Source organism: Coptis chinensis, chromosome 9, assembly GCF_015680905.1.
Source record: "Coptis chinensis isolate HL-2020 chromosome 9, ASM1568090v1, whole genome shotgun sequence".
NCBI lineage: Eukaryota > Viridiplantae > Streptophyta > Magnoliopsida > Ranunculales > Ranunculaceae > Coptis > Coptis chinensis.
The window spans coordinates 84,119,776-84,229,355 of record NC_141464.1 but is presented as its reverse complement, the minus strand read 5'-3'; the positions used below and the strand labels follow the sequence as shown (position 1 = coordinate 84,229,355).

At 35.7% G+C, this 109,580-nt stretch overlaps 16 protein-coding genes, 1 long non-coding RNA gene and 1 pseudogene across 26 annotated transcripts; 13 read left to right on the top strand and 5 right to left on the bottom strand.

The window, feature by feature from the left end:
* Positions 1-597: 597 nt before the first annotated feature.
* LOC147478966 (GTP-binding family protein) lies at positions 598-5,010 on the top strand. Its single transcript, XM_086586312.1, is given in 9 exon segments — positions 598-891; positions 893-1,087; positions 1,565-1,654; positions 1,747-1,895; positions 2,372-2,530; positions 2,625-2,695; positions 3,853-3,956; positions 4,047-4,186; positions 4,601-5,010. Coding segments are annotated over 9 exon segments (1,287 nt in total). The 3' UTR covers positions 4,686-5,010.
* Positions 5,011-5,738: 728 nt separating this feature from the next.
* UFO (F-box family protein) lies at positions 5,739-7,489 on the bottom strand. The gene has a single exon (XM_086581920.1). The coding sequence runs from the start codon at positions 7,176-7,178 to the stop codon at positions 5,865-5,867; it is 1,314 nt and encodes a 437-aa protein (XP_086438046.1). The 5' UTR covers positions 7,179-7,489; the 3' UTR covers positions 5,739-5,864.
* A 2,888-nt stretch (positions 7,490-10,377) lies between these two features.
* EMB2217 (Pentatricopeptide repeat (PPR) superfamily protein) lies at positions 10,378-13,716 on the top strand. The gene has a single exon (XM_086582368.1). The coding sequence runs from the start codon at positions 10,752-10,754 to the stop codon at positions 12,897-12,899; it is 2,148 nt and encodes a 715-aa protein (XP_086438494.1). The 5' UTR covers positions 10,378-10,751; the 3' UTR covers positions 12,900-13,716.
* A 248-nt stretch (positions 13,717-13,964) lies between these two features.
* On the bottom strand, positions 13,965-16,177 carry LOC147478963 (Haloacid dehalogenase-like hydrolase (HAD) superfamily protein). Of its 3 annotated transcripts, none has more exons than XM_086582370.1 (4): positions 15,921-16,177; positions 15,091-15,359; positions 14,811-15,017; positions 13,965-14,590 (listed from the first exon to the last, which is right to left on the bottom strand). In XM_086582370.1, exons 2-4 carry the CDS (start codon positions 15,346-15,348, stop codon positions 14,228-14,230), a joined length of 828 nt encoding a protein of 275 aa, XP_086438496.1. In that variant the 5' UTR covers positions 15,349-15,359; positions 15,921-16,177; the 3' UTR covers positions 13,965-14,227. The 3 variants fall into 3 exon arrangements, with proteins under 3 accessions (XP_086438496.1, XP_086438497.1, XP_086438498.1); XM_086582371.1 differs by having other exon boundaries at positions 15,091-15,373; positions 15,921-16,045; XM_086582372.1 differs by having other exon boundaries at positions 15,091-15,367; positions 15,921-16,038.
* Positions 16,178-17,254: 1,077 nt separating this feature from the next.
* Positions 17,255-26,037, top strand: CYCB3;1 (cyclin b3;1). The gene is made up of 25 exons (XM_086586311.1): positions 17,255-17,336; positions 17,415-17,461; positions 17,531-17,563; positions 17,991-18,051; positions 18,141-18,177; positions 18,263-18,356; positions 18,840-18,897; positions 19,926-19,935; positions 20,098-20,133; positions 20,224-20,318; positions 20,559-20,616; positions 20,699-20,780; positions 20,902-20,934; positions 21,232-21,286; positions 21,402-21,441; positions 21,533-21,605; positions 21,736-21,771; positions 22,247-22,304; positions 22,833-23,000; positions 24,597-24,686; positions 24,805-24,966; positions 25,071-25,130; positions 25,215-25,313; positions 25,428-25,606; positions 25,701-26,037. The coding sequence occupies exons 1-25, from the start codon at positions 17,316-17,318 to the stop codon at positions 25,837-25,839; spliced, it is 1,824 nt and encodes a 607-aa protein (XP_086442437.1). The 5' UTR covers positions 17,255-17,315; the 3' UTR covers positions 25,840-26,037.
* A 4,689-nt stretch (positions 26,038-30,726) lies between these two features.
* QRT3 (Pectin lyase-like superfamily protein) lies at positions 30,727-33,553 on the top strand. Its single transcript, XM_086584528.1, has 3 exons — positions 30,727-31,067; positions 31,819-32,055; positions 32,209-33,553. Exons 1-3 carry the CDS (start codon positions 30,855-30,857, stop codon positions 33,232-33,234), a joined length of 1,476 nt encoding a protein of 491 aa, XP_086440654.1. The 5' UTR covers positions 30,727-30,854; the 3' UTR covers positions 33,235-33,553.
* Positions 33,554-34,780: 1,227 nt separating this feature from the next.
* On the bottom strand, positions 34,781-36,889 carry LOC147478960 (plant/protein (DUF2358)). Its single transcript, XM_086583223.1, has 2 exons — positions 36,344-36,889; positions 34,781-35,513 (listed from the first exon to the last, which is right to left on the bottom strand). Exons 1-2 carry the CDS (start codon positions 36,628-36,630, stop codon positions 35,027-35,029), a joined length of 774 nt encoding a protein of 257 aa, XP_086439349.1. The 5' UTR covers positions 36,631-36,889; the 3' UTR covers positions 34,781-35,026.
* Positions 36,890-37,800: 911 nt separating this feature from the next.
* On the top strand, positions 37,801-41,052 carry LOC147478959 (prohibitin-1, mitochondrial-like). The gene is made up of 5 exons (XM_086582524.1): positions 37,801-38,070; positions 38,834-38,950; positions 40,069-40,239; positions 40,325-40,537; positions 40,631-41,052. The coding sequence occupies exons 1-5, from the start codon at positions 37,903-37,905 to the stop codon at positions 40,823-40,825; spliced, it is 864 nt and encodes a 287-aa protein (XP_086438650.1). The 5' UTR covers positions 37,801-37,902; the 3' UTR covers positions 40,826-41,052.
* Positions 41,053-41,416: 364 nt separating this feature from the next.
* Positions 41,417-47,177, top strand: LOC147478958 (protein HESO1-like). 4 transcript variants are annotated; one of them, XR_015209269.1, is made up of 12 exons: positions 41,424-41,493; positions 41,754-41,805; positions 41,897-41,955; positions 42,747-42,935; positions 43,148-43,324; positions 43,591-43,775; positions 44,392-44,487; positions 45,123-45,168; positions 45,651-45,757; positions 45,961-46,062; positions 46,171-46,849; positions 47,079-47,177. XR_015209269.1 is itself a non-coding variant. In XM_086584680.1 (11 exons), the coding sequence occupies exons 3-11, from the start codon at positions 41,907-41,909 to the stop codon at positions 46,726-46,728; spliced, it is 1,479 nt and encodes a 492-aa protein (XP_086440806.1). In that variant the 5' UTR covers positions 41,423-41,493; positions 41,754-41,805; positions 41,897-41,906; the 3' UTR covers positions 46,729-47,059. The 4 variants fall into 4 exon arrangements, 3 of the variants coding, with proteins under 3 accessions (XP_086440807.1, XP_086440806.1, XP_086440805.1); XM_086584680.1 differs by lacking the exon at positions 47,079-47,177 and having other exon boundaries at positions 41,423-41,493; positions 41,897-41,925; positions 46,171-47,059; XM_086584679.1 differs by lacking the exon at positions 47,079-47,177 and having other exon boundaries at positions 41,425-41,493; positions 46,171-47,059.
* LOC147478957 (DNA topoisomerase 6 subunit B-like) lies at positions 47,138-50,870 on the top strand. Of its 2 annotated transcripts, none has more exons than XM_086584685.1 (9): positions 47,138-47,253; positions 47,330-47,408; positions 47,520-47,586; positions 47,729-47,820; positions 47,953-48,067; positions 48,143-48,228; positions 48,327-48,357; positions 49,138-49,210; positions 50,604-50,870. In XM_086584685.1, the coding sequence occupies exons 1-9, from the start codon at positions 47,229-47,231 to the stop codon at positions 50,681-50,683; spliced, it is 648 nt and encodes a 215-aa protein (XP_086440811.1). In that variant the 5' UTR covers positions 47,138-47,228; the 3' UTR covers positions 50,684-50,870. The 2 variants fall into 2 exon arrangements, with proteins under 2 accessions (XP_086440811.1, XP_086440812.1); XM_086584686.1 differs by having other exon boundaries at positions 47,148-47,253; positions 47,523-47,586.
* A 4,858-nt stretch (positions 50,871-55,728) lies between these two features.
* Positions 55,729-61,013, top strand: LOC147478955 (uncharacterized; annotated as a pseudogene). The gene is made up of 5 exons (XR_015209272.1): positions 55,729-56,500; positions 57,080-57,326; positions 57,485-57,641; positions 58,081-58,260; positions 60,159-61,013. The product of XR_015209272.1 is annotated as an uncharacterized LOC147478955 (transcript).
* On the bottom strand, positions 58,466-60,669 carry LOC147478956 (Carbohydrate-binding X8 domain superfamily protein). Its single transcript, XM_086584682.1, has 3 exons — positions 60,539-60,669; positions 58,840-59,919; positions 58,466-58,749 (listed from the first exon to the last, which is right to left on the bottom strand). Exons 1-3 carry the CDS (start codon positions 60,645-60,647, stop codon positions 58,718-58,720), a joined length of 1,221 nt encoding a protein of 406 aa, XP_086440808.1. The 5' UTR covers positions 60,648-60,669; the 3' UTR covers positions 58,466-58,717.
* Positions 61,014-67,853: 6,840 nt separating the features above from the next.
* Positions 67,854-73,541, top strand: LOC147478954 (DNA topoisomerase 6 subunit B-like). 3 transcript variants are annotated; one of them, XR_015209271.1, is made up of 11 exons: positions 67,854-68,081; positions 68,222-68,255; positions 68,347-68,425; positions 68,562-68,625; positions 68,759-68,850; positions 68,993-69,107; positions 69,183-69,280; positions 69,379-69,409; positions 70,151-70,223; positions 71,499-71,820; positions 73,159-73,541. XR_015209271.1 is itself a non-coding variant. In XM_086584684.1 (10 exons), exons 2-10 carry the CDS (start codon positions 68,246-68,248, stop codon positions 73,227-73,229), a joined length of 633 nt encoding a protein of 210 aa, XP_086440810.1. In that variant the 5' UTR covers positions 67,862-68,081; positions 68,219-68,245; the 3' UTR covers positions 73,230-73,541. The 3 variants fall into 3 exon arrangements, 1 of the variants encoding a protein (XP_086440810.1); XR_015209270.1 differs by having other exon boundaries at positions 67,857-68,081; positions 68,219-68,255; XM_086584684.1 differs by lacking the exon at positions 71,499-71,820 and having other exon boundaries at positions 67,862-68,081; positions 68,219-68,255.
* On the top strand, positions 68,087-84,936 carry LOC147478953 (DNA topoisomerase 6 subunit B-like). Its single transcript, XM_086584687.1, has 10 exons — positions 68,087-68,121; positions 79,756-79,792; positions 79,883-79,961; positions 80,098-80,161; positions 80,294-80,385; positions 80,519-80,633; positions 80,709-80,794; positions 80,893-80,923; positions 81,631-81,703; positions 84,637-84,936. The coding sequence occupies exons 2-10, from the start codon at positions 79,783-79,785 to the stop codon at positions 84,705-84,707; spliced, it is 621 nt and encodes a 206-aa protein (XP_086440813.1). The 5' UTR covers positions 68,087-68,121; positions 79,756-79,782; the 3' UTR covers positions 84,708-84,936.
* Positions 84,937-85,741: 805 nt separating this feature from the next.
* Positions 85,742-87,377, top strand: LOC147478952 (glutamyl-tRNA (Gln) amidotransferase subunit C). Its single transcript, XM_086584683.1, has 3 exons — positions 85,742-85,899; positions 85,968-86,020; positions 86,373-87,377. The coding sequence occupies exons 1-3, from the start codon at positions 85,808-85,810 to the stop codon at positions 87,164-87,166; spliced, it is 939 nt and encodes a 312-aa protein (XP_086440809.1). The 5' UTR covers positions 85,742-85,807; the 3' UTR covers positions 87,167-87,377.
* A 755-nt stretch (positions 87,378-88,132) lies between these two features.
* Positions 88,133-90,092, top strand: LOC147478951 (excitatory amino acid transporter). Its single transcript, XM_086583351.1, has 3 exons — positions 88,133-88,294; positions 88,375-88,512; positions 89,856-90,092. The coding sequence occupies exons 1-3, from the start codon at positions 88,204-88,206 to the stop codon at positions 89,870-89,872; spliced, it is 246 nt and encodes an 81-aa protein (XP_086439477.1). The 5' UTR covers positions 88,133-88,203; the 3' UTR covers positions 89,873-90,092.
* A 521-nt stretch (positions 90,093-90,613) lies between these two features.
* On the bottom strand, positions 90,614-94,881 carry GSO1 (Leucine-rich repeat transmembrane protein kinase). The gene is made up of 2 exons (XM_086583349.1): positions 91,305-94,881; positions 90,614-91,181 (listed from the first exon to the last, which is right to left on the bottom strand). The coding sequence occupies exons 1-2, from the start codon at positions 94,741-94,743 to the stop codon at positions 90,808-90,810; spliced, it is 3,813 nt and encodes a 1,270-aa protein (XP_086439475.1). The 5' UTR covers positions 94,744-94,881; the 3' UTR covers positions 90,614-90,807.
* A 4,698-nt stretch (positions 94,882-99,579) lies between these two features.
* Positions 99,580-107,893, top strand: LOC147478949 (uncharacterized). The gene is made up of 2 exons (XR_015208071.1): positions 99,580-102,881; positions 102,961-107,893. It is a non-coding gene; the product is annotated as an uncharacterized LOC147478949 (long non-coding RNA).
* Positions 107,894-109,580: the final 1,687 nt, after the last annotated feature.

Genomic DNA, 109,580 nt, shown 5'->3' with positions numbered 1-109,580 from the left:
CCTTCTCGTTTGTCTTCACCCAAACCTCTCCCTCTTTCTTTTCTTTCTCAACCAAACCCTATCTCTCTTCTCTCCACCCACAAACAAAGGGATGAGGTTATCTAGTAGGACTAGTCAAGTGAGTGAACCATCCGAGAAAGTAGAAGGAATTATCGCGACAAAAAAGTTGGTTTTGGTTGGTTTATATCCCTCTCTCTTTCCCTCACCTATCCCCTCAACCAAACCCTAATTCTCTCTCTTTCCCCATCCACAAACCCAACCAAACCCTATAGTTATCTCTCTCTCTCCATCCACAAACCCATCTTTTTCCCTCTCTCTTTTCCTCCTCAATCAAACCCTAACTCTCTCTTTCTCCCCACAAACCCACAAACCCATCTCTCCTCTCTCTCCCCACCCACAAACCCATCTCTCTCTCCCTCGGCTAACGGCCCCATTGCTTAGTAGTTATCTAGTAATTTGGGCCTGTAGTCGGGCTTTGACGGGCCCAAAGTAAAACCCTTAAAAAGCCCTTAATAACACCACTAAACCCTTTCCGTTCTTCTCCTTCTCTCCCATATTCATTTACTGATGCAGAGCTAAACCCTCAAAATCTCTGAAATGAAAGCAGCACTCAAAACACTCAGACGCTTTTACACACCCACCACCCTTTCTTCTTCTTCACTCTCTCAAACACTTCCTCGTTTCTACTCTGCCCAACCCCAACAAGAAGACAACAACACCATAAACCCCACCACTGAAGACGCCCCATCCTTTGCAGCATTTGATAGCAATGAATACAAGTTGCCCGTCATGATTTCCACCCCAAAACCCACTTGGGACCAATCTTATCGCGCAAAAGCAGACCTTTTAATATCTGGTGAAAGTGCTGTAAGGAAGACGTTGGGAAGGATGAGAAGAAGAAGAAGACAATGATGAAGAGAAAAGGCGGGCTAAGATGCTAGCTAGAGCTTTACTTGAAGCGGCGTTAGAGAAATCTGATGAGGTTGAAGAAAAGGATATGATTGTTAAAGAAGATGACCAGAAGTCTGTACATGTTGGTATTATTGGTGCACCCAATGCTGGAAAATCTTCTTTGACTAATTTCATGGTTTGTTTCTTTCTTCTCCCTACTCATTTTTTATTGTGAATTCGTTTTGCAAAGAAGTATTCTTTTTTCGTTTTGTAAAACACGAAAACACCCAAATGACACCATTTGTTTGTTTTGAGAGCAATGCCTATTCAGATGTATACTTACTCCTACATTAAGCATTTAAAACCTTGCATTCTACATATGAGACCCTTGGGCCGTTCCATTCATTGCAAATTTTTGTCACCTATTGGGACTATTTCGTTTTCCCAAATGTGTTCACTCCTTATACTGTACTTAGTAGTCTTGACTTGAATATGAAAATGTTGATTCTGAAACTGTTATAAAATTTTACCCTGTGGGGTATGAGGTATCTAACCATGCTGTTGTCTTGTAAAGATTTACCATTTAAGTCATATCTGCAGATGATAATCCTTTTCAATTTATGAATAGAGGAGCAATTGAAATTGTACTTATTTATATTCCTAACTGTTTCAGGTAGGAACCAAAGTTGCTGCTGTTTCACGGAAGACTAATACAACTACTCATGAAGTCTTAGGTGTGATGACCAAGGGAAACACTCAAGTTGTAAGTTTTTTTAGTTTTTTTCATGTCTTTCCTTGAGTTCATAACTTATGGTATTTTTAGTTCTTCAGCTTTGCTAATTACATGTACATTAGTGTTTCTTTGACACTCCAGGACTCATGTTAAGGATAAATGGATTTCCTGGGAAAACTGATGCGTGGATGCGTGCCGAAAATGCATGGGGTTCAGTCAATCTATATGACGTGCTTATAGTTATTTTTGATGTGCACAGGCATCTTACCAAGTAAGAGATTTGAGTAGACCTTTTTATTTTATTATGACCCCCCTCCCCGCCGCTCTATCAATGAGAGATAGATTGTAGCTTCTGTTTAGGTCACTATCAATCTTGACCAAGTTTTTATCAAGGGATTGCATTTCTTGTTTAGGTCAGATTTGTTGATGTTGTCACTCTTAATAGCAATTGAATTTAGATTCTTTCTTTGTTTCATATCGTCTTCTTTGTATCTCTTAACTCTTAATAGTGCCCTTCTGTCAATTGTAGCTTCTGTCTGATCTAACTATCTAAGGTGGTTCTTTTTTGTTTTTCCTCTTATTTTCTTAAATGCTACCATTGATTTGAACGTCCTGACTCCTCACTATGTTGTAACATGTTTGAGACTGGGAGGGAGTGTTCAATTACCCTTAGTTCCCATACCTCACGGGTGTCTTTTTCTGTATCATAATAAATCTTGTGACCATTTAATCCTTACATATATGCAGGCCAGACAAGAGGGTGTCAAGGTTAATTGCGCATTTGGGGGCGGAAGAGCACCCAAAACAAAAACGGGTGTTATGCATGAATAAGGTTGATCTGGTTGAGGATAAGAAAGACTTATTGAAGGTTGCTAAGGAGTTTGGGGACCTTCCTGGATATAAGAGGTTTTTCTTTTTTCCTTTTTCTCTTTTGGGATTAAATTTTAGTACTGTTTTGGATTTTTATATTCACGTTTTGTTAATCCTTATTTTTTGGTAGATACTTCATGATCTCCAGTCTCAAAGGTTCAGGAGTAAAAGATCTTTCGGAATTTCTAATGGAGCAGGCACGTACCCATCTTAAGTGGCTCAAAGCATCAATTTATAGTTTTGATGAATATCACATTCTTAGTTGGCAGTGTAGAGTTTATTTCAATAAAATGATTTCTAACATACTAATTTTTGGATTATTAGGCAATTTTTCATGCACATGGATTATATGTAATTACTAATTAGTAAAGGTATGAAGTATGAACTACATATATATACTTATAGTCAAATAAGTCGATGCCACAAAAACTTTATATATGCAGGATATATAGCTATCCGTAGGGGCGGATCCAGGATTCCCCACCTGGGGGAGAGGGGGGTAACATTAGGGGACAAAACTGAAAAAGACAAAATTCCGAAATAACAAACCAAAAAACCCACCCTCATTTCAAAAACACTCTTAAGGACAATAGTTGACTTTTGTCCGAAAAAACAATAGTACCCTGGTATGCACAGACATCGGTGCATATCACCTTGGTATGCACCGACACCTATGCATACCAAGCATGACAAAGAAAATGGCATGCACAAGTGTCAGTGCATACCACCTCTTGGTATGCAAAATATGCACAAGAGTCAGTGCATACCACCTCTTGGTATGCACCGACTTCTGTGCATACCAAACATAGAAGGATAAAATTGGAAAGAGTAAAAAATATAAAAGTCAAGTTTGTCCTTATTAATAATTAAAACGTGAAATATGGTTTTTCTAGTAGTTATAAGCCAAAAAATGTCCTTATCAATGGTTTCAAAACCCAGTTGTCTTATGATTAAAATTGGAAATTGGGCCTTTTGGCTTATTTCTTGGTAACATTAATACTACTGTTTTTGGGGAAGTTGGAGTGGGTTGTAGCCTGGCCACCCATTCAGCCCCTCGCCCTCTTTCTTTGCATCTAGTATTGTTATTTTCCGTGCGCGTTTCATCATTGTTATATCTCCTTTATCTCATAATTACAAGCCAAGTTTACTCCTGGGAACAGAATTATTATGCTTCTTTGACATGTCTGTTAAGTTTGCTTAGTTGCTTCTCCATTAGTCTTCTTAGTTGCTTCTAGTTTAGTGGATTACATTATTCATCATTATTATTTTACGGTAAGAGATTTAATGGCATGTACTTGTTTTATGTATCATGAAATAAACCTAAATCTGGCACTACATTGGATCTTATTCTTAGGCAGTGAAAAGGCCCTGGGATGAAGAAGCTACTATCATGAGTGAAGATAATATGAAAAATATATCATTGGAAGTTGTCCGAGAAAAGATGCTACATCATATTCATCAGGTCTTGTTTTATTCTTTTATTCTTAACTTGAATAGTTGACTTTCGTATGGTTTAAGAACTTATGGTGGATAACCTATTATATTGCTTCAGGAAATTCCATATGTTCTTGAGCACCGTTTGTTCAAATGGAAGGAATTGAGAGATGGGTCCATTAGGATTGAGCAGCATTTTATTACCCAAAAACAAAGCCAGCGAAAAATTCTTGTGGGGAAAAATGGCTCTAAAATAGGGTAATATACCTAATCTGCGTCTGTTGTAATCTTTTAATGTAGCTTTTGTTCTGTACCTGTTATCTGATTGTAGTATTTGTACACATGGAACGGTTATCCTTTTTGGTTTAATTTCATTGGCAATACATGGTTATGTTCTATGTTTAGTTCATGGGAGTGGTTTTAGGTTTTACTACATGGATATACTAACTCAAACGTTGGAAGGCTGTTGCACTTGCTCTTTGATCTTAAGCTCCTACAGTCTCCTAAATCAACTGTTACTTCAGTGGGTAGGGTCATCCAATTGAGTTAGTTGTGGCGCTGGAAATCTCTACTAATATGGTTCTTCAGTAGTTTAGCTCTTTAGTTCTTGCGCCTGTTATCTATGCTTTTAATTGCTCATTTATACAGAGTCTATTTCTGTTGTGTATACAGGAGGATAGGAATGGAAGCCAATGAAGAGCTAAGAGCAATTTTCAAGAGGGATGTGCATCTCATCCTCCTAGTGAGAGTTGCTTGAAAATGTAATTTATAGTTGTGCTTGGTGAGTGTGTCGCTTCATCAGTTAATCTGGTTGTTGTATGTAAATAGTCCTGTGAGAGGTATTTCTGCTGTAACTTGGTAGGACTATCGATCTTTCATAGGTCATTCAAAGCAAAATATTTTTTGGTTTTTGAAGTTGAGTTACCATTATAATTTGATAGAATGAGGTGCTGTGTTGCCATGATGATGTCCGATCTATCTTATCCAAGAGCTCTCACAGCATCATGCGATTATCCCATTACTTGACATTTTATAAGTTTTATTCCTTCATGAATGTATAAATACTGTTTCCTTTTTGTTTTTCTTCTTATAGTTCCCTTTGAACCTGAAACAGTTTTTACAGTTTAATATAATTCTGTTTCTGTTCTTGTAGTTTAGTGTGCTCATTAGATAGGAATTGGATTGTCGTCAATTGAGTACAGTTTGTGAGTAACCAGTATTTGCCAAAAATCCTTTAAATGCATACATTGTACTATTGTAGAGACTTTTCTGTTATTGATTTTTTTTTTTTTAAAAAAAAAAAAAAAAAAAACAATGAATTATTTGGTAGAGGTATGACTGTATGAGGAGACTACCTGGTTCTCTCGTGTACTGTGTAATATGGTACTTGCCTACCTGGGATTCACTTTCTTTTGGGTTCATTCTGAAGATGATATTGAACAACTTTGACGATGCTGAGTGTAATTGAAAATTAATGTATTCCATTATGGAAACTGAGAAATATACGCATTTTATTAGTCAAGTGTATAATTAGTATTCTTACTTGAAAAAAAAGTAAGATGCATGCACATTTTGTTAATTAAGATCATACTCAGTGATTTTCCTCGGGAGCTTATACTGTAAATAATCAGTAATGAATTTGAGATTTGTAAGAAGATGCTCAAGACATTAATTGCTTCATATGAAATACAGGTGCATATAGAAATAATAAAGTTACTGAAATGAAACAAACATGTTCCATAGTTCCAATTCCAGCAGCATGGAGTTGAAGACGACATGCCGTACCCTTCAGGTAACCCTACAGACTGACAGACACTACGATACACACTACTGACTACTAGTCTACTACTGCAGTACTGCTACTTGTACCTTTTGAAGGATTGGGACTAAAGTACTACTTTTATTCCATTACCATATATCATCAGTACTACTACTGCTAGTTAGGGGGGAGAATGGCAAGTTGATTCATTACTGGTGTAGTAAGACGAGGTTCATACGCGAAGCCATGCAGTTCACCACCACCGCTGCCATATGGAGGGACATATGGACATTGGGGCACCCATTCCCAGACTTTCTGACGAAAATCGAAAAGCAGTACCTTATCCGATCCTAGTATTGTAATGGTTATGAAGTCCCCATGCCCTACACAGTCGAACCCGTTATTGTTCTCCACTGCCTCGAATTCTTCATAAAGTTGCTGTGGCATTTTATCGACTTCATCCCATGTTTCATCTTGCAATCCCCACAATCTCATGCCCCTTTGAACTTTGAGCTTGGCCTTCTCTACTGCTGCTACTAAAAGTAGCCTTCCTCTACATTCAACTAGACTAGGTGACCGCAGATGTCTATGCATTGGTGTCTGTATTTTGTTCCATTGATTGGTTGCAATGTCATAAGACCAAATGCCAAATGGACTATAATTCATGCAGTAAAATCTTCCTTCCACAAAGACCATCCGCGTTGACTCAGAATTATAAAGGTTTGGGAGTGCACTTGTGATGTCCCAGGGGAAATAGTAATTAGCAACACTGTCAATGAGAAAACTTTCAGTTGTGAGGTTCTTGACGGAGAATTGAGAAGGCATGTCTTCTCCAGCTACCATGACATAGAAAGATGAGTCTGTAGCAACTAGTCCAATGGAAGGGCACATCCTTGACGTCTGTGTAGGAGGAAGGTATGTAAACATCATGGCAATTGGGTTGGCAACAATGAATTGCTTGGGACCAGCTTTATCAGAAACCCAGATTACTATCCCACTGGACGAAGAACGGGGAGAGAATCCAGGTGGAAGAAATGGGAAAGTCAGTTGGTACCATTTTTTCTCGTAAGGATCAAACAAATATCCTTCAGAATAATCATTGTCATCATTGCCAAGACCACTATCGTTGGTCTTGTATATTTGGCTTTTATAGCTTCTACCTCTGAAGAATAGAAACCAATGGAGGCGACGTGATACGTCATGGGACAACTCACCAAATCTGCTGGAGAACAGAAGGTTATACCATCTCTTACAGACCAATCGGGATCGAAAGAAAGACGGTGTAGGAAGAAAGGCAATCACTCTATCGAGTAGCACTTGAGGAAGTCTGCTCCATATCCTACTTTCCATTCCAGGAGTACCATTAGCAGTGGGGGTAGTAATACCAATATTTCTACTACTACTACTGCTACTACCAGTGATGAATGAATTGGAATTGGGAAAGTTGGCAGAGAAGATAATCTGCTGTTCCATATCCATGTAGTTAGCCATCAAGTGGAAAGGTGTGGGGGTATGTTGAAGTTCACAATGAAGTAAGGTGTGTTAGAACTCAGAAGGTTCTTTGAAGTTTCTAACAAAAGCAATAACAACTGTTCAAAGGCCTGAGTCGTTGGTTTCCTCATATTGGTAGTTTGGTTAATTGGTATTTATAGAGGTCTCTCCTTTGCTTTTAGTTTCTTTTTGCCTTTAATTTGTGTTCTTTCTTCTTGAGGTAGAGAATGAAATTGAAGTGCAAGTACGTGTGTTGTGATGAATCAATCTTTCTATTCAGCTGTGAAGTATTATCTCATCAAAGTGTAGGAAGGACATGTGTAATTAGAGAAGTTCCAGTTCTGACTTGAAAGACAAGTTCTTAAAAGTACTAGTACGTGTACTTGAACCGATAGATCAAACACACAATACAAGAACTAGTTACAAGTTTACAACTCTAGATTGAAGCAACACAGTCACATAGCTAGGCACACTTCTTATATAACTTAGACTTGCAATAGCTATTCAAAGCACATATTATGCATATAAATGTATACAATTAGATCGAAATGAATTAGTAGCATGATAATGAACCATTCTAGTTCAGCCTTGTTTCATATATGAAAACGTTTTAAAGGGAACCAAAGTGCTTATTTTGTGATGTTAAGTTGTGATAGGTAGATCTCGATATATCATTTTTTATTGTCCATTGAATTGGTACCAGTATTTTGAGAGCTAGTTCGTCTATCCCGAGGATATCTTTATAGAAACGAGATCCGAGAGTGTTGGATGTGTGATCCAACGGTTAATTAAAAACAAATTCATATTCTTTCTCTTTTTTTTTGTTTTTAATTTTCGAATCGTTGGATCACACATCCAATAGTCTCGAACCCTCATCCCTATGAGGATATTCTCGTGGTAAACCAGACCTTGTTTGATTGGTGGCTTAATCATTGCATCCCTCAATCCGGTAAATGAGTTGAGTTCACTTTTATACGTCCAATCCTCAGGTTTTTGAGTGCATATTGGCGTGAAACATGGAAAAGTAATAATTTGACACAAGGCCTTTGAAGTCTCTGAACTTAACTCAAATAGTGTACTCTAGATTCTGTGCAAAGTAATAGTAATAAGTATTCTCTCTATCTTTCACTTACATCCACTCAACTACTGCCATATGTTGAGTTTGATTACTTGGGAAAGCCAAGGCAGCAGGGCATGAATTGGGTGTGTCAACTTATCAAAAATGGCAAAAGATGGTAAGAAGGAGTTCCAGATTTATACCCCCATAATTAGAAAAAGTTGCTCAAGCAAATCGCCCAAGAAGACATGAAGTGAACAGGACCTACAAAAGTTCAATCTGTTGATTTTGATTGTTTATTGACTTCTCTGAGTAGTATTGAGCAAAATACCACGTGGTATGCACATGGCTTCATGAAAGAAATTATTTGGATTTCCAAGTACCAACAGGCCAACAGATGGTATCTCATCTTTATTTCTAGAGGATTTTCCCCTTCCTCCAGTACTTGTTATATACTTGGCAGTTGGCACTAGCACGCACTTTAACTAACAAAAAATACATTTTTAACTTTCCCTGTACAATAGCAAATTGGTAGAGCTTCTCATCCATCCATTCATGCTGGTTTGATCGATATGTAATAATGTAACAATTCCTTCAGATGAGCATTGATCTAATGAATCTATATCTTGAGATGGCAACTTGAGACAATAGACAAGGGGATAACCGTAACCCCCTTAAGAGTAAAGCCTTTCAAGTTTCAACAATTCAAACGAGATGTTATATCATATAGTTTTCACTAGAAAACTAAGAAAGTAAAGACCAACCATACATGCCAACCCCTTTGGCTTTTGTGATGTGGTTGTCACCCACACTCCCATGGCTTTTGTGATGTGGTTGTCACCCACACTCCCAGAGTCAACTACTTAACTACTGAATGCTAGTCCCAGAGTCAACTACTTAACTACTGAATGCTAGTCATTACTCCGAAAACTTGGCTATGGTTATTGTGATCATGTATGTCTTGGATAGTCCTCATTCAAAAAATGAATTAACCAAATTTGCGAATAATTAGATAATGGAGTCCAGAGGCGGATTACAGAGGAGAATGGACGAGGGGAGAAAAATACATTTGGGACTTGGTTCATCACTCTGCCCTTAGAAAGAGAATTACATAGTTAAAGAAATACATTTGGGACGTGCTTCATCAAGCTGCCCATAGAAAGAGAATTACATACTTAAACAACTTCGGCTATCATTGGTCATTGGTTTGTGTGCTGGCAGATTATACCACGTTGAAGTTTAGCCAACAACTAATGTTCACAAACACAGCCTAATTAAGAGAGGATAGATCATTATAAATGAAACTTATATTATATTAGAATGTCTTAGCCTACGCCTAAATAGTTCAAGAGTGAGTAAACTATGAAATAAAAACGTCTGTAATGATTAAGTGGAATTTGGAGTCGATGGTCATATATAACTCACAAGTAATAAACTAATCATTTCTAGATTTAAGCACCATCCAATTTCTAGATTTAAGCACCATCCAATTAATAAGGTGGTGGACTGGTGGTTGAAGAAAGCATAAACTAATGAACTTAATATATTTTCCTAGGTCGCATATATGCCTGAAAGATTTTTAGAATAAAAAGTGTGAGAGATAAAGGTGATTGGGATGAAACCCTTTGCGACCAGTGTGAGGCAAGGACCACTGAACACGCAAAATAAGTGTAAAAATATGGGTAAATTTCTGATTCGAGCATGATAATGTCAATGTGTTTCTAATTCAGTCACAAATTGCAACTCAGCGCATTTTATCAGCACCTAGTGGGATAATTACAATAAATTGCTAATAATGACTGGATTAAAACAAATTGACATTATCGTGGCCAAATCAGAAATTTACCCTAAAAATATTGTAGCTCTCCCACCTCCCTATTGACCTAAGATTCTATACCAAGTCCAACTTGAACTTATTTAGCTTCACCTGGCCCAATGAGTACGAGGCCGGTAAGAAGCCCGAACATAAAACCCAATCAAAAACCCCGTTACTCAACATAAGCCCAAGCCCATTAATATATACCGGCACTTGGTTTTTCCGGAATTGAGATTTTGAACACTTGTTGCAAGTTTTGAGGACCAGTCTCCCCTTCCAACAAAAAGGAGGCAAGTCCTTAAACCCTCACTAATTCTTTCAATTTTCAAATTTCAATTCACACTTCACACTTCACACTTCATACAATGCTTAGAACCATTCATTTCCGTCCTAAAAACCTCAAACAAGCAAGCAATAGAGTAAAAATCTCTTCATTTTACTACAAAACCCTCACCCTAAAACCCCTTCTCTTAATAACACTCCACATCATTGTTTTTGCATAAAGAACATATTTTTAAACAATTTGGTTACACCAAGTATAGGAAAAAGTGGTTTAACAAGAAATTTCTCTTCTGGGGATAATGGTGATAAGGTTTCAGCTGAATTTACTGAGGAAATAGTGTATTTGGATGAATCAGGGGGTGTGATATTTAAGGGGAAGGGTGTTAGGTCTGTTGAACCGGGTGTAGATGATCATATTATGGTTGGGGGAGTGAAAAAGCCGTTTTCGAATGCTTCTGCTGTTTCGAAAGTAGTTGAGATTGTTAAGAGATGGAAATGGGGACCTGAAATGGAGACTCAATTGGATAAGCTTCATTTTGTGCCTAATATGTCTCATGTGAATCAAGCATTCAAGGAAATTGGAGAAAATGATGGTTCTTTGAGTTTGTTTCGATGGGCTAAAAGACAATCGTGGTATGTACCGAATGATGATATTTATGTGTTATTGTTTGATAGGTTGAATCTTATTAGAGACTATGATGGAATTCAGTTGTTGTTTGAGGAAATGATTAAGGAATGTAGTAACGACAGGATGTCGTTTATGTCTGCACATAGTCGGGTGATTCAGCATTTAGCTAGAGCTGAGAAATTGGAGGTTTCGTTTTGTTGTTTTAAGAAAATTCGGGATTCGGGATGTAAGATTGATACTCCAACGTATAATTCACTCATAACGCTTTTCCTTAACAAGGGTCTGCCTTATAAGGCGTTTGAGATATATGAGACGATGGAAGAGGCTCATTGTTCTTTGGATGTGTCGACCTATGAGTTGATGATACCATGCTTGGCGAAGTCGGGACGTTTAGATTCTGCTTTAAAGCTTTTCCAAGAGATGAAAGAGAAGGGGTTTAGACCGAACTTTCCCATTTTTTCATCACTTGTTGATTCAATGGGGAAAGCTGGGAGGTTGGATACATCAATGAAGGTGTACATGGAAATGCAGGGTTTGGGGCTCAGGCCATCAGCAACCATGTTTGTTTCTTTGATCGAGTCATTTGCTAAAGCTGGAAAGCTAGAGACAGCTATGAGACTATGGGATGAAATGAAGAAAACAGGCTTTAGACCTAATTATGGATTGTACACCATGATTGTCGAATCACATGCCAAGTCTGGGAAACTCGAACTTGCTATGTCCGTTTTCACTGATATGGAGAAGGCTGGATTTCTACCAACACCATCCACCTACTCATGTCTCTTAGAAATGCATGCTTCCTCCGGCAATGTTGACTCTGCTATGAAGCTGTATAATTCAATGGCAAATGCAGGTTTAAGACCAGGTCTAAGCACATATACCTCCCTCTTAACAGTCTTGGCTAATAAGAAACTTGTTGATGTGGCTGCCAAGGTCTTACTTGAGATGAAATCAATGGGTTATCCTTCTGATGTCAGTGCTAGCGATATTCTAATGATCTATATTAAGGACGGGTCAGTTGATCTTGCTTTGAGGTGGTTACGTTTCATGGGTTCATCTGGTATTAGAACCAACAACTTCATAATTAGGCAGCTCTTCGAGTCTTGTATGAAGAATGGATTGTATGAGTCAGCCAAACCTCTTCTTGACACTTATGTGGACTCCGCTGCAAAAGTTGATCTCATACTATATACATCAATCCTTGCTCATCTGGTAAGGTGCCAGGATGAGCAAAATGAGCGGTACTTAATGTCAATTCTGAGTGCTACAAAACACAAGGCACATTCTTTTATGTGTGGACTTTTTACTGGGCCTGAGCAGAGGAAAAAGCCAGTCTTGTCGTTTGTGAGGGAATTCTTCCAGGGAATCGATTATGAGATGGAAGAGAGTGCCACCAGGTACTTTGTCAATGTTCTCCTCAACTACCTTGTACTCATGGGCCAGATTAATCGAGCTCGTTGTGTGTGGAAAGTTTCCTATGAGAATAAACTTTTCCCCAAGGCTATAGTTTTTGATCAGCACATTGCATGGTCCTTGGATGTTAGGAACTTGTCTGTCGGAGCCGCACTTATTGCCGTGATCCACACTCTCCATAGGTTTAGGAAGCGCATGTTGTATTATGGTGTCGTTCCAAGACGTATTAAATTGGTTACAGGGCCTACTCTGAAGATTGTGATAGCACAGATTCTGAGCTCTGTAGAATCCCCATTTGAGGTTAGTAAGGTTGTTTTGAGGGCTCCAGGAGATTCTGTGTTGGAGTGGTTTAAGAAACCTATTGTTCAGCAGTTTCTCTTAAATGAGATTCCTTCCAGGGGTGACCTCCTTATGCATAAGCTTAACACATTGTTTCCAAGTTCCGCACCTGAAATAAGATCTCTTGCTCCTCCTCCTAAAATTCTGAGTGGACAGGGGAAAGGTCTTGTTGCATTTACAAGGTGAGATGATCTGAACTGGAAGAATGCAACTGAGTTAAAGTTATTTGATTTTGATATAGAAAATGGTGCAATTTTTGGTGGCATTACACGTAGACTGTCTCATATCCTGAGGTTTTCTTTTCGTACTGCTAATTATGTGGACATATGGGATTGTGAATCCTTGCAAAGTGAGAGATCAGTTAATATGTGACCATCTTTTTTGTTTCCTCTATATACCCTCCTTTGGACTGTGAACTAGTTCGACAGTGCAAGGGGCTGTGTGAAGCGTTGTCATTTGAATTGGATGCTTTAGTGAAGCTTTGAAGTAGAAGCTGGGCAAGTTAAAGGAGGTCAAGGCGCTCTGTCTCACACCTTGAAGAAAGAAAGGGAAGCCATAGAAGTGAATGTTAAGGCCATCAATGCAGTACCAGAAGCAGCTCGAGCACAACAGTCATAAAACGAAGTATTGAAAATTTGTCAGGACCAGCCCAAAAAAGCAGATGAAGCAATACAAGAGCTTTCCCATGGCTTGAATTCATTGGTCTTTGGAGAAGATGATGTCTGAAGAAGGGTGTGTCTTTCAACCTGTATACGCATGAAGAGCAGTTTCTTGGAGGTGCTAATGAACCTTATCCATCTCCTGCTTATGAATCAACTTCAACTCCTCCGCTATTGAGACTACTTGAGAACCAGTCTCCAAGGCCCTGGTTACTCACTTAAGAGCCTCCAGCAGACATTGCCGTTACTCACTTTTCCTTCTTTTCTTCTTTGTTTGTTTTACAGTTATTAAGCTTTTGATGCAATGAAATGTAAAGATTTTGAGAAATTATGCGTCTCTTTTTTAACTTTTTAAGTCCTTTGTGGTTTCCACGTAGTAGCAAACCCGGGTGTTCCCAGAGCGCTTAATCCAGATGCATGATGTTCCCGAGATTATTTTTTTCTTGATGAAGTTTACAACTTCAGATGTCTTGAGTCTAGACCCCAATGGATGTGCCATAAATCCCATAATGCGAACTAAGTCACCAACCAAGTAAATTTCAAGTCATCTAAGGTGTATTTTAGAGTGGCAATATTGTCTGCAAAATGATACTGTAGTTGCAAAATTTGTATTTTTTATAAATACAAGTGAACCAAACAGAGACAGTATCCAAGTTACAGAGCCACTATTCAGTAGTGAGTAGTCCGATGAGAAAGAGACTCATGTACTCATACACACGGAAGAAATAAAGTACGATCACGTGGAACAGAATGCTACATAATCACAGTCCAATTCTTTTCCTGAATAGGTGGAGCAGTAGGGATTCTTAAACGAAGGTAGTTAGAGAATAAACAGCACTGCAATTGCTCCATCTATCAAACAGATGAAGATGAAGATGAAGATGAAGATGAAGATGAATCGTGGGAAGAAAATGACGTATCTCTATTACATAACCTCCCAGAAGTTAGCCAAGCTTGTGCTTCCACTAGATCAGGAAGCACAGGAGCACCGGTTTGCCTCCAACTCTCTGCAGCAGGAGTCTTAAATCTATCTAACAGCAAAGCATGCATGCCCACTTCCCTGGCTGGAAGATAGTCTTGGCGCATACTATCTCCAATGTGCAGAACCTCTTCGGGAGCAATGTTTCCTGCTCTCTCCAAGGCAATCTCATAGATTCTTGGATTCGGCTTTTCCACGCCTTCAAGACCAGAGAATACACCAAAATCCCATTCACTTCCCTGATTCACAAATGAAACTCTCAGAATTGCATGGCCAATACAAACACAAAAAATAGATGCACAGCAGGTCAGTTTCAGCATTCTAAAGCATGAAAAAAGTTTGATTCGGAAACCATGAGAGATACAAAAGATCATCCGTCTATTTAGTTGATACCATATACTTTTTATCTATCCCAAACCTCGAAAGGAATAATGAAATTCTGATACGAATCCATTTTACCTGGCTCAAACCCAATGCCGGGAGAATGACATCCTTATATCGGTATTCTGCATTGCTGACAATGCCGACTGTTAGCCCCTGTTGGCGTGCCCATCTTAAAAATGGTTGTGAATCTGGGAATACAGTATACGGAGCAGAGGAGCCAAAAGTTGAGTATATGCGTCTGAACACCTTCTCAAAAGTCTCCTCATCATAATCATAGCCTGCCTGACAGCAAAACAAGATTTCAATGAGAGTGATACATTGGATGCAATGACTCGAAACATGGCCATATATTTACCCTGACAAAGGAGTCTTTTACACATGATTTCCACCAGATAATGTTGGACATTTTGGCTGCATGCCCAAAACATGGATACTGCTTTGCCATATCTGAGTATGCAGTTTTGAAGCCCTCATGCATGCGGTTGTAGTCAGGACAAGGCAATCCAACTGATTTTGCTGCCATGCAATAGTAGTCTCCAAGTTCCCCTTTGTAAGCTATGAGTGTTCCAGTGACATCAATTGTAATACATCGTAATCTAGACACCATTGACATTTCTCTTCACACTGCAATGCTATCACTTGTTCAAATGAAAAACTTGGTAAATGTGATATCACTCAACCCAGCAGCATTTGTGTGTGCACACATATATATCACCTATACACAAAATGTAACACAAGTGTTCTTTTGGCAATCACATCCATATATCCATTATGTTGACCTCCCAATTTTCCTCCGCAAAGCATAGAGATGTGAATATTATCATGAAAATGAAAAAAGATATAAACTTGATATTCCAATTCTAGACTTAGGCTGCTTGGCTTATCATTAGCAAAGCTTCTGAAGCATTAGAGGGATTCCAAAACTAGTAGTCTACAAGGTAATGTGTATGCTTACTCAATCATATACCTTTCTTTGCATTATTGTCTAAAACCAATAACTTAATCAGCTCATATCACCAAAAAAACACAACACCCAATTCAAAAGAAAGGATTTTTATAGTACCCAACAGATCAAAATGAACAACCAAGTGATAAAAAATATAAGAACAAGGCATAAGATAAGTATAAAGCATGTTGACTTGAGTGTAATCCAACAATTGAAAGACAACAAAACAATGCACATACCAATTTCAAGGCTTGAACTGTTGAGTGATTCAAGTTTTAGAAAGCTTTTGATGTGTTTTATCTATGTTTAGAAGAAGTAATAAGTTGGTGTCGTGGAAGATTGCAATTGGTTTTGTTTATTTATTTGTTGTCGTTATATGGAATCAATTTTCATGTTGTCTTTAATTCTTTATTTAGCACACTGGTTTTTAATAATTTCACACCATATATATCTGCTAAAAAACTATGGATGTTGCGGTATTTGACCATTTGCAGAGAGTATCAGCAACTTTTGCACACTATTTCAAAGGGTTAGCATAGTGCATTAAATGTGAAGTTTCATACTTTTAGGCAGAAATGGGACTCAAATGCATTTATTTGGCCCTCTGTGTTTTAGTATTATCACTCCAAATAATCAAATATTAGAAAAGAGGTTGTCTACCATGAGGATGTCCTCATAGGAACGAGGTCGCAGACCGTTGGATATAAATACAACATATTCTCATTTTCTCTCTTATCCTTTATGTTTTTTATTTTCAGACTATTGGATCACACATCCAACGGTTCGGGACCCTTATCCCTATGAGTATATTCTCGGGGTAGTTGGAGCCTATTAGAAAAATGTATTATTGACATTGCCTAAGTCTTTCAATAGGCTGGGTCCAATAAGTTACCAACTCTCCATCCCCATTCTTAAAAAAAAAACAGTAGTGTTATATGGATAGATAATAGGTTTTGGTGATTCAATAATGTGTAAAATACTACACTATTTTAACTGGTATAGTTTGAAAGAAAAAATAAAATAATAATAAAAAAAATAGTCTATGCCTCTTCAAGTTGCGCATAATATAAACTCAAATGTCACAAACAACAAAAGTGCCAAATGACTCTAATTCAAATAGTGCCAAATGAAATTCTATTTTATATTATACGCCACTTCAACATGCACTATTTGAGTTTTTTCATTTTACGCCATTTCAACTCCCATAGTATAATGCACTCCACATTCCTAAAAAATACTCTTTATATATAGAGAGTAATATACGGATAGAAAGTATTAACCACCGCAAATCACACCACTTTCATAGGGATGCGGAGCCATTGTACTCATCCCTTACAAACTTTGCTCAAAAAATTAAAATTATAGTAGTAACTGTTCATAATTTATACCCAAAAAAGTCAAAAATAAAATAAAATAGCAGTGTGAATTACTACTAGCCCCTCTTTATCAAGCTTGAATTAATCCAGACCTGGGCCTAATCAAGTCCGGCCCATTTACAGCCCACCACTCTCTTTGTAATAATTTTGCGGGGTGCTCTTAATTACACATTTCAAAAACACAAACACAACAAAACGGCGCTCTTTTCACTTTCCAGTCTTATACTCATTTCCCACAAAACTTATTCCAACAAGAAAATGGCATCGTCATCATTCAAGGTCTGTAAACAAAACTTTATTTCATATTTCCATTTATACCCTTGATGATCTTGTTAATTTTCATTTTATTTTCATTAGGGCAAATCACGTGGTTTTAAAGTCTATACTGACAACAAATGCCACTTGTAAGTCTTCTCTATTATTATTCATTTCAAAGATTGGTTCTTTATTATGGTGTTGCATCTTTTTCGTAGGAAAACTTCAATTAAACCACCAATGGCATTAAGGTAATTAGGTAAATGTTACTGTGAATATGTGTTTGTTGTTCATGTCATAGTACAAAATATCAGGATATGGGTATTTATTTATCGATATTCAATTTCTGGATATGTATCGTGGATATATCCTCCTCTTTGGGGATATTTGACATTGTTTCACATGCAAATATCGTAGATATATCTAAAATATCGACAAATATTGTGGATATTTTTTGATATATTATTTATTTTTATTTGAAATATAATGGTAAATGTTAAATAAAATTGTTATATACACAAAATATCTCTAAATATCACTGATATTTGCAGTCGTATATATCTCTAAACATATCGTGATATTTATATATATTTTTTCTGAAATCTGGATAGATATCCCCAAATATCGGGATATTTTGTACTATGGTTCATGTATTAATTTATTAAATTTCGATTGAAGGAAGTCGTTGTTGCCGGTTAGAAAAGGAGTTTATGAGAAAGATTCCACTGACTTGTTAAAGGTACAGTGGGTTAATTAAAAAAAAAATGTGTAGGTTATGGTATTTCAAGAATGTTATTTAGTGAATTGTGTTTTTTTTTGTTTTGATAGGGGTGTGCTGAGAATATGCGTGATATTGATACTTCTGGTGAGAAATTAACATACTACTACTACTAGTGTGATAACTTGTTGGATAGGAATTAGAATCATATGAATTCATTGTTTTTTTCTAGTGCAAGTAAAACTTGGAAGAAAAGCGTTGGTTGATGTTAGTAATAATAGAAACTACTTGTCGAGGACTGGAGCGAGCATTGGATCTAAAACAATGTGAGTAACAAATAATAGTGTATGTGATGTCATTATGAATTTATGATCATGTTATATTTATGTATTTTATTTGAATAAATATAACTACGAGTTATAGATAAATAAGAACTAAAAAGTGGACACATGAAGGTCGTCTGACACGAGTGATTACAAGTACTACTAGTGAAGATATTGGGTTGAATTTGAGATGTTTATAAGTGGCATGGTAATAGTTTCTTACTGTACCATGTTGAGAAATGTAAAGTTTCTAAAAGCATGTGAGTATTTTCTGTTGAGGGATCTAAGGAGCTACCTGTAAGGGGAATTACCAAGCTACTCGTCAGAAAAACAAGATGTATATGAACATATGTGCAGTTTAAGTTTAATAAGTGAAATGCTGTAGATTATTTTATTTTTATTTGAAATTTTGTAAAAGAATATGTGTTTATTGTTCTTCACTTCTTTGTCCTTGTAATTAAAAATTTGCGTTAATTTGGACTGAAGGAAGTTGTTGCCGGTTAAAAAAGGAGTTTGTGAGAAAGATTCTGGTGACTTCTTAAAGGTATAGTGGATTATTGAAATTTTTGAGTGGTTTTACTAGATTATGGTACTCTAAAATTGTTATTTGCTGATGCATTACATGTTTTCAATAGGGGTGCGCTGGAAATTTTCGCGGAAAAGTATGAACAAACGTGATAGTGATAGTTCCGGTAAGACAATTGATATACTAGATTTGTGTGAAGTTTTTCATATTGATTTATTTTTCTTCATTGCTAGGTCAAGTAAAAGGTGGTCGAGAAGCGCTGGCTGATGTTAGTAATACTAAAAACAACCTGTCAAGGACTGGAGTGAGCATTGGATCCAAAACAATGTAAGTAACATTGTATTTCCATGATGACCATGTTATGTTTCTGTATATTATTTAAATATGTAGTATAATTAGATCAATAAATACAAAGTAGAAGTGGATATTTGAGGGTCATCTTAGCTTGCACTATCGCCTAGTCATCACACCACTGCGGGTAGAATTACTTTGAAGCGCACTTTGAGATTTTCATAATCGGTATGGTAATAGTTTTTAAGAGTATCATATTGAAAAATGGAAAGTTTCTAAAAGTATGTAGATTGTCCTTTTGAGGGATCTAAGGAGCTACCTGTAAGGGGAATCACCAAGCTACCTCTGCAGAAGACAAGTTTTTTATGAACTTTCACGCACTTAAATTTTTAGTAAGTGATATATTGTCTTAAGTTCCAGAAAAACCTTGTACTTTAGAGGGTACCTTGGTGCTTCATCTTTTCACTTAGTGTTTGGAATAGCTTAACTTGTCAAATCAGGGATGCATATTTAGATGTGCAGGAACTATCTTATCTTATCTTTTCGCATCTTCCCCTCCTCCCCTTTTCTTTTCAACTTTTCTTGATCTGAGAAAATTCATTAAGGAAGATTTGTACTTAAAAATCTTGAATATACTCTAGCAAGTTTAAGTGGTGCAGATAATGAGATAGAAATAAGCTAATGATTTAAATAGTCGACCTCAGGCTATGTGAGGTCCATTTGGAGCTATGCAGTTTATGGTTTAACTTGCACAGTCGAAGTCTAGTGCTTAAATTACATTCTCTGCAAATCCAGAAAATAGTTCAACTAATTTGTGAATAGAAAAGTCTTTTGAATTTGTTCTTTCATGTAATCCATGGTTTCACCAATCATATTGCCTTTTGTGAATTGTGATTGAAACTTTTACCATTCTTGTTTTATCTGCAGCAAGAGTCAATATGGAAAGAATCTATCTGGGTCGAGGTAAAATCCTACCCCTTCCCTTCCCATTTACTTTATTAAAAAATGTATTGACGTATTGTACAACAACTTTAATTTTGTGTGTTGATCCAGGGTTTCAGTCAGGGCAAAGTACCACGACTGCAAGCGTGGTATCAAGAAAGCCTTCAAACACGAGTGCAGGCGTGCCATCAAGAAAGCCTTCCATGGTATTACCTGTGTATCTTGAAATGTTACTTCATTCATTGGTTCTTTTGTAAAAGCTTGCAATTACGATTTTTAGAATAGATGTCATGAAAACCGATTTTAGGTACATTACAATCTATTTGCTAAGAATGCATCATAAACTGTTTACACAGTTGATTTTGTCCTTCAATTGTGTCTTTTCGTACCCGCTCTCTTGAAAATAACTCTGATTAGTGATGTTCTTGTTGTAAAATGTCAAGTAGGGAACAACTAATTCAGTCCACAAAAACTGTATTGAAGGTGCGTACACCTTGAAGAAAGGTGAGTTTTTGTGTTCTCTGTTTTTCTCTTAAAGTGTTTATATTTGAGCTGCTCAGTTGAGTGTGTTGTTTTGGGAGAACAGTTGGTACGAGAGATTCTATCCTTTATTCTGAAAGCCAGAAGACAAAGGGCCTAGGTCTTGAATCGGTTGGTTTTGATGGAAGGCAAGTTTTTTTAGTATGTTACTATCAATTTCACTGGGGCTTTAATCTCCACCTTTTCATGATCTTAACTGAAATGTATTAATCATGATCTGACTGAGACATATATATCATTCTTTGACAGGAAAATTATAGGAAAGCCTCTTGTGCCGACTAGGTATGTTTCTTGTTGTCATTTAGCCTAATTGTTTGCTTCTCTTTATTCTATCGAGAAAAGTTATACTACTGTGGCACACAAATTTTGTTCAACATGCATTGAGATGAGGGGAACTGAACTCGTAGATAAATGTTGGTTTTTCTTAAAAACCGAAGATAGCATTCATCCTAAGATTGCCTTATTGCAATACTTAGTCTCACCAATCATACTTCTTCCAGTATTTATTGTCTTAGCTATTTCATTAGTGCGTTGTTATAATTTTTCGTGTCTTTTGTGTTTTCTCCTTTCCAATAAAAGGAAGTCATTACCAGCATTTGAGAAGATCAGTCAGATTGCTTCAAATGGCTTAAAGGTTTGTGATTGTTTTACTTATCTTATTAAAGTACAACTGACAATTTACTGATCAATTTGATAACATAACATTGGTTTTCTTACTTTTGAATTTTCTTGTCCTCTTCTGCTTTTAGGATAACGAGAAATGTTCAGATAGCGTAAGAGGAAAGTCCGGTGAGTCATGTCGTTGCGTTTTAGTCTCTGGTTACAGTGTGCTGGATAGATCTTACGTAGAAATTCTGATTCTTGTTGGTGTGTGATTTAGTTAAATTTAAGGTTGGAAGAAAAGTGGCCCCTGATGTTTGGAAGAACCGAGCCAGTACCAGTTTCATTTCAGCGTGAGTGATAAGAAAGGAATTATAGGTTTTCTAAATTCCTTGATTATTATTTTTGTTTCACAAGTCCTTTTCCTTTTGCACAGTGTCAAGTGATAATTGTAAATTTGAATACCTACTTTGTTTTATGCAGGAAGGATAGAAGTGAGAAACTTACTTTGTTACAGGGGTAAGCATCATTATGTGTACTCATGGGGTGGCAAGTGTGCTGCACTAAACCACATATGTTTGGCATGATACCATATATGTTTTGTTTTAGCCTATTGCGGAAAGAACTTAAAATTTGGATCCAACTCTATTTACATGATCCTCTTTATAAGTGATCACATTGGAAATTAGAATTTAATTTGGGAAGCGGAGAGATAGGAGCCATGTAGATAGGAGAAGAGATGATAGAAGTGATTTTTCACCTATGGAAGGGATTTAAAAGCCACTGTATAGTTTATACACAACTGTTTCATGAGATATTGAGATGGATAAAACTAAGGGTAAAAATCTTATACAAAATTTTGATGTGCCTTTTGACTTTGAATGTAGTAGAGATATAAGCTATTACTTATGAGATTTTTATGTAATTTTGTTTGTCTTGTATATTATGCATGCTTTGTTTCCACTTTTGTCATTGTTAATATTTGTATTTCTAGGGTTTCAGAAGGGAAGAATGTCATAGATACTGGTGGCTTGTCAGGAAAGTCTCTTAAGGTATGTGGTACTCTCCTTTAATTGCATCTGAACGTTCAATGTAGTTGCCCCCAATTAGTTGCTTATTAAATTTAGGCTTGATAAGGAACAAGTTCTCAGTTGTGTCATTTAACTTTAACAAGTTAAGAATCAGCATGTCACTGAACACTTGTTTTTGTAGATGTTACCATTAAGCTAAAGAGCTTTGTTACCTGATAGGCAGATTAGTTTCTCCAACTACATTTGAAAATGATGCTCTGAATCTTAGTCACACTTATTTCTGATACAAAATTATTTGCATAACTGTTTTTGACATTTGGCCAAGGTAAAAAGGTAAAACATTCACCAAAAAGAAAAAGTAGATTTTTTTTTTAATGATGCTTCTTCAAGGAATTTTTTGATATTCCAAGTCAAATAGTATCCACTTTTGAGTTGCAATTTTTGCAACTCATGAGTGATTTTATTAGCATTCCGTTCTTTCTTTCTCAGTGAATCCATTTGGGAGACCTAGTCTTGAATTGCTACTGCAACTTATTTCTCTTTTGGTAGGACATTGCAACTTCATCCAATAACCGTCGACAGTCTTTTACGTCTTCCCTACTTGCAAAATCAGAGGTCACTAGGAAGGAAAAGCTACCGAATATTGATGACAAGGGCAATATGCTTGACGTATCTGAGTATATTGAAGACATCTATTCATACTATTGGCTTATGGAGGTGATAACACTTTCTTGGTTTCTTTTGGTTTTGTTATTCTCCTTTTCTCCTTTAGTTGTTCTTTCTGGACTTCCAGAACTGAATTGTTATTTCCCCAATGTTAGCAGCTTGATGCATCTTAGGGTTTACAACCCTTAATCATCCCCAAATTAGTTGCAACTATTATTATTATTTTTAGGGATTTTGGAAACAAGGCTTGATTAATATTTTACAGTGTTTTAGGATATTTCTATTTGCAGGGTATTTACTTTTATGAATTTAATGTTTCGAATTCCATTAGAATTGTGTTTAGAATAGGTTTCTATTTTCAAAGTTGTAGAAAGTTATAAATTGAGTTGTAGGTTAGAGCAGATGATTAAGAAAGTTTTGCAAGTTTAGAGAAAGGTTTTCTCTGTTAGATTCTTTGTGTTTTTCGCGAGGAACAAGGTTGTTGCACCCATGAATTGACATTAAACTTTGGAATTTTCCAAAGTTATATATTTGGACATACGTGTCTCCATCACAGCTTATATGTTTACTGGTGATTGGACAGTATGTGAGTTTCAACTATTGAACTGGGTGGATTTCCTTGAACATATGCTTCTTAGAATAACTGAATGACACTAGTCCTAAATGAGGATGCCTTATTTTCATGTTTTAAGTTCTATAGTAAAGAAGTAAAGAAAGTGACTACATTTGTTTGTTAAGTATCAAGTAACGTGATTTTCTATTTCTATGTGATTTTCTATTTCTAAGTCACTGTGATTATGTTCCCTTTGTAGATTATGAAGTATTATGTATGAGTTTGGTACTTCTCAAATATACTCTAAATGCTTTTTATGTATTCTTTTCCTTCCCATGTTGATTATCATTGTCATTCATATTAGTTTGGTAAGTTTTATAGGCATTACAAAACATCTAAGTTACATTAACACAGATAGGTGTGTCCGTATCGGACACGGATACGAAGCGTCTGACACGGCGAAATATAAAAAATTGAGGTAAATCACATGCAATATGTGTCCTACATGGACACGTATCCGACAAGAATTTTTTTCATAATATGGTGTGTCCATGTAACATAGCAAAACATAAAACCATAGCGTGTAAAAGACATGTTTCATCATATATGCAAATGTTTTGGCAAATGCTTTTGGTGGGAGCAGTATGTAAAGTTCTTCCTAGCATTGCATTTTGATTTTTTATATGAATCTGACATAACTGTTGACTGGCAAGTAGCATATTACATTGGTTGCCATCCTATAACCTCTTAATCAGCTTTTATGTTCAAGTGGGAATATTTTTATACGTTATCAGCATTCTTTCCCTTTCCATTGTACTTCATGCTTAGTGAGCTGCTTAATCTTTGTAAGCTAGGAGTGCATTTAGTAGTTACAATAGAAGTGTTGAATTTTAAAGTAAAGGAGTAGAGTGATAGGAGGGTTGCTATTCTGTGAAATTCGTAGCATACTTTACCTTTTTTCGCTGGTGCTGCTCCTTCATTCTGACAAGTGCTATTGATCTGTAGCTTCAGGTTACCAGATAATCAGCTTATTTTTGTTTCATATTTTCATTTTATAGTTTTCCTTGTCTCGCTAAAGCAGTTTATTTTGGCAGGCACAATATCCTTCCTTGTCAAACTACATGAACTCTCAGACAAACATAACTCCTAAAATGCGAGGAATACTAATCAACTGGTTAATTGAAGTGAGATATGTCATGTTCTTCTTTCCTACATTTTGGCTTTAATGATTGTTTTCAAGTACAGTGTTTTCTTTGAAGTTGCCATCAGCCACACTGACCAACTTTTATCATTTTTTTACAGGTGCACTCAAAATTTGGATTGATGCAAGAAACTCTTTTTTTAATGGTTGCCGTGTTTGACAGATTTGTATCTGTTGTCACAATTCAAACAAATGAAATTCAATTGGTTGGTCTTACTGCGCTGTTGTTGGCCTCCAAATATGAAGATTTTTGGCATCCTAAGGTTCTTATATATATTTTCACAGTTTGCCAATTCACTTATATCAGTTCATGGATAACCTTGCTCAGTTTGTTTGCTCATCAGATTTTACTGGCAATCTACTGCAGGTCAATGAGTTGATTGCTATCACCGATGACTCGTATACAAGACTTCAAATGCTTTCAATGGTTGGCTTTTTGTTATAGTTGTTTGTCTTTTTCTTGTTTAGTTTTTTGTAGCCATAAAAGTTTATATTACTTTTTTTTTTCCAGGAGAAGCTTATTCTTAAGAAACTGATGTTCCGTTTGAATACACCAACTCCCTATGTTTTTATGTTAAGGTTCCTAAAGGCTGCTCAATCAGATAAAAAGGTTTATGTGTCTATTAATTCAGTTATTATTTTATTTTTTTTACTGAAAATAACATCCTAAAAACTAGTGTGCTAATCTTTCCAACTTATTTAATTTTTTGGTTTCTGTTACCAGCTTGAACATCTAGCATTCTACCTGATTGAGCTGTGCTTGACTGAGTATGAAGCTTTAAAGTTCAGATCGTCCTTGTTATGTGCCTCAGCAATCTATGTTGCAAGATGTACTTTGCAGATGTCTCCTGCATGGACCCCACTCCTTTGCAAGCATGCACATTATGAGGAGTCAGAACTCAGGCATACTTCAAAAACTTAAGTTTCGTTTCTTGTAATACATCTTATATGCAGCGAATTGATATTTTAATTCAGTTGTTTGTCGGGTCTTTTGTAGGGACTGTGCGGAAATGATATTGAGATTCCATAAAGCTTCTAGTAAAGGGCCTCTGAAAGTCACATATGGGAAGTACGTATGTGAAAGTTACTTATGTGTTGCAAAGATTAAAGCTGTGCATAGGCTGCTGCCTCAATGAAATACTTGTGCGTTCAATGTAAATAGTAGTCTCTTTCAGATTTGCCTTATAGGGAAGAAATTATAGCTAATCAATGAAGACTCATTTTGTATAAGTTGAAAAATACATTTCTCCTGCTGTTGTCAATAACAATGTTGTAAGTTTTATCTTGACTACGAATCAATGTTTCCTATTGAATGAAAATCCTGAATTTGCTTATTTGTAGTTGTGCTGCCCTGTTTAATATTGTTCTAGTGTCATTGGAAACATTGCAATCTGCAGACTTTGAGAGCCCTTTCGGGAAAATTTTGTCAAATTGTTGTCAATGCATGGTGCAATAGTGAATCTATAGCACCTCTTATCAACAGATTTTGGAGCACAATTGGGAGTAGAACTTCTTTTCAGGAGTATGATAGTCGACCTTTGCACGTAGCTGAGTTTCTTTGTTTTGCTTTTTGTTGATCTTTTTATTGTCGGACTCTTTAACTTGACTTACCAAGTCACCTTCCAAGTTAAAGTTGAAAGTGGAAATGATCATTCAAAAGAAAAACAAGAAACGAATTATATACAACTCACTGAAATCATGGTTTAAAGAACGAATCTAGCATTCTTTATTTTTTTTTATACCAATGATTCTACAATAATCAAATGCTTTGATAGATATGCGTTTTGTGGACTGTGGTTGGATAGATGCGGTAGGCAACCACATTATTCGTTGTACACCATAATCCTGGTATACTTTCTTATGCTAAATGTGACTGATGACTTTAATAGGATGGGTTGGCTTTAGACAATATCTAAATTCTAAGAGTAGATTACCAAATATTAACAGCATGCAACTATGCACGTCACTAATGGACGATAGAAACGTTTATACCATAGCTGGAAGCCTGGAATAGTCTATCCCTTCTTGTACCTGTAACGTAGCTACCTTAGTTGAATACACCAGGTGACCTGGACCACAGACAAGAATTTCATGAGAATCTTTGAAACATATATAACTAACCAAGTAATAGACTTTTTTTTTTGTTGTTGTTTTTTCGATAATTAGGCAAGTAATAGACTTTGAACACACACAAAGGGAAATTAGAGGGGGCCTTCATTTTTTTTCCTTCAAACTGAAGCCTGAAGCAATCAAAAACACCAACTAAAGCATAAATTCTTTTCCTTTCATAACACCTTCACCAACCAATGACTCCATTAAGGTGTCCCTACGAAACCATATTCATTATCACACACAAAGCGTACTTGATGAAAAAAACCATCTATATTAAACACTTATCATACAAAGCATATTTGATGACTCAAAGATTCAAAAGACTCGTCACATTAAGCTTAGATGAAGAAACCATCCATCTCAAACACTCATCGTTATCCTGCTTAAATGTTAGCTATATGGTGAGAAAAGGCAATGTTACGCACTGACTCATGTCTGCCATGATAAGAGAAATGCTAATGAGCTACTTACATGATAATTCCTTGCAAGTCTCAAAATTTGCATTTCAAGCGAATGCAGGCCAATTTGCAATTCTTAAATTTGTAGCTCTTTGCATGTAGTGTAAAATATACGATAAAACTTTGCCTTGTGCCGAGCCATATGAATAGTATAATCATATATGGATATAGAGGGGGTTCACACCCCTAATATTAGAAAAACTCCATTACCCACATAACTAATTGCCTATAAAAATCTTCAAACTATTTCGCAGCCTCTAATTATTTTAGCAAACTTTTACTATGGTACCCCCAAAATTTTCACAACTATAGTGAGAATATAATCAACAAAATAATAATATGAAAAAAAAAACAAATAAAAAACATTCCAATAAACCAATATTTTTTTTTACTTTTCTTTTTCCCTTTACAAAATTATAAATTATCATTTATTTTGAGTCTAAAACCATTAAAGATTGACAAATGTGTGTTTGAATGTTTGATAGATTAATGAGAGGAAAACAAAACCAAAGGTTTAAAACCCAACCGGTCAGTTTGTATAATTCTAATTACCTATAACCCCCGCTCTCCCTCATTTCTTTCACTCTCAATTCTTAGTCAGACCTCAACAAAAAAAAAACAAAAAACAAAAAACAAATTCAGAAAGGACTTGTGGCGCACGCTTGTCCTAATTATTTATAAAACTCGTTATCATTATCAATAAAATTTTCACATGTTAAAATCAAAAACAAAAAAACAAAACAAAATAAATTTTTACTTTTAATGTTAATCTTTTATAATTTTCTCCATATGATAGTAGGATTATATAGACTTATAACATTATAAGAAGTTAACAATTTGATGAATGGTTGTAGACTAGATTATATAGATGTATATAAACATAATAGTATTAAGAACTAGTTAACTTCATCAGTCCATATTCAATTCTTAGTAGTCAACGCACTCTAGTTTTGTGAATTGAAATAAATGCATAATATTGTTAATCTTTATTGTTTAGACCTTCTGACAAAAAATAAAAATAAAAATTGCATATTTTAAAAAACACGTACAAGTTGGTTCAAATAATATTCGATATCATCCTCAAGTTGGAAGACTTGTGATGTCTAGACTGATTCTCACGGTAACAAATTCTTCTCAGAATCCCCGAGTCCATAGCAGGTGGCATCGAGCTATAATTATGATGAACGAGATGTTGGAGCTCACCATATTAAACAGAAAAATGTCTCAAATTACTTTTTACTACAAACACTCTCATTATTTCACACAACGCCAAGTCAGTCCAACTTGGAACGATGTATGTCTCCTAAATTGTTCAAGACTAAACACTCCACTTTTTTCTAAATCAAAATGTATGGTTTTTCTGGTTGCATTATGGGAGATGTTGATGGGAACATTTTTGACAGTCTTGGTACTCGATTTGGATGTGCAATCTCGACAAATCCTGTTAGGATTCAGAATGCAAATGCTTTGTTTGTAATTTGTATTAGTTGTTGAGACGTACCTCATGATCTCACACTTGACCAACATGGGATTTCCTAATATGGATCGTTGCATTCTAGTAATGGATCTGGCTTTTCCGATGTTGTGACCCAGAAATTTGTTCGAAGATTGAAATTGGACTTTCACATCCCTGTTTTTGGATTATTTGATCCCAACCCATATGGGTTTTCGATATTTATGTGCTACCAATTTGGGTCTAGAAAATTGTATTTCGATAGTTTTAATCTAGCGACACCTAGCATGCGATGGTTAGGAATGGATTATCAAGATGTTTTAAAGCCAAAGGTTTAAAGCCGGGGCCAGTTTGTATAATTCTAATCACCCATAACAAACCCTCCCTCCTTTCTTTTTTAGTTCCAGACTTCAATCAAAAAAAAACAAAAAACAAAAAACAAATTCATAAAAGACTTGTGACGCAGTTTGTTGCATGCTTGTCATAATTATTTGTAAAACTCATTATCATTATCAATAAAATTTCTACTTGTTAAAAAAAAAAACAAAAACAAAACAAGATAATTTTTTACTTTCAATGTTAATCTTTTATAGTTTTATCCGTAAGATTATATAGACTTATAATATTATAGAAAGTTAACAATTTGTTGAATTATTGTAGACTAGATGATGTAGATATATATAGACATAGTAGTATCAATTAATGTTTTAAGTTCTTAAGTAGTTAACTTTTTCAGTCTATATTAATTCAATTCTTAGTAGTCAACCGCATTCTAGTTTTGTGAATTGAAATAAATGTATAATTTTGTTGATCTTTATTGTTTATACCTTATGACAAAAAAAAAATATAAAAGATGCATAATTTTTTTTTTTTTGGAATTCTGGCGGCTCCGTCCCTGAGTATAATCATGTCAATGGTTTGCTGAAATACGCATGTGCTGCATCCAATATAATCCAATCAATGATTTGCTGAAATACGCACGACACATTAATCTTGTTGAAACATTTATTTATTAATTAAAGACAATTAGTCTTGCTGATATTGGGCCTTTTTATCACAAGTCAATAACTTAGCAAAATAGGTGCGTTTAGGACTTTAGGTGGTGCAGTTTCAGTAGACATTGGTGAAGAACAAGTAATACAGGAATTGAACAATGAAATTGCAAATAAATGGGTCATAGTAGCAACCGCCATATGAACACTTCCAACTTAACGAACACATGCCAAAGTGGGCACGTACATGTATTTGATATAGATTCTTTTGTCTAAGTGATTACTTAATTTTAAATAAGATTTTGTAACTTTTAAAAAGTTTCGTTACAATATTCTTCTTTGACTCACAAGTTTACGAAATCAGTAAAAAAACAATCTAGAAGAAATAAAAGTTAAAATTGTAGATCCCTGCCGTTGCCGGCCTTCTATTTTTCTATAGTAAGAGTGGTTGCATTAACAAAACGAAAATAAGGGAAACAATTTGATGCACCATGATGCTCCACCCTAAGTAGTTAACAAACAATTAACACCATATGCTCTGTTTGGTGACGGTTGATGCAACAAGTTGCAATTATATGCACTATACAAGTAGTTTCCATGACATCCACTTGCAGCCAAAAAAATTGTGTAAATAGATGCAAACACAATAGAGGTGCTTTCTCTTATTTAAGATGTGAAAAAAAGTAGTGAGATAATATAACCAACTTTATAAGATGTGAAAACTTTGTCTACCAATTTAACTGATGATCATTGATCACCACCTTGAGTACAATATTACTATAGGATATAGCTAGGATGAGGTACATTCTATATTTCTTCAACAAGAAAAGTAGCTTTGTCTTTACAATATGTCAAACTTAATGCCTAGAAATTCTTTTTGTAAGGAATGAAATATTAATTGTTTAGTTTTATCTAAGGAAGAATGGGAGCAGAAATCAATATGGTGTTATTTGTATGATACCACTTTTTAAGATATCTTAGTTAGACCTTTCTCTTGTCATGGCCCTATAATCTAGTATACTTGTGTCCCATATTTCTCTCAACTGCTCTAATCCATTTCTCACTATATATACAACATGCAACTAATTAACTGACTACATTACTTCCCTCCTAAACACTCAAACAACAAGAAAGAAATGGCAATAAAAGCTGTGGTCTTATTGTTGTTGTCCTTGTTTATTGGTTTAGCTAGTTTGATTGTTTATGCTGAGAATTCTAAAGTGAGCATAGCTAGATTATCTACTGTACATCGTTATAATCATCAGGGCATGGACACAACATCGTTTTTTCGACGTAGTTTGATTTCTCCTTCGCCCTCAAGTGAAGTTGCACCACCAGGCTCTCCACTGGTAAATTTGCTAATCTTGTTCTTGTTCTTCTATATATCCTGTTCTTGATATTCTTGTTATTGATCGAGTCTGGTTTGTTTTCTTGAGCTTTGTTTGAAACTGTTATGGAAGAAGGTTAAGGCATTTCAAAAATATTGTTATTTGTTCATAATCTTTACGTCTACAAACATGCTTCCATGGCTGGTGAGTGTGCTAGCTATATATATATATCTTGTTTTTGTTGGTCTTATTTGTTGTTGTTGAGCTCGGTTTGTATTAATTTTCAATATTCTTTTGCAATCTTGTTCTTGTTCTTGCTCATCTATGTGCCATGTTCTTGATATATATTCTTGGTTTGTTATCTTGAGTAAGCTTTCATTAATACGGATTCGTTGTTTGTTCATGGTTTTTACGCATACGTGTGCTATATCTTGTTTTGCGCTTGGTTTGTATTGATTATCAATATTTTTTGAACGTACCCATGGTTAAGCAGGCTAACTTGAGCATGATGAATACTTGGTTTCAGTTCAATATTACTATGTTCAGAATCCTGTTCTTCTCAATCTTTGATTTTCTCATACTTTTCTTTCTGGAATTTCCATGTCCCCATGAATCATTCCTTTCTTTTTTCCTTACTGAGTGACAAAATTTGATGATGCTGAGCCCACCATTATGATTGTACAATGTTCGATTGTTCAGTTATTTACAATGCCTTTGGAATTAGTGCAATCAGTTCATATCGATCAGTGACTGATGAGTGAGAATAATGCAGGCGCCACCAAGTTCGCGAGTTTATCGTGCTACCACATATGGTGCAGATCCAACTGGTAAAACAGACAGCACAGATGCACTTTTAAGAGTCATTTCTGATGCATTTAAAACTTCATCAAACAGAATCCTGATGCAGGGGATCAATGATCTTGGAGGTGCAGAGGTTCACCTTGAAGGAGGGTCTTACATGATAAGTCGTCCCTTGCAACTGCCTGCCTCTGGTGGGGGAAATCTCGTGGTAAGTACACAATGTCAAAATATTTTCGACTTCAAACATTTTTTTGTTCTTTTTATAATTCATTGCTGATGTATCCTACAAAGACCAGAAATACTGTTTTTTTTTTCGCTTAATTTTGATCAGTATGCTTTTTGTTATTTGAAACTGAAACAGATTCATGGAGGATCTTTACGAGCATCTAATGATTTTGCGACTGACCGTTATCTGATAGAACTATCGGCAACTTCAGATGGTAATAAAGCATTACCACAATATACATATGAAGACATCACCCTCAGAGACCTCATGTTAGACCCAAACTACAGAGGTGGGGGTATTTCAGTTATTAACTCACTGAGAACTTCCATAGATAACTGTTACATTACCCATTTCGCAACAAATGGCATTTTAGTACAAGGTGGCCATGAGACATATATTCATAATTCCTTCCTCGGCCAACACATCACTGCTGGAGGTGATCCGAATGAGAAGAATTTCTCTGGCATTGCAATCAATCTAATGGGAAATGATAATGCTGTCACAGATGTGGTCATCTTTTCTGGTGCTATAGGAGTTATGGTGTCTGGTCAGGCTAACACATTGTCTGGGGTACACTGTTATAACAAAGCCACTGGTTGGGGTGGAACTGGAATTTACCTTCAGTTACCTGGTTTGACACAAACCCGCATTGTGAACTGTTACATGGACTACACGGGTATAGTGGCAGAGGATCCAGTGCAACTTCACATCTCTAGTTCTTTCTTCCTTGGTGATGCTTTTATTCTCTTCAAATCCATAAAGGGGATAATGAATGGTGTTAACGTTGTTGACAACATGTTCTCTGGGAGCGGTAAAGGAATCAACATTGTTCAATTAGACCAATCGAAAGGGGCCTTTACTGCTGTCAATCAAGTAGTAATAGATCGGAACAATGTGCAAGGGATGACACTTAGAGCAACTGTGGCTCGGGGATTGACACAAGGGAATGGGACCTCATGGACAGTTGATTTCAATCCAGTTCTACTTTTTCCTAATCTCATCAGACACGCACAGTACGCGTTAAGCCCAAGCACAACTGGAACTTTTCCTAACCACGCCTTGCGGAATGTATCAGGGAACCGCGTTGTGGTAGAGTCAGATATAGCTGTGCCTGCTACTGTCTACGTTGCGGTAGATCAAGGTATGGTGACTACTAGTTAACCTGGGAGAGCAGCCAACCTTCAACAGGAAAGCCTACCAATGGATTGGACTGGTGAAGCTTACAGGATACTACTATGATGAGACAATGTACACGTGAATTCCATTCGTTATTCATGGTGCTCTAATGAGCAAATTCTTCCTTTCCTTCTTGTGACTTTTCAAACTAGAAAGCTCCATCGAGTCCAGTGACAGGAACGAAAAATGGATGTAACAGTCTGCAGTATGTATGTATAACAGAATACAAGACCATTCATTTGGAAAATATATCTTCCTTGATGCAAGTCGGTCCACAAATTGAAAGAAGAAAAAGTTGGGTTCAGTACAACTTGTCAATACATATTCAGCGTAAACAATAAACAATTGTTAAGACATAGGGCACATAGGTATCCTGCATTGCACTACATTACCAAAAATTAAGGTTCATTCAGAATGTTTACGTTTTGACATTGGTAATGCATGTTGTCTTAAAGATAAAACAAAGTCTTAATCCCAAACTCCCTCACCAAAATCTACAACAATTTTCATATTCTCCATTTGGTGGTTTTTTGGTCATCATATGGTAGAGTAGGTAAATGTTGCGCTGAGGATTGAAATGTATGAAAAATGGTAGACTTCTGACTTATTTCTGTGCCACAAGTCATAACTTAATTCTAGTAGCCAACAGTTGGATTACAATAGATACTCAGAAGTCACTTACAATATTTCATTGCAACATGACTTCATGTATATCTGCTCTACCAATTTATCTCTTAATCAACTTTAACTGAGTTGAAATTAAAACTGAAACATGCATCACGAAAGCAAACCATTAAACCTACTTCTTTTATTTTATTTGTTCCATACATCATAAAAGCTAGTGAATAGTCTAGCGGAACATTTCAACCAAGACCCATTTACTGATGCCCAACACCAGAATCACATTTCATTGCTTTCATAGAGATTAGCTGCCATCCTAGAATTAGCACAAGTACTACAGTAGGCAATGATTACCAGCAAAATGTTAGTGAGAAATTTAAAAAAGTATAGAAGTTGGAGAAAGAGAGAGAGAGACTCATTAATCTTTGAGATGGTTTCCTCATATGATTTCCTGCCCGATGGTTTCTCCTCAGCATCATCTTTGAGAACTCATCAAATAGAAGTATGGCTAACATAAGAACACAAATATGCATTGTTTCTCCTCAGCATCATGTAATATAGATATATTAAGAACTTTATCAAATAGAAGTATGATTAACATAAGAACATATGCAGACAGAAAATATGCATTGGTTGGTTTTATCTGTCCTCATCTTCACCTTAATCCCAAATACCTTTCTCCTTCGGGTTTCCCCCACCATCACCCAATGTAATATAGATATATATAATGTACTTTATATAACGTGAATACACTCATTGTTGTGAAAGGAATGGAATTGGAGAAAGTGCAAAGTGGCTGGAGACGTGAGCAAAAAAATAACGACAAAATATTCCGGCGCACTCTTTTGGTATGCTGCTAGCAATTACAATGATGCAATTCAGGAACTGAAAAACAGAGACCAGACACAACTTTAGAGAACAGATTATAATACACTGTCAATGTGTATTTGAAAATTAGTTGCTATACTTACATATACAAACTGGAAAGATATGTCCGACACGCTAATACCTCCCTGGTATGTACAGTACCCTTTCCCTTGGTGAAAATTTGTATGTATGTTACACATTTTGTACTACATAACAAAACAGAAAAGGTAAAGAAAAAAGAACACACGCATGGATACAGAATGAGCTCTTGTCCTAAACCACCAGCAATTTAAGAACAAGCGATGAGCCTTTCTTTTCCTGGCAAATAAGCTTCACTATCCAAAGTTTCCCTCACTGCTCGATAAAACAGCAACCATGATGATGATTTCAAATCTGCTGGGCCCCAGAAGAATGTTGGATTTGGACTTGTGGGGCAAGCAGTCACCAAATCCAACACAGAAGCTGCTGGTCTCAGAGACTGAGGGAAATTAAAAGCCAGATTATCAACCTTGTGTTCATAAATCTTCCCATTGCGATCCAATTTATACTTTGATGTGCCCTGAAACTGTCCCTTTGCTTCCCAAGGAACCCTTGGAACACCTCTCAAATTCCATCTGATAAGTATCACATTCTCTGACGGCTGCCAAATCCTGAAGACCTCAAGGGAAATATCTCGAAATAGTATTCTCCCATGAAAACGCAATGCCCAGAATATCAATTTGTACTTTTCCATGCCAGTGAATGTGTTCAAGGGATCAATGAAGGTTATATCATCTCTGCCAAAATTTTCAAACAACACATATCAGAAGTCAAGGCACTAACTATTTCTGAAATTAGGCATTCTAAATCAAATTAAAATTCTCATCTTCAGAGGGTATGATCATGTTCCAGAAAAACTACCTACATAATCTCTGGGGAATATAGAAGTGGTTACAGAGTCAAAAGTTAAGATCAAATATTCATTTTACACAAAATGATGGAAGACTGGAGAGGTTATTTCCACAACGGGTGTCAAAGAGGTTTAACAAACACATATTCATCAATTAACAGTTTTATCAATTCAAGAATTTTTCAAATCCAAGGATATTTTCATTTTCATTTTCTTTTTTCTTTTTTTTTCCTTTTCCTTGTATTTGACAAGCAAACCCAATGATATACTAATACAATGTCAAAATTAACTGATCCATCAATAGCGCCGTGATGATGGGCGTTGGGCAAAACAGAAAGCATTCTCATGTATAATGAACTATAATAACGCACTCGAAAACCAATGGCTGAGAAGTCTTACTTCCATTTAGAAAATGATGATATATCCAATGGTAATAATTGTTATTTCCCCTTCATTTCACAAACAAAAATGGTCATAATGTCTATAAGCAAGTTCTCAAAAGTGCCAATGCAACCATATATAACTTTCTAACTTTTCGACTTCCACATACCATTAGTACTAAAAAAGCAATACGAATTTCATCAAATGCCTAAACACACAGCCATTGAAAGTATTGAATCATAAGCAAAACTATACATAAGTTCACAAAATTCATAACCACTAAACAAATTCAATCACAAATAAACCATATTTACAACAATAAGTGAAAAAGGGTACCTGTAAATACTGTAATTAAGATCTTTAGAGAACAACAAAGGCATATCTTCACGAAGTGTCCTTACAGCTAATCCCAAATTAACATAAAAATCATTTCTTTCCTGTTTATTAACATCTTTTTTCTCTACTACACTTGAAAGTAGTCCACCCTTATCTTGCAAACCTCCCTTTGGTGGTGTTTCAAGCTTTGTAAGTGGGAATGAAAAGATTGGTTTTTGAACAAGTGATGATGATTTGTTGGGTTGGAATAAAGGAGATGCAGAAAGATTTGAGATTACAAATGCCATTTTTCAGACAAAGGCTCTTTTTTTACAAATGTTTGATCTGGGGTTTTTTAATGGTGTGGAGGGAAACAAGCCACTTATTATTACCACTATTTCTACACTTCTACTAATTATTATTATTAATAATTTGGCTTATTTTGTTGTTGAAATGAGATGATGATTATCTAGTAAGGAATTTTGAGATTGGATATACTTTTCCAATTTATACTTTTGGACTTTTGGTGGTATGCAACAAAATGCCAAATTGATAACTACTTGAATTATTGAAAAAACTTGGTACCTGAAAGGCTGAAACTTTAAACAAAAAATATCAATGATTTTTGTTTTTGTTTTTTGGAAAAAGGTTTGAAACTAGATTAATAACTGGTTGATGCTGGCAAGGTTTGAGGTCCATATTATTAACAGCTTTTACCAACTTTGCTAGTTGGCACCACAGTCACAAAAATTCCGATTTTTTTAAAAAAGCGTAAAAGTCTTTCGCATTGACTGGTAAAAGTTTCTAAATTTTTGATTTTTAGCAATTTTTTCCGATTTTTTTATGATGGATAACTTTCTATTTTTTTAAAAAATATTTTTACACTTTTTAAGTTTTTTTTCTAATTTGAAGATTATTTTTATATTTTTGTTTCTAAATTTATTTTTAAATCAAAGGGATATAAAGATATAACAAGACTTTACATATATATATTTGTAAATTTTAAATTTGATATATGCTCTATTTTATGTTTTAATTATTTAATTTTTTCCGATTTTTTAATCTTGACATGATGCACAATCACACACCATACTTATAAAGTGTGTGTTATAAGAGGGTCTTATTCTTATGTGACATCTTATAGATGGTTTTCCAAATTTTCACATTTTACTTGAATATATTAATTGATTTTTTTCAAAAACGAATTAGAATATCGATTTTTATTTCTTTAGCCGATGATATTGGGTTTTAATAGCATGGTGATGGTGGTGGTAATAGAAGTGGTTTGTCTTAATGAAAAATGTGGTGACTTACATTGCATTGCATACCATTTGGGTTCCTACATGGTTGGGAACTTTGGCCTTTGGGTGTCCAATTGGTTTGACATTAGCATTTTGTAGTTTGCCTACTAATGGGCCTCCATGAAGACTACATAATGGGCCTTTTAATATATGGGCCTCCATCAATGTAACCAACTTGAACAACAAGAAAAACCCTAAAAATAAACTAAAAAAACAGATCACTCCTCATTTTTATTCATTAGGGTTTAACCAAACAAATCAAATCACAAAAAATCAAAAATGGATTTCAAGAACGTTCCAAAAGGCAGTGTTGGTGCATTGTCTGCGTTAGTCAAAGTTGGAATAATAGGTGGTATTGGTCTTTACGCTGCTTCAAACAGTCTTTACAATGTTGAAGGTGGTTGTCGTGCTATTGTCTTCAATCGTCTCGTTGGTGTCAAAGACAAGGTCCTCTTTTTTGTTATATTTACTGTTTTGGTATGATTAAAAATAGGTTCTTTAAATGTTATATGGTGTTGTAGTGAATGGGCTTTTAGAAATTTCATGTTTATTGTAGTATTTAGGTGAAATGTGTTTGTGTCTTATTTGTATTGTAGGATGTTATGTAGATGAAGTTGGAATTTGAGGAAAAGACACTTTCTTTTATTTAGAACATAAGAGTACATATTCTGAAATGAGTAAAAAAATGACAATGTGTCTCTCTCATTTGGTCTGATTTTCTTTGATTTATACCAAGAACAGCTTGTTGATTGTTGTGTGCATAGTACAAAATATCAGGATATGGATATTTATCGATATTCAATTTCTAGATATGTATCTTGGATATATCTCCCTTTTTGGGGATATTTGACATTGTTTCACATGCAAATATCGTGGATATATCCAAAATATCAACAAATATCGTGGATATTGTGGATATTTCTTGATATATCATGATATATTATTTATATTTATTTGAAATATAATGGTAAATATTAAATAAAATTGTTATATATCAAAATATCGTCAAATATCTCCGAATATCCCCAAATATCACAAAGATCACAAATATTATCGAAATATCACTGATATTTGCAGTTGTATATATCTCTAAACATATCGTGATATTTATATATCTTTTTCTGAAATATGGATAGATATCTCCAAATATCGCGATATATCGGGATATTTTGTACTATGGTTGTGTGTACTGACAAATGTTCTTTGACAGGTTTATCCTGAGGGAACACATTTCATGATTCCATGGTTCGATAGGCCTATCATTTATGATGTTCGTGCAAAGGCCAACCTTGTGGAAAGTACTTCAGGAAGTCGTGATCTGCAAATGGTAAATCATTATCCTTATTTCCTTGGATGCCTTTGTAACGCAGAGTACATTATGGAAAACTGTTGTGCTCATCATAATAGGCTTGTTTTTTCAGTTTTTCTTCAGTATTCTTTTGGAGTTCCAATTTTTGGTCATATGTGTGTGTGTGTGTTAAATGTGTTTACAAACAATAACAGTACATTGTCAATCATGAAAATTGGGCCAAAGTATGTAGAATAAGAAAACTAAGGAAATAGTTGTTTGTTGTGTGATTTCTCCTCACATTGCAGTATTTTAGATCATAAGCACACTAGCCTCAGAGTGTTGTCATATTGTTTTATCCTACATGTTTTGATCGATAATGATGACATGCAAAAGATTGTGAACTATATTATTTGCAAAAGTTTGAGAACTATATTACTTGTGGCAAGTGCCAATAACTATTACAATTTTTTGTGGACGAGCAACTGAACTAGCACCTGTCTTGATCTGTTTAATGCACTAGTTTGAACTTCTTAATTTTCAAGGTTCTTTTATTTTCTTTTTCTTTTTAGCACAGCCAATAAAGGAAAAGAGCCTAGTCGAGTTTGAATGCCACAATTTATAGTTAAACTGGTTTCACCTTTTATTTGCAAACATCTTAGCTTTGATGTTCCAAAGGTTTCTTTTAAATATCTATGGTTTTACTTCCATTTGATGATCTTTTTTGAAGTCTGGCATTCCACATACTCTGACTAATGGTATATGATGAGATATGAAGTCCTTTGTCTTATACGAGTGGTAAATTTGTGATGAAGACATGCATTGTCGTTATTAGCGGAGTTCCTGTGTTTTTTATGTTCTTATTGCTCTACTTCACTAAGGCCTTGCCTGAAGAGAGTTTAGTGTTTATGTATTGTAAGATTGTCTACAATCTTATCTATGCTAGTCTTATAGAGGTTGGGCTTACATTTGTTGGTTGGTGTAGTTCCCTCCTTCACCGGAGGAGGTGGGATGTAAAGGTTAGAGGATAAAAGTTTTAATAACTATAAAAAAGAAAGGTAGTCTTATGCAATTATCATCCTGTATGTTTATCTAATTTGGTATTTTGTGCCTTGTGTGTGACCTAACAGTTACTGGTTTATTTTTGTCCTGAACAGGTGAAGATTGGGCTTCGTGTTCTTACACGACCTGAGCCAGATCAGTTACCTACCATTTACAGGACTTTAGGAGAGAATTACAACGAGAGAGTCTTACCCTCGATAATCCATGAAACATTGAAAGCTGTGGTAGCACAATACAATGCCAGTCAACTTATTACTCAAAGAGAAGTAAGCCTCTTGCTTTTAATTAGTGAAATGGAAATTTGTTGTTGTTGAGCTGCACACATTGACTCTATTACTGTATTCTGTGTAGGCTGTCAGTAGGGAAATAAGAAAAATACTGACCGAGAGAGCCGCAAACTTCAATATAGCACTGGATGATGTGTCCATTACAAATTTAACTTTCGGAAAGGAATTTACTGCTGCAATTGAAGCCAAGCAGATTGCTGCACAAGAAGCAGAAAGAGCCAAGTTTGTTGTGGAGAAAGCAGAGCAAGACAAGAAGGGTGCGGTTATCAGAGCACAGGTGAGCAAATTTTCAATATGAGACTTACTATGTGGTCTTTATTGACTTACTTATTTTCAAGAAATTGGCTCATTATTTGTCTTTGATATCCAGGGAGAGGCCAAGAGTGCTCAGCTTATAGGTCAAGCTATCGCAAACAATGCAGCATTTATTACTCTAAGGAAGATTGAAGCTGCCAGGGAAATAGCCCACACCATAGCAAATTCTGCCAACCGTGTGTACTTGAACTCAGATGACTTGCTCCTAAATCTTCAGGACATGACTTTGGAGCCAGTTGGAAAGAAATGATTGGGAGAGGGAAGGGTTAATGTTTTGTCAGAGAGTTTATTCTAGGCAAGTGCCTGTTTCAATAGATTTGGTAGACTTCAAAATAAGGTTACATGGCGACAGAAGAATTACTTTGTTTAAAACTATAGGAGCCAAATCCTATTGTTTCAGTTGTTATCTATGGACCTGCTACTTCAAGTTTTACTTTTGTTCTCTGAATATGAATGAATCTAGACTTCTCTTTGCATGATTTTGTATACTGCTGCTGTACTGAAGAATTTGCTGAGAGTCAATAGTCTAGTATCATTTTATTTTATATACTGCTGCAATTCTCTGAACAAAAACTGAATATGGTCATATACTGCTGCTATTCTCTCAAGACTGCTCATGAACAATAATAGCAAATGGTTTTTCTTTAAGGAAAGTTCATTTGACTTGATAAAAAAAAAATCTTCCTAACTAACAAAACATTAAAATGGAGAGACTTAACAAAATAGATCAGGGGCCAAAAAAAAAAAAAAAAAAAAAAAAAAATCATAAAATAGGACAACAAAACACTTGTATTAATGGGCCTGAGGCCTGCCAAATCTGGTGGGCTTTATTTTCATAAAAAACTTCAATCAAAAAGAAAGAAATGAAAAAAAGTAGTAGTCTCCTCTAACAAACACTAATGATGAGAATGAGACGAGGTATGTAAAAACTGCTCTCTATCTATTACTTATCTGTAACAATTTCTACACTTTTTGTCTATCAAGGTTATATATTTTGATAAAGTAGAGTTTTTTTTTTTTGGTAAAAAGAATGGGATTGTGTTTTGGTTGTCCACTTTTTGTTCTTGTTGTTGTTTATAACTTACAAAGAATGAAAGAAAAAAAAAAAAATGGATATTTGCATTACTACTGTAGGAGTTAGTTTATAGATAAAATGTGTCTGTGTGTGTTATTTGCAGTGACTTGCTAGTGGAGTTGTTGAGCTAGAGCCTAGAGAATCAAGTGATATAGGTATTACATTGACATATTTGGAACATTTATTTATATAGTTGTGCTCAAAAGATATTATTGAACTAAAAGGTGTTGTTGTTTAAATATGCAGGTTACCAAGCATGGTAATGAAGGAGACAGGTCAGTGGTGGAAGCATCCCTTTACATTGTGTAATGTTTCCGTCTTTCTTAATCGTGGAATTTACATGCCGTGCTGAAACATGAGTATTTATGAAGTTAACAAGGTTTTCCTACAAGGATTGGATTGAAACTTAAAAAAATTTGAAAGATTGAATATTTGTATTTACAAAAAAAAAATTCTGGTAATATTTGTGTATACACCATTCTTTTTTGTAATCTTACTGTTATATATGTTAATACGTACACAAATAGAAATTGAACTCGGGGAGGTAGTACAGTGGTAGTCATTGATAAAAAGGTGGCGATTTTCTGAGTGTTAGTGATTGACTTCTGCGGAAGAAATATTTGAATTTGTTTGTGGACATGCACCCCCAGAAAGATTAAATTATAGATATAGAAAAGATTAAATTATAGATATAGAACATTGATCTTTTTCATAATATCACAAATGCAGGGAGGGGATTTACATTAGAGGTGACTGTTCGTTTTGGGAAAGGAGCATGTGATATGTGAGAAGGGCTTGGTGTTGTTTAGCAAAAAAAACATCTTGGTGGTGGAGAAGGGAATGAGATAATTCACAGTAATAATATGATGGTGATGATAAAAATAAATAACATCGAATGTGATAATCTACTGGTAGTGAATAGCCGAATACATATCTTAAAAGAGAGAGGAAAAGTTATCTACTTCTAGGAGTCCATAATGATAGAGATTTTTGTTGGGGATTGTGTTCTGTCAATTGACGATGTTTTTGTCATATTTTGGTTATTTTTCAATGTTCATCTATTGACAGATGGTGTTTGAATGTGTTATTCTTTTAGTCATTCGCAAGAAAGCGAAAAAACATGAATCAAAGGGATCAATGAAGATTACATTCAATTCTTCATGTCTTGCTCAACTAGAACATCTATTTCATGGTATTTATGAAGCTGGACGTCCAAAGCCAAATGATTATTATCTGAGGGGAGATCTGGTTCGTGTTTTTAACTTGATGGCAAAGGAGGTTTATGGTAAAATTTCTTGGTTATACTTGTGCAATTTTTCCATGCAAATTTAAGTCTTTGTATACACAAGAGTATATCATATCTTTTTATGCATTGCATTATGTCCAATTTATTGGTTTTGATTTTATTCCCAAATTTTCAATTATTTGAAGTCTACATTCAATAGACGTAGTAATGAAAAGAATGAGTATTGATACTGTTTAAACTCTATTTGTCAGGTAGTTGCAATGAATTTCCTGTTGTGGAGGCATTTGGGTCCTTCTTAATGGATATGTTCAGTGTCAAAAGTGATCTGGATTTATCTGTGAACTTTAGTAATGAGTCTGTTGAACTTCCTCGTGATGAGAAGATTAAAGCCCTACGGAAGTTTGCGAAAAAGTTATACCGTCTCCAAAGTAATTTCTTAATGTTGAACAATTTTTGATGGAGTCTGCTTGCTAGACATTGTGTTACTTTTGCTATTGGTCTAAATTTAATCAAATGACTTTCTATCTCTTTAAATTGACATTATAACTTGATCTATTTGGTCATTGATCCATTTAAAAGAACTTCTGATTACTTTGTGTTGTGGGACCATGGACAGGAAATTAAATGATCTATAGCGTAAACAAGGTATAAGATGCTGCTTATTGGTTGTCTGACACAACTTTTCACTTTGCAGGTAGAGGACATGTATCTGGTGTAAATCCAATTATAAGCGCTAAGGTCCCTATTCTAAAAGTTATAGATTGTGGAACAGGAATTGAATGTGATATTTCTATTGAGAACAAAGACGGCGTTTTGAAATCTCAGTTGGTTTTCATTATATCTGAGATTGATGAAAGGTTTCAGAAATTAAGTTCATTGGTAATAGCCTTTACTTATTTTCTGTGTTTTAACCAAGTTTCCTTGTATGAAAGTTTCTTTAATCTTTGTGAGTTGTGAGGATTTCTTCTTCTCTATACCTGCTCATAGGTTCAGTAACATGTATTTTATAAAAATTCAAAGTCAATTGATAATTTGAGGCGTACAAATCAATTTGAATGACCTTCGTATCAGACTTAAATGTTGATATATCGGCGTTTCAAATTACTTTTTGGCTTTAAATTGGGATAGTTCAAATGGAATATTTATAATTGGGAGAATATGCTAAAGAAAAAGTCTGATAATTAGGGGTTTATGTGATTTGTTGATTGCATCTGATGAACGAGTCAGACCTCAGCCATAAATCAAGAGAACTGTGGTAGCAAATGCTACAGAAAACTGAGATATTTCGTGGTAAATTTGCCTATTTAAAATGTGGACTGTTATCCTTTTAAGATCTCGTCACCAACGAAGATGGCGACTTACTGAGACTGTGCCAAGATGGATAATTTATAGTATGAAAGACGTACGTTCCTCTAGATGTATGTGTCTTTCTATCTGTGAACCGATCGTTCTGGTGATTAATAAGAGTGATATTTTCAATTTTTTTCTTTTGCAGATGAAAGCCTGGGCAACAGCCTACAACATTAATAGTTCCAAAGACCAGACTCTGAATTCCTTATCTATAATACTCTTAGTTGCTTTTCATTTGCAGGTAGGTATTTGTTTGTTAGGCTTGCAATTGGCCCTTAGAGAGTGCAATATGTGCCTTAGTTGGATGAATTTGCTTTCAATATAACTGCTTATTTTATTTATTTGTTTATTTCCTATTTCTCTTAGCTTGATATGTGATAGAATCACCAAAAGTATAGAGCATAGTTATCAATGTGTTTGCATAACTTAAGTGTAAGATATGTGGTTTAGAGTCTGAATATCGTTATTGAATGTGTGTATTAAAGTCCTGTTGCACGTTGCAAGCCTGTCCGCAACCTATGTCCCTTTATATGCGCTAATGGGCCGATAGGCAATTCCAATATGGTTTTTCAATCCACAAGCAATGAAGTCCTGTGCAGGTATTGTCTAGCTAATTGGGTGTTGAGAGGTATTTTAATAAATGAAAGACAGAAAGAATTGTTAAGTGTTAACAGTAATAATCTTGACAATTCCAATATATACAAGTCAAGTTCCACAAAATGTTTCCAGCAACTGTCAAGGACATGCGTTTTTGTTTTACAGCTTAAAAATTGGGACAATAGGTTGTACTTGTCCTCTCAGATCCATATCTCCTGACATGTTCCTTGTATTTTCTTTTATTTCCTCAAGCCTTAATGTACTTCTATGGTCATGCAGACTCGAGAGCCTCCTATATTGCCGCCATTTTCTGCACTACTTAAAGGTGTGGACGTTTTTTTTTAGTTTTTGTAACTGTGTGTGTGCCCTTTTGATGCCACGAGAATCCACCCTGAAGTAGAAGCTTCTCTAAGTATGCAAGTTTCTCTAGTATCTTATAGTTAGCTAATGCCACAAGAAGCTTCCCTGTGGTAATAGACGAAATTGTCTTGCTAGAAATGTCTAGCTTCGTTATTATATCTGCTCCTCATTATAAAACCAAAAAATAGCCTCCCTTCTGACACACTAATCCCTTTTGATGATAAGCTTTTCTAATATCTTATAGTTTTTAATGCCATGATTACCCTTGAGGTACTCATACTCTCCACAATCATCCCTGTGCGGCTAAATGAAATCATTAAATGTTAAAATCACCTTGTCAGCAGATATGATTACCACAATTATCCGTAGTAGCTGCATTTTGAATTATTAAGTTAACCTTATCAGTGGATATGATTCTTAAGATGTAATTGTCCTTGTTGTTTTCAGATGGAACTAATCCTGAGACTGTAAGGAAGGTTGTACAAGAGAATCTACAGTATGGGAAGGACAATAAAGAATCAATAGCTGAACTTTTTGCGACACTGCTATCCAAGGTAAACTATCTTCTTTCATCAAATTTGTGAGGATGAAAGCAACAGGGAAAATTTTAGGTGAAGAAACACATGACAAACAAACACAAATTTTCCAGAAAAACTAAAGCTAACGTTCTTGTTCAAAGTTCAAATGAGTGAAGAACCAAATGAGATATGAAATGTTAACTAAGTCATTTTTTTATGGTTTGTTGTTGTTACTGCAGCTGGCGTCAGTTGAAACTCTATGGCCTGAAGGTCTTTGTGCAAGCCCATACGAAGGATCTTGGATATCTAAAACATGGGATTTTAAAGTTGGCCACATAAGTGTAATTTACTCAGACTTTGAGCTTTTGAAAAAAGAGCATACTTTTGTATCACAACTTGTAGGAGTGCATTGAACAACCTTCTGCTGAACCATGTGAATGTTCCCCCAGGTTGAGGATTTCACAGACCGCTCCCAGAATGTTGCAAGGGCAGTTGGAACGGCAGGGGTGAAGACAATTTACAAGTGTGTCCACAGTTCTCTCCATCACTTGTCAGTTTTCATGGACGGCAAAATTGAAGCACCCAAGTTAAAGGCACTCCTGTTCGGTGCTGAACCAATTTCTCATATAGAGAAAAAGGCCAAGGTAAATAGGAAGAGAAGTTTCCCTTTCCATGAATCTGCAGCAGCCACTCCACTTGACCCTGTTGCGACCAAAAAAACACGGGTAAAAGATGGTTGGAGTTCTTGGGGAGAAGTAGACCAAGCATATGGTGCCATTCAGAACTGTTTGCCTTCCCTGATTCCACCTATTCCTCCAGAAAAACCCCCTTTTGTCATTCCTGGATTTGATTGTGCTTGGCAACAAGGTTCAACTGGGTTTAAGGATGTATGTGGTCCCGTACTGCATCCTTGTCCTGTCCCCCAATATTCTGGATTTGATGGGGCACATGGTCCTGTATTTCCAGCTGCAATTGGTGACACACAATGGAACTCTTGGCCTATGTAAGAATCAATTTCCGAAACAAGGAGGATACTTGTGCAGTTGTTGAGCTCCTTTACCTTCTCACAGACATCCTAGAACTTTGCAGGCTGCATGGGATTAATCGGAATTTTGACGTTAGAACAAGGTTCGCCTAGTTTCAGATGACATACAAGTTTTCTTGTTTTGATGAACTTTGTGAATATAGATCAATTGGCAAGTTTGATTAATTGGTTTGGCTTTAACATGCTTAGAGATCAGATTGGATGTTTTTGTTGTAATACTGGAGAGGGACTCCAAATTGTAACTGTACATTTACCTTAATTATTTTGTTAAATTATCACTTAGTATCAAGAAACGATTTTCTTTCTATGTAGAAGAAGGGTCACCAAACAAAAGTATCCAGAAACGTCGCACCGTTTAAAGCCAAAGTATTAAAAGAAAGTTTCTCTCTATCTCACCGTCAAAAAAAAAATCACTCTTTGATAACGTTTTACAGAAGATTCGTGGATATTTTGTTTCTTACTATGGCTGGAGTTGGAGATTTTCCTGGTAAACATGGATACATTTTATGATTTTGTAAACGAAAGGTTAAAAATCTAATCTTTATGTGTTTTTTTTTCCCCAGAGATTACTTCTGAAGATTACCTATGTCAAGTACTTAGTTTGGAACTTAGACCCGACATTGTGACAGCTTTTGACGCCAGGTTAGCTAGATTTTTTCTCATTCTTCTTCTAGGGGCTTGAAGTTATTACTGCTTGTAGCCTTTCCATTTTTATTATTATTAGTGCCCTGAAGTAAATATTTTCTTGTGCAACAGACATGGTGATAATGATCTTAATTTGCAAGTTGGACTGGCTTTTTGGAGGAAATCTCGCGAACCTGTAAGTTTTTATTTATTTTTTTATTTCTGTACATGATTTGTTTGAATATCGACTAACAACCTTTCTTAGGAATGTATGTACCTTATTAATTTGTTTAGTCATTATTGAAACACTCAATATTGTTCTTCTTGCTTAACTTCAGGGTGTGAAGACTTTTCGCTTGTTAGAGACTTCTCCTCTTTGTTATGAAGAAGGTGCTGATGCAGAAACAATATTTGCTTTGAAACAAATCAAGTAAGATATATATGAATGTATTTTTTTTAATTAGCACACCATCCCCTTTCGAATTTGCTACCATTTAGACTTTTTAATGTGATAAAGTTAACAAGTTTTTTGTAAGAAAGTTTGTTGATGCATCTTTTACAGTTGGGAGGATTACAATGTCAATGTCCAACGGGATAGAGTTTGTTTGTTTGTTAAGGCCACAGAACTGGAGAATACGGTGAACTGTACTCGAAAGAGGATAGCCTCTTTTATTAAGGTTAGTTATTATCGGATTTATTGTCATTTATGGAATTACTTTGAATCAGTGAGCTAACATCTTTCTCTCCCCCAGAGTGGTATTGTTGAATGTTGTACAGATTTAAAAGAAGAGGTAAAAATGACCCGTAAAGAGCGAAAGGCACTTCAAGAGGGAGTTAGGTAACATTAATATTTAATATGCTAATTTCACCTTTGCATATAATGTAGCTTTTTGCTCCAATATATCCGTTGTAATTCTTGGTAAATTTAAATTGCAGGAAACTACATGTAGACCCTCCAGGAAATAAAGTAAGATATAGAAAACTTTGCCCCTCTAGAATTTCAGTTCATCTCGAGTCTGCGATAATTTTAAGTCTTCTCCATGAAAAGTGACTATGACCATACCTGGCTTTTTTAACTTTTAATTATCATTCCACTATTATAATGGCACGTGTTACACGTACTTTTTCAGCTGACACTTTCTCGTCAAATTTGTTTTATTTTATTTCTATATATATATCTATATTGAAATCACATAAAATTATAGAAAATTTCTTTATCTTTGCATTATAAGTTAGGAATTTATAATTAATTTCTTGTACCGTCTTGTAGGGTTTATAGCCTACACTCTTAATTTTAGGAACTTATAATTAATTTCTTGTACCGTCTTGTACGGTTTATAGCCAACACTCTTAATTTTGTGAGCTTATTAAGGCCTTACACCTATGACATCTTTTAAATTAAAAATAATTTAGGAGAGGAGACCCATTTAACCAACATATGTCATCAGTGTCCTAAAAAGCTGTCATAAAATCCTTCATGCATCATATAATGCATCCTTTATGTGGTCCCTATCAGATTTATTGACAAATGTAGTGTCCGTGTCATACTAGTGTTACGTGTTCATATCTATCTCATGGGGTGGTTGTTCTATAGTGAGAGTACTTGTTAGAAAATTGTTTCCTACCATAGGTTTTTCCTATGTTCATTTCTTTTTTAGGGAGGGTTGCTTAGAGCTCTTGTATCCTTGTTCGGAAATGGAAGTATGCAATCATAATATCTTATCATTTTTGGATATACTTTTTGCAGATAGATAATGATAATTGGCTTCCTAATGCCATGGGTGTTGGATGGGTTAACAACCGCTTGACATTTGAGAAAGGTTAGTGTTTCTCATATATTCATAGTTATATTCAGGATTCAGATTTACGAGCTGTGCTACCACGTTGCTTTTGATTTTCCGCTACTGATTTTCTCTAATGTCCATTTGTTTTATATGTATACTGTATGGGCTTTAGTACATATGTAAGTGCTACACATGGTGTTTCTCATTTACTTATTGTGATATTATAAACATGAAGGGAAAATCAAGTACATATATTTGACTAAAGGACTTAGTGGTGGCCAGGTCCATGTGCAAATCTGATACTAAAGGGTATTATAGCATATGGTTGGAGAATGAGTTTTGACATCTTCGATCCATTTTTTGTTAAACTTTCAAAACTGTTTCCATTTTATTAACCATTTTAATCAGCATCTTAGAGAAAGCTACATCTAGTTGTATTTCAACAAACTTCTTTGGGTGTTGAGTAATATGTTGGCTTATAGAAGGGTTTGATTTTATGGTTGTAATATGAAGCAAGCTTGGTAGTGTGAGTCCGTATTTCAATTTTGTAACTTGCTGGCTTGGGTGTCATTTTTCCAACATCACCTTCATTAAAAGCAAACAAGGACATTCTACCAACTTTTCTATTAGCAAAGGACATATTGCATGCTCAAATAGAGTAAGAAATAGTGAGAAAGAGAGTTTTGATTCCAATGGCAACGATGTTGAGGGCATCATAAAACAAATGATGAGTATGATCATCGATAACCTCTAGCGTTTATCCAACTCTTTGTCCATTTTTATCACCTTTAATCTGATTTTGTTTTCATAACAATGAAAGTAAAACCATGGTTGTATAACACTTGGTATTGAACTTAATATGTTAAATATTTGTTATGTTCTTCAAAAGAACTGGTGTTTTTAGATTGGGAGTTTTTATTTTTTGGTTTCATGTGCTTTCTAATTTGTGTTTTTGTATGTGATTATAGTTTAAAGTATAAGAAACACGGACATTTTAAAGCTGAAACTTTTGGCACAGTTGTTTGGACTAATGTGATTTTTTTTTATTAAATAGAATATATTATGCTATCTTTGGTAGGTCATCTAATGCGAGATTATCTAGGATTCAGCACAATATTTTTTTCATTTGATTGTGCCATGAATAACGAACATGTTTAGTTCAACCGGCTAAAATATCAATTAGTGACACTTTTTGTTCTTCATTGTTTTGCTGAACATTCTGCTCATTTTATTTGTACAGTTTGAGTGCATTTCTTGCTCCCAAATCCCAACTAACAAATTTTACTTTATTTATAACAAATGAATAGTAGTCATTGGACTTGTAAGCTGGTCTTGCTTGTGAATCTTACTCTTTAAATTTCAGCCAAAAAACACTTGGCATTACATATGTATGAATTGAAGCTCATTTAGAGGATTAGTTATTTTTCAGATCAAGGAAGTTCTTTAATGGATTCGGATAAATACAAGAAATTTCGTGATGAAGAAGATTCCGAGCAACCAGTGAACTGATGTTGACATACTAACATACACCATCATGCGGTTCAGCAATGTATTTAGCTTTAGAATGTTCAACTTATTCAATAGAACTTGATTACAAAAGAGGGATGTTAAGATGTGATATGTTTTTTTCATGTGGATTAAAGTTAAATTGTATGGTTTCAGCTTGTCTATATTTCGTTTGATTAGTCTAGTTCAATTTATCACACTTGCATAATCATTCTCGTTTGCATTTGTTACACATAAGCATATAGAAACTTGCCATACTACAGATGTTACAAGATATGGTTGACAATGGCAGGCACTGGGTTGTGTGAAGCTCACTGATTTAATAGCCTCTGGAGGACTACCATCCGATTCTTACAAGATATCTATATCGACTTTGTCGCAATCACTTGCTCAATATTCTGCGGCAATCATTCAACTACCAGCAGTGGATGCTCAAATATACACTCACCAAATAATTAAGGAGAAGATGCAAAAAAATAAAAATAAAAATGATACAACCTTTCTCTTTACAAGGTATTTGAAATTTTGTCGTAGCTGGGCAATCCCACAAGAACTGTGTATCCTATACCTTTGTTTACTGCCCCACCACTCTCTTTTTTCTAATAAAAAAAATTCAAAATCTAAAATTAATAGCAAAATTAATAATTTAAAAAAATTGAGTTCACTAATCACTATTGATATAAAAAGAAAGGAATACAAGTCAATACACATAGGTCTACTTAAATTTAGAGAGTGTTTCTCATAGAGGACCCGATGAATTTCAGGTTTGTAGTTCTTCTATTGTGTTAGTGTATGTTTTTGTATATGTGACAATAGATGTGCATTTCACATTTCAATCTTTAAAAGTGAGTAAATTCACACAAATATCAAGTGAATCAAAACTTCACAAAACCAACATAGACAACCTGAGATACATCGATCATTTGCATATATGATTGGTGTCTATACCTTTATTGTCAAAATAAACCACCCAATGAGATATATCTCACATTTCGTGAGCTTATATATATATTTTTTAAATAATAAAATAATAAAAAATAATAATAATAATAATAATAAATGTCAACTTAATTAATTACAAGCACAACATAAAAAAGGCAAGTATGGCGCAAATAAGTATAGATCACATTGGTATTTTTCAAGTCTTTCTCCTATCTCCCGCCCTCTTCAACAACTACTGAAAAGTTTGTTTTTTCAGACTTTGATCTCCAACCAACCATCAACCCCATTAGGTAATATATATATACATCTTACTATTTTTTTTTCATGCTGCTTATTCTCATTTTGCTTCTCCTTATTATTTATAGTTGCAGTTACCAAAAACGAAAATTTCATTCAATATATCACGGTATCGGAGATATATATATATATTGAGAAATGAGGTACACGATATGGATATATGCGACATACCAATGCCAAATATTGAACCAAGCGATATATATCCTATTTTTTGGTGTGAGGTATTTAGAACATCGTCCATATTAGACTGTAGGGGAGAACAATAGGTTGTGCAAAGAAACGTGTATAGGCTTCCTGATAATGCATTGTATAGGGAGAAAATAGTATTTTTAATTACTTTGTTCCCGCTTGGAGAGTGGTTGACAATAAATAATTAAGAAAGGGGTCGCCCTACGCCATTTGGAACATCTTTCATATTAGACCCCACCCTTTTTAACTCGATTTCTCGCTGCAGTTTTTGCTAACTATAAATATTGCCCTATCTCTATTCCCTTCTACCAAGTTTCCATATAATAGCAATGAAACATGTGATACAGAGATGTTCTTTATGAAAAGGAAATTAAAGACGCTATAAGAGTCTTAATATTAACGTTGTGTATTTGTGCCCTATTAATTGTTACTATGGAAGCTAGCATTAGGTGTCTAAATTTATGTGAATTGTTAAATGTACGTGTTTTTTTTTTGTTTAAATAAATAAATACTATAGTGTTATTATATTTTATAGCATCTTTTTTAATTGAGAATTTTATTTCTTATATCTCGAGTGGGTACTAACTTAATCTCGAGAGTTTGCGTTAGTTACAACAAAATAGTATATATGTACTATTATATCTCGAAATTTTTATGTACTATTAAGTTACAACAAAATAATGTGTACTAACTTAATTAACCATTTTATAGTCAATTAACCATTTCCACTAACTTATTTAGTATAAATTCTTCAATTCAATTGATATACTAGAGAATGCCTAAATTATTCTATGTTGTAGGCACGAGCAATACCTAGTAAACAACAAATTCAGATATTGTTTAAGTTTACACACCAAAAATGTGATAAACAACACAAACTAACAACATTAATTAAGTTCATGCCATTCATATTTTGAAAAACAATATATCGGGCAAAAGTGTAAAGAATTTGAGTTTAACTCTACATTGTCTAAAGTATCAGATCAGCAAAAATAAAATAAAATAAATAATCCATGTACCTTGATTGATAATGATATCCTCCCAGTGAAACTATGCAACATCCAAAAACCTGTGGAATTAATTTACTTTGGATTCCAGTGGGCATAATAGCATAAATAGGGATGAGTTTGAGGATTACAAACTATACCAACTGTTCTCTTTCATCAGCCACAAATTATCGGATTCGAACTGCAACACTATCAATGGAAAATGACAAAGCAATTAGAATTTTTCATAATCACTCGTACTACATTTGACAAACAAAAAAAATAGTAATATGTAATTCAGATGATATGATATACAACACTTAAACCAAAAGATGGGTTTACAATGGGATAGAAAAACTAAGAACTTCTTTTATGGAGGAACAAAATAGCATGTCTTTTATAGTCCCAAGTTCCCAACCTCATTTAGAATATAGAGGCACCAAAAACATTTTAAGATGGACAACATATCTTGTCTTAAAATATTCATTTTATGCAGTTAATAAAAATAAATCTAGAAAACTAAATCTTTATTTTCTGCTTATACGACTTCATTAGTTTCTTGGTCGGGCAAAGAGAGAAGCTTTGCCAATATGTAATTTTGTGCAGAATTAGGCTCAAAATAATGAAGCAACTCCAATTGAGCTTTACATTGATGGTTCATCATTGTCATTAGTTGAGTACGCCAAGGTAGAAAGTTTTCCGCGAGAATCCCTTGCATAAGGTTTCTGTCTTTGACAGTAAACTGGATTGGTGGAGGAATCTCGATGGAATTTTCCAAAGCGCGGCACTGTAAATGTAAAACATCTCGATAATCCATTCCTAACCATCGCATGCCAGGTGTCACTAGATTAAAACTATCGAAAGACAATTTTCTAGACCCAAAGCGGTATCACATAAATATTGAAAACTCATATGGGTTGGGTTCAAATAATCCAAAAACAGGGATGTGAAAGTCCAATTTTAGATTTCGAACAAATTTATGGGTTACAACATCGGAAAAGCCAGATCCCGTTACTAGAATGCAATGATGCATACGAGAAAATCCCATGTCGGCCAAGTGTGAGAACATGGCGTACGTCTTAACAACTAATACGAACAAAGCATTTGCGTTTTGAATCATAATAGGATTTGTCGAGATTGCACATCCAAGTCGAGTACCAAGACTGTTAAAAATGTTCTCATCAACCTCTCCCGTAATGCAACTCGAAACCATAAATTTCGATTTAGAAAAAAGTGGAGTGTTTAGTCTTGAACAATTTAGAAAGAGACATACATCGTTCCAAGTTGGATTGACTTGGCGTCGTGTGAAGTAATGAGATTGTTTGTAGTAAAAAGTACTTTGAGACATTTTTTTGTTCAATTCTTAGTCATACCTCAACCCAAATAAAAAACAAAAAACAAAAAACAAATTCATAAAGGACTTGTGACGCAGTTTGGTGGATGTTTGTCATAATTATTTGTAAAACTCGTTATCATTATCAATAAAATTTTCACACGTTAAAAAAAAACAAAAACAAAAAATAAAAAACAAAAAACAAAACAAGATAATTTGTTACTTTCAATGTTAACTCCACATGATAGTATGATTATATAGACTTATAACATTATAGGAAGTTAACAATTTGTTGAATTGTTGTAGACTAGATTATGTAGATATATATAAACATAGTAGTATCAATTAATGGTTTAAGTGTTTAAGTAGTTAACTTCATCAGTCAATATTCAATTCTTAGTAGTCAACGCACTCTAGTTTTGTGAATTGAAAGAAATATATAATTTTGTTGATTTTAATATTTTTTGGCAAAAAAAAATAAAAATATTTGCATATATATATATATTTTTATTTTTTTATTTATTTATTTATTTATTATTATTATTTTTTTTTTTAGGATCGGGTGTATAATCTCGCACCCTTGGCTTGGAATCCTGCGCTTGAGATAACTTCTGTACAATGGTCAAAGTCATATGTAAGATTCTAGTTAGTCTTTATATAAGCTTTTTTTTTTAAAGGGCAGAAATTCAAACTAACTACCAATTTAGATATTTTTTGTTTTGGTAACTAACCACGATTAAGAAGAAACAATTTTTGTTTTTTAAAACTTAATTAACAGCCATAAACAATATTGAAAGAAACAATTTAGAAAAAAGAAACAATTTTTCGTTTTTAGAAACTTAATTAACTGCCCATAAACAATTTAGAAAAAGGTAATGGTCATTTTGTGAAGGTTATTTTTTGAGATTGGTTATCAAGATATGTTCTTTGGAAGAATGGTTTCATTTCATGAAGTTGTCTGTTTTATTTTCTTATACATTTTATTTGAATGTTTGGTTTCTGTTTTTTTTTCTTATAACACATTTTTCTGTTTTTGAATGTTTGGTTTTTCTTTGATAACTCATGTAGAATGGTCAAAGTCATATGTAAGATTCCATAGAGTGGTATGTCTGGTTTTCTGTTTGCTGCCAATGAGTTTTTCTGTTCAGGTCATGCACATTGCTGCAGTTGTCGAGATTAACTCTACATTTACACCAATATTGAAGCAGTTGTATCAGTTGATTCAGTTCAGAAACTCTACTTAAATATACCGATAGTACCTTCTTTCTATCCCCTTGGTAGAGTTCTAACTGCTTAAAAAAACTAGTTATTATGTGGATCCTCAGTTATGGCAAGAAACTTATGATTACAGACCAGGTCTTACTTCAACAGAGCCCAATAACACGATTGAATTTCCTCCAGCTGGTATACCTGACATGTTTTCACTACTTGGGAAGGCAGATAGAGACATATTGGATGCCATATGCTTCTCTTTAAACATGAGAAGTTCAGCATTCACAGGAATACTTGATAATGTGCCCCTTAAAGTTCGGGAAATTTCTTCTTCAGTCCTGTCAGTTTGCTGTCATTTGAGACCATCACTATATCAGGGAGCACAGCACCATAGTCTAGCAGCACAAGAAGATGAACATTTGGCTATGTTTTCTGACCATGAACATCAAGCTGGTAAAGGCTTGATAACTATTGTCAAGTCATATAGGCCAGGTCTACACATAAGGGATTTACATGGCGTTGGATTCTCATGGATGGGAATCTTGGTCCACAGGAAGCAGTTGTCTACCCTGGACTTGCACTGTGCCAGGCAACTGCAGGTTATATAAGCCCTGCATGTCAACGAGCAGATGTGGCTAACCTTCAGGGTCACATGTATGGACGATGTTCTCTCGCTTTTAAGCTTATGCCGAAATCAATGGCCAGTTTCAGTTGTTCAGAGATGAGTGCAGCTGGCCGTGGAGTGGACGCTCAGTTCCAGCTTCCCATACCCGTGGATGATTTCATGCAGAGATCACACTCCAATGATCTGATCTTTACTAGACGGTTTTCCAAATTATAACTTCCCACCAGCGCAAGAAGGTATTTTATCCTATTTGCACAGAATTTCTGCTTCCAAAGTGTGCTGATTGATGAATTGTTAAATTCTAAATTATGCAGTGGGCTTGATTTTTTTTTCTTCACATTAGCCACCTTTTTTTTTAATCAATATGAATTGTTGGTGTTCTGAATAGTCCTTTTCCACATAACTGATGAATAAGGGTGAACTTCAATTCTTGCAATGTCTTAGTAGCTTTGATCTTGAAAAGTGCAGTGCCTTAGAAGAACTATTAGTATTGGTAAGGACTGGTTGGGTAGTTTATGAAATCAAGGTTTATAACAGATGGTGCAACTTATTCTTTCATATCTTCTTCTTCTTGGCGCCGGTGAAAGTGTTAGATATCCCTCACTCCTTTTCTCTCGTTTGTAAAATGAAAGAAAAAGAGAAGGTAGGTGTTGTTCGAAAGCTGTACTAGGATGACTATAATCTGAGCAAAACAAAATTTTCATAATTACTTCCGTAGCTGAATATTCTTGAAGTTGGATAAGTTTTTTTCATTTGTACTTCTTAGTGAGGAGTCTTTATTAACAGGTCCTTGGATCGATGAAATGCTGGTACAGTATCTTTGAAGCCCTTATTGAAGAGGAAGAAGAATAATAATACAAGGTGCAAACCTCTGCCACCTTCTAAAAGGTTGCGGCTTGAGGCACAACGGAACTAATGGAGTTAACAGAGAAACTGCATTACTTGGGGTAAGGAGGTGCTACTTGAGGATGGGAGCATCGCTAGTATAGCCAAGCGTATGCAGGGTTATACTAATGGTCATACTAATGGGGCAAGCCTTCCTCATTACTTCTTCTATACAAAGTATAACAATCATATCTAACTGTTTTATATATCTATCATAGGGAATAGCTTTTCTAGTCCAATTTCATTATATATATATATATATGCAAGTGAAAATGCTCACGTCTTTTACTAAGTTTAAGATGAAGCATCAACCTCTCATGTTTCTTTCTATTTAGGACAAAGTTGAAGGAAGTTCAAAGCCAAGTTCAAGAAAATGTGAAGAGAATGATGTATGAGAAGTTGTACACTCCTACATTGGGATGCAAAAAAAGAAAGAGTTTTGGACAGACCAAACCCGACATGATTGTATCTTGTAGTGCATTCGGTCCTAAGGTACTTTCCACTGTATCTCTCTTCTTTTTTGGATTCGATAAACATGTACAGTCGTAGTTACTTGCAAAATTGTCATTAATTAAGTATCTTTAGCTCCTCATGTACGACCAGCAAACTGATAACATGAAGTAGCTGCTTAATGTAGGTCATAAGGGGTGCCTATTTTTCGTTATTGTTTTGATCAATTCAGATCTCATCAGAATGTGTGGCTGTAGCCTGCCTGTAGGGGTTCCTGTGTACCTATTACTTCCTTTGATTATCAATATGAGGCTCCAAGTATAGCTTTTGCATTTTTTTTTTTTGATAAATTGGCATCTTATTCATATGAGAAGAAAGTAAGAAAAAAGTGAGTAAGAGCTTTTGCATTTGAAACTGAAACATTTGTAATTTCTTTTATGTGGTATTCTAAGTTCAGTTCGTACGCTGTTATGGTTCTCAGGGAACAGGTGGTGTTGCTCGAATATCAACAATTACAACTGAGTCGGTTTATAGGATTCTGCACCTTCAGTTGGCCAGCATGGATCCCCTGCTTGGGGCATCACCATATCACTGACTTCATTCCAGAATAAGGTTTTATGTATACAAGTGAATGGCAAGATGATGGTGTAACCCACAGATAGTAAGTATTTCATCGTAATGGATTATTACGTATCCTAGTAGTTTTTTTTTTGTCCTGAAATGAAGTAATTTATTCCAAGGGGATCTTGTGTAGGACTCTGCTATCAGATGTTTTACGTGTTCCCATGACAACAGTTAGAATGAAGAGATGTTCACAGCCCATATTTTTCAAGCATATTAGTTTCTATAACGGGAGAGAACTTGCATTTGGTAATAAATTCTTGAAGCACAACATTGCCAACTTCTCTATATTCTATATTAGATGAACAATAATGCATCCACAAGACAAGTCAATAAGTTCTATATTCAAGTGGCCCCACTAAATGAAAGAAATCTGTACCTTTGCTTGCAAAACTTGTGTTTATGCCTAAAAAATATGAATATAAAGTAAAAATGAAAGAATTAGAGAGTTTTCTCCTCTGGAACTTAATTGTTGAAATGACTTGATTGTATTTCTCTCAATAGTAGATAAAATTGCATCCGTCGAAACCTAGCACAGAGAGGTCAAATTGTTAGTTTTCGAGAATTTTATTTGTTTAAATCACACTTTGTGATTAGTTATGACTTGTGAGTAACTTACTTGGGTCCACTGTAACCAGCATGCCTGTACCTCCAAAATCACACGTCCCTCCTGCCACCTTTGTCCTCTGCCAATAGCTATTGAAAGCATAGGAAGCGTGTGCATACAATGTATCAGGTTGGTAGCATGACCCACTTGGCTGAATTGAGTTACAATCTGCTCCAGACCCACAAGCATAATTCATAGCTTCTTGAATGATTGGATCCGGCACAGAAGGCTTAACAACACACCAAAGGGCGTAATGAGGTGCCTTGTGTGGAGGAGGTGGCACAGAAGGAGGAGGATATATGACTGGTGGTTGAAACACTGGACTTGGTGTGTAACCAGATGGACTTGGAATGTATATTGGTGGGCTGGGTTCATATACTGGGGTGCCAGTTTGTGGTGGGCTTGGGATATAAATTGGTGGGCTGGACTCATATCCAGGTGTGCCTGGTACAGCCTCTGGTGGACCTGGAACATAGTAATCCGGAGGAGTGGGGACATACTCAGGAGTACCTGGAGTCCCTGGAAAGGAAGGTGGGGTAGGTCCGTATTCTGGTGGATTCGGTGTTGGTGAACTCTCCGGTGGGCTGGGTACATCAAAAGTTGGGCTTGGGGGTGGGTTTTGGGCTGGGACAATGGGTGCAGAATAGGAGGTTGTTGGTGGGCTAGGTCCGTACTCTGGTGGATTTGGTATTGGTGAGCTCTCCGGTGGGCTGGGTACATCAAAAGTTGGGCTTGGGGGTGGGTTTTGGGCTGGGACGATCGGTGCGGAATAAGAAGTTGGTGGTGGGGGTGGTGGGGATGTGTAGATAATTGGAGTTGGTATCTGTGTAGAAGGTGGCTGTGGAATAGAGGGTGGGTATTCACAATATGGAGGAGTATTTTGGGGTAAAGGAAGTGGAGCTAGTGAGTCAAAAGGAGGTAGAGTGAAAGGTGAACTTACATATGGTTGTGTGTTGGTAAGATCTGTGGCTGGATCCATTTCCAAGTGCCTCGACATTTTAAAGTAATGTGTGGTTTTAGTGATTGAGCTTCTTGAGCTAGGTATATGTTTGGGATGGGCAGAGGACTTAAGTGGCGTTGAGACTCTTGCCTCTGCACAGAATAATATTTAGCATATTTAAAAGTGTTAGCAAGGAAAAGTTTAAATTCACTGATTTTTCTAAAATTTAGATATGGAATTAGGCGAAGTTCTCAATAACGCTTCCTGACATCTGAACACAGTACTAATCTCTAAATAATTTCATGCTTTAATTTTAGTGTGTCAAGAGAACTTGAAGTTTTTCTCTTCTTCTCTGGAGAATATATGTCATTGTATCCGAATGTTTTTTCAGGTGCTTCAACTTTACCAACTACTCTCTGATGGCGAATGCCTCTACCGTTGAGAGTGTAATCATATCAACTGATATAAATAGGTGCCATGTAGAGTGATGTGGTTTGCTCGTATGTGAGGGAAGCAGTGTAGTAAGTATCTAGATGCTGATTAATGATCTTGGAATATTGAGTTTTGACATTAGATCCTGACAAGAAGAAAGGACTTATAAAAAAAAAGACATTAGATCTTGACAAGAAGAAAGGATGGTGATGGGATGTAGAGCTCATTGGTTAGATACGTCTACAGAATAAATATGCTCTAAACTCAGAAAAGTAGGAGCATGTAGTGCAGTCATCTTAAAGTAAATTTAGAACTTGTTGGATGGTTACAGAAGCTTACCACATTGAGTGAAGGGTGTCACTGTAACAGAAAGACAGAAAAAAACAAATAAAGACTTCATGCAGTTTTTCCTAAGCTCCAAGCGAACACCAGCTTTAGCAGAAGTCATAATGACCAAATAAAGCGTTCTTCTACCTCTGCCCCCCACTTAAGCAACAGTTTGAACAAGAGTCCTCTTGTTATATCAGAAGCAAGCTTGGATATATAGTGGCAGAAGCTCAAAAAGAAGAAAATGAGGATAAAGAAGACGGCCATAAAGTAGTTCCATTAAACTCATATTTGGCACTAAAGAAGATTCTGTAACACTGTTAGTGTGTTAAAAGTGTGCAACGGGGGAGCTTTTTTGTGTATTGCATTTTATTTTTCACTTGTGTTTGTTTGGTATTTGGTATATATGCTTGCTTGGGATTATGAACAAGAAAAAGGGATCTTTGTGTTTACTTGCTTTCTACTCAAAGAAAGTGCTTCTATGTGACTCTTAGAAGTGTGTTCTCGAGTAATGTAAAGTTGTTGTTCACATCTTTTTACCCATACGAAACTTTCTGCTCAATCTTAAGGTTGTTGTGAAATTCAGTCCTATGATGCTTCTGTAACTTTAGGTGCTTGTAGAAAATTGTGTCTGGATGAAAAAGAGATCATTCTTGGGCGTCGAGATAAAAAAGTGAGTTCATCTGATGAATTTAAGGTACATCCAGAACAACTGAAGAATTAAATAACACTTGCACCAATCTATCATATGCATAGGGAAAACCCATAACCAAGGCACTCTCTGTAGGACTCGTTCAGTCAAAACTCTTTTTTTTTTTCGGATAATCATTCAGTAATTTGCATTACCCATAACCAAGGCACTCTCGATAATTTGCATTATCCATCCCATGTATGTTGAGCTCTAGTTGTCCTGGAAATGAGCTGGCATTTCAAAATGACAAGGTTGACGTAGAGGAAATATATCTTCGGAAGAGACTTTATCTGATCATCGCAGGAGTGAACAGAAAGAGACTTTGTCTGATGGTGTCACAGGAGTGAACAATTTATTTTTTTCAATGGACCCTTCTCTCGCTAATGTGTAGATACTAGATACTAGATACTAGATACAATAACAATGACCACTAGAAGTCGGCTATATAGCAATTCACAATTTACCAGTGGTTGGGACTTGGGATTGGATCTCATTGGAAAACTCAGCCTAATTGTATGCCTCGGTATCTCAACATAATTCAACAATCAACATGCATAAATCCAACAAAATGTTGTGCATTTTTATGTGATTTTAAAATACAACAAACTTGAACTAGATCTCATTCTTGTTGTCTTTGGTTTAAACCACAACTTCTTACATTTTATTTTTTTCCTCATTTAGTTTGGTTTGTTAAAAAAAACAAAGCATATAGTAAGTTATAATGATTTGTTATCTCATCTCTTATGTGTTTAACTAGAAGAAACAAGAAATGTAAAGTTTGATTTGTCATCTCATCTCTTATGTGTTATGTTTTTGGTCAAGATATGTAAGAAGACTTCATTGCCCTTTGCTTGTACAATGACATATATACCCTCTTAATTAGAAGTCAAACTCAACTAAGACACGTGTCATCACACTTCCACAGTTCCACCTTCCAATTTGGCTTCCAAATGACGAATTTGGTGAAAGAGAATACCCCTTGCTTGGTGTTTAAACTAAATAGAGGTTAAAAAAATTGGGGTTTAGCTAAATTAAGGCTTAATTGGGGGTTGTTAGGTGTTTTTGTGTCTTTAGTTGTTGGTGGTCCAAAGTTGTTTGCAATACTCACGCAACTTGTTCTTGACAAACCCTGCGTGCCAAAAAAAAAAGGAGTCCAAATTCAATCTGATATAAAAAAGAGAAGAGCTTACCAAAAGTGTAATGCAATTAAATTAGTCCGCCTAAAGATAAATATATAAAACAACCTCATTCATGTCGCCATCCATAATTTTAAACTTTTTAATAATGATTTGTAGCAATTCACCGCATGTAGTGGCATGACTGAAAAAAATAATAAAATTGTCGTTAGCTATAAACTAAACATTGTACACGCCGTCTCGGAAATAAAGCTATGGAAAGAGATTTAGTTTGCAGAAGAAAAACGTAATCAGAGATATCAACACATGATGATTAAGGATAAAGTGAGAACTTAAATTTTTTGAAAGAACACTACCTAAAAAAAGAAAATTGATATATGAACCGCCAGGAATTTTTGACGGTGCAGAGCTTTGTCATATTGTAACTGTATGTGCATAAATGGTTCTCTTGGTAGACAATACCTGAATATCTTGATCACCTGCATGGTAGTTGAGCCTTTAAAATTAGCTTGCAAAATATACATATAATATATTCAACCAACTGGATATTCAAACAATATCAAAATTCCTAACATTTTTTCCCTTTTAAACTGATGATACATGAACATGATGATCAGGAGAACTTGATACTTGATATGATCCTCAAGTCACCCTCTCCAAACTAAATTTGAGGACTCAGTTACAAAACCATGTGTTGAAAGGAATCTAAAGTTCACGGTCTAGACTTGATCAACTAGTCTTTTAGAGACTCGTATACAGCAAAGTTGAGGCCAACATACGGGCCCTGCAAACACCAAAACCAAGTAAATTACACAGGGCACTCTGTATACTTTGGTGAGATGCACAACAAACATTTTGAGCTCAAAATGTCAACTCTGTTTCTTGCTTAATATAGTGTCCAAGGTTGACCTTCAGATATGGTGCCAAAGACTGGGATAAAGTGAAGAAAGAATTTTAAGCACATACAATTGATCATACAGATTTAGCATCACAAAACTATAACCAAAGAGAAACTGGAATCTCATAAACTGTACAGTGAGATTCATTATACCACAAGAGAACGAACAACAGAGAATCTTCTGCTTGTTGAGAATTCTTTCACTACATCCTTTGATAATTAATTATAACTGCATTCCTACTTGAGAGTGCCTTGAATGCTCAGCAAGGACAAATAATCAAGAGCCCAATACGGCAATACAAGTCACTTGATAAGAAGCAATTTTTATGTACTTCCACCAAGTAACAACTGTATTGATAATGTATGCACATTAAGTCTTGGCTACTACAAACCGTTTCTCAGTTATGGATAAAATATGGAATATCATATGCAAACCTTATGTACTTCCCCAAGCTGCTTCTCTTATGCAACTATTTGAGACGCAAATGACAACAACAGATAAAAACCTAAGGAAAGGGAAGAGGGGGGAGGACTAGTTCAGTGCCCATGTAGTTCATCTAATAATAAAAAATATGAGAAATCACTATAATTTTGAAATATTGAACTTTTCATCACATGGAATAATTGCCAATTGGAGATCAGATTTTCTATAGTATATAAAGACTTTGATTGTTTATTATTGTCGCTGAGTTAGCAAACTATCTATTTTCACACACATAAATGTACTTACAACTCCAATAAGCGAAGGAAGCCAGCTTTATAAAGTGCCCTCGGCCCTTCTTCGGGAGAAACAGTTGATAGAGCATGGAACATACCCCTATCTTTGGTATGGGGATTTTCTCTGTCTGTACAAAGAGGGAAATGAATGTAAACATTAAAGTTTATGATGAAATCTGAAAAAAGAAAAAATAGTTAAAATTTTCATACACACAGGGACATAGAAATTCCAATAGATGCATGAAAGTCATAATTCATTACATGCATAAAAGTCTACCCGCACCATGTCCATTGGGTAAGTAGGCGACATGGCAATGATTCCAAAGACATTGTTCGGCTCCAAGGCGTAATGAGAGGAGTTAAGGATGCATCTTCTGCAAAAGATAAGAACCAACAAGAAAATTGAGATCTTCCCTCTCCGTTTCTATACTATTTCATATCTAGCTGAATCTCGATATAAATTCATCAAATGATGTTATAACAATCAGAATATGGAGAACATGGGGATCAAAACAAAATTTTGAAGAGAAAAAACCCCAAATTCATCACATAAGTACCTTTGGTCTTTGCGGTTTTGTGTACAACAATTCTCCTAAATAGTATGTCTTCATAACGTATTGAGAAACTTAAACAATAATAAGAAATTAATGGACACATATTAAGACTCACCAAAAAAACAAATCCACCCCCACCTTCACTGCTCCTCAACAACCTCTTCGTCGAGCTTTGTTGAGCAATCAGTTGCTTCAGTTTTTCTTGTTCGGGTACTCTTACAATATCCGCCTTTTAGTCGTCCATCTTTTTCTCTGTTTCTATGCTCGATTAGCCTTGTTGTTGACCCCCTTTATTTTTTTGAGATGGGAGAGGTCTTCTAAGTGATTTTATGTGAGACGAAGAAGGGTAAGCATCGGTTTTAGGCTTCTATGCTAGTTCCAGGATGTGGGAGAGAATGGAAAAGAATCGGTTCTTATTCTCTAATTAGATTTTTCAATTTCTTAACCTCTTATTAAATAATGCAATTATTGCTAATTAAATGACATTAATAGTAATGCGTACAAATGAGAATGGCGTGGATTTGGTTTTCTAATATACTCCCACATGAAAAGACTAATTGGCCCTATTTAAAGGTGTTAAGCAATTGTTTTATTTAAGGACAATATCGGTACTGAAAATTTATAAATACATAAAAGACAAAGTAGTCCTCATTAATAAATAGCTAGGCATCTAATTTTATTATTCATCAAGGGTATTATGCGTCAGAAAAAGTCCCGGATGAATTTAAGAGACCACAATCATTATAGGCTATACTAGTAGTAGAGATTCTAATTTATCTAAATAGCGCAAATAGCTATCTGAATCCTAAAACCACAGCGTGACAACTATTTTTATTAGTTGATGATAAATCTGTTAGACAAATTTTGGTAAATGTTCCAAAAAAATAATTATTAACATTTTATTTTGTATAGATGTGGCAAATGGTATAATTGTGAAGCTAGAAAGCCAATATGAGAACAGTATTGTACTTGGAGCAACTTATACATGTCGAACTAACTAGTTTATTGTGTTCTTTATATAAGCGTAAGAGTTGTAACATGTTGTGAGCCTTATTACCCATAACATATAGTGAGAAAAACCACTGACCAGCACCTGATTAGCAAATATATATTGAGATTAACAACCCAAATATGTAGTCTATGAAGCACCAATAAACTTGAACCAGTATCAATATATATTTTTTAAGGAGGCATACAACGCTTGCCTTTCATTAAAAAAAAGGAACGATAGGTACAAAGCTAGAAGAGTCTTGGGGAGGGTATTCTCCATGGACGGAGCTATTTAATAGGTGTTCCATTTTTGTCTCTTCTTCTCAAGTACGTTCTTTTTGTTCTTTTTTTCAAGTTAGTTATCATTTTTTACATCATGCCTATGTGTGGTACTAAACTAAAAGACAAAAGGCACAAGCAAGCCTGTTGAGCAAACATGCTCGCATATGCATGATCGAACCCCCTGCCCCTGTCACAGGCCAATCATATATATTTAGTTCACAAAATTCATGTTTTAGGGCTTTCAACTTTGACTTTGGTCTTCTTATCTTGGTTAGTTTAATACGTCTTAAAGTAGGTACTTTTTCTAGGACTATTTAATGAGTTCATTCTTTTTCTTTATTCTAATGCATGTAATGACATACGATCTTTTGATTAATATCGGTTTGAGATCATTCTACAAGTATTGCTAACAAGCAATTAGATGCTTCAATTTGTTGTGGACGCTCGGTCTCATTCCCTAAGTTCATGTTCATATTCATTGATCTTATGTTCGTATCCTTTCAAATTGAATGTTGTGTATCATATAACATTCAATTAATAGGTTTACATCACTTTTCTATCCTTTGTTGTTTTTTTCATTATATTTGAGTTATCTATATTACCCAAAAAAAAACCAAGTTATTCATATAGTGCCTTTGAGATGGTTTTTTTTTCCTTTGGGTAAACAAATTATTCAACATTTAAGCATAAAAGGTAAGACTGTAGTTCAACTATTCAAGGCCTTCAAGGTATCAAGGTAATGGGCCTAAGCTTGCATTGCACGTACTATCTCAAGTTAATTCATATTATACATTGAAGATATGGTCGAATGAATTGTGGGATTCTAAGATGAGATTTCCATCGATGACCATGGTTAGAGAAGTTCACTATAGGTTGGGCAATGGAGCCATATACGTATATTGACAAAGGCCACACTAATAAAGCAAGTTTTCTTTTTCATTTTTCATTTTTCTTTTATTTTATGAAAGATGACTAAATTTTTAATGGCGAAAACACATTTATCAAATTTGTTTATAAATTTGTGTAAAATCAAACATTTATTGTAGCGAAAAAAACAGAGAGTAAAATCAGACATTTATGCCCGTTATGCATGTAGTCAAAATTAATTGTATTAGGCATTTGTGTTGTGTTATTTTGATAATATTCAAATTAATACCTGAAGATCAGTGGGAATAGCTTAGTTGGTAAAACCTTTGGGTGATGATACCAGAGGTATGGGGTTCGAACCCCGCTACACATTATTGAGTTACTGATCTCTTTAAAAACAGGCTTGCCCACACATTTTTAGCAAAACAGGGTTACCAATCAAAATAATAATAATAATAAAGGTACTTGTTATTCTTGTGGGACGATTTGTGTTGAAGGGACTTCACCAAAAAAAGCGATTATTACAAGTGTGACATTGGTTTTTTAAAAATCTAAAAAAAACAATTATACAAGTATGCCATTAGTCAAAAAATTTGAATTGAAACCCCCAAACTTTAAAAATTTGGCTAGGTCCTTTGACTAAGTCCCAAACGACTTGGCTACACCGTTTGGGACTTAGTCCAAACGACTGGCCACACCGGGTTAAGAGCCAAAAAAACTTTGAATTTTTTTCAAAATTCAAATCCCAAATCCATTATGACCACACCGCCCTGACCGGAAGTCCAAAATGATGTGGCCATGTCAGTTTGGGATTTTGACTTAGAAAAAAAATGGCCACACCGTTTGGACTAAGTCTCCAACGATATGACCACACCGTTTAAACTTTAGTCCAAAACGATATGCCGTACGCGTCGTTTAAGGATTCAACTTTGAAAAAATATATAGTTACGTTTTTTGGGCTGACGGCCAGGGTGTGGCGGATCGTTTGGACTTAAGTCCCAAACGACTCACATTAATTTGATTTGGAACGCACTCCAAAGCCCGGTCGTTTAAGTTTGGGTTTCGAATTCAAATTTTTTTGGACTAATGGCATACTTATAATAATTGTGTTTTTTTTAGATTTTTTGAAACTAATAGCAAACTTGTAATAATTGTTTTTTTGGTGGGAGTCCGCCCAACACAAATTGGGGTCTGTCAGTAATAGGACCCATAATAAAATAAGTCATTCGTCAAAGCAGTATCACTTCTGCATATTGATATATAAGGAAATAAAGGAATCATATAATTTGCATATATTGATATATAAGGAATCATATAATTTGCATATTCTCTATTAAGTGGTTTTTTAGTGTCAATGCATGAACGTCAATATCAAAACACATTGAAACGTTTAGGGTTTCAAAGTATATCCAGATAATAGGTCAGTAGTGATTTATGCTTTTTTGCAATGTGTTGTTAAGGTTATATTAATTTCAATTATAAATTTATCGATTTGTAGTATTCATTTTTTTTAAATTTATTATTATTCGACATTCACTGTTTGATAACGTTTTACAGTAGATTCGTGGATATTTTGTTTCAACTATGGCTCCTGGTAAACATGGATACATTTGAATTTTAAGCGTTATGATTTTTTAAGCGAAAGGTTAAACTCTAATCTTTGTTTGTTTATTTTTTTTTTCCAGAGATTTCCACTTTAGATTACCTATGGCAAGTAATTAGTGTGGAACTTAGCCCCGACATTGTGACAGCTTTTGCCGCCAGGTTAACCAGATTAACCAGATTTTACTTTTTAATTTCTAATTCTTTTTCTAGGGGCTTGAAGTTATTACTTCTTGTAGCCTTTCCATTATTATTATTATTATTAGTGCCCTCAAGTAAATATTTTATTGTGCAACAGAGCTGGTGATAATGTTATTGATTTGCAAGTTGGACTGGCTTTTTGGAGGAAATCTCGCGAACCTGTAAGTTTTTTTTTTAAATTTTTGTACATGATTTGTTTGAATATCGGCTAACAACCTTTCTTAGGAATGTACCTTATTAATTTGTTTAGTCATTATTGAAGCACTCAGTATTTTTCTTCTTGCTTAACTTCAGGGTGTGAAGATTTTTCGTTTGTTAGAGACTTCTCCTTTTTGTTATGAAGAAGGTGCTGACGAAGAAACAATATGTGCTTTGAGACAAATCAAGTAAGATATATATCAATGTACTTTTTTTAATTAGCACCCCCGCTTTTTGAATTTGCTGCGATTTAGACTTTTTAATGTGAGAAAGTTAACAAGCTTTTCATTGTAAGAAAGTTTGCTGATACATCTGATGCATCTTTTACAGATGGGCGGATTACAATGTCAACATCGAACGGGATAGAGTTTGTTTGTTTGTTAAGGTCACAGAATTGGAGAATTATGTGAAACGTACTCAAAAGAGGATAGTCTTTTTTATTAAGGTTAGTTATTGTCGGATTTATTGTCATTTATGGAATTACTTTGAATCAGTGAGCTAACATCTTTCTCTCCCCCAGGTTGGTATTGTTGAATGTTGTACAGATTTAAAAGAAGAGATAAAAATGACGATAAAAATGACCCGTAAAGAGCGAAAGGCACTTCAAGAGGGAGTTAGGTAACATTAATATTTAATATGCTAATTTCACCTTTGTATATAGAGTAGCTTTTTGCTCCAATATATCCGTTGTAATTCCTGGTAAATTTAAATTGCAGGAAACTACATGTAGACCCTCCTGGAAATAAAGTAAGATAAAGAAAACTTTGTCCCTCTAGAGTTTCAGTTCGTCTGGAGTCTGTACAATAATTTTAATTCTTTTCCATGAAAAGTGACTATGACCATACCTGGCTTTTTTAACTTTTAATTATCATTCCACTATTATAATGGCACGTGTTACACGTACTTTTTCAGCTGACACTTTCTCGTCAAATTTGTTTTATTTTATTTCTATATATATATATATAGATATATTTCCAATATATATATATATATATATATTGAAATCACATAAAATTTCGTTATCTTTGCATTATAAGTTAGGAACTTATAATGAATTTCTTGTACCGTCTTGTAGGGTTTATAGCCTACACTCTTAAATTTGTGAGCTTATTAAGGCCTTACACCTATGACATCTTTTAAATTAAAAATAATTTAGGAGAGGAGACCCATTTAACCAACATATGTCATCAGTGTCCTAAAGAAGCTGTCATAAAATCCTTCATGCATCATATAATGCATCCTTTATGTGGTCCCTATCAGATTTATTGACAAATGTAGTGTCCGTGTCATACTAGTGTTACGTGTCCATATCTATATTTCTGGGGTGGTTGTTCTATGGTGAGAGTACTTGTTAGAAAATTGTTTCCTACCATAGGTTTTTCCTATGTTCATTTCTTTTAGGGAGGGTTGCTTAGAGCTCTTGTATCCTTGTTCGAAATGGAAGTATGCAATCATAATATCTTATCGTTTTTGGATATACTTTTGCGGATAGATAATGATAATTGGCTTCCTAATGCCATGGGTGTTGGATGGGTTAACAACCGCTTGACATTTGAGAAAGGTTAGTGTTCTCATATATTCATAGTTATATTCGGGATTCAGATTTACTGAGTTGTGCTACCACATTGTTTTTGATTTTTCCATTCTTGATTTTCTCTAATATCCATTTGTTTTATATGTATACTGTATGGGCTTTAGTACTTAGTGTTGGAAATGTGAATGAATTTGTGTCCTCATGGGTTTGAACCCATGACCTTATGTATCTACTACACTCTAATGTGGGGGGCTTTAGTCCCACATTGGTTACTAAACTTAAGACTCTTAAGTTTATATTGGTTGTGTCCTTATGGAGGGATAGTGTAGAGATATAAGGAGGTGCTGCTACGTACACAAGGGCCTTTGGTTTGGGGGCTCTCGGGAGGTGGGAGCTCCAGAAAACCTTAGTGCACGTCGCGCACAGGGGGTGCAAATCCACCCATTTGGGGTGCGAGTACTGGGCTTGTTTTTGCGGAAATCACACGTTATCTTTTGGTCTTCTTTTTCCAAAACTGTTGTTTTCAAAATCTTCCTTACTAAGAGTAAAAAATCACGTTATTTTCTCGCACCTTAAAGCCTTGGCGTGACTCTCGCTTTGAGTTGCGAGTGTCAGATCTATATATCAAGAGTCTCTCTTGTTTAGACAAGGGGCTTAACCGCAATTGTTTTTTCTCAAATAAAAAACCATGTCTGGAGTACGCTGAGAGTTTCTACAGAGCTAGTCATTCTTTGGTGATTCGCTTCTTCCTTTGTTGTATCTGGGAGACGACGCGGCTTGAGGTTGGCAAAGAACCGCATCGGGCGGCGTTTTTTCGTCTTAAGGAAATTGTGCCGAGCACAATCCTCAGTGATAAGTTTACTTGCATTCTTATTACTGTTTTTCGATACTAGTTGATTACAATCTTAAGACGAAAAATCATTGTCTAGTAAGAATCTGTTATTATCTAGTATTGTGCTCGCTTGTTCTTTATACTGCTAAAATGGAGAAACCTAGTGGTAAGTCTGTCAAACCTGAGATTTTTTATGGCAGAAATTTTAGTTACCGCGGATGAAAATGCAATTTTATCCGACTACTCTGGAACCGGTTGAATGGATTTCGATTGAGAAACCCATTTCAAATGAAAATGAAGATGAACACAGTCGGATTACGGTGGTGTGGAGAGATGGGAAAAGAAGGATTATTTATGTCTAAAATTATATACTTGATTGTCTTTCTCTTGATTTGTATGATGTTTATCTTTGTGTGTAATGACCGCTATAGAGTTGTGGAATTTACTTGATAAGAAGTATGTTCTCGAAGATGCAGTTGAAGAAGTTTCTTGTAGGAAAGTTTCGAATTCAAAATGGAAGATGGGAAATCATTTGTTTCTCAAGTGGAGGAGCCGCAAATAATTATTCATGAGATTTTGCGGGGAAGGTTATAAAATCTGCAAAGGTTTCGGGTTGCTTCCATCATTGAGAAACTCCCTTCCTCGTGGAAGGAGTACAAAACGATCTCAAACATAAGAAGAAAGAGATGACCTTAGAAGATCGATCGTCAACCTTCGGATCGAGGAGGATACAGAAGGCTGAAATCAATGTGGAGACTTCGGAAATGAAGGCTAAGGCTAACCTGGTTGAAGGTAACGCTAGTTCTTCTAAGTCTAAATCATCTAAATTCCAAGCCAAAAAGAAACCATATGCAAACAAGAATAAACAGTCCAACCTCACTTTTAAAAGAAACCTTACAATCCACGAAATTCATTGCTATGTTTGCGGATCAAGAGGTCACATAGCCCGGATCAGAATTCAAAAAAGGTCCAAATGATGGGAAGAAAGATAAGGCACAAGCAAATGTAGTTCAGGATGGTAACTTTTCTGCTGTGGTTCTTGAGGTTAACTTGGTGAGTAACATGACCGTGGGTAGACAGAGACTCTGAGAAACACATCGTGGCACTAAAAGTGCATTTGCGTCCTTCTCTCCTCTGGGAGAAGGAGAAAGTCTGTTCATGGGTAACTCATCTACTTCTAGAGTTGAAGGAAAAGGGAATGTTAATTTGAAGTTCACTTCTGGAAATGTTCTTAATTTGAAGGATGTTCTTTATGTTCCTGATATTAGGAAAAATCTGGTTTCTGGTTCCCTTTTAAGTAAGAAGGGGTTCAAACTTGTCTTTGAGTCAGACAAATTTGTTCTGACTAAGGGGGGAACATTTGTGGGTAAAGGTTATTTAGATGAAGGCTTGTTTAAGCTCAATGTAACTGATTTTCATTTAAATAAAGCATCTACTTCTTCTTATATGGTTGAGTCATTTGATCTGTGGCATAGTAGACTTGGACACGTTAATAATATTTCAATTAAAAAACTGATATATTCATAGTTATATTCAGGATTCAGATTTACGAGTTGTGCTACCACGTTGCTTTTGATTTTCCGCTACTGATTTTCTCTAATATCCATTTGTTTTATATGTATACTGTATGGACTTTAGTACTTAGTACATATGTAAGTGCTACACATGGTGTTTCTCATCTACTTATTGGGATATTATAAACATGAAGGGAAAATCAAGTACATATATTTGACTAATGGACTTAGTGGTGGCCAGGTCCATGTGCAAACCTGATACTAAAGGGTATTATAGCGTATGGTAGGATTCAACACAATATTGTTTTCATTTGATTGTGCCATGAATAACGAACATGTTTAGTTCAACCGGCTAAAATATCAATTAGTGACACTTTTTGTTCTTCATTGTTTTGCTGAACATTCTGCTCATTTTATTTGTACAGTTTTGAGTGCGTTTCTTGCTCCCAAATCCCAACTAACAAATTTTACTTTATTTATAACAAATGAATAGTTGTCATTGGACTTGTAAGCTGGTCTTGCTTGTGAATTTTACTCTTTAAATTTCAGCCAAAAAAAAATTTGGCATTACATATGTATGAATGGAAGCTTATTTAGAGGATTATTTATTTTTCAGGTCAAGGAAGTTCCATAATGGATTTGAATAAGTACAAGAAATTTCGTGATGAAGAGGGTGGCGCCGAGTGAATTGATGTTGACATACACCATGAGTGAATTGATGTTGACATACACCATCATGAGGTTCAGCAGTGAGTATTGGGGGAGCTTTTTGTGTGTTGCATTTTATTTTTCACTTGTGTTTGTTTGGTATTTGGTATATATGCTTGCTTGGGATTATGAACAAGAAAAAGGGATCTTTGTGTTTACTTGCTTTCTACTCAAAGAAAGTGCTTCTATGTGACTCTTGGGCGTGTGTTCTTGAGTAATGTAAAGTTGTTGTTCACATCCTTTTACCCATACCAAACATTCTGCTCAATCTTAAGGTTGTTGTGAAATTCAGTCCTATGATGCTTCTGTAACTTTAGGTGCTTGTTGAAAATTGTGTCTGGATGAAAAAGAGATCATTCGAGCTAAAAAAGTGAGTTCATCTGATGAATTTAAGGTACATCCAGAACAACTGAAGAATTAAATAACACTTGCACCAATCTATCATATGCATAGGGAAAACCCAGGACTCGTTCAGTCAAAACTCTGTTGTTTTTTTTTCGATAATCATTCAGTAATTTGCATTACCCATAACCAAGGCACTCTCGATAATTTGCATTATCCATCCCATGTATGTTGAGCTCTAGTTCTCCTGGAAATGAGCTGGCATTTCAAAATGACAAGGTTGACGTAGAGGAAATATATCTTCGGAAGAGACTTTATCTGATCATCGCAGCAGGAGTGAACAGAAAGAGACTTTGTCTGATGGTGTCACAGGAGTGAACAATTTCTTTTTTTCAATGGACCCTTCTCTCGCTAATGTGTAGATACTAGATAGTAGATACTAGATACAATAACAATGACCACTAGAAGTCGGCTATATAGCAATTCACAATTTATCAGTGGTTGCGACTTGGAATTGGATCTCATTGGAAAACTCAGCCTAATTGTATGCCTTGGTATCTCTACATAATTCAACAATCAACATGCATAAATCCAACAAAATGTTGTGCATTTTTATGTGATTTTAAAATACAACAAACTTGAACTAGATCTCATTCTTGTTGTCTTTGGTTTAAACCACAACTTCTTACATTTTATTTTTTTCCTCATTTAGTTTCGTTTGTTAAAAAAAACAAAGCATATAGTAAGTTATAATGATTTGTCATCTCATCTCTTATGTTTTTTTTTTTTTTTTGATAAACTTTTCATATTATATATTAAACCTTAAAGCCATAAAGGCACAGAGTTTGTCTCCACCATACACATTGGCAGAGCTGTCATCTCATCTCATCTCTTATGTGTGTAACTAGAACAAACAAGAAATGTAAAGTTTGATTTGTCATCTCATCTCTTATGTGTTATGTTTTTGGTAAAGATATGTAAGAAGACTTCATTGCCCTTTGCTTGTACAATGACATATACCCTCTTAATTAGAAGTCAAACTCAACTAAGACACGTGTCATCACACTTCCACCTTCCAATTTGGCTTCCAAATGACGAATTTGGTGAAGGAGAATACCCCTTGCTTGGTGTTTAAACTAAATAGAGGTTAAAAAAATTGGGGTTTAGCTAAATTAAGGCTTAATTGGGGGTTGTTAGGTATTTTTGTGTCTTAAGTTGTTGGTGGTCCAAAGTTGTTTGCAATACTCACGCAACTTGTTCTTGACAAACCCTGCGTGCCAAAAAAAAAAGGAGTCCAAATTCAATCTGATATAAGAAAGAGAAGAGCTTACCAAAAGTGTAATGCAATTAAATTAGTCCGCCTAAAGATAAATATATAAAACAACCTCATTCATGTCGCCATCCATAATTTTAAACCTTTTAATAATGATTTGTAGCAATTCACCTCATGTAGTGGCATGACTGAAAAAATAATAAAATTGTCATTAGCTATAAACTAAACATTGTACACGCCGTCTCGGAAATAAAGCTATGGAAAGAGATTTAGTTAAGCTATGGAAAGAGATTTAGTTTGCAGAAGAAAAACGTAATCAGAGATATCAAGACATGATGATTAAGGATAAAGTGAGAACTTAAATTTTTTGAAAGAACACTACCTAAAAAAAGAAAATTGATATATGAACCGGTAGGAATTTTTGACGGTGCAGAGCTTTGTCATATTGTAACTGTATGTGCATAAATGGTTCTCTTGGTAGACAATACCTGAATATCTTGATCACCTGCATGGTAGTTGAGCCTTTAAAATTAGCTTGCAAAATACACATATAATATATTCAACCAGCTGGATATTCAAACAATATCAAAATTCCTAACATTTTTTCCCTTTTAAACTGATGATACATGAACATGATGATCAGGAGAACTTGATACTTGATATGATCCTCAAGTCACCCTCCCCAAACTAAATTTGAGGACTCAGTTACAAAACCATGTGTTGAAGGGAATCTAAAGTTCACGGTCTAGACTTGATCAACCAGTCTTTTAGAGACCCGTATACAGCAAAGTTGAGGCCAACATACGGGACCTGCAAACACCAAAACCAAGTAAAATTACACAGGGCACTTTGTATACTTTGGTGAGATGCACAGTAAACATTTTGAGCTCAAAATGTCAACTCTGTTTCTTGCTTAATATAGTGTCCAAGGTTGACCTTCAGATATGGTGCCAAAGACTGGGATAAAGTGAAGAAAGAATTTTAAGCACATACAATTGATCATACAGATTTAGCATCACAAAACTATAACCAAAGAGAAACTGGAATCTCATAAACTGTACAGTGAGATTCATTATACCACAAGAGAACGAACAACAGAGAATCTTCTGCTTGTTGAGAATTCTTTCACTACATCCTTTGATAATTAATTATAACTGCATTCCTACTTGAGAGTGCCTTGAATGCTCAGCAAGGACAAATAATCAAGAGCCCAATACGGCAATACAAGTCACTTGATAAGAAGCAATTTTTATGTACTTCCACCAAGTAACAACCGTACTGATAATGTATGCACATTAAGTCTTGGCTACTACAAACCGTTTCTCAGTTATGGATAAAACATGGAATATCATATGCAAACCTTATGTACTTCCCCAAGCTGCTTCTCTTATGCAACTATTTGAGACGCAAATGACAACAACAGATAAAAACCTAAGGAAAGGGAAGAGGGGGGAGGGCTAGTTCAGTGCCCATGTAGTTCATCTAATAATAAAAAAATATGAGAAATCACTATAATTTTGAAATATTGAACTTTTCATCACATGGAATAATTGCCAATTGGAGATCAGATTTTCTATAGTATATAAAGACTTTGATTGTTTATTATTGTCGCTGCGTTAGCAAACTATATATTTTCACACACATAAATGTACTTACAACTCCAATAACTGAAGGAAGCCAGCCTTTATAAAGTGCCCTCGGGCCTTCTTCCCGGAGAACAGTTGATAGAGCATGGAACATGCCCCTATCTCGGTATGGGGATTTTCTCAATGCGTACAAAGAGGGAAATGAATGTAAACATTAAAGTTTATGATGAAATCTGAAAAAGAAAAAATAGTTAAAATTTTCATACACACAGGGACATAGAAATTCCAATAGATGCATGAAAGTCATAATTCATTACCTGTACAGTGAGTCTACCCCGCACCATGTCCATTGGGTAAGTAGTCGACATGGCAATGATTCCAAAGACATTGTTCCAACTCCAAGGCGTAAGTACCTTGAAATGCAAAGATTGCCAGGTACAACAATTCTCCTAAACAGTATGTCTTCATAACGTATTGAGAAACTTAAACAATAATAAGAAATTAATGGACACATATTAAGACTCACCAAAAAAACAAATCCACCCCCACCTTCACTGCTCCTCAACAACCTCTTCGTCGAGCTTTGTTGAGCAATCAGTTGCTTCAGTTTTTCTTGTTCGGGTACTCTTACAATATCCGCCTTTTAGTCGCCCATCTTTTTCTCTGTTTCTATGTTCGAGGTTGTTGACCCCCTTTATTTTTTTGAGATGGGAGAGGTCTTGATTTTATGTGAGACGAAGAAGGGTAAGCATCGGTTTTAGGCTTCTGTGCTAGTTCCAAGATGTGGGAGAGAATGGAAAAGAATCGGTTCTTATTCTCTAATTAGACTTTTCCATTTCTTAACCTCTTATTAAATAACGCAATTATTACTAATTAAATGACATTAATAGTAATGTGTACAAATGAGAATGGCGTGGATTTGGTTTTCTAATATACTCCCACATGAAAAGACTGATTGGCCCTATTTAAAGGTGTTAAACAATTATTTTATTTAAGGACAATATCGGTACTGAAAATTTATAAACACATAAAAGACAAAGTAGTCCTCATTAATAAATAGCTAGGCATCTGATTTTATTATTCATCAAGGGTATTATGCATCAGAAAAAGTCCTGAATGAATTTAAGAGGCCACAATCATTATAGGCTATACTAGTAGTAGAGATTCTAATTTATCTAAATTTATCTAAATAGCGCAAATAGCTATCTGAATCCTAAAAGCACAGCGTGACAACTATTTTTATTAGTTTATGGTAAATCTGTTAGACAAATTTTGGTAAATGTTCCAAAAAAATAATTATTAACATTTTTATTTTGTATAGATGTGGCAAATGGTATAATTGTGAAGCTAGAAAGCCAATATGAGAACAGTATTGTACTTGGAGCAGCTTATACATGTCGAACTAAGCAGTTTATTGTGTTCTTTATATAAGCGTAAGAGTTGTAACATGTTGTGAGCCTTATTACCCATAACATATAGTGAGAAAAACCACTGACCAGCACCTGATTAGCAAATATATATTGAGATTAACAACCCAAATATGTAGTCTATGAAGCACCAACAAACTTGAACCAGTATCAATATATATTTTTTAAGGAAGCATACAACGCTTGCCTTTCATTTAAAAAAAGGAACGATAGGTACAAAGCTAGAAGAGTCTTGGGGAGGGTATTCTCCATGGACGGAGCTATTTAATAGGTGTTCCCTTTTTGTCTCTTCTTCTCAAGTACGTTCTTTATGTTCTTTTTTTCAAGTTAGTTATCATTTTTTACATCATGCCTATGTGTGGTACTAAACTAAAAGACAAAAGGCACAAGCAAGCCTGTTGAACAAACATGCTCGCATATGCATGATCGAACCCCCTGCCCCTGTTACAGGCCAATCATATATATTTAGTTCACAAAATTCATGTTTTAGGGCTTTCAACTTTGACTTTGGTCTTTTTATCTTGGTTAGTTTAATACGTCTTAAAGTAGGTACTTTTTCTAGGACTATTTAATGAGTTCATTCTTTTTCTTTATTCTAATGCATGTAATGACATACGATCTTTTGATTAATATCGGTTTGAGATCATTCTACAAGTATTGCTAACAAGCAATTAGATGCTTCAATTTGTTGTGGACGCTCGGTCTCATTCCCTAAGTTCATGTTCATATTCATTGATCTTATGTTCGTATCCTTTCAAATTGAATGTTGTGTATCATATATAACATTCAATTAATAGGTTTACATCACTTTTCTATCCTTTGTTGTTTTTTTTTCATTATATTTGAGTTATCTATATTACCCAAAAAAAAACCAAGTTATTCATATAGTGCCTTTGAGATGGTTTTTTTTCCTTTGGGTAAACAAATTATTCAACATTTAAGCATAAAAGGTAAGACTGTAGTTCAACTATTCAAGGCCTTCAAGGTATCAAGGTAATGGGCCTAAGCTTGCATTGTACGTACTATCTCAAGTTAATTCATATTATACATTGAAGATATGGTCGAATGAATTGTGGGATTCTAAGATGAGATTTCCATCGATGACCATGGTTAAAGAAGTTCACTATAGGTTGGGCAATGGAGCCATATACGTATATTGACAAAGGCCATACTAATAAAGCAAGTTTTCTTTTTCATTTTTCATTTTTCTTTTATTTTATGAAAGATGACTAAATTTTTAATGGCGAAAACACATTTATCAAATTTGTTTAGAAATTTGTGTGTAAAATCAAACATTTATTGTAGCGAAAAAACAGAGAGTAAAATCAGACATTTATGCCCGTTATGCATGTAGTCAAAATTAATTGCATTAGACAATTGTGTTGTGTTATTTTGATAATATTCAAATTAATACCTGAAGATCAGTGGGAATAGCTTAGTTGGTAAAACCTTTGGGTGATGATACCAGAGGTATGGGGTTCGAACCCCACTACACACTATTGAGTTACTGATCTCTTTAAAAACAGGCTTGCCCACTCACTTCTGCATATTGATATATAAGGAATCATATAATTTGCATATATTGATATATAAGCATGCTCGTATATAAGGAATCATATAATTTGCATATTCTCTATTAAGTGGTTTTTTAGTGTCAATGCATGAACGTCAATATCAAAACACATTGAAACGTTTAGGGTTTCAAAGTATATCCAGAAACGTTTCGCTTCCTCTTATTAAGCGAAAGTATTAAGAAGAAAAAAAAAGAATCGTCAGATAAGGTTATATTAATTTCAATTATAAATTTATCGATTTGTAGTATTCATTTTTTTAAATTTATTATTATTCGACATTCACTGTTTGATAACGTTTTACAGAAGATTCGTGGATATTTTGTTTCAACCATGGCTCCTGGTAAACATGGATACATTTGGATTTTAAGCGTTATGATTTTTTAAGCGAAAGGTTAAACTCTAATCTTTGTTTGTTTATTTTTTTTTCCAGAGATTTCCACTTTAGATTACCTATGGCAAGTAATTAGTGTGGAACTTAGCCCCGACATTGTGACAGCTTTTGCCGCCAGGTTAACTAGATTAACCAGATTTTACTTTTTAATTTCTAATTCTTTTTCTAGGGGCTTGAAGTTATTACTTCTTGTAGCCTTTCCATTATTATTATTATTATTAGTGCCCTCAAGTAAATATTTTATTGTGCAACAGAGCTGGTGATAATGTTATTGATTTGCAAGTTGGACTGGCTTTTTGGAGGAAATCTCGCGATCCTGTAAGTTTTTTTTTTAATTTTTGTACATGATTTGTTTGAATATCCACTAACAACCGTTCTTAGGAATGTGCCTTATTAATTTGTTTAGTCATTATTGAAGCACTCAGTATTTTTCTTCTTGCTTAACTTCAGGGTGTGAAGATTTTTCGTTTGTTAGAGACTTCTCCTTTTTGTTATGAAGAAGGTGTTGACGAAGAAACAATATGTGCTTTGAGACAAATCAAGTAAGATATATATCAATTTACTTTTTTTAATTAGCACCCCCCCTTTTTGAATTTGCTGCGATTTAGACTTTTTAATGTGAGAAAGCTAACAAGCTTTTCATTGTAAGAAAGTTTGCTGATGCATCTTTTACAGATGGGCGGATTACAATGTCAACATCGAACGGGATAGAGTTTGTTTGTTTGTTAAGGTCACAGAATTGGAGAATTATGTGAAACGTACTCAAAAGAGGATAATCTTTATTATTAAGGTTAGTTATTGTCGGATTTATTGTCATTTATGGAATTACTTTGAATCAGTGAGCTAACATCTTTCTCTCCCCCAGGGTGGTATTGTTGAATGTTGTACAGATTTAAAAGAAGAGAAAAATATGACCCGTAAAGAGCGAAAGGCACTTCAAGAGGGAGTTAGGTAACATTAATATTTAATATGGTAATTTCACCTTTGTATATAGAGTAGCTTTTTGCTCCAATATATCCGTTGTAATTCCTGGTAAATTTAAATTGCAGGAAGCTACATGTAGACCCTCCTGGAAATAAAGTAAGATAAAGAAAACTTTGTCCCTCTAGAATTTCAGTTCTTCTGGAGTCTGTACAATAATTTTAAGTGTTTTCCATGAAAAGTGACTATGACCATACCTGGCTTTTTTAACTTTTAATTATCATTCCACTATTATAATGGCACGTGTTACACGTACTTTTTCAGCTGACACTTTCTCGTCAAATTTGTTTTATTTTATTTCTATATATATATATATTGAAATCACATAAAATTTCTTTATCTTTGCATTATAAGTTAGGACTTATAATGAATTTCTTGTACCGTCTTGTAGGGTTTATAGCCTACACTCTTAAATTTGTGAGCTTATTAAGGCCTTACACCTATGGCATCTTTTAAATTAAAAATAATTTAGGAGAGGAGACCCATTTAACCAACATATGTCATCAGTGTCCTAAAGAAGCTGTCATAAAATCCTTCATGTATCATATAATGTATCCTTTATGTGGTCCCTATCAGATTTATTGACAAATGTAGTGTCCGTGTCATACTAGTGTTACGTGTCCATATCTATTTCTGGGGTGGTTGTTCTATAGTGAGAGTACTTGTTAGAAAATTGTTTCCTACCATAGGTTTTTCCTATGTTCATTTCTTTTTTAGGGAGGGTTGCTTAGAGCTCTTGTATCCTTGTTCGGAAATGGAAGTATGCAATCATAATATCTTATCGTTTTTGGATATACTTTTTGCAGATAGATAATGATAATTGGCTTCCTAATGCCATGGGTGTTGGATGGGTTAACAACCGCTTGACATTTGAGAAAGGTTAGTGTTTCTCATATATTCATAGTTATATTTAGGATTCAGATTTACGAGTTGTGCTACCACATTGTTTTTGATTTTCCGCTACTGATTTTCTCTAATATCCATTTGTTTTATATGTATACTGTATGGGCTTTAGTACGTAGTGTTGGAAATGTGAATGAATTTGTGTCCTCATGGGTTTGAACCCATGACCTTATGTATCTACTACACTCTAATGTGGGGGGCTTTAGTCCCACATTGGTTACTAAACTTAAGACTCTTAAGTTTATATTGGTTGTGTCCTTATGGAGGGATAGTGTAGAGAGATATAAGGAGGTGCTCATGTAGCACACAAGGCCGCCTTGGTTTTGGGGGCTCGGGGGGGGAGCTCGAGAAAACCTTAGTGCGTCAGTGCAGTGCAAATCCACCCATTTGGGGTGCGAGTCTTGGGCTTGTTTTGCGGAAATCACACGTTATCTTTTGGTCTTCTTTTTCCAAAAGCTGTTGTTTTCAAAATCTTCCTTACTAAGAGTAAAAAATCACGTTATTTTCTCGCACCTTAAAGCCTTGGCGTGACTCTCGCCAAGCGAGTCGCGAGTGTCGGATCTATATATCAAGAGTCTCTCTTGTTTAGACAAGGGGCTTAACAATTGTTTTTCTCAAATAAAAACCATGTGCGAGTCTGTTGAGAGTTTCTCTGAGAGCTAGTCATTCTTTGGTGATTAAGCTCTTTCCTTTGTTGTATCCCGGGAGAGACGGCTTGAGGGTTGGCAAAGAACCGTTATTTTTTTCGTCTTAAGGAAATTGTGCGAGCACAATCCTCGATGATAAGTTTACTTGCATTCTTATTACTTGTTTTTCGATACTAGTTGATTACAATCTTAAGGCGAAAAATCATTGTCTAGTAAGAATCTGTTATTATCTAGTATTGTGCTTTCGCTTGTTCTTTATCTTTGCTAAAATGGAGAAACCTAGTGGTAAGTCCGTCAAACCCGAGATTTTTATGGCAGAAATTTAAAGCATTTGGCGGATGAAAATGCAATTTTATCGACTACTCTGAACTGGTTGAATGGATTTCGATTGAGAAACCCATTTCAAATGAAAATGAAGATGAACACAGTGGATTACGGTGGTGTAGAGAGATGGGAAAAGAAGGATTATTTATGTGAAATTATATACTTGATTGTCTTTCTCTTGATTTGTATGATGTTTATCTTTGTAACATGATTGCTATAGAGTTGTGGAATTTACTTGATAAGAAGTACGTTCTCGAAGATGCGAGGTTGAAGAAGTTTCTTGTAGGAAAGTTTCGAATTCAAAATGGAAGATAGGAAATCTGTTGTTTCTCAAGTGGAGGAGCCGCAAATAATTATTCATGAGATTTTTTGCGGGAAGGTTATAAAATCTGCAAAGGTTTCGGGTTGCTTCCATCATTGAGAAACTCCCCTTCCCTCGTGGAAGGAGTACAAAAAACGATCTCAAACATAAGAAGAAAGAGATGACCTTAGAAGATCGATCGTCAACCTTCGGATCGAGGAGGATAGCGGGGAAGGCTGAAATCAATGTGGAGACTTGAGGAAATGAAGGCTAAGGCTAACTGGTTGAAAACTTATTTGCTAGTTCTTCTAAGTCTAAATCATCTAAATTCCAAGCAAAAAAGAAACCATATGCAATCAAGAATAAGCAGTCCCAACCTCACTTTAAAAGAAACCTTACAATCACGAAATTCATTGCTATGTGTGCGGATCAAGAGGTCACATAGCCCGATTTATAAATTCAAAAAGGTCCAAATGATGGGAAGAAAGATAAGGCACAAGCAAATGTAGTTCGGGATGGTAACTTTTCTGCCGTGGTTCTTGAGGTTAATTTGGTGAGTAACATGTGACCTGGTGGGTAGACACTGGACTTAAACTCTGAAACACATCGTGGCACTAAAAGTGCATTTCGTCCTTCTCTCCTCCGGGAGAAGGAGAAAGTCTATTCATGGGTAACTCATCTACTTCTAGAGTTGAAGGAAAAGGGTCATTAATTTGAAGTTCCTTACGGAAATGTTCTTAATTTGAAGGATGTTCTTTATGTTTCGATATTAGGAAAAATCTGGTTTTGGTTCCCCTTTAAGTAAGAAAGGGGTTCAAACTTGTCTTTGAGTCGGACAAATTTGTTCGACTAAAGGGGGAACATTTGTGGGTAAAGGTTATTTAGATGAAGGCTTGTTTAAGCTCAATGTAACTGATTTTGATTTAAATAAAGCATCTACTTCTTCTTATATGGTTGAGTCATTTGATCTGTGGCATAGTAGACTTGGACACGTTAATAATATTTCAATTAAAAAACTGATATATTCATAGTTATATTCAGGATTCAGATTTACGAGTTGTGCTACCACGTTGCTTTTGATTTTCCGCTACTGATTTTCTCTAATATCCATTTGTTTTATATGTATATTGTATGGACTTTAGTACTTAGTACATATGTAAGTGCTACACATGGTGTTTCTCATCTACTTATTGGGATATTATAAACATGAAGGGAAAATCAAGTACATATATTTGACTAATGGACTTAGTGGTGGCCAGGTCCATGTGCAAACCTGATACTAAAGGTATTATATTATAGCGTATGGTAGGATTCAACACAATATTGTTTTCATTTGATTGTGCCATGAATAACGAACATGTTTAGTTCAACCGGCTAAAATATCAATTAGTGACACTTTTTGTTCTTCATTGTTTTGCTGAACATTCTGCTCATTTTATTTGTACAGTTTTGAGTGCGTTTCTTGCTCCCAAATCCCAACTAACAAATTTTACTTTATTTATAACAAATGAATAGTTGTCATTGGACTTGTAAGCTGGTCTTGCTTGTGAATTTTACTCTTTAAATTTCAGCCAAAAAAAATTTGGCATTACATATGTATGAATGGAAGCTTATTTAGAGGATTATTTATTTTTCAGGTCAAGGAAGTTCCGTAATGGATTTGAATAAGTACAAGAAATTTCGTGATGAAGAGGGTGGTGCCGAGTGAATTGATGTTGACATACACCATCATGAGGTTCAGCAGTGAGTATTGGGGGAGCTTTTTGTGTGTTGCATTTTATTTTTCACTTGTGTTTGTTTGGTATTTGGTATATATGCTTGCTTGGGATTATGAACAAGAAAAAGGGATCTTTGTGTTTACTTGCTTTCTACTCAAAGAAAGTGCTTCTATGTGACTCTTGGGCGTGTGTTCTTGAGTAATGTAAAGTTGTTGTTCACATCCTTTTACCCATACCAAACATTCTGCTCAATCTTAAGGTTGTTGTGAAATTCAGTCCTATGATGCTTCTGTAACTTTAAGTGCTTGTTGAAAATTGTGTCTGGATGAAAAAGAGATCATTCGAGCTAAAAAAGTGACTTCATCTGATGAATTTAAGGTACATCCAGAACAACTAAAGAATTAAATAACACTTGCACCAATCTATCATATGCATAGGGAAAACCCATAACCAAGACACTCTCTGTAGGACTCGTTCAGTCAAAACTCTGTTGTTTTTTTTTCGATAATCAGTCAGTAATTTGCATTAATATATATTCGGAAGAGACTTTATCTGATCATCGCAGCAGGAGTGAACAGAAAGAGACTTTGTCTGATGGTGTCACAGGAGTGAACAATTTCTTTTTTTCAATGGACCCTTCTCTCGCTAATGTGTAGATACTAGATAGTAGATACAATAACAATGACCACTAGAAGTCGGCTATATAGCAATTAGCAATTCACAATTTACCAGTGGTTGTGACTTGGGATTGGATCTCATTGGAAAACTCAGCCTAATTGCATGCCTTGGTATCTCTACATAATTCAACAATCAACATGCATAAATCCAACAAAATGTTGTGCATTTTTATGTGATTCAACAAACTTAATTAAACTAAATCTCATTCTTGTTGTCTTTGGTTTAAACTACATCTTCTTAAATTTTATTTTTTTCCTCATTTAGTTCCGTTTGTTAAAAAAACAAGACATATAGTAAGTTACAGCCCAAAAAATCATTGTTTCTTGCTTTGCAGCCCAAAAGATTACTAAGCCCGCCCGCAAACTATAAAAGCAGATGGTGTTTGTTTAAGGAAGGTGAATAGAAATAAAAAATGGTTTCAAGACTCAACTTATTTCGTTTCTTTCGACATTCATTTACCCAAAACTATCAGAGTCTTTGTTGCCAATCACCAGCTTTTCCAAGGTATACAAATTTCTCTTTTATATGTAATTTTCTTGTGGTTTTAAACTCTTTGGAGTCTTTGTTTTCAGGTTGGGCTTTCTTTTTACTTTGAGAAATCAACACTTTTGCCCCATTACACAAGGTAAAGACTCATTCTTTATTATTACCTGATTTTTGCTACCATTGATGTAGAAGAAATGATTACTAGAATGGAAGCAATGTTTCGAAATTAATACAGTGTTATACTCTTTTGTTCCAATTTTTGGCTATTTACATGCTAATGTAGCTTGTTTGCATATTCCATGTAGTCGGAATGGGGTGGGTGTGGGCTGTTTGAAATTGGTGTTTCTACATGTGAAAAATCTATGTATTGTCTCACTGTGCCATATGGATTCTATATTGGCTATTCATTTGGTTTCTCTCTGTACTTTGTAGTATGATTTGTTTTATCTGAATTTGTTGGTTTTGTTGTGTTCCTTTTTCTAATGCTCCAGTATCAAGATCTTATTCCCGTGGTGGACGTAACTATGACTTGTTTGGCAATAGAAAACCTGGCGACGAGGAGTTTAGAAAAGCATGGGAGAAAAGCGTGGGTGATGATGATGATTCTGGTTTATGGACTGGAAGTGATGAAGATAACAATGATAAAGAAGGAAAAGACAATCTAGAAGAAGAGATTAGGAGAGTCAAACAAAAGGCGAAGGAACACTCCCATCTTATTGATGGTGATGACAGTGATGAGTTGAGGAGCATTTGGTCTGACGATGATGAGGAGAAAACACTATGGACCGGTAGTGAAATGGATGATGAGGATGATATTCCTACTGAACCCTATCCAAATGAGAAAAGCGATGAACACATAGATAAATTGTTTGAGTTTGAGGAGACACCAAAGTATCGAACAATCTCAGAGTTGTTGAAAGATGAAAACGAACCAAAGGAACTATCTCCTGGGAAACAAGCTAGGAAACTCGCTGTTGAAAATGCGTTAAAGAAATTGAAGAAGGGGCCTGATGGGCGGTATACCAACGTGTGGGAGGTGATGACTGATATAGACATTCTTATAGGAGCTTTTGATAATATTATCTCAGGACCAGAGTACACTGAACTTAGACAGGGAGGACCAAAGAAGTTAAACATGGAATTCTTCAAGGATATACAAGCGCGGATGAGAGATCCAAATTTCAAGTTCTCCCAGGAATTGAAATTGAAGCCAAAGAGCAAATTCGTCTCAAGAAAGAAATGGCAGAAAGCACAATCTAGACGACGGAAGGCACAAAACCGGTGAAGTTACTTAAACTTTCCTCTGTTTTGTACCAAAACAGGCTTGAAATTCATTGATGTACAAAATGTAAGTGGATATGCAAGATGGCAGTTTGTTCTTGTTAAACGACATAAGTGGTATCTAAAGTTTGATCTAGTTAGGCTCAACAAACAATCTGAGGAATTGTACTTGTGTTTTTAATGTCTAACGTGATACTCACTTCACTTGTACTGTATATATGCTGTGTCTTTGAAGTTATATACTAGTGCGCAAACGAAACACCATTTGATTCAATTTGCAATTGCTGACCATGGCATATAAAACATCCTAGCTAGTAAATTCGTGGAATGCAAAAATTCGGTACGGAAATTATTCGTAAAAAATCAGAAAATTTAGATTCTAATCCGTTTAAAAATTCGGCCCAAAAAAACGAAAAAAATGACACACATATAATTCGTGTTTTCTACGGGTATAATACGAAAAAATCCGGTCATATTTTATTGTAGTGTGTTTTTTTTCATTTAAAAAAAACGAACCTTATTATTCAGCAATTATAAGCTTGGATAATAGAAGAGTATTAATCTTCAGGTTTGAAACGTTCGCCTTATTATTCATATTATACGGAAAAACATATAAAACGAAGTATCGATAAAACATCCCGTTTAATATCTATGGTTCCTTATTACTAGCTATGGTTAAACATCCCGTTTAATATTCAAGTGAGCAAAGTTTAACGCTTTTTTAATAGGGTGGTTGGACAAAATGTCAATTCTTCATTCTACATCTCTTCTCTTCGTTCCTCTCTCTCTCCACTCTCCTTCTCCCTCTCCCTCTCCACTCTCCAAAATTTCATCGTTTCATTCTTTATCGCGATATCTTAGTATATATCGTGAACATGGAACATATCGATAAAAATGAAAAAAAAAAAAACACGAAATTCCAGTCATGGGGAAATTCCAGCCGAGATGTTTGGAATTTTGGAACAGTAGTAGTTTCATTAGTTTGAGTTCATCACTCAGCTAGAAAAAGAAACGAGAAAAGAGACCAGAGAAAAAAAAAAGATGCCGATGAGCGCAACGATGTTAGGAGCACTATTGGGGTTGGGTACTCAGATGTACTCCAACGCCCTCCGCAAACTCCCTTACATGCGTCGTAAGTGTCTTTCTTTATCCGTTTGTTTTTTTATTTAATTTTTAATAATGGGATGGGGTGGGCGTGTTTATATTGAATAGATCCTTGGGAGCATGTATTGGGGATTGGATTAGGAGTACTATTTACAACCCAATTGGTGAAATGGGATGCTAAGCTTCAAGTTGATCTTGACATTATGCTTGCAAAAGCCAAAGCTGCTAATGAGAGCCGCTACTTTGGTCAGTTGTTATCTCCTTTTCAATTTTCTTGTGTGGATTTTGCAATGGTTTAAGTGTTTGATAACTTGGTAAAGTAGCATGTAAGGCCATAGTACAAAATATCAGGATATGGGTATTTATCGATATTCAATTTTTGGATATGTATCGTGGATATATCACTCTCTTTGGGGATATTTGACATTGTTTCACATGCAAATATCGTGGATATATCCAAAATATCGACAAATATCGTGGATATTGTGGATATTTTTTGATATATCATGATATATTATTTATATTTATTTGAAATATAATGGTAAATATTAAATAAAATTGTTATATACACAAAATATCGCCAAATATCTCCAAATATCATAAATATCGTAAATATCGTCAAAATATCACCGATATTTGCAGTCGTATATATCTCTGAACATATCGAACATATCGTGTTATTTATATATCTTTTTTTGAAATCTGGATAGATATCCCCAAATATCGCGATATATCGGGATATTTTGTACTATGTGTAAGGCACCAATAGTTCCTAGGCTATGGTCACTGTTTTAGATGTCATTCATAAGCTCCATATGTTTCTGATTCACTGCTTCAGTAGCTAATTAGCAAATTGCTAGGTTGATTATGACTGGTTGGATCCATGTGCAAGTAGCAAAGCCTTGAATATAAGTTCCTGGTGATGTTTTCAGTGTTTCTTAAATCACTCAGTTTAATGATTTTGAGTAATTTTTTTGTATGGTTCTAGACTTACAGTATTGCATTAAGAGTGATGGAATTGGTTTCTGTGTGCTTAGTTCGTTTCCCTGACGTTGAAGTTATCTTTCTCTTTGTCTGTAGGACTCCTCGTCATGTAATATTTTTTTGCTTTAATATTAATAAAGCATACCTAATATGTTTACCGATAAAATAAACAAGAAAAAAAAACAAGTTGAGCCCAACAGCATCCTAATGAAGGGGGTGTGACATTAGAAAAATGTTGCAAACTTCTAGTTTTAGACTTTGATTTAGGTGTTCAGACGTCGTTAACCAAGTGAACCAGCATCTCACAGTACATTCTCTGCAGCACAAAGTTAGCAAACATAGGGTTAGCATATGCATTTGGGAAAGTGGATTACCTTCTCATTATTTGATTTAGGTAACACAAGTTTTCTAATCATTATGTTGATAATGCCGTAGCAATCTTTTTCCTTTGTGGATACTATATGAAGAGTTCTTTTGATATTTGATTTAATCTATTAAAGTTAACATTAAATCAGTTAGATTTAATAACATTGAATATGAGAGAATACATTTGGATTGTGAGTTTATGACACTCTCTCACGACAGTCTTCTCTCTTTTTGTGCAGAAGAAGATGATGACTGAAGCATTCTTGGTTCAGAGAGTGCGTGCTAAGGCTGTTCAATCTTGAGAATACAGCTAGTCGTTTGAGTTTCAAAATCCTAGTTATTCCTCTATGGAAGTTCAGTTTTTTTTTTTCAATAAAGTTGTTGTACTTCAATGCTGTAGTTAAAACTCTTTTGTTTGGATGCCATTTTGTGTTGTGAAACTTGGAAGTAAAACCAAAGTCAATACTTCCCTCAAATTGCTTGTGTTTGATGTGTTATGCCTTCTTTCCATGTCAGGACTGGTTGAAATGTGCAATAAAGTTTTAAATTTACTGAAGACAAGTCCATAAAGAAAACGGTGGGATGTAATTTGAGTATCCAGTTAAGGACATGAGTAGACTCCCACCCTCTCTGGTCCGGCAACTCGCTTTTACCATAGCGACAGTCTCATTCTTTAAGAACTTGTGTAGTGTTTACTTGTGTAGTGTTTGCGTCTCTGAAGTAGTTGGTGCGCTATTTCTGGACGGGCTACGCTACCATTCTGGGTACTCTAGAAAGCAAATGACCTATCCACATGCTCTCATTTCTCACCTACCCGAATGCTGACATTTCTAGGAAGATTATTGGCATTGATAAACTGCTCTGCTACAAACAACTTATACAAGTGCACGAGTGAGAGGTTCTTGGTTCTATTCTCTCCTTCAATGGTCCATGCTGCCATAATGTTTTCACCTTTTTCGCAAGTTTAACAAAACTTTAGGATTTCAGAGAGGATATAGAAGCTCAGAATAGGACACATGGATATAATTTGTGCTACAGACTGCCACCAATAATAATTCATTTACATGTGATACTTCTCAACATATTACAATTTGGTTTTTTGTAACTTAACGTACATCTTGCCTGTTAACCTTTTCACAAAGAAAACCGGAAGAAGGTTTTAGAACTGCTTTTGGCGCTCAATGATAGATTTTATGTATATGGAGTCATGCTCATTTTCTTCGCAGAAGGCAATTTATTAGCGTTGGAGATGTGAAGCAGTTGATCACAAACTTGTCGGGATGATAGCCTCTCTGCTGGTGAAGTTCTTGTGCATTCCAATGCGATATCAAGCACTTGGAAAATGGCTGATTCTTCGTTAGGCAGGAGCGGTTGTAATGCATAGTCCACTAACTCCTCTCGGGCAGGACTTGACATATCAATGCGTGACTCGACCCACCTGACCATATCCATGTCTGCACCAAAAGTTCCATCTGTTGGCATTCGCCCACTAACAAGCTCCATTAACACGATCCCCATGCTATAGACATCACTTTTTTCTGTGGCCTTCAACGAGTAAGCGTACTCTAAAAACACAAGAAAGTAAGATGTTCAGTAGAAGCTACAGAGAGGTTTAGAACCATAACTATATGTTCAAGATAATGTTGTCCATTTATGAAAGATGCATCTAACGTTTTAAGCAGTTTTACCTGGTGCAATGTATCCAAAAGATCCGGCGAAACAGGAATTAGAATCCGTATAGCTGAAATCATTGTTCTCAACAACAGCCTTTGCCAGCCCGAAATCTCCCAAATGTGCTTCCATATCGGAATCAAGTAACACATTGCTTGATTTGATGTCCCTGTGAATGATCTGTGGAACACAGTCATTATGAAGATACTCTACACCTTGAGCCAATCCCACTATTATCTTCAAGCGCATCTCCCAGTCCAGAACTGTTTTCTTCTTGTTACTCACCAATGGCTGGTGCAACCAATCCCATACACTTCCATTCTCCATGTACTCATAAATCAACATATTTGATCCTGCTCCTTTGTTACTACAGCATCCCATCAACTTCACTAGATGTCTATGTCTTATCCTCCCAAGTGTCCGCATCTCCCTCACAAAGCTTCTATCCAGTAATAGATCATCTTTCCTTAATATCTTTTTAACTGCAACCGTCTCTCCAGTCGGTAGCTCTGCCTTGTACACCATCCCAGATCCACCAGACCCAATCACATAAGCGTCGCTCAAATTGTTGGTTGCTTCCATGATATCATCCCATTTGAACTCTCTCTTTATAGCACCACCTTGGAAGAGTAGTCGCCGTTGTATCTGGTAAGAACTAGATGAGTATGCACAGTTCACTTCACGGGTTCTTTTCAGGGCTTGGCGCCTGCGGTTGAGTAGTAAAAGTCCTACCACTAGTATGATAATGGCAGCAAAAGTTGAGGAGGCTGTAATAGCCACCATTGTCGACGAATTTGGATTATAATGGTGGTCATCAGAATCTGAGTTCTGACATGCATCAAGAGGTCTTCCGCAAAGTCGAAGGTTCCCTGCAAAGGCATTGGGTGGCCAATGGGAGAGTTGCTTATCTAGTTGGCCTTGAAGATTGTTATAGGAGAAGTCAAGCTTGTTCAAGCTGCTCATCTCACCAACTTGTGTAGGTACTTCCCCAGTGAGTCCATTGTGAGATAGATCAAGGACTTCGAGTTTCGATAATGTCCCAAGAGAAGGTGGAATATTTCCGGTGAAATTGTTGTAGCTAAGGTCCAACATGCTCTGTAGGTTGTGGAGTTGTCCGAGCTCAATTGGTATTTCACTATCAAAGCTGTTATGTGAGAGATGAAGCTCGTACAGCTTGCTTAATCTGCCGATTGTCGCAGGAATAGGCCCAAAGAATCTGTTTCGGTCGAAATTTAGGACATTCAAGGATGTGAGATTTCCGACCTCTGGAGGGATAGTACCATTGAGTGAATTATTCTTGAGATAAAGCACCAAGAGGTTGGAGCATTTGAAGAGGCTTTGAGGAAGAGGCCCTATGAATTGATTAGAGTAGAGTTTGAGCTCCCCTAACTGAGGCAAATTTCCTAGCCATGTCGGTATGGGTCCAGTAAGAAGATTGTTGTTAAGATCAATATGGGTCAGTTTCTTGCACAATGAGAGCTGTAGGGGTATGGTTCCAGTGAGTGAATTGCTAGAGAGGTCTAGGAGAGAGAGTTTACTGATTCCTCCCAGTGTCCAAGGGATTTTACCAGTAAACCGATTACTTCCCAATCGTAGCCTTTCAAGTGAAGGTGAATTCCCCAACTGTCGAGGAATCTCATTCTCAAACAGATTGTTTGTGACATCGAAAGAAAGAAAGGAACGTGAACTGCACAATGGAATAATACTACCATTCAATCTGTTATTGGACAGGTTCACTCTTGTCAAGTTGGCAACATTTCTCAGTTGGTCAGGAAGATTACCTTGGAGGGAATTGTTGTAAAGCATAAACTGCTGCAAGGATTCAAGAAATCCAAATGTCTCCGGGATAACACCAGAGAGACGATTATCTGCCAAATCAAGAATAGTTAACTGCTTGCACTGGCCCAAGGTGGCTGGAATTTCGCCCGATAGATCATTTTGTCGAAGATGGAGAAACGTTAAATTCTTTAGCCTTCCAATAGTAATTGGAACATTCCCAGTAAACTGATTGCCGAAAAAATCGATCATCTGCAAGCTTGAACAGTTACCAATCTCCAATGGAATTTCACCAGATAACTGATTCTCATAGAGATAGAGAATTTCCAAATTTCCAATCATTCCAACCTCACTAGGTAGGCTGCCATTCAAGTTATTGTGATACAAGGCCAGTGTTTGGAGATTGCTGAGATTTCCAATAGAGCGAGGAATAGAGCCTACTAGACTGTTGTTATTCAGCAAGAGATCAGTGAGCTGAACTAGCTCAAACAATTCGCTTGGTATTGTTCCATTCAACTGATTATCAGCCAAGTCCAACTGTTCCATTGACCTGCATTGTCTTAATGATACAGGAATTTCGCCGAAGAACGCATTACCTGATAGGATCAAGTGCTCTAAATTGCTTGCATTCTTACTAATGCTACAAATATTGCGCGGTATAATGCCAGAGAGCTTGTTATTAGATAGCACCATGAAATTTAGCTCTTCCATGGACATGAACATTTCTTCTGGAATCTCCCCAGTGAGCATGTTCCATGACAAATCCAGAGTCTGAAGACTACCCAGTTTCGCCAATGACTTGGGAATAAGTCCTTCAAGTGCATTTCCCATGAAGTTAAGGTAAACCAGTTGACTCAATTCACCAAGTTGACTCGGAATCTCTCCAGAAAGAGAATTGTTGGCCAAGTTGAGTTTCTGGAGAGTAGTGAGACCACCCAATGCACCTGGTATTGCGCCTGTGAGATTGTTGACAGCTGCAGCAAAGACAATGAGACTCGAGGAGTTACTGAGTTCAGCAGGAATCAGTCCTTGGAGTTCATTGTCTTGGACAATGAGGTTCTGTAATTGTCCAAGTCGACCGAGTTCTTTCGGAATTGGACCACTGAGACTACAAGAGGCTAAGGCAAGAGTAACCAAGTTTGTAAGATTACCAAATGAGCTAGGAATTGAACCAGTGAGACTATTATCGCCGAGTCGAAGGACTTGAAGACTCGTTAAAGAACCGAGTTGAATAGGAATGGGACCAGTAAGTTGGTTAGAGAAAAGAAGCAATGAAACAAGCTTAGAGAGGTTAGAAAGTTGAGGTGGAATGGGACCAGTGAGTTGGTTAGAAGAAAGGTCTAAGTGGAGCAGGTGGTGTAAGAGGCCTAGTGAGGCTGATATTGATCCAGTGAGTGATGAGTCAGATAAGTTGAGACTCACTACTTGGTTTGGATTCAACTCACTGCATGTAACTCCACTCCATGAACAGAAACTTGGATTCTTATGAGACCAGTCTTTCAACTGGTTCATTGGGTCTGCAACAAATGATTTTTTCACCTCCAAAAGAGCTTTTAGAGTTATATCCGAGTCAGTTTCATGATGAACTTGTGGTGGCTTGTTTTTGCACAGAACTAACTCAAATGAAAAACCAATCAGCAAACACAGAACAAAGGCTGCATAGAACAGTTGTTTGGCCATTTTTGGTAATGTTAAGAGTGAAGTTGAGTTTAGACTTTAGACTGTATGCTGGGATGTGAAGAAGAGTGAGAGACATGAACAGGGAACCATGTTCATTCATGGGCGTGTTGGTACTTGGTCATGACTCATGAGACAGAGTGAAAGAGAGCATTGAAGTTGGTTGTCTTGAGCATTAGAAGAAAGTGTAAAATGTTGTTTTGTTGTCAGGCCTAGTTTGGATAGAAAAACGCGGTATCTGTGCTGCCAACCTTTGTGAACGAATGCATGAAACTGGATATGGTTCTTGAATAGTGCGCCAATTCAATGTTGGAAGTCTTGGTAATGAATGAAGAAATGGGGAGTATTGATTTCTGTCTTGAAGACGAGATAAGAAGGAACAAAAGCAGAGGAGTGAAACAGCAAAATGCAGCTAATCCTATTAATTGTAAACTGCTAACAGGCACAGCTTAACAAATACATTATGTATTGAGTTGTTTTTTCAGTGTTTTTTTATCCGAAAAGCTAGTGTGTGCGCAGGGTGTACCCATGCGCAAGCATACTGTCAACGGCTCTCATTCCTGCGCACACATACATCGTGATGCACCCTTGATGTCCTCTCTTTTTATAGTATAGTTTTACAATCTTGTGATGTATGTATTAAGTCATCTTGATCATGTGCATCGGGACTAATATAAACTTCTTGTTTGAGGGTCTTCCTTATATCCCTAGTCATCCAGGAATGTTTGATTTGGTACAATCCTAGTAGATTCATGGATTTATGAGTTTGTGTTTTGTATTATTTGTCAATGGTCTATCACTCTATTGTTCTTTTAAATATTTTACCCCGTTTTAAAACTGAGGAAGGCAGCTACGGATGTCCATTCTCTGTGGACTCGTACCATGTTTAGTATATATAGTAAGCACTGGATAGGAGATGTTATTAAACCACCTGACAAAGCCTCCTACTTCTGGAAAGGCATTCACAATGTCTTCAATTCTATCAGTGGGGGGCTGATGTGGAGAATAGGGGAAGGCACTACCATCTCCATCTTGAAGGTGGCTTAAATGTCTAAACAAATGCATATGGAAGTGTGGGGGTGGTGGATAACTCCCTAAATAATCTTCATGTATCGGACCTCTTTATGGCAGATGGTAGTGGCTGGGACCTAGCCAAGCTCAACAAAAGTTTCCATCCTTTCTTAAGTCAGTTGATTCAGGAGATAGTGGTGAGACCTGAAAGGGGTTAGACAAAATGGTTTGGGCTATGGAAATTCCGGGAAGCTTATTTAAATGTTTATGACTTCCTTAAAACTAAGGAAGGTAAGATGGGGCAAAGTCAGTGTAAATTGAGAGCTCTCAAGCATATATCTCCTCGCCATATGCTTTCTTGTACCCAGATGTTTATCTGGAAAATATACATGCAAGTCTTGGCCTTGGGAGATAGGTTGTGAAAAGCATATGGGGGACTTCTCTGCCCTTTTGCAACAAAGAATTAGAATCTGCAGAACATCTCTTTTTCACTTTGAGTGGATTCGAAAAGGTTGGTTTGACTCCCAATTGGGGTTGCGAATAACTCCACCAAGACTCACCTTTCTTGAGGGGCGTAATCGAGCTATACCTCACTTGGTGCAATTCAAGGACAAGGACCCTACTGGGTGGGACTCAACCATGTAGATATGGAGGTCCGAAATGAGATGAAATTTGAAAAAGGAGTGCTTTGAGACCGCATCATCCACTTTAGAGTGCTAGCGGATAAATGCTATGCAACCTTTAAGAGAAGAATTCTCTATCTCAAATCCCCATTAATTGGAATCTTTTAGATAACTTGTTTCCGACATGGATACATTGTGATTAGGTTTGATGCTTCTTAATTACTTCAGGTTTTTTTGGAGCAATAGCTAGCAATAGTGAAGGGGTCATGATTGGAGCAGCAATCCGAAGGTTCAAGGTTCAGGATGTTGGGGAAGCAGAAATGGGAGCAGCTGAGGTGGCCATATTACTAGCAAGGCAACTCAACTTTGGTAGCTATGTTATAGAAGGGGATAACTTGGAAGTGATGCAGGCGCTCCAAGGGGCAGCATGTCCTTGGCATCTGGAAGTGCTGAAGGCTCACATTTTCTTTGTAGTGCATGCTTTTAACTCCTGTACTTTTAATTGGATCAGTCGGCTGTTTAATGGGGACGCAGACTCCTTAGCGAGATGGGCATACCATCAGCTGGGAAGCTCTGAACTCCCAAAGTGTATGGTTGAAAACTCCTGTGTTCCTATTCACCTTTAGGTGCTTTAATTTAAGGATAGTATGTTTACATCGAAAAAAAAAAAAAAAAGAGGATTCACCACATACAGCAGCTTCATACAAAGGAATTATTCAGTTGGTTCTATATTCCATTCTGTAACTCTGTATTCGCTCTACTTACTATGTACTTTCTAACTACTTGGGAAGTTGGAATAATGCTTGGAGCACAGAAGTTGTATGTGGTGAAGAAGTCAAACCAATGCATATGAGTGTACGTGTGTGCAAAAAAAAGAGACTTGGGCTTACTTGTAGGGAGGTACAGTAGTTGATGACCAAGATGGTGAGTTTAGTGATTCAGCTGAAAGGGGTTAGAAGAAAGAGAGCTGTTGAATTCCCATTTTTAAATGTGAATGTTTTGTGTTCTAAAACTGACTAAAAGGCCGCAAAGTCAATAAGAGATATTCCCTACCTCCCTACCTCACCTCACCAGTGTCAAAACAAACAAACTTCCAACTTACTCTAATATATTGTTCTTTAACTTGTACCCTGTTTGCTTTCATTCTTTTCTCTCTTAATTAATCTATGTAAACTTAATTCAATGGTTTGATTCTTATTGGGTCGAGCCACCAAATCCTAATGTCTTTTTGCATATTCTGTCTTTCATTTTTATTATATTAAGTGGTTGAGTGTAACCGATTAATACTCCCCTCCCTACCTTTCTTTATAAAAACATGCTTTTAGGCTCACCTCAGCATAAATGATACCTGGATAATAAGCCAATGTGGTCACATTATTGGATGTGTTGGTTTGCAAATGAGGATTCGAAGTGTTTAATTTATTATCCACTTTTTTTTCATCTTATATATATTTTTAAGGATTAATTTGACTCCCTTTCATTAGCTGGATATTTGTCCCTTGTCATGGATATATGCATGGTCAACATGCACTTAAATCTTCAAAATCATGTAGAAACTCCTGAAAATAATGTCCATTATTATTTTTGAAACATATTCGAAATAACGTTATAATCTTTCTTATGACTCTTGTAAAGACTAGATTTGTGATTAGTCTTACAAAGTATGAGAATGAGATTATGTTGTAGATTTGACTGAATTCTATTATGTGGAGCTGCCTATCTCCGTATCAAGTTCTCTAGCAAACTCGAATTAAGTCGGACATAGTTTATGAAAATAGATTTTGAAGATGGAGTATGTGACATGGAAAAGATGTAGAGTCAGCAAGAATCATCTAATTATCCTCCTTTAGTACTCCCTTAACATCAATTATATTTAATGAGATGACTTTTGGTGCTTCATTCCGTCCCATTGATGATGACCTTTGGTCTTTCTATAACCATTTAGTAACTCAAGCACATAATAACTCATAACTCTTGAAATATCTGGTTGCTATGATCCAATAGATCAGTCATTAGTTAACTTGATTAATGATAAAATACGTGTTATTAATGTATTCAATATGAATATATGTCTCTCACAACTCCTACGAAAATAAGTGTTTTGTCTTAAATTTAAGTAAAATATATTTGAGGATCGGAATTGAGGATGAATGATGAAGCTAACTATTGTAAGTTAAAGATTGAGTAGAGTTTTGGGACTATTTGGTAAACAACTCCCGACTCTTGAGTCCTGAGGCCTTATAAATGTTACTTTTATTTGCTTGCTATACAGTATACACTTACACATTTTATGTACATAAATCAGAAATGAGTTCAACAAGTAATCAACCGATTTCGGTGTACTTTTCACCAATAGACTGACCTTTTTCATTCGGATAAATTCATAAATTTCCTCTTTTTCCTTCTCTGGAGCATATGACACAAGGCTATTATTCAATTTATATATAGAGTACAATGTCCCGAGTTAAAAAATTATGCAGGATAGCAAAAAAGAGTTAAAAAAATTATGCTATCCTGTCGTTTTTAACATTTTTTTCCTCAATGCTAGACTGTCAGTGATAATCGTTAGTAGCACTATCACACGAGAGATAGGTAGCATAATTGAGTATTTTTTTTTTGGCGAAAAAACATTATAAAAGCATTTCTAGGTGGTGGCGATATCTTTTAAATTTGGTTTTCGGGTTCAAATTTTGACTAACTCTTCGGTCGAAATATTGCGAAAATGCGATTGATACTACCACCTATAGATCTTATTGTCCGTGGACATTATCATGCCACCCCTAAGTTGAAAAAACTCACGCGACATTCCCACTATCGCACCAAATTGAAAAAGTAAAAAAATAACTCTAGCGACATTAGTGCGAGTTATTTTTCACTGCCTCAAAATAAAAAAAAAAAAAATCAACAACATTTAAACAAAACCCCGCTCACATCACGATTTTTACCCCAAAAAAAACGAGCGGAAAACAGCAGAAGCCAAGAAAATATACGTATATTTAAGTTGGAATTCAGGGGAAATTATTTTTCTTTCAAATCTGTTTTTTGATGTGAATTATACTAGTAGATTAGATTTTCTAATATTTGTGGATATAATAAATTATTAAATTATAACCAGCCCATATTAGTAAATTCTGGCCCAGCCCATACCAATAGACAGCTCATAGTTGCACCGCCTCAAAATAGAAACTCACTACTATATAAACAAAACCCCGCTCACTTTTTTTCCCTCTCATTAAAGAAAACAGCAGAAGCCAAGAAAAGATACGTATATTTAAACGTTTATTTATTATTATTATTTTATCTGTTTGTCGTTTTTGTTTATTGATGTGAATTACAAGTAGATTAGTTTTCTGTTATCTCAGATTTCATATTATTATTTGTTAGTTGTATTTATTATATAACCTCTAGTTAGTTACCTGAAGTTAGGAAAGTATCATAGTAATAATCAGTACTAGTATACGATAGGGGTGTGCACGGGGCGGTTCGGGTCGGTTTCAAGGCCAAACCGATCCAATCCGATGCTAATGGATAACTGACCTATATGATTCGGTTCGGATCGGTTGGTTTTGTTGGGTTTATCGGATTTATGCACACCCCTAGTATACGATGGTGACGAAGAACTGTTGCTGTTGAGAAGTGGAGATAAGGAGATGTAAATGGGAGTGGGTTTTACTGGTGGAAAGAGAAGATTAGGGAGGAAGAAGAAGGGGGAAATTAAGCAGTCATTGACACAACGAACGTGACAACGTTTTTCTATATCCCTAGGCACAAGACAATGAGCAGAATTTTTCCAGACTTTCAGGCATTGAGCGGAATCTTTCTAGACTTTCAGGCATTGTTTTGTTACAAAATCACTAAAACCTTTTCTAAAATCTCTGTTTTCCTTTTCAAAATCAGTAGAAACTTTTTGTTGTGTTTCCCTATTATTTTATTTCTCGTATTATTTTTACACAGAATTTTTTTTGGATAAAATATAAAACATCTTTTCAAACTCATTTTATGTGACCAATGTCAGTTAAAGGAACTCTAGATTATGATATTTGGTTTATTTCTCTTTTATACAATAACTTTTCTTTTTCATTTATATTTGTAAGTGAAATGTCTTGTGGGGAACGCTGGTAACGACATTTCTTTCACTGATTTATGTGACCTATGTCTTTGTGGGGAACGCTGGTAACGACATTTCGTTCACTTATTGATGTGACATGTGTCTTTTTGGGAACGCTGGTAATGACATTTAAACTTTCTGTTATGATTTTCACTTATAACAGTTTTTCATTCTACTACATTTTTATGACGACAACGATTCTTTTATAAAACTATTTGTCAAACTGTCCTTTTTGTTTCTTGATTTGTTTAGCACTTATTCTGTTATTCATGTGACAAATGTCTCTGGAACTCTAGATACATTTGGTATACAGCTTCTTGTTATGATTCCTTTATTTATAACAGCTTGTCTTTTTACTACTGTTTTACAAATATAAAACCCCTTATATATGTATAAAAGATCGTCTCTTATCTACGTCTTGTGTTTTATTTTTCAATATGTAATAGTTTATATTGATGATTTTTTACTTTAAAACAATAGCAATTAGTAAAATCATCATACTTAGATTTTCAAAGTTGTCTTGAACGAAATAGAAAAACAATTTTTTTGTTGTAAATTGTTGAAATTTAATGGAAGGGGCAAGAAATGGAAACAATCAGTGCTCAATCAGTGCAACTAGCTTTGTTTTGAGAGGATCCCACTGGAACCCTATCATCAACCAATATAGGTCATGCCCTTCTTGGACTATCTGATAGACGACGCAACTAGCTTTGTTTTACCACGCAGTGCTCAAAAGGAGCAAGTTGTTCATCCTGGTTCCTCACCTTGCTTGTTGCTGAGCTCCTGCTTCTTATCTTATTCAACCTTGTCTCTCTCCTTTCCCAAGTTCCGTACTGGTGTCTGGTGTCGTACTCGTTCTAATGTTGTATCCGACCTCTAAAGATTCCTGACCCAACAAGCATTATGCCCAGGATGAAGGTGCAAAACCTTGAGAGCATCATGGGCAATGCATGGGAGATCAAACAACAGGCAAGGATGAAATCACATGTCAAGCCAAGGCGCAAATCCTTGAGAGCATCATGGACAATACGGGGGAGATCAATCAGCAGCCAACGATGAAATCACATCGTTATACTCAAGAAAGAAACCAATGTTTTTCCTGCTTCCTACCTCTATTTCTTTCTTTATATTCCTTCACCTTCTTATTTTTATGTTTGAAAGAATGGTATGCTTAAATTTAAACATTCTGTTTTTCTAGTGTCTTGATGTGCAACACTTATACCCTTTTTGGTAATCAGGGATAACCATCTTCTTAATCATATTTTATTGCCTTCAATCACACAAACATGCAAAGCTCCCATTTTGTGTTATGCGAGAATCACAGAGCTTGCTTTGAAGAGAAAGACAATATGGATGAGAGAGGCGAAGGGTGAGCCAACTTTCAACATTATCATTGACGGGGAAGGGAAAGATACATATTTGATCTTTTCTTCTTAATAATTTTATATTTTTTAATTGAAGATCCTTATTCAGGAAAAAGGAAAAAAAATCCCAAACCAGTCATCCTTTATTTATTATTATTATTTTCTATATGTTTGTTTGTGAATTGATACTCTAATAGTTTAACTAATAACCCTAATCTGTTGCAAACCCTGATTAGTTACTATTTCGTTATCGGTTCTTCAACTTTTCTAACAATAATATTTGTTGATGAGAAATTTTATGGGTAACCCTAATCATCTACACTTGATTCTTAACTTATTATCATCCCAAACTTTACATATGGTAGATCAGCCTTTTGATCGTCAGCACTTTTACCTCTAGATTATGTAACTTTCCAGCTTTTGAAAGCATTAAGAATAATTTGTATACACATATAAATAGATTTTAGCAATCAATTGTATATTTCTAGCTGTTATCAATTGGAGATCTTGTGTTTTTAAAGTGAGTTGCCAAGTACATGTGTCGTCAGTACAGATATATAGCTTTTGGACTGAACAGATCACTCCTCATTTTATGAATTGTCATGGAAGAACGATGTCTTCAAACAGATTATTACTAAGCTTTAAGCTCTTCATGTGTTACTTTGGTGTTAGTCTTTTATGTTCTGTTAGGTTGCTTTGAGCTGTTCATGCTGCTTCTTCATTGCTTGTGCTTCCTCTTTGACTCTAACCAAGCGAAGAGTACTAGATCTTTGTCTAGTATCATCTCCTATACCAGTGAACGCTTTTTCTAGTATGATTTTCTTATTCGGAGTATTTGCTAGCACGATTGAGGTTTTATCCAATTATCCAAGGTATTGTCTTTCTCGTTAGATAAGGTATGAAGATCCCCACAGCAAAGAAGGTATTTGAGCTTCCTTGGACTGGGGTAGTTTTTCAAATTGGAGGGGCAAAGAAGTGAGGAGGGGGATCATTGAGAAAGATGGAGCTGTTTGGGTAGCTGAGAAACTTCTGGAGGTCTTGGGAAAAGAAATGGTGGTGGATCAGGATCCTTGAGAAAGATGGAGCTGTTTGCGTAACTGAGAAACTTCTGGAGGTCTTGGGAAAAGAAATGGTGGTGGATTGGGAACCAGGAAGAAAGAGATTCGAACAAACTGTGTTGGTGATGAAACTCAAATGTAATGGGTTTTGGAAGGTTTGGAAAGTTAGTATACTACCTTTTTCAAGAAAAGGTACTGAGGTTAAGGCCTTCCATAAGATGAGTGGAGAGGGTGGACGACATTGCTAATGGTTTCTGTAATTTCAGTAATGGGGTGGACACGCCAACTGATTGCCACCGTCCATTACCCAGAGCATATTGTTTGTTTTGTACTTCCGTGTAGCTCTCGCTCTAGTAGAAGGTGGGAGGGAGGAGCTCAGTAGAGACCATGAAAGACCATCAAATAAACTAAATACCATTCAACGGGTCGTTTGTATAGAACTTTAAGTCAATAACATAGAACATATGTGGAAGACCCTCAAAAGAAAGCTGATTATTTTCAAGTATTTGATGAGTGGAGAAGAAAATACAAGTTATGGGATGAAATTTTCATTGAAAGGGGGGATTAAATCCATTTGATAAAAGGAAAAAAAACATGACAGACCCATACAATCCAGGAGGGATCGGGAAGAAGGTGATGACATGTCTCTCTCAATGACACGCGGTAGTCATAGAGTGCTAGGTCAATAGAGGCAACTGATCGGTGTGGAGGAACGTTGGGTGCGTGGGTTGTGATGGGAACCACGATGGTTTTAGATGATCTATTCAATCTAAGAGGGTTCAGGGAAGAAGATGATGACGTGTCTCTCTCAATGACACGTGGTAGTCATAGAGTGCTAGGTCAACAGAGACAACCAATCGGCGTGGAGGAGCCTAGGGTGGTGATGGATTGGTTTAGATGAGAATCACCTTAATTTGAATGGGGTATAAGGACAGGACATGGTGGAGAATGAAGAAACATGATCAACTAATAGCCCACTGGTTAATGGATTATGTGGATCTGTTAGTCATGTTACAACTTCAAACCCAATTGGAAATAGAAACTGATCTGGGGCAGTGTGGAGTCCCGCTGGCCTAAGGGTTGGCTCAGGCCATGGGGCAAGCTACGGGGGTCATGCAGAACATGGGGGTTATTTATACGGGTCAATTGGTCAATTCAGACCTTTCTTCTAGGTGGTGAGTGGTGACGGCTCAATGAAAGAAGACAAGTGAGGTTTAGTCACTTGGATCAGGCTTAAAATGATCAATCAATTATGGATAAATTAGACTTATTGTTGTCTAGGGTCCATGATCAAATTGGACTTCCAAACTGCACAATTTCAAAAGAAGACATGTTCATTCTCACAGGAGGAATACTGTTGTTTGTGTGTTGGAACATGATAGCGACGACTAGAATCATTACTGGGGAGACGTCTAATTGTGTGCTGGTTGATAATGAAGAAGTCACATATGCTTGTGCTGAACCCTTCCTGTAAATTTAGTTACAACTACAAATCCGTTAACGAGTCGCATTGATAGATTTTTGGTGTCACTGGAATGAGAGAAGTATCCTAAAGAAGTAGAAAATTCCAAGAAAAATTTTTGGAGCATTGCCCGATTTTATTGGTATGTGAAGCAAAGAGGGTGGATCTAGGCTCTTCAGATTTGAAATGATGGTAGTCTTCCCCTTTGATGGAGGAGCAGTGGAAATCTTTTAACTTCAATGGAAACGTGGGGTTCATGTTATGGAAAAAAATGATTAGTCTTCACTCTTCAAAGATAAAGCAAAGATATGGAACAAGGAGGTCGTCTTTGGAAGGGTGAACATGAAAATGAAAATAGGAGTGAAGTTGGAAGAGTTGAGCTTGATTTTAAAGAGGAGGTAGACAATCTATCTAATGTGGAGAGATTGAGAAGAATTCATCTTAAGTAAGAATTCAGTAGTTTTTTCTTATGGTTTTATTTTATGGATGAGAGACAAAAGTTTAGGATGGAGGAAGTGAATGAATGGGAAAAAATACTAAAATTTTCACAAGATGGCCAAGGTAAGGGAAATATTAATAATTTGCCTAAGCTTTGAATCAAGAACAGGATTGTGGAGCATGGGACTACTATTGCTAATCGTGTTGTAAAGTATTGTAAAAATCTCTATCATGAACCATATCATGTACCATGTAGATAGAGACCAAGGGTGGATGGGCTACAATTTGATAGAATCTCAAGTGAAGACAAAGAAAGGTTGGAATCTTATTTACTTGAAGAAGAGGTGAAGAAGGTTGTGGATAGGCTCAGGGGTAATAAGGCGTTAGGACCGGATGGATTTCTGATTTCTTTTTTCAAAACGTCTTGACATTTTGTTAGAAGTGATGTTATGAGGATTTGGAGGAATGTTATGACAATATTGCTCGATTGGCGTATTAATACGACACTCACTCTAATCCCTCAAAAGGAAGGTGTCAAAGATCTCAAGGATTATAAACTTATTAGTCTCTTGGGTCAACGTACAATTAGTCTCTTGGGTCAATGTACAAGATGAATACCAAGGTTCATAGTTTGGAGGTTGAAGGGAGGTGATGGGCAGCATTAGCTCCAATTTTCAAAATGCTTTTCTGAGAAAGAGGCAAATTCTTGATTGTTGCTTGATAGTAAATGAGCTAGTGGATGCTAAGAGGAAAATGGTTAAAGTGGACTTCATGAAGGTATATGACTATGTTTCTTTAAAATTAACTTGATTTTGTGATGGAAAAGATGGTTTTGGAGTAGTATGGAGAAAAAAGGGTATGTCTCGATGGCTCAATTCTCTAGACTAATCAAGTTATCAATGGCGTTCCTCATGGTTTCCTTTGAAGTTCAAGGGGTTTAAGGCAAGGTGCTCCTCTTTCACCTTTTTTGGTTTGGGCACCAAGGTGCTTAATTGGATGATCAATTCATTGGTGGTTGGGGGTCTTTGATGGGCTGGAGGCTGCAAATAGGGAGGATGCTGTCTTCATATCTCATCTATGATTCGGGATGGTAGTACAATGTTCTTTGCTAGTGCAATGGTTGAGGATGCTCACAATATTGAGCATCTTTTTGCCTGTGGTTTGAGTTGATCTCCAGGTTGATGATTAGTTTGTTCAAATCCAAAATTGGGGGGGTATAGCAAATGTCGTGTGGAGTGTGAGGTGGACATGTTACCTACAACTTACTGTGATTGAGAAGGTTGCCTCAAGGCTTGCGGGATGGAAGACTAAGTGCCTATCTAAAGGAGGGAGGTGTACTTTGGTCAAGTCAACTTTGAGTGATATTCCCTACCATTTTTTCTCTTTATTTCCAATTCCTATAGAAAGTTGAGAAGTTGTTTAGGGGCTTTATTTCCAATCCTAATACTTTCAGTTAGGCTGAGCTGAGAACCACTACTTCAGTCCAACAATTAAAGTTGGAGAGGGAGGATTTGCTCCTGTTTATATGGTAGTATTGAGTTTTGCTGGCTGTTATAAGTTTCAATCTCTCATTAGGCGTGGCATGTGGAGTGATATTGGTACAACAGAAATTATAAGAACAGACACACACACACACACCAACAGTCCAACACACTTTAAAGTGATATATCTGCTGAAAATTGTGTCATCAATGGTGAGGATATACCATGATAGCCATAGAAAAAAAAGGGGAGAGGGTTGTTATAATTTAAAATTGCAAAAAAATTTCTGAGTTTTCATCCTTTTCGTAAGGTTCTAGGTTTTGTTGGTTGAAACGATGAAGAAGTACTCATCCCATCTCATCTCCTGTTCTAGTTTGAATTTTACATGAAAAAGTTCCCCAGGAAAACATGCTCAACCTCCCGCAAATTGACTTTAGTTGATCTTTATCTTTAGTAAAGACGGAACTACGGAAGGTATGAGAATTTACTTTTAGATAGTTTTGATTCATGTAATGGACTCTAGTCCTTGAAGCATCTTTTCCATTTCGTAGCATCATGAATTAGGGTCCCTCAACTCAAGGGCATCTAGCATATATTCTTGACCATGTCCGCTGGGGGCAAAATATTTCCACTCTTGCTGTCTTGCACTGCTAGATCCTTTAAGAGAAAGACAAAAGGGCTTGTTTTTGTATGTTTTCTTCCTTTCCATAATTGGAATCAGAAACTCATGTTTTATGTAGTTTTTTTTACCAAATTAGTTGCCACTCTTAATCATTTGAGATTATCTCAGCTTTACGTAAGTCGTACTGATCTGCAATATATGTCTTTAGGTGGATACTTGGTTTGGTTAAAATTATGATAGAAGCCACTACTGTGAGGAAGAAACTGGAAGGCAAAATAGCAATCACTGGTGGACTCAGCAAAGCTACTTTGCTTTTCTTTGCCTATAGCGCATGTCTGTTTTATCCTCAATATGTTTATTCTTTCTAATGGACTGGCTGTTTGCATTTAACATGTGTCGCATGGGTGTATGCGTGAAATACACAGCATCAGCACGCAAGTGTTATGGTGGACAGTGTGAGAGGAGGATTTATGGTGCCAGGTGGGGGAGTAACTGTAGGTAAAATCCTCTACTTCAAGATTACATCATGTTAGAAACATGCATTGATGGAGTCGGTTAGATCAGCTGATCAGCAGGTTCTGAATTGGGGAAGAGTATGGATAATAGTAAATTGTGTTCTTCCAGCTGGAGTTGCTAAACGCCTAAACCTGTGTTTATTCACTTTATTGTGGGGTTTGGTATGTAGGGATAAAGAGACTGCAGATGAGATTTGTTATTCTGTAGCCTGGTACACAACTATCGTTGTTCACTCATAACATGTGGATTGGTGGATTTCCCATAGTTGGTGCTGCTGCGCATGTATCCATTTTATGTTAAGAGACTATGATCTACTACTCAATCTAGGCTTCGCGATCATATCACTTCTCAACTGGGCATGCACTTTCCAGGCTTTTACAGTTTTGGTTTGTACATTAAAGAGGGTACCCTACACTGTGGTTCGTAAGTGCGTTTCTCTCTATAAAAAATAAAACAAAAACGGTGCCTTACGAGATGGAATGTGCGTGAGAGGAATGTCATATTCTGTCTGCCAAATCAAAAGGAATCGTGAGCTCTAAAGTCCTTGACACCTTGTAAAACTGGACCTTCACACCATAAATTGGTCAGAAAGGAAATAAAATTAATTAAATAACACACACGGAGTCGTGGATTGATGCTTCACAGTTCACTCACCATGGACCAAAATTTGTTCGGAAACAGACTGCAGAAAGTTTGTTTTTTTTTCCCGATAAACAGACTGCAGAAAGTTTCATTGCAAGCATTGAAGTCGTGAAGTATAAAACAGTAATTTTTCCTTCAGCTATGGTTTGTCCAACAATGCAAATGCAGGATTAGCTAATGATGGAAATCATTAATATGAGAAAAAAAGATTTATTAACGAAATTTCGATTTTGACAATCGTATGTCGTGTGTGATTAGCCTTATAATAGTCTTATTAGATCTAATCATCTAAACACCATAAACTCACAGATACAGTAGCGCTCAGTTGGCCTACTTTGGTTAGCAAACAATCTGGGAAGTAGCCGGAATAAAATTAAACGTAGTATCCCAAGCATATCGGAACTTAATTGAAGTGTATCCATTTAAGTGTCCACCACCTTTGAGTTGACAAATGTCTCCAATCTTGCTGAAGATGGATGGATCAATAACAATAGCACTGCTGAAGCCAGAGCAATTAAACTCTATTAGTTTCTGCATGCATTTGCAGTCATTGATAATTGTCACTTCATGCTCCACCTTTCCCTTAACATCCCTTCCAGTTCGGTTCTGAGTGACCTTAATATTCCTCAAGGAACACTGACATAACCCTGAAATTAATTGAACGCAAAGTGAAATCATATATCAAGTTAGTTATCAAGAATTTGGTTGTGAACGCTGTTACAGACTTATAGTGTCCTGTATTGTAAGTTATATGTCTGTTTTTGAAAGCGTTTTGAGGAAATGAAAACATAATCTTGCAATGGTTTGGACAACAGTTGATCAAAAGGTATTTGCAGAGTTCCGTAACTGCACTAGGCTAAAGTTGATTTGAATTGCCAATAATAAATCCAGTATCAATAAAATATCCTGATAATACAGAATTTAAAACCAAACCTTGTCCCAGTAGAGTGAGAAAGAGAACTGCATAAAGACACTTAAGAGCCATTGGCATTGGAGATATCTGTTCTTTGAATTTCTTTTGTCCTTCTAAGGTATATTGTGGTGCAGCGTGAAAAATTTATAAAGCAGTGAAACAAACAAAATCTTCAGAAAAATAACAAGAAATACTCGCTAAATATAGCTCATTTCAAAATCTCGTAATTATTCCTTCCACTTTATTGGGGTAAATCTTAAATTACCAAATGTTGCACTATTACGAGAATTTTCCTAATATTGTTGAATTGATGATGTTGACAATTTCATGTTGGGTTGGATACTTTGATTATATTATATTCATAGTTTCATACCATTTTAACAATGACAATTCGATCAAGCATTCTTTTTCAAGTTAGATTCGGATCCAATTATTTGATCTGATTTGTCCAAAGTCCAAAGTGCCAAGTCGGTTATCCGGAGTTTGGCATAATTTAGAGTGTTTTGGGTTTCCTGGCTAGAATTTGGCCTGGGCATAGGCCGACAATATTAATTCAATATTACGAAATTTCTGCGTATTATTAGGCTTGATCACAGTGTATA

Bases quoted from the DNA above. Each gene is read 5' to 3' on its own strand.
- UFO (XM_086581920.1), bottom strand. From the start codon at position 7,178: ATGGCTAACTACATGGATATGGAACAGCAGATTATCTTCTCTGCCAAC.
- EMB2217 (XM_086582368.1), top strand. From the start codon at position 10,752: ATGGTTGGGGGAGTGAAAAAGCCGTTTTCGAATGCTTCTGCTGTTTCG.
- LOC147478963 (XM_086582370.1), bottom strand. From the start codon at position 15,348: ATGTCAATGGTGTCTAGATTACGATGTATTACAATTGATGTCACTGGA. The intron at 15,018-15,090 runs GTAAATATATGG...TTTTGCTGTCAG, and splicing joins TAAAAGACTCCTTTGTCAGG to GCAGGCTATGATTATGATGA. The intron at 14,591-14,810 runs GTAAAATGGATT...TTTGTGAATCAG, and splicing joins CGGCATTGGGTTTGAGCCAG to GGAAGTGAATGGGATTTTGG.
- QRT3 (XM_086584528.1), top strand. From the start codon at position 30,855: ATGGCAATAAAAGCTGTGGTCTTATTGTTGTTGTCCTTGTTTATTGGT. The intron at 31,068-31,818 runs GTAAATTTGCTA...AGAATAATGCAG, and splicing joins CACCACCAGGCTCTCCACTG to GCGCCACCAAGTTCGCGAGT. The intron at 32,056-32,208 runs GTAAGTACACAA...AAACTGAAACAG, and splicing joins CTGGTGGGGGAAATCTCGTG to ATTCATGGAGGATCTTTACG.
- LOC147478960 (XM_086583223.1), bottom strand. From the start codon at position 36,630: ATGGCATTTGTAATCTCAAATCTTTCTGCATCTCCTTTATTCCAACCC. The intron at 35,514-36,343 runs GTACCCTTTTTC...AAATTTTGGCAG, and splicing joins CTTAATTACAGTATTTACAG to AGATGATATAACCTTCATTG.
- LOC147478959 (XM_086582524.1), top strand. From the start codon at position 37,903: ATGGATTTCAAGAACGTTCCAAAAGGCAGTGTTGGTGCATTGTCTGCG. The intron at 38,951-40,068 runs GTAAATCATTAT...TGTCCTGAACAG, and splicing joins GAAGTCGTGATCTGCAAATG to GTGAAGATTGGGCTTCGTGT. The intron at 40,538-40,630 runs GTGAGCAAATTT...TTTGATATCCAG, and splicing joins GTGCGGTTATCAGAGCACAG to GGAGAGGCCAAGAGTGCTCA.
- LOC147478958 (XM_086584679.1), top strand. From the start codon at position 41,907: ATGGTAATGAAGGAGACAGGTCAGTGGTGGAAGCATCCCTTTACATTG. The intron at 43,776-44,391 runs GTAATAGCCTTT...TTTCTTTTGCAG, and splicing joins TTCAGAAATTAAGTTCATTG to ATGAAAGCCTGGGCAACAGC. The intron at 45,758-45,960 runs GTAAACTATCTT...TTGTTACTGCAG, and splicing joins TTGCGACACTGCTATCCAAG to CTGGCGTCAGTTGAAACTCT.
- LOC147478957 (XM_086584685.1), top strand. From the start codon at position 47,229: ATGGCTGGAGTTGGAGATTTTCCTG. The intron at 47,821-47,952 runs GTAAGATATATA...CATCTTTTACAG, and splicing joins TTTGCTTTGAAACAAATCAA to TTGGGAGGATTACAATGTCA. The intron at 49,211-50,603 runs GTTAGTGTTTCT...GTTATTTTTCAG, and splicing joins CCGCTTGACATTTGAGAAAG to ATCAAGGAAGTTCTTTAATG.
- LOC147478956 (XM_086584682.1), bottom strand. From the start codon at position 60,647: ATGACTTCTGCTAAAGCTGGTGTTCGCTTGGAGCTTAGGAAAAACTGC. The intron at 59,920-60,538 runs GTAAGCTTCTGT...TATTCTGTGCAG, and splicing joins GACACCCTTCACTCAATGTG to AGGCAAGAGTCTCAACGCCA. The intron at 58,750-58,839 runs GTAAGTTACTCA...TCTCTGTGCTAG, and splicing joins GCTGGTTACAGTGGACCCAA to GTTTCGACGGATGCAATTTT.
- LOC147478954 (XM_086584684.1), top strand. The intron at 68,626-68,758 runs GTAAGTTTTTTT...GCTTAACTTCAG, and splicing joins GGAGGAAATCTCGCGAACCT to GGTGTGAAGATTTTTCGTTT. The intron at 69,281-69,378 runs GTAACATTAATA...TTTAAATTGCAG, and splicing joins GCACTTCAAGAGGGAGTTAG to GAAACTACATGTAGACCCTC.
- LOC147478953 (XM_086584687.1), top strand. The intron at 79,962-80,097 runs GTTAACTAGATT...ATTGTGCAACAG, and splicing joins GTGACAGCTTTTGCCGCCAG to AGCTGGTGATAATGTTATTG. The intron at 80,634-80,708 runs GTTAGTTATTGT...TCTCTCCCCCAG, and splicing joins GGATAATCTTTATTATTAAG to GGTGGTATTGTTGAATGTTG.
- LOC147478952 (XM_086584683.1), top strand. From the start codon at position 85,808: ATGGTTTCAAGACTCAACTTATTTCGTTTCTTTCGACATTCATTTACC. The intron at 85,900-85,967 runs GTATACAAATTT...CTTTGTTTTCAG, and splicing joins CAATCACCAGCTTTTCCAAG to GTTGGGCTTTCTTTTTACTT. The intron at 86,021-86,372 runs GTAAAGACTCAT...CTAATGCTCCAG, and splicing joins CTTTTGCCCCATTACACAAG to TATCAAGATCTTATTCCCGT.
- LOC147478951 (XM_086583351.1), top strand. From the start codon at position 88,204: ATGCCGATGAGCGCAACGATGTTAGGAGCACTATTGGGGTTGGGTACT. The intron at 88,295-88,374 runs GTAAGTGTCTTT...TATATTGAATAG, and splicing joins CAAACTCCCTTACATGCGTC to ATCCTTGGGAGCATGTATTG.
- GSO1 (XM_086583349.1), bottom strand. From the start codon at position 94,743: ATGGCCAAACAACTGTTCTATGCAGCCTTTGTTCTGTGTTTGCTGATT. The intron at 91,182-91,304 runs GTAAAACTGCTT...TTGTGTTTTTAG, and splicing joins TTTTGGATACATTGCACCAG to AGTACGCTTACTCGTTGAAG.